This window comes from Oryctolagus cuniculus, chromosome 7, assembly GCF_964237555.1.
Source record: "Oryctolagus cuniculus chromosome 7, mOryCun1.1, whole genome shotgun sequence".
Taxonomy (NCBI): Eukaryota; Metazoa; Chordata; class Mammalia; order Lagomorpha; family Leporidae; genus Oryctolagus; species Oryctolagus cuniculus.
The window spans coordinates 143,777,693-143,918,134 of record NC_091438.1 but is presented as its reverse complement, the minus strand read 5'-3'; the positions used below and the strand labels follow the sequence as shown (position 1 = coordinate 143,918,134).

Genomic DNA, 140,442 nt, shown 5'->3' with positions numbered 1-140,442 from the left:
CTGGCTTTCCCTTGGTGTTGGCTACAGGGACAGGTCAGACTCGCAAACCGCTGGGCCCTGCCAGCATCTGCCTGGGCACTGGACGCCCACCTGGGAGTTTGTGCTTGGGTCTCGGGACTGGGGACTGGACGTGTGAGGCCAAGTACTCAAGGCTGGGTGTCTGGGGCTGGGTGCTAGGGTTGGGTACTTGGGGCTGTGTACTAGGATTGGGTACTTGGGGCTGGATACTATGATTGGGTACTTGGGGCTAGGTATTATGATTGGGTACTGGGTTCCTGGGGCCAGATACTAGGATTGGGGTCTTGGGCTGGGTTCCTGGGACCAGGTACTAGTTTTGGGTGCTTGGGGATTGGATACTAGGATTGGGTACTTGGGGCTGGGTACTATGATTGGGGTCTTGGGGCTGGGTTCTTAGGGCTAGGACTGGGTACTTGGGGCCGGGTGCTGGGCCTGTTCTGGAGTCACGAGAGCTGCACTTCCCCACTGTCCTACACGGACGAGCCTTTCCCCTCCCTGACTGTGCTCTGTGGCTTCAGGCTGCGACCCTGCCTGTTAACTGTCTGCTCTCGGAGACCCCAGAGCTCCTCCGGGCCTCTTCCCGGGGCCCCTTCTCTCCTCCCGAGCCTTGTTCCCTACCTTCCACCCCCACCCCCACCCCAGCCATGCAGGAAGTGGGTGGCTCCTCGGCTCCTCACTGGAAGCCACCGGCCTCCTCTGCCACTGTCAGGTCCCTTTCCAGGCCGGGCCTAGGGACGCCCCGTTCCTAGCATCACCCTGTGCTGCCCGGCCGGGCCGAAGTGTGTGGGGGGCGCCCCCTGCATTTCCTTGAGATCCGTGGGGCTCAGGGCTGGAGGTGAGACCTGGTCATGGACAGTCGCCAGTGCCAGGCACGGGAGTTTGGAGATTCCCAGATGGTGCGACGGAAGGCCTGGAAGCAGGGGAGGGGCAGGCTCTGCAGCGATCCTCGATCCTCGGGGTGGCCCTGTGCCTGTGCACAGCGGGACCTCCTGCTGCAGTGTCTTCGTGGTGCTGGGGCCCGCCCCAGGCAGGGCTGTTGCTGACTGCGAGGGTTGTAACCGTGCCACGGTGGGGCTGCACTGCCACCTGGTGGTCACTCCAGCACACAGCAGTCTGGAAAGGTGGAGTCCCTGCCCAGGGGAAAAGAGAATGTTCACAGGTGTGGGGGCCTCCAAGGCCCTTCAAGAAAAAGAGAAATCCCTAAGCAAACGGATCTTTGTTACAGAGCAAGACACCCCTAAGTTGAGTTCTTGGGGAAGACGTTCTAAGTCTGGATGAGAGTTCAACTCCACCGCACTATTTTAGACTGAGGTGTGGAGCGTGACCATGAGGTCTGAGTCGGGCTGTTTCTGGACTCGTCTGTAGGTGCAGGTGTGCTGCTGGAGTGGGGCGCTGCACCCCCATGTGTGGACAAACATGGCGTCTCCCAGCACCGTCACAAGGTGGCCTTGGGCTGCTTCCAAAAATAATAATCTGCCCCGACAGGGCCAGGATCTGCCAAGGTCAAGGGGATTCCAGAGCACGTGCTTCCGGCTCCCATGTTTTAAAGCTAGGGGCTCTGCAGACTATGAGATTCAAGCTCTCCGGTTTTAAAACCGGGGGACTTGGGGTCGGTGCTGTGGCGTAGCAGGTTAACCATCTGCCTACGGGGTTGGCATCCCATATGGGCACTGGCTGGTGTCCCGGCTGCTCCCCTTCTGATCCAGCTCCCTGTTGATGACCTGGGAAAGCAGGAGAGGATGGCCCAAATGCTTGGGCCCTGCACCCGTGTGGGAGACCGGAGGAAGCTCCTGGCTCCTGGCTTTGGATCAGCCCAGCTCTGGCTGTTGCAGCCATCTGGGGAGTGAACCAGTGGATGGAAGACCCCTCTCTGTCTCTCCTTCTCTCTATCTGTAACTCTACCTCTCAGGTGGATGGGAGGGAAAGACCGCTGACTTCCAGTTCAATTCTGCGCACAAGTATTGAGCACCTACTGTGTGCCAGGCCCATGCTGGGCCCTAAGGAGGACAGAGGTTACACACAACGCCCTCCCCGAAGCGGCTGAGGCCCACATGCTTGTGTCTCTGGGACGTGAACCCTGTGGATGAAGTGTGTGTAATGAACAGGGCTCCATGGGGTGTGTGGCTTGAGGCCCCTCGGTTCCCTCCAGGGGAAGAAGTCCACTCTGCCTGCCCCAGGCAGAGGGCTCCAAGCGGAAGCCACAGTGCGCTGGCCCATGGGCCGGCTTCAGCTCTGGGATGGGAGCCTTGGGCGTGGTGCCTCTCCCACCTGCACACATCTGCCATCAACAGGTGGCAGCTAGCCGAGGCCAACAGGTGCCACCTGCAGAGGTGGCGGGGAAGTGGGCGGGCCAAGCAAGTGGAGGCTGCCTGGCAGAAGGTTGAGTGCAGGAGGCCCGAGGGCAGCTGGTATGGGGTCCTCACCAGCTTGCCGGGCTCTGACCACCTTCCTGGGGGTGCAGCGCTGCATCCTGCGTGCCCCTTCGCCGAGCAGAGCCACAGGTGGGCTCCCGCTCAGCAGCGCTGGTGCCTGCCTCACCTTCCCAGCGGCTGCATCTCCGCAGCCGTCAGTTCCGCCGGCCAGGCTGTGCCAGTGGCAAACCTCCCGAGGGGAGCTTGGGCGGCCCCTCCAGTCCCCTCGCCCCTGTGGGCCTGTGGGCTCTGTGTGCCGATGCCCACCCTCTCGCCGAGTTCTAGGAGGAGAGAGAGGCCTCGCGGGCCCTCCTGAAGCATCTGTCTGGGTCACTCCAGTGCCTTCCGTCCTCTCCATCTCCGTCTGATCATCCATCTCCGTCTGATCAGAGAAGCTGGAAGCTCCGCTTGGCCAGGACAAAGAGCCGCGCCCGGGAGGGGGAGCCGGGAGCGGGAGCCGGGAGGGTAGTGCCAGCCTGGGAGGAGGACAGAGATTTTCCAGGACATTCCTTCTGGACAGCGCGTGCTGAGGCCCAGACACCACAGCGCCTGGCTTTGTTCCGGGCGTGGGGATGTGGGTGCGGCCGGCTCGAGCCGGATCTCGGGCGAGTCACGGAGGACAGAGTGTTTCCTGAGAGTTTGTCATTGAGACAGGGAGGGAAAGTTCTGGATTCCAGCTAGAAGAGGGAGGGCCAGGTGGCGGGAGTGGGTTCATGGGAGCTGCCGCCATCGTTTTCCAGGTGCTGTGGGCTTTGTAGCCCAGAAGGGCACCTGTTTTGCCCATGAGGACACCGCTGCCACCAGCTGTGTTAAACCGGGCAAGACTGGGCCCTGGAGCCCAAGCGGCAGGCCTGGGAACCCACTGGCAGAGTTCACACCTGGAGATACAGGGCCCGCAGAGGAGATGGGACGCCCCCAAATATGGCTCCCCCTGCTCGCGCCTGTAATGACGCCACCAAGTCGCTCAGAAGGCCAGCAGCAGCCACTGTGCACGTCCAGGGGGCTGACAGCCAGGGGACAGCTGGCACCCAGCACAGGGGTGCCCTGGCCCGCAGCAGAGTCAGGGCTGGGGCTGTGGGCTTCTGTCATCCAGTCTTGAGAGACAGCCCAGGATTCAGAAAAGCACAGGGGATTTGTCCGGGGAAGGGGTGGGGGGATTTTCTCCTGGGTTTTGGAGGCTGGGAGTGGGGGTGGTAGGAAGGAGGGAGGGAAAGTGGGGGAGGGGACAGAAAGAAAGATGTGACGGCTATTTTTCGGAAGAGTTCCTCTGAGCTCTCCTTCTAGCCTCTTCATGGTGTCCAAACATAGAGGTCAAGGGCAAGGTGGGGGTGGCACTGGGACCTAGGTTAAGCTGCTGTTTAGGACATCGGGCACCCCTACGAGCACTGGTTGAATCCAGCTGCTCAGCTTCTGATCCCGCTCCCTGCTGATGAGCCTGGGTGGCCGCATGGTTCGCTGGGGTTGAGCAGGTGCAAACAATGGCAGACCGAGGGTGACAGAGCGTTAGTGAGGCACCTGGCCTGAGGGGCCACCGGTGGGGCTGTGGCATCCTCTCCGCTGACCAGCATCCTGCTTGGTTCTAAGCCCGCTGGGAGAATGGGAGTAATCAGCTTAATTCCTTGGTACCTCAGTTTCCCCATGGGGATGTTGGAAATGACAACGCCCACCCCGCAGAGCTGATCAGCATCCCTGGCTCCCGTCTGCTCTGCAGCCTGGCCCCAGCCCCCAGGGTCCCCTCCTGCCTGAGGCTCAGGACCCCTCCCGGAAAGGGGGCTCACCATCCTGCCTTCAGACAGACTCTCAGAAGGAAGGGCCTTTTCCTGAGTGGTACAAGCTGGCATAGAACACATTTTGGTAGAATCCAGGAACTGACAGCGATTCGAACCCTGCGCTCTCCGTTGTAATAGCTCCAGGAGTTCAGAAACACGTCCAACTCCCTAGACCCGGGCTCCGGGGTCCCCTTTTTCCCCCCGCCGAGTCCTGCCGGACCCTAGGACCCTTACACAGAGCGCACGGCCAGGGCGATTCCGCCTTCTGCCGCAGGGTGGCGCCGCGCTCAGGCATTGTCGCTGAGCCCGGGCGAGGGGGGAGAGAGGGAGGGGCTCAGCAGCTCGGTCGGAGCGCAGGTGCGTTTTCCGGGCCCCGCGGACTCCACCTCCTCTCGGTGTCACAGCCGCGGCCCGGTGTCTGGCACGGGGAGACCGCAGCACCCCACAGTTGTCAGCGCGGATGCCGTGGCTGGCCCTGGCCTGCCTTCTGGCTCAGTGACTGTGGGCTGGGTACTAGGGGATTTCACTTCTCTGGGCCTCGGTTTGCTCATCCTTAAAACTGGAGTGATAGAGCCCATTTCCGAGGGTGCTTGGGAGCTTAGAAACTGCAACACCGTATCTTGGAACAGTGCCTGGCCGGTCGACTTGACTGTTGCAAAGTGATCCTTAGCAACAGTTAAGACACCCAACATGGGAGCACCTGGGTTTGAGTCCCCGCTCCGGCTCCGACTCTGACTTCCGGCCAAGGCGGCCCCCCTCCCCAGGCAGTGGTGATAGCCAAGCGGCTGGGTCCTTGCTATCCACTGGGAGACCTGGATTGAGCTCCTGGCGTCTGTCCCCCAGCTTCGACCTGGCACAGCCCCCTGGCAGTGGTGGGCACCTGGGAAGTGAACCAACAGATGCAAACTCTGTCTCAAGTAGTTGGTTTTTTGTTTTTGTTTTTTTTTCAAATGTTGGGCCTGCGTTGTGGCACAGCAGGTTAAGCCACTGCCTGCGGGGTCAGCATCCCACTTGGGTGCCAGTTCCAGTCCTGGCTGCTCCACTTCCAATCTGGCTCCCTGCTGATGTGCTTGGGGAAGCGGTAAACGGTGGTCCAAATTCCAGGGCCCCTGCCACCCAGATGGGAGACCCAAATGGAGTTCCAGGCTCCTGGCTTTGGCCTAACCCAGCCCTGGCTGTTGTGACCATTTGGGGAATGAACAAGCAGATGGTAGATCTGCGTTCTCGCGCTCTTTCTCTTAAAAAAAAAAAAAAGTAGATGGAAGATCTCTCTCTATGTAACTCAAATAAATAAATATAGCTTATTACTTTAAAAACAACTTTATTTTAAGTTTATTTACTTGAAAGAATTACAGAGAGCCAGAGACAGAGAGGGAGAGAGGTCTTCCGTCTGCTGGTTCACTCCCCAAATGGCCACAATGGCCAGAGCTGAGCTGATCCAAAACCAGGAGCCAGGAGCTTCTTCTGGGTCTCCCATGCAGGTGCAGGGGCCCAAGGACTTGGGCCATCTTCTACTGCTTTCCCAGGCCATAGCAGAGAGCCAGATCGGAAGTGGAGCAGCCGGGGCTCAAACCAGTGCTCATATGGGATGCTGGTACTGCAGGCGGCAGCTTTACCCACTACGCCACTGTGCTGGCCCCCTAAACTTATTCTTAACAATGCATTGAATATAGGCACAAAACAATGGCCTAACAATGACTTCATTTGTCAGGAAAAATAATGCATAGAGGAGTAAAGGAGCTTGCCTGAAGTCACACAGCAAACTGTGCTGCTGGACACATGTTCTGGGCTGTCAGAATTCAAAATCTGGGGCCAGTGCTGTGGTGTAGCAGGAAAAGCCACCACGCAGTGCCAGTATCCCATATAGACACTGGTTCATGTCCTGGCTGCTCCACTTCCAATCCAGTTCTGTGCCATGGCCTGGGAAAGCAGTAGAAGATGGCCCGAGTCCTTGGGCCCCTGCACCCATGTGGGAGACCTGGAAGAGGCTCTAGGCTCCTGGCTTCGGATCAGCTCAGCTCTGACCATTGCAGACATTTGGGGAGTGAATCAATCTCTCTCTCTCTCTCTCTCTCTCTCTCTGCCTCTGCCTCTCTGTAACTCTTTCAAATAAATAAATAAATAAATATTTTAAATAAATAACTAAAGAAAATAATTCAAAACTTATACCCTTCCCATTATACCAGAACATAGAAAATACATAAGCCCCCAAACTCACCTCTGCTGTGACCTTTACTCAATGCTATTTCCTTGAATTAAAAACAACAACAAGAGGACAGACAGGGGTTAGACCAGGGCAGCACAGCCAGTGAGGTGGGCGGGATCAGCCCTGGCGCTCTGGAGCCCAGGAGGGCAGTCACAGTCCACAGTAATTTGTACTACTTCTCAGAACTGGAGGAGAATGAAGGCTTCCAACACATACAGATGATGAACGTTTGAGCAGATGGAAATTCAGATTAGCCCAATTTGATCATTACACATTGTACACATGTATTGAATTATCCTTCTGTACACCATAAATAATACAAATATGTATGGGTCAATAAGAAAAAACCTCCTGTGATTTGAGCACTTGGCACTTTATGACACATGATCATTTATACTTATAACAGCTCCACAGGTAGGTACCATCCTTATTAACCACATGTTATAGATGAGGAAGCTGACGTTCAGAGAGGTTAAGTAACATTCCTGAGGTGGCAGAGTAAGGATTTAAACCCATATAATTGACCAATGCCCAAGTCCATGCTTTGTTTTTTTAAAAAGATTTATTTGGCAAAGTTACAGAGAGAGGGAAACAGATAGGAAAAAAAAACCCTTTCACCGGCGCCGTGGCTCAATAGGCTAATCCTCTGCCTTGCGGCGTCGGCACACCAGGTTCTAGTCCCGGTCGGGGCGCTGGATTCTGTCCCGGTTGCCCCTCTTCCAGGCCGGCTCTCTGCTGTGGCCCGGGAGTGCAGTGGAGGATGGCCCAAGTGCTTGGGCCCTGCACCCCATGGGAGACCAGGAGAAGCACCTGGCTCCTGCCTTCGGATCAGTGCGATGTGCTGGCCGCAGCGCGCCGGCCGCGGCGGCCATTGGAGGGTGAACCAAGGGCAAAAAGGAAGACCTTTCTCTCTGTCTCTGTCTCTGTCTCTGTCTCTCTCTCTCTCACTGTCAACTCTGCCTGTCAAAAAAAAAAAAAAAAAAACAAACTTTCATTTGCTGGTTCACTCTCCAAATGCCTGTAAGAGCTAAGGCTGGACCAGGCTGAAGCCAGGAGCCAGAAGCTTCATCCTGGTCTCCTATCTGGGTGGTAACACCCGCACTATTTGTTGCTGCTTGCCCCTGGCACATTAGCAGGGAGCTGGATCGGAAGTGGAGCAGCCAGGACTCGAACAAGCGCCCATATGGGATGCTGGTGTCACAGACAGTGGCTTAACCCGGTATACCATGAGTCCAGTCCTCCAAGTCCACACTTTTAAAAACTATTTATTTTATTTATTTGAAAGGCAGGGTGACAGAAAGGCAGAGATAGGGAGAGAAACAGAGGGAGAAAGAAATCTTCCATCCACTGGGTCACTCTCCAAATGCCTGCAACATCTGGGGCTGGTCCAGGCCAAAGGCAGGAGCTGGGAGCTCCATGCAGATGCCCCATGAGGGTGGCAGGGACCCAGAAACTTCACCATCATCTGCTGCCTTCCAGGCACATCAGTAGGAAACTGGATGGGAAGTGGAGTGGCTGGGACTTGATCCCAGGCACACCGAAATGGGGTGCAGGCATCCCAAGTGACAGCTTAACCTGCTGTGCCACAATGCCCACGTCAGTCCCATAATTTTTTATTATTATTAAAGATTTATTTATTTATTTGAAGAGTTACAGAGAGGCAGAGGCAGAGAGAGGAGAGCTCTTCCATCTGCTGATTCACTCCCCAGATGGCTGCAACGGCTGAAGCCAGGAACCAGGAGCTTCGTCTGGGACCCCACCAAGGACTTGGGCCATCTTCCACTGCTTTCCCAGGACATAGCACAGAGCTGGATTGGAAGTGGAGCAGCCAGGGCTTGAACCAGTGCCCATATGAGATGCTGGCACTGCAGGCGGCGGTTTTACCGACTCACCACAGTGCCGGTCCCCAATCCCATACTTTTAACAGCCACTCCAGATGGCTTCATGTATCCTCAAAGATGAACCCACGGGTTGGCATTGTGGCATAGAGAGTTAAGCTGCCCATGTCCCATATCAGAATATGTGGGATTGAGTCCTGCCTCCATTTCTGATCCAGCTTTTTGCTAATGTACAGCCTGGGAGGCAGCAGATGATGGCCCAAGCACTTGGGGCCCTGCCACCCACATGGGAGATCTGGACTAGGGTTCCTGGCTCCTGGTTTGGCCTGGCCAGGGTTAAGTGGCTTCTTCTCCAATCTACAGTTAGTACTAAGGTCCAAGAGGTGAGGTGATGGGGTTAAGGGCAGCGAGAGCTTACGTGCACCTCTAAGCCTCTTGGAATTTCACATCCCATCACCTAAAAGCCCCAACCCATCCTCTCATGCCAGTCCCAGTCTAGGGCACTCCAGGGGACACAGGGACACTGTTTCCAGCATGTGTAAGGCCACCACAAAACACGCAAACACTGGAGTTAGAGGAAAAGGTTTATTGTCGGGTGGGGGAAGCCCGATGGCCTGGGAGGAGAGGGCGAGAGGGTTAAGAGAAGAGGAGAGTGTAAGAGAGAGAGAGATCAATGGCCGGCGCTGAGGCTCAATAGGCTAGTCCTCTGCCTGCGGTGCTGGCACACCAGGTTCTAGTCCCGGTCGGGGCGCCGGATTCTGTCCTGGTTGCCCCTCTTCCAATCCAGCTCTCTGCTGTAGCCCGGGAAGGCAGTGGAGGATGGCCCAAGTGCTTGGGCCCTGCACCCCATGGGAGACCAGGAGAAGCACCTGGCTCCTGGCTTCGGATCAGCCACAATGCGCTGGCCCCAGCAGCCATCGGGGGGTGAACCAACAGAAAAAGGAAGACCTTTCTCTGTCTCTCTTACTGTCCACTCTGCCTGTCAAAAAAAAAAAAAAAAAAAAAAGAGGGAGAGAGATCAAGAGAGAGCACGTGTTCAGAACAGGTCCTGTTAAACCTCTGTGGGGGGGGAGGGGCAGGGAAGTTGGAGCAGCGAATCCCTTTAGGGTGGGGGTGGAGCTGACACCAGTGGTTCGGCCATGGGACATAGGACCGAAGCCTACTGTGCAAGGTGGCGAAGGGGGTTGGGGGTGAGCAGGGCCTAAGTTGGCGTCGGGGGCATAGATGGCGCCACAGATAAGGCTGCGCCATTTACTAACAGCATGGGCACCCCCTCCCTTGCTCTTCAGGGCCGAGGCTCCCAGGCAGGCGGCATGCAGTGTGTGGCAGCTTGGCGCCCACACTTCATAGCTCCTGGGTTTACCTTGGAGAGGAGGAGAGAAGCAGTCTTCCCGCCTGGGGCCTGTGGAGAGATGGCAGCCCGCGGAAACAGCTCTCAGGCTGAAGGCTGGCTTTTTATAGTCCCATTTGGATCCCCTCCACCCGCCCCAGGCAGCCAATCCCGGCCAGCGCTTCCATTTCCTGCGCTCCGCAGCCTGTTGGGTTCGCCTCTCCTCCAGCTTGGCTCCCTGGCGGCAGCGTCTGTGCTCTGCCTGCTGGCAGGAAAGTGTCCTCCAGGCCGGTGCCTCCCGCGACAGCGAGGTGAAAGCAGCCCCCAGGGGGCTCGGAGAAGCCGGCCACCCGCTTCCCTTGGGGGATGGGGCGGATTTCTCATAATTCAGCCCCGTTAGCTGCAAAGCCTGGCATTCACTGAGCACTAGCTGTGTGCCAGGCCTGCCTATGGCCCCCATGAACACCATCATTCTCCCACCCCAGGCTCTGACGTGGCCTGGCCTGTCTATAGTCCCGTTTGCATGTGTTCTCAGTCTGGCTGCCGCTGGGTGAGCCGCTGGGTGACAGGTGCGCCGATCAGGGAAGGCCGTGGTCCTATGTCCTCTGCTTTACAGTGAGACCCCAGCCCTAGGCAATGGAGCACGCACTCTCCAAAGCCTCTGGATGCTGCCGCTGGCAGAAGCACTGTGGGTGAGAAAGGCAACCTGTGTTTGGAGAACAGAGCACGTCCACCAAGCAGGAATCATGGCCTTCTCCGTGGGTGAAGGGGTCTGATGTGGCCGACCCGCTGCCTGCTGCTGGCAGGTGGTGATTTGTTGACAACTGTGAGATCCTCCTTGGGGAGAAGCAGTCCAAACTGTTCGACCCTATCCTTACCACCATGGACACCTGGGAAATCTCTGGGGCAAACTCCAGAGGCTGCCTGACCCCCTGGGCGGGGCCCCACCTGGAGCTTCCTCTGCAGGTGCTCACTGGCAGAGGGAGACACAGGGATCCACATGCTTGTGGCTACTCCCTGAAGTCCATCTGCTGCCCCTAACTCAGACCTGCTTCTCCCCCACCTGCCAATCTTGCTCTTTCCGTGCCCTTGACCACCTAGCTGAGCCATCTGCCACTTGTTGGGAATGGGCGTTTGCGCCTCACTCCACCCTCTCTCCACACAAAGGGGCTGACGAAGTGTCCTGTTCTTAGCTCTGTCCCCGCAGGACTCGCCACCGTCCTGGGCTCTAGTAGAGTGCTCGGTGTCCAGCTGGTGCCCGTAATTACACCGACTACCTGTGAATCGGTTCAACTCCTGCCATCCTGTATTGGTTAGGTGAGGGGACCCCTCCCAGGCCACAGTGTGGGTGTCAGATCAACAGTGCCAGGCGCCGTGGGATGTGGGCTGCTGGTCATTTCGTTGGCTCTTGCCTTTCGGACTCCTCTGGCCCCTGCATGCCTGTACCACGTGTGTCACATATGGACTCACAGCTCTGCTTGTCTGATGAGCTCTAGCTTAGCACCTGCAGCCTGGGTGGGTGTTTGGCCTAGCGATTAGATGTCAGTGAAGGCGTTCACAACCCACATCAGAGTACCCGGCTTGGATGCCCTGCTCCGGCTCCTTACTCCAGATGTCTGCTAATGTGGGCCTGTGAGGGCAGAGCTGGGTCCCTGATACCCATGTGCAAGAACTGGATTGAGTTATTGGCTTCTGGCGTCAGCCCCAGCCTAGTCCCAGTCATTGTAGGCACTTGTGGAGTGAACAAGTAGTTGGGCGTTCTCTCTCTCTCTCTCTCTATCTCTCTCTCCCTCTCTCCCTCTGGCTCACTGCCTCTCAGAAACAGGAAAGCAACAGCAACCAAAGACACATATCATCCAGTGGTCAGAGGCCCAGGTGCTTCTGGGGCCCAGCCACGCACCAGGACCCTTTTTCCCCAAATGCACTGCAGTAAGCATGGCCCAACCCTGGAATTCTGGGAGTTCTCGTATTTGGGCTCTGAGACTCCCTGCAGAATCTTCATCCACCAGTTACCCCTGGCAACACCGTGCCTACAGGCTCATGCCATCTGGAGCGGCAGGGTGGCTTGTATGCCCCTTGTCTTGCTTCCTGGCTACCCAGTGAAGGGTTGGAGAAGTTCTGTGTGTGTCCACCTTCTGCTTCCAAGACGCAAGGAGACGTGCAAGTCACTGTGGTTCTTTCCATGTGTAGAATACGAGAGGGGAGATGACTTGTGCTTGGCATGCCCAAGCCACTGAGCTCCTGAAAGTGCTACCGATGTGGCAGGACCGCGAATCCTCACGTAACTGATCTTCCGCTCCCTGGCAGACATGGTACTCACCACTTCCCATTCATGTACAGGAAGCGTGACGTCATCAACATAGTGGACCAGCATGGTGTCCTGTGGGATGCAATGGGATTGAGGTCCCAGGAGATTACATTTTGACAGTGAACTAGGTTAAAAAAAAAAGCTCCAAGGGGATGGAGTGAAGATGCTATTATGTTTATGTAGTATGGTGATGATTTTATAATATTCAGCTTTAGACAAGTACATGGGGGTGGGTGTTTGACCTAGTGGTCTGAGTGCCTTTGTTTGGTACTTGGCTCGGGCTCCTGACTCCAGCTTCCTGCTATTGCAGAGTCTGGGAGGCAGCAGTGATGAAAAAGCAGACTTGCTGTGCTCCTCTCCAGGGTGTTGAAAGGCAAGCATTCGCCAGCTCAGTGCCCGTGCGCAGCGTAGAGGCTGCACTGGCGGGCTCCAGGAAAGACCACATCCAGGCAAGCTGCTGTCATGATTGGGGCTGTCACCTGCTTGGGTTGCCAGTGTCTGTCCGTCATCTACCATAATCCATCTGTTTTCTCAGAGCCCGGGCAAGTGAACTGAGTGAGCATGTGATGGGGAGCATAACCAAAGCCAAAATATTAGATAAGAGTTAGTACTGCAGAGGGAGGATGTTTGGCTCAGTGGTTAAGCTGCAGCTTGGGACGCTCGGATTCCACATCAGAGTGGCTGGGTTTGAGCCCCAGCTCCACGTCCACTTCTAACTTCCTGCCAATGCAGAGGCAGTGGCACAAGTAGTTGGGTCCCTGCCACCCACATAGGAGACCTGGATTGAGACCCCAGCTCCTGGCTTCCACCCAGCCTGCCTTAGCTGTTGCAGGTACTTGGGGCATAAACCAGTGGATGGAAGCTCTCTATTTACCATTTTTTTAAAAAAGAAATTAAATAAAAAGTTTGAAAAAGAAATAATACTGCAGAAACAAACTATAGGGTAGTTTGGTGGTGATGGTTGATGTTATGTGTGAATGGCTTAAGCCACAGTACCCAGGCATTTGCTCAAACTCTAGTCTAGATGTTGCTGGGAAGGTAGTTTTTAGATACAGTTAACATTTACATTAGTACATTTCTTTTTTTAAAAAAGATTTATTTTTTATTTATTTGAAAGACAGAGTTACAGAGAGAGGTAGAGACAGAGAGGTCTTCCATCCACTGGTTCACTCCCCAGATGGCCGCAATGGCTGGAGCTGCACCGATCCAAAGCCAGGAGCCAGGAGCTTCTTCCGGGTCTCCCACGTGGGTGCAGGGGCCCAAGGACTTGGGCCATCTGCTGCTGCTTTCCCAGGCCATAGCAGAGAGCTGGATCGGAAGAGGAGCAGCCAAGACAAGAACGGGCGCCCATGTGGGATGCCGGCGCTTCAGGCCAGGGCGTTAACCCGCTGCGTCACGGCGCCGCCCCCAGTACATTTCTTTTTTTTTTTTTCTTTTTTCTTTTTCTTTTTTTTTTTTTTTTTTTTTTTTTTTTTTTTTTTGGACAGGCAGAGTGGACAGTGAGAGAGACAGACAGAGAGAAAAGTCTTCCTTTTTCGTTGGTTCACCCCTCAATGGCCGCTGCGGCCGGCACACCGCGCTGATCCGATGGCAGGAGCCAGGTACTTCTCCTGGTCTCCCATGCAGGTGCAGGGCCCAAGCACTTGGGCCATCCTCCACTGCACTCCCTGGCCACAGCAGAGAGCTGGCCTGGAAGAGGGGCAACCGGGACAGAATCCGGCGCCCCGACCGGGACTAGAACCTGGTGTGCCAGCGCCGCTAGGCGGAGGATTAGCCTAGTGAGCCGTGGCGCCGGCCCCCAGTACATTTCTAATACAGCAGTGTTTGTGATTGTGGTGTCCATGCGGAGCTGCTCACTGAGAAGGCCCCGTCTCGCTGGTGGTGAACTCGTGTTTAGGATCTGCATGAGGGACTGGGAGTTTTAAAAGGTTTATTTTCTCCCTGACTGGGAGAAAGGAGTTCCTTCTGCCAACCAGGAGAACTTGGGAGAATTTGTGAGACAAACATCTTGGGCAAGCCTTGCGGGGCAGCAGGGTAAGCCACCAGCTGTGATGCCAGCATCCCGTTCAAACACTGGTTGGAGCCCCAGCTGCTCCAATTCCAATCCAGCTCCCTGACATTGTGCCTGGGAAAGCAGCAGGAGATGGCTCAAGTGCATAGGCCCCTGCGGCCCATGTGAGTGACCCCAAGAGAGTTCCAGCCTCCTGGATTTGACCTGGCCCAGCCCTGGACGTGTGGCCATTTTGGGGGAGTGAACCAGCAGATGGAAGATCGATCTCTCCCTTTCTCTGTAACTACGCTTTTTAAATAAATAAATCTTTAAGAAAACATTCTTAGGTTTCCCCACCCTAATGTTCCTATCACAGATCTTGGAGTCCCACTCTTTCCTGGATATCAGGACTTTGAATTTTTTTTAAGATTTATTTATTTATTTGAAAGTAAGAATTACACAGAGAGAGAAGGTGGCAGAGAAAGAGAGAGAGGTTTTCCATCTGCTGGTTAACTCCCCAAATGGCTGCAATGGCCAGAGCTGGGCTGATCTGGAGCCAGGAGCCTGGAGCTTACTCTGGGTCTCCCACGTGGGTGCAGAGACCCAAGGACTTGGGTCATCTTCTACTGCTTTCCCAGGCCATAGCAGGGAGCTGGATCTGAAGTGGAGCAGCCGGGACTTAAACTGGCACCCACATGGGATGCTGGCAGTGCAGGCAGCAGCTTTATTTGCTACAACATAGCACCAGCCCCAGAACCTTGACTTTGACATTGGAGTCTTACTGAAGCTATGCATTAGAGTCCTTGCAACTCTTTTCCTGGATCTGATTTCTCACATGACCTTTACAAATAAAAATGTAATAATGTTGTACTGCGAACCAAAGGCCTGGGTTATAATCACTCTGCCTACTCCCAGCATTGAGGTCCCTATTGCCTTCATTGAAGTAGAAATGCGACCCCAAAATAGATCTCTTTTGATACTAAATGCCAACCTATGTTCCCCAAAACACAGAGTCTGTGTTGTATGTTAACACTTTCTTAGGGTTTCAATCCTAAGGAAGCAAAAGTTTGCATCTTGGTGTTGTGTTAACTCGCTCCATTGTGTAAAGTCACCCCAGCAGGTACTGGGGAATCCAGAGCTTTCGTGGGTTCAGCTGGGTCAGACACAAGTGTTAAAGTCGCGGTGGTCCTCTCCTGAGCAGCCTTGATTGAGTCCGTGACAAACACTGGCACCTGTCTCCCACTGGGGCTGAGGCAGCCAACATCGTTTGGGGATGAAGCAACGATGTTAGCTGCTGGGACCTTCTGCTGGGAGACCTCTGAGTTGAGTCTGGCGTAGTCAGGGTAAGGGTTTGGGTTTTCAACTATGATGAGCTGAGAAGCCACTGGAGGGAGTGGGACGATGCATCTCACTCTGTTTGTGGAGGGTGGGGGTAGTAGGGACAGAAACGGGGGCCAGTGAGGAGCCAAGTGCAATAACCCAGGTGTGTCAGTTAGGGTCCCATCCTAGAAGCAGGAGCACTAGGAGTGAAACAGAGTAATGGATTTATTATAGGGATTTGACTTAATGCAGACAAGGTGCTGGTTGGTAGTCTCTGTATGGCTGTTTCTTGTGCATCTGCTATTGGGCTGGAAGTCAGCAGAGCAGCTCACTGCAAAGGGCAGACAGACATGAAGAGGGAGAGGGCAGGGTCAAGACAGAACCTACAAAGATGGACTGGAAACCACGAGAACAAGCCAGGTCCCCACACCTCCAAGCCTCCAAAATGTTGATGATGGTGACCTGAGGAGCAGCTGGTGCCTTTCATCAGCGGGCACCCAGGCCAGGAGTTGGAGCAGCTGCAGGTGGAGGTCCAGGGGCTGCTGGAGCGGCTGTGGGCCCGGCTGCTTCCTCGCACCCACGAGAGGAGCCAGCAGATCAGTGAAAACAGGCAGGAGCTGGGGCCGCGCCTGACCTGCCAAGCACAAACCTGGTTACAGCCTCACTCCCGCACTCCAAATCCTGCTCAGAGCTCCTCCCGGGGCATATTCTCACCCAAAACGACAGAGCAATGGGATTTCTGGGAAACACAGTTCCATTTTAGCTAAGTTGAAACAAAACCAAGCCCATCAGACCAGCTGAGAAGTTAGGATGGCTTGGACCAGAGTACTGGCAACAGGGTGTAGGAAGTGCTTGAATCCTGGAGGAACTTGGCTATTCCTCGCTGCTTGAATCCGGTTGGTTCCCGAGTGCGGATGGTGAGCTCTGAGACAAGGGCAGTCGTGTCACCTTGAGCTTGAGGAGGGAGAAGCAAGCAGGCCTACCAGACCCAGGCGCAGCTCTCAGGACAAAGGATGGAGGCTCATGCACTACATATGTAAGTATTGAAAAACTGGGAGATATAAGTCAAGCTTGCAGACTAGGAAGTAAAAATATATTTGGGACCAGCATTGTGGTGCAGTAGGTTAAGCTGCTACCAGCAACGTTGGCATCCCATAGCAGAGTTCTGGCAGGTCCACTTCCTTTTTTTTTTTTTTTTTTTTTTTTTTTTGACAGGCAGAGTGGGCAGTGAGAGAGAGAGACAGAGAGAAAGGTCTTCCTTTTTCTGTTGGTTCACCCCCCAATGGCCGCTGCAGCTGGCACACTGCACTGATCCGAAGCCAGGAGCCAGGTGCTTCTCCTGGTCTCCCACACGGGTGCAGGGCCCAAGGACTTGGGCCTTCCTCCACTGCACTCCCAGGCCACAGCAGAGAGCTGGCCTGGAAGAGGGGCAACCAGGACAGAATCCGGCGCCCCAACCAGGACTAGAACCTGGGGTGCCAGCGCTGCAGGCAGAGGATTAGCCTATTGAGCCGCGGCGGGCCATGGGCAGGTCCACTTCCAATCCAGCCCCCTGTTAATGCGCCTGGGAAGGCAGCAGATGATGACTCAAGTGATGGGGCCTTTGCTCCCTACGTGGGAGATGCGGGTGGAGTTTCAGGCTCCTGGCTTTGGAGTGGCCCAGTCCTAGCCATTGTGGCCATTCGGGTGGTGAGCCAGCAGATGGAAGATCTCTCTCCGTCTACCTTCCACCCTGCTGTGGCTTAAATGTGTCCCCTAAAAGTTCACTTGTTGAAACTCAATCCCCATGGCTATATTAATGGGATTTGGACCTGGGGTCTTAGGGACGGGGCCTCCATGATGCCATTGGTGGCTTTGCAAGGAGAGGAAGAGACCTGCACAGCTGAGCCAGCACACTTGCCGTGTCTCACGGGTGAGGTCCCTGTGCTGTGTGGTGGTGCAGCTGGAAGACCCTCACCAGGCACCAGCCCACCCTCCTGGACTTCCAGCCTCCAGAACTGCGAACAACTACACTTCTTTATCAGGGACCCCCGCTCGGGATTTTGTTACAGAAACAAACAGATGAACACGATGCCTTAACACATGCACCTCAGTAATGACAAAATCAAAAGTATGTGTGGACCTGGAGCTTTTATTTGACTGCTGCGGTCTGAATGTCTGCATCTCCGCCTTCACCTCATCCATATGATAAAACCCATTATTTTTCTCTGATTTCATCTTGAGTTTTCAGAGGAGCTGTGAGTTCCAGCTCCAGAGAGGTAGGTCGCTGTGGATGCTTACCATGTACTTTTCCTTTTTTAGGATTTATTTTATTTATTTGAAAGGCAGAGTTAGAGAGAGAGAGAAAGAAAGAGATTTTTTTTTTTGACAGGCAGAGTGGATAGTGAGAGAGAGAGAGAGAGGTCTTCCTTTTCACGTTTATTCACCCTCCAATGGCCGCCACGGCTGGCGCGCTGCGGCCGGCTCACCGTGCTGATCCGAAGGCAGGAGCCAGGTGCTTCTCCTGGTCTCCCATGGGGTGCAGGGCCCAAGCACTTGGGCCATCTTCCACTGCACTCCCTGGTCACGGCAGAGAGCTGGCCTGGAAGAGGGGCAACCGGGACAGAATGCTGCGCCCCGACTGGGACTAGAAGCCGGTGTGTCGGCGCCGCAAGGCAGAGGATTTGCCTATTGAGCCACGGCGCTGGCCAAGAAAGAGATCTTCCATGTACTGATTCACTCCCCAAATGGCTGCAACGGCCGGAGATGATTCGATCTGAAGCCAGGAGCCAGGAGCTTCTTCCGGGTTTCCCACGTGGGTGCAGGGGCACAAGCACTCGGGCCATCTGCAGCTGCTTTTCCAGGAGCATTAGCAGGGAGCTGGATCATGAGATGGCGCTCATGTGGAATGCTGGCCTCACAGGCAATTGCTTAACCCACTGTGCCACAACGGTGGCCCCTACAGTGAGCTATTCAAGGGCCACTTCTTTATCTTGGTAGATAGCTTAACGCCTAATTGTCTGGCCCGGTGATCAGGTGTCCCTCTCTTGGGACATTTGCTTATACTGACAGATGCCCTTGTGCCTCTTATTTGACCTGTGCCCAGTTTATTCTTCTGGGTCTCCCTTGTGAGTGCAGTGGCCCAAATACTGTGCCACCTTCTGCTATTTTCCCAGGTACATTAGCAGAGAGCTGGATTGGAAGTGGAGCAGCTGGGACTTGAACTGGCTCCCATATGAGATGCTGGAGTCTCAGGTGGCAGCCTTACTCACTACGCCACAGTGCCAGCCCCTCTTAGCCACTCTCCAGGAGAGCTGTGACTGGGTGGAGAGTTAGGTGCAGGCGTGTGGGCCAGGTGAGACACAGAGGACGCAGCAAACACCTGAAGTAGCAGAGCAGTCTCATTACAGATTCCAGAAGGAAGGCAGTAACGTGCACTGCAGGGGAAGGGGAAGGGAGGCCTCCCCAGCTGCTTGAGCTCACCAGCAGGTGAAGAGCGAGAGAAGGGACGGACCCACGGGACTTTTTTTTTTTTTTTAATGTATTTATTTGAGGGACTGGCACGGTGTGCAGCAGGCTAGGCCTCTGCCTGCAGCGCTGGCCAGCATCCCATATTGACACCAGTTCATGTCCCAGCTGTTCCTCTTCTGATCCAACTCTCTGCTATGGCCTGGGAAAGCAGTGGAAGATGGCCCAAGTGCTTGGGCCCCTGCACCCATGTGGAAGACTGGGAAGAAGCTCCTGGCTCCTGGCTTCAGATTGGCTCAGCTCCAGCCATTGTGGCCATCTGGGGAGTGAACCATCAGATGGAAGACCTATTTCTCTGTGTCTCCCTCTCTCTGTAACTCTACCTCTCAAATAAATAAATTGTAAAAAAAAATGTATTTATTTGAAAAAGTAACAAAGAGAGAGGCGAGACAGAGACCTCTTGTCTGATGGTTCTCTTCCCAAAGCTGGGAACTAGGGGTGCCATCCTGGTCTCCCATGAGGGTGGCAGGGGTCCAAGTAGTTGGGCCATATGTGCTTTCCTAGGTACATTAGCAGGGAGCTGGACCAGGGTTGAAGCAGCCAGGAATTGAACCTGCACTTCCAGACTGGATGCCAACATCATAAGCAGTGGTTTAACCTGCTGTACCACAATGACTGCCCACTCTGTGGGACTATTAAGGCCCAAGGGTGAGATCCCTTGTGCCTCCTCTCCAAGTTGTGGACCAGTGACTTTCAAGAAAACACAGGTCACTTATTTATGTGATGCAGGTGTCAACAATTAGGTTTATCACGGCTGGCGGTTGTGGGCATGTTGGGTTTTGAGTCAGTGGAATGAGGAACCAGTGAGCTATACCATAAGCAGCCACACAGGGAGGGGAACTCTCAGCGAGGCAAAGGTGACAAGTTAGAACTTGTTTTCAAACAACTTTTGTCAAGCCTAAAATGGTTGCCATGGTGGCAATTATATTTAACAAATTTATGAAAAGTCCTAATCCTAATTGTGCTTGGAAGCTATTGGGTGATTAGGTCCTGAGGGTGGAGCTCCCCAGCTGACTGCAACAGCTGGAGCTGTGCTGATCTGAAGCCAGGAGCCAGGAGCTTCTTCCAGGTCTCCCACACGGGTGCAGGGGCCCAAGCACTTGGGCCATCTTCCACTGCTTTCCCAGGCCACAGCAGAGAGCTGGATCGGAAGAGGAGCCGCCGGGTCTTGAACCATATGTGATGCTGGTGCTTCAGGTCAGGGCTTTAACCTGCTGTGCCACAGCGCCGGCCCCTTGTTCTGAAAATTTAATCACATCTGATTAATTTTGTAATGCTAATGCCATTTTAGCATTCAATATTCATCTAAAGCCAGCAGAAAGACTTGGTGCCATGCTTCATGCATATATCTAGATGCATACATACACAGACCTGTCCGGTTAGAAAACATCCTTCAGCTGCCACCCACAGCTGCTGTGAACACCAAGGTATCTGTGAATATCTCTAGTTTGGATGGACGCGGGAGGGGAAGCAAGAAATGGACCCTGGGCACTACTGGGAAATAATACTTTGCTATGCAAGAAGTAATTGCCTTCATGCTAGCAGGACGGAAGGGCTCAGTGAGTCAATTAATTTGTCTTTTCTTTTTTAAGATTTATTTTTATTTCTTTGAAAGGCAGAGTTACAGAGAGAGAGGGAGAGATGATCATCTATCCGCTGGTTTGCTCCCAAATGGCCGCAGACTGGGCCAGACCGAAGCCAGGAGCCAGGAACTTCTTCTGGGTCTCCCACATGGGTTCAGGGGTCCAAGCACTTGGGCCATCTCCCACTGCTTTCCCAGGCCATAGCAGAGAGCTGGATCAGAAGTGGAGCAGCCCAGACTTGAAACAGCACCCATATGGGCTGCTGGGGTTGCAGATAGTGGCTTAACCCGTTATATCATGCTGGCCCTCTTGTCTTTCTTCTTACCTAAGCTTTTCTGTCTCTCATTCATCCCTATACTCTAAAGTGATGTCTGATGTTGGCTTGACACAGCCTGTAAACATTTACAGCAATCAGCAGAGTTCAGTTTGGTTCCAGGACATAGTGCAAAAGCATTCTTGGGGTATTGACGCTGGGGTGTGTGGGGAGCAACTCGGACTAGACTGTTACTGGAATTAAGACTTATTCTAAGCATCTGCTCTCCCACAATATGGCGCTGGGAGAGGAGGAAACAGCTTCTACACAGCTGCCTCCAGTTCAACCAATAAACAGCAGGACCTGCTCCTGATTGGAGGAGAGCAGCGTACTCGGCGTGTGGGTAGCAGAGTTGGGATTGGTGGAAGAGGACTATAAAGGAGGAGAGAGACAACATGCACCAGGAACATCTATCTAAAGGGAACACCTGAGCAGCCCCCGAGAGAGCCGGCCGGTGGTGTGCCGCTCCCCCGTGGAAGTGGGGAAAGTGGCAGGGGGAACCGCCCTTCCACGGAGGTGGAAGGGATGGTAGCCAACCCGGGAAGAACCAGCAGCAAACCCGGGGAGGGCTGAGCAGATGAAAGAACAACGCAGAGTCTTGTGTCGTTCCTCCACGAAGAGGGGGAGCGACATAATGGTGCCGTGACTCGGATATGAAGCCTAGGCAGGGTTTAGTGTCGTTCCTCCACGAAGAGGGGGAGCGACAGGGGTGTATGGGGTAAAGCCTCCATCTGCAGTGCCGGCATCCTGTATGGGCACTGGTTCAAATCCCAGCTGCTCCTCTTCTGATCCAGCTCTCTGCTGTGGCCTATTAGAAAGCAGTAGAAGATGGCCCAAGTCCTTGGGTCCTTGCACCTGTTTGGGAAACCCAGAAGAAGTTCTTGGCTCCTGGCTTCAGATCAGCCCAGCTCCAGCCATTGCAGCCATTTGGGGAGTGAACCAGGGGATGGAGGAGCTCTCTCTCTCTCTGCCTCTCTGTAATTCTGCCTTTCAAATAAATAAATAAATCTAAAAAAAAAAAAAAAAAGAGCATTCTTTGGGGCCTGAACGGTGCTGCCCTGTAGTAGACGTTTAGAGCCACCAGTTGTGCAACACCGGTGCTGGGCTTCAGATCCCGAGTGACACGTGATTTTGTTTTTGGTGTCTTTGTGCTATGCTGAGTCCCCCAAACACAGGGCCTGGTTAGATAGATGGTACTGGTAGTAAGGGCTCAGATGCTGAGAGATATTTCAGAAGAATGTTCTCTGCATCTCTTCGGTCTCTGATTTGGATAGCATGTGTTCACTAGCGAGGGGTACCTGGAGTTTTGATAATAGAGCATCTGCTGGTAGCCTAGATGAGGACTGTGAGAGGAAACGAGGAGTCTGGGATGACACCAAGCTCCGTGGCCCAAACAACTGGGAAAATGGAGCTTCATCAGCTGAAAGAGGGAAGACTGGAGGAGGAGCTGGGCGTTTTGAATACACGCAACTTTGAGCTACCAACTGACACCCAATGGAGATGTCAAGGTCAGGGGCAAGGCCAGAATGCAAATTTCAAAAGTCATCAGTTGTAGAAAAGCCAAGAACTGGATGAACGAGAAAGAGAAGAGGGCCAAGGACTTTTTCCTCCTGGCTGGGCCCCCGCCGTGAACCAACTTCAACCGTGCAGACCGTGGAGCAACTCCCTGGAAGCTACGTGGGCCCCTGCATGGTACCACGGACATGGGCACCAGCTGATCCAGAACATTAGCCCTTACACTGCTCCAGAGGATAAGCCTAAATGTCTAGCTTCTTCTAGCCAGGGAATGGGTGTGCATTCTCCTTCTTGCCAAAGACCAACCCTGCCCTAGGTGGGTACCCAACCTGTCCCAGAGGAGGAGAGAGCTAATGAATGGTTGGAAGGTGGGGACTCACTGTGCTTGAAGGTGGCACAGGGAGCAGCGGAGCATTTTCTCCAATGGCCTTGAGCAGAGCACCTGTTACCTGAAGAGGGCTTGCAGTCCTGGTGAGAACGGCAGCAAGGCAGCTGGGAGAATTTCAGGATGGACGGATGTCAAAGACTAGCTCCTCCTTTCCGTTCCAACTGCAATAGTCCAAGAACCTCCTAGGCTGTAGACACGGTCCCGGAAAGTGTGGGGGGACATCCTAAAGTATCCCTGCTACTCCTGTTGAAATGCTATTGCACTCACTACTCAGACTTTTTAGAAAATTTTTTTAAAAAGATTTTATTCATTTGAAAGGCAGAGTTACAGAGAGGCAGAGAGAGAGAGAGGTCTTCCATTCACTGCTTCACTTCCCAAATGGCCACAATGACCAGAGCAGGGCCCATTTGAAGCCAGGAGCTTGGAGCTTCTTCAGGGTCTCCAACACAGGTACAGGGGCCCAAGTCTTCTACTGCTTTCCTAGGCCATAGCAGAGCTGAATGGGAAGTGGAGCAGCTGGGACCAGAACCTGCGCCCATATGGGATGCTGGCACTGCAGGCAGTGGCTTTACCAGCTAAGCCACAGCACTAGCACCTACTCAAAGACTTTGCCCCTGAAAAAATCTTCTTTCTCTGGTATTGTCAATGTATCCCTTTATTGTAGCCCCCATTTAAGAAAAAGAAAAAAGGGGACAGCATTGTGGCATAATAGGTTAAGCCACCACCTGTGGCACCTGCAATCCCATAGAAGCACCAATTCATGTCTTGGCTGCTTCATTTTTGATCCAGCTCCCTGCTAATGGCCTGGGAAAAGCAGTGGAAGATGCCTCAAGTCCTTGGGCCCCTGCACCTGCGTGGGAGACCCGGATGAAGCTCCTGGCATTGGTCTGGTCCAGCACTTGTGGCCATCTGGGAAATGAACCAGCACACAGAAGCTAGCTAGCTCGCTTGCTCGCTCTCACTCGCTCTCTCTTTCTCTCTCTCACACATACACACTTCTCTCCCTCTGTCTCTCTGTTCTACCTCTCTAACTTTCAAAATTAATAAAGAATTCTTAAAAATAAAAAGGCCCCTAGATCCTTCTCTACATCCACTGGCTCCATTTCCACATTTCTGTTTGTGCCACTGTTCTCCGCTGTTCTCTCTAAAGACAGGGTTAAAATCCATCCCAATCAGGCTTTTTCTCCCTCCAAGTCTGTGAAACCACATTCGTCAAGGTCACCAAACATATCCATCCTGCCAAAGCTCTAAACTGCCTTTAACACAGCCAATCACTTATTTCTAGAAGCCTTTTCTTCATGTGGCTTCTGCAACTCAAAACGCTCCTGCTTTGGGCCGTCGTCGGCATGGTGGCACAGCAGGTTAAGCTGCCTCCTGCCGGGCAGGCATCTCATACTGCAGCACCAGTTCATGTCCTGGCTGCTCTGCTTCCAATCCAGGTGTCTGCTAATGGGAAGGTAGCAGAAGACAGCCCAAGTGCTTGGGCCCTGCACTCTGTGGGAGTCCAGGAAGGAGTTCCCTGGCTCCTGGCTTTAGCCTGGCGCAGACCTGGCTGTTGTGACCATTTAGGGCAGTGAACCAATGAATGGGAGATCTCTCAGTCTCTCTATCTCTCTTTGCCTTTCAGATAAATAAATCTAAAATTAAAAAAAAAAAAAGTCTCCTGGTTTTCTTCCTCCCTTGCTGGCTGCCTCTTCTTAGTCTCATTTGCTGGATTCCCACCCCTTCCCTCTGCCATCCCATCCTCAGTCACCAAACTTCCGATGATGGAAGCTCCAGGTAAATTCCTGGAACTCTTCTTCACTCAATTCGCAGGCGATCTCACGGCCTTTAAAATGCTGTTCCTGACTTCCAAGTTGCGCCTGCGGCCCTGGCTGCTGCTCTGAGGCTCAGGCTGCACTTCTGGCTGCCTGCTCCTCTGACAGTCATTCCAAACTTACCCTGGCCAGCAGGGGTCTGTCTTGCTTTTCCTTCCAAATCTGCTCCTCCACTGTGCTTGCCATTCCAGGTCATCTCACCCCGGTTCACCCAGTGCTTATGCCAAAAAGCTTCATTTCTCTCTATTGCCCAAACCCTCAGCCAGCCATGTAAGTTCTGTCCAAAAATGTATCCCAAACCATTGAGTTGGCAATGGCTTCTTAAGTATCTCATGCATGCACACACACACACACACACACAGTATGACACATAAAGCACTGGCAACAAAAGAAATAAATTAGATTTCATAAAAATTAAAAGACATTTTTAAAAAGATTTATTTATTTGAAAGGCAGAGTTACAGAGAGGCAGAGACAGAGGCAGAGGCAAAGGCAGAGAGAGAGAGGTCTTCCATCTGCTGGTTCACTCCCCAAATGGTCACAATGGCTGGAGCTGGGCCCATCTGGAACCAAGAGCCTGGAGCCTCTCCTGGCTTCAAACTGGCTCAGCCCTGGCTGTTGTGAACACCTGGGGAGTGAACCAGCAAATGGAAGATACCTCTCTCTCTCACTCTCTTTTTCTCTCTCCTCATCTGTCTTTGTGTCACTCTGCTTTTCAAACAAGTAAATCAAAGAGAGACAGAGAGAGAGAGAGAGAGAAAAGAAGCACGCTGGGTATTGTGGTACACTGGATTAAGCCGCCACTTAGAATCCCACATCAGTCCTGCCTCCAGTTCCAGTCCAGCTTCCTGCTCCTGTGCACCCTGGGAGGCAGCAGGTGACGTTTCAAGTCCTTAGGCCCCTGCCACCCACATGGGAGACCCAGATGAAGTTCCTGGCTCCTGGCTTCTGTCTGGACAGGCCATGGGTGTTGTGGCCATTTGGAGAGTAAACTGACAGATAGGAAGATCTCTCTCTCTTTCTCTCTGTGTCTTTCCTTTTCTCGGTCACTCTGCCTTTCAAATGAATAAAAATAAATATTAAAAAAAAAGAGAGAAAAAACAGGGGCATGCATTTGGTTCAGTGGTGAAGGTTGCGGTGGGACATTCACATCCCATTGTCAGAGCACCTCCTATCCAGCTTCCTGCTAGCGTGCACCCTGGGAGCAGCACTGATGCTCAGTACTGGAGTCTCTGCCACCCTGTGCGAGACGGATTGAATTCTGAGCTCCTGGCTTTGGCCTGGCCCTGCGCTGGCTGTTGCAGGCACTTAGGGAATAAACTAGCAAATGGAAGCTCCCTCTCTGCCTTTCAAATAAAGTGAAAATAAATATATATTTTAACAGCTTTAATTTAAAAATAAGAACAAACCACAATGAGAAATAACCGGATATGGAGAAATCAGAATCCTCATCACCACTGGGGAAGTGGAAGCTAGTGAGACCACTATGGAAAACATGCTGGCAGCTCCTCAAAAAGTTAAAAATGGAACCACCGGATGAGCCAGCAGTTCTACTCCTAGGAATATGCCCACAAGAGTCGAAATCAAGGATGCACCAGACACTGTACACCAACGGCCATCGTGGCATTACTCCTAATAGCTCAAAAGACAGTGCTGCGGGGTGAACCTTTCCAGCATTAGGCACTGGAACTTCGTGGCCAATGGAAGAGAATCGGGAGGCGGGCCTCTGAGAGGTGATTGGCTGTGGGGGCTCCTCCCTCCCGAATGGGAGAGGGGCCCTCTCAGAGGAGGCTCCCCGCTCTGTCTTGCCTTTTCACCAGGTGAAGACAGGGTCTTACCTCCCTCTGGAGGCTGCAGCACCGTCCAGCTGTCCTGGAAGCAGGCAGCAGCAGTTGGTCAACGGAAAACCGAAACCTGCGGGTCCCCGGATGCTGGAATTCCCAGCGTCCAGACTGCAAGAAATAAACCTCTGTTCTTTTTCTCTTACAGCAGCACAAAATGGACAAAGGCAGGAGGAAACAATCTAAACACACCCTCCTGTAGATGAATGGCTAAGCAAAGTGTGGTATGTAGGACACATGCACAGTGAAATACTATTCAGTCGTGAAAAGGAATGGAGGCCTGACGTTAGCTACACTGAGAATGAACCGTGAAAACATGCTAAGTGAAATAAGCCAGACACAATTGGACAAATATTGTATGATTCCAATTAAATGACACATCTAGAATAGGCAAATTCGTAGAGATAGAAAGTAGAATAACGGGTTACCAGGGAGTAGGGGGTAATGGAATGTTACTGCTGAATAGGTTCAGAGCTTCTGTTTACAATGATGAAAATATTTTGGAAATAGGTAATGGTGATGGTTGCACAGCATTGCATGTGAATTTATTTTAAAGATTTATTTATTTATTTGAAAGAGTTACAGAGAGAAGGAGGGGCAGAGAGAGAGAGAGAGGTCTTCCATCTGCTGGTTCACTCTCCAGATGGCCGCAACAGTTGGAGCTGAGCTGATCTGAAGCCAGGAGCCAGGAGCTTCCTCTGGGTCTCCCACATGGGTGCAGGAGTCCAAAGACTTGGGCCATCTTCTACTGCTTTACCAGGCCATAGCAGAGAACTAGATCAGAAGTGGAGCAGCCAGGACTTGAATTGGTGCCCATATGGGATGCTGGCACTGCAGGCAGCAGATTTACTTGCTACACCACAGTGCTGGCCCCAGATTTTTTTTATTTTTATTTTTTGACAGGCAGAGTTAGAGAGAGAGAGAGACAGAGACAGAGAGAAAGGTCTTCCTTCCGTTGGTTCACCCCCCAAATGGCCGTACGGTCTGCGTGCTACACTGATCCGAAGCCAGGAGCCAGGTGCTTCTCCTGGTCTCCCATGGGGTGCAGGGCCCAAGCACTTGGGCCATCCTCCACTGTGCTCCCGGGCCATAGCAGGGAGCTGGCCTGGAAGAGGGGCAACCGGGACAGAATGCAGCACCCCGACTGGGACTAGAACCCGGTGTGCCAGCACCGCTAGGTGGAGGATTAGCCTATTGAGCCGCAGCGCCAGCCAATTTTTTTATTTTTAAAAAAGCTTATTTATGGGGCCAGCATTGTGGTACAGCGGGTTAACGCCCTGGCCTGAAGTGCCGGTACTCCATATGGGCATCGGTTTGAGACCCGGCTGCTCCACTTCCAATCCAGCTCTCTGCTATGGCCTAGGAAAGCAGTAGAAGATGGCCCAAGTCCTTGGACCCCTGCACCCACATGGGAGACACAGAAGAAGCTCCTGGCTCCTGGCTTCAGGTTGGCGTAGCTCTGGCTGTTGCAGCCAATTGGAGAGTGAACCAGCGGATGGAAGACCTCTCTCTCTCTGTCTCTCTCTCTCTTTCTCTCCTCTCTCTGTGTAACTCTGACTTTCAAATACATAAATAAATCTTAAACTTTATTAAAAATATTTATTTATGTATTTGGAAGACAGTTACAGAGAATGAGAGAGAGGGAGAGACAGAGAGAGATCTTTTATCCACTGTTTCATTCCCCAAATGGCCACAATGGCCAGGGCTGGGCCAGGGCTGGGCCAGGCAGAAGCAAGGAGGCAGGAGCTTCATCCAGGTCTCCCATGTTGGTGGCAGGAGCCCGGGTACTTGAATCATCTTTTGCTGCCCTCCCAGGTGCATCAGCAGGGAGCTGGATTGGAAGCAGCTGAGACTATAACCAACGCTCGTGTGGGAGGTCAGCATTTCAGGTGGTGGCTTAACCTGCTGCACCAAAGCACTGGCCTCTGTGAATGTGTTCCTTACATGTTTCCACTTTTTTGTTTTCATTTTATGAAAAAGACAGAGAAAGAGAGTGACAGACAGATGGAGAGATCTTCCATCTACTGGTTTATTCCCCAAATATCCGCAGCAACCTGGGCTGGATTAGGCTGAAGCCAGGAGCCTGGAACTCAATCCATGTCTCCCAGGTGCATGGCAGGGATCCAAGTACTTGAGCCATCACTGCCTACAAGGGTTCACATTAGCAGGAAGATGCAATCAGAGGCAGGGCCTGGACTCTAACTCAGGCACTCAGTTATGGGAGGTAGACATTGCAAGTGGCAGCTTAACTGCTACACCAAATGCCCACTCTTGTGAATGTATTTAATGCCACTGAATTGTATACTTCAAAATGGTTAAATAGCAAACTATGTTTTTTGAAATGATTTATTTATATATTTGAAAGGCAGAGTTATAGAGAGATACTGAGAGGAAGAGATCTTTCATCCACTGGTTCACTCCCCAAACGGCCACAACAGGTAGAGCTGGGCCAGGCTGAAGCCAGGAGCCTGGAACTCCCTTGGGGTCCCCTACTTGAGTGGCAGGGACCTAAGTGCTTGGGCCATCTTTTGCTCCTTTCTCAAGTGCATTAGCTCAGGGAGCTGGATCAGAAGCAGAGCAGCCAGGACTCAAACTGGCATTCATATGGGATGCTGGCATTGCAGGCAGCAACTTAACCCACTGTACACGGTGCCAGCCCACTGTAATTTTATCATAGTAGAAGAAATGAAAAAAGAAAACCATATTCCAAATCTCTTTCCCAAGCTCAGTCACCATCACCTCTGGCTAATTAGTCTCCTTGTTTCCATTCACCCCCTTTTTTCATAGAGAAGCCAGGGTGGTCTTTTAAAACACAAATCCTTCCAACACTCTACAGCTTAACGGCCTCCAATGACTTCCTGTCATTCTCAGGTCAATCCAAACTCTTGCTGGCATCATATAAGGTGCTGGTTCGAGTCCCAGCTGCTCCACTTCCAACCCAGGTCTCTGCTATGGCCTGGAAAAGCCGCTGTGGCTGGCGCACTGTGCTGATCCGAAGCCAGGAGCCAGGTGCTTCTCCTGGTCTCCCATGGGGTGCAGGGCCCAAGCACTTGGGCCATCCTCCACTGCCTTCACGGGCCACAGCAGAGAGCTGGCCTGGAAGAGGGGCAACCGGGACAGAATCCGGTGCCCCGACTGGGACTAGAACCCAGTGTGCTGGCACCGCAAGGCAGAGGATTAGCCTATTGAGCTACGGCACCGGCCAAAAAAATGTTTTTTTGAGAAGCGGAGAGAGAGAGTGAGAGTGAGAGAGTGCTCACATCTTTTGGCCCACTTCCCATATGGTCACAACAGAAGGAGGGGTTGAAGTGAGAGCCAGGTGGGTGACAGGAACCCAATTACTTGAGCCTTCACCACTGCCTCCAGGGGTCTGTATTCGCTGGAAGCTGGATCAGGAGTGAGAGCTGGGAATTGAACCTGGGACTCTGTCCAGCATGGGGCATGGGTATCTTAGCCACTAGGCTGAACACCCACTCCTTGCTTTTCTTTTCCTACTCTGAACACTACTACTAATACTCCCACAGTTCCCTCAGGGCACTGCCAACTGCAGCTGCCAAAGACAGGCCAGGAAGGCTTCCTGAAGGAAGGAGGCACACGTTTTCTCTGAGCGGACATTCAGCAAACATGGCTGTGTGTTGAGGTCACTTCTGGAAGCATCGGTCATTGTCCTCACTGTAGTCTCTGGTAGCTGATGACACGGATGAGTAACGTCTCTGGCTCTTCTGCGAAACCACACCCTCCCCTCTGCACCCTGTGGCTCCTGGCCCCTCTGCAGGTGTTTCCTGGACCTCAACCGCCGGGGAGAGTTTCTCTCTTTTCTCCGGAACCTGGTTCTCTTCTCCAGGTTTCCAAGGTAATATTGTTCAGTCGGAGGGCTTTAGATAACCACAGATATGCTGATAACTGTCCTCAAAACTGTCTTCATCCCATCCCCTCCTCTTAGAGGCGCACAGAACACAGCCCCTGCCTATGTGGTGTCTCCTCGGTGTCCCACAAGCATCTAGGACTTATCAGAAGCGGACTCTGGGTTTTGACTCTGACACTTGCCCTTCTAGTCTTCTCTTGCTCCTAACGATGCCACCATCCACACAGCTGTCCACATCAACAATTTCTTCCTTTCCTTCACCACCTCTCACACCCAGTCTTCTCCTAAATCCTGTTGCTCTACCTCCAAAACTTATCTGGAATCTGCCTACTTCTCCCCATTACAACCTTTTAACTCTCACCTGGGTGACCACAACAGCCTCTCAATGGCCTCACTGCACGAACTCTGGCTCCTGCGGTCTGTTCTCCCGGCAGCCAGACACACCTTTTAAAAACATAAACCCAATTTGTCTGCCTAAAAGCTGCTAAAGTCTTCTTTCCCATTGTGCTTTGCAAACATCCACATCTGTATCAAGGTCTATTAGTAGGCAGCTGGATTGGAAGTGGAGCAGCCAGGACTCCACACAGAATGCTGGTGCTGCACACTCCAGCTTAACCCGCTGCACCGAGCACCTGCCCCTGTCTGTTTTATTTTTAATGTGTTCAAGTCACACAGCTTATAAGTGGGAAAACTAGGATTCAAAGTCAGGCAGTCTGGCTCCTGAGACTGTATGCTCACCCCCGTAAAAATAATCTGAGGTGCAATGAAGCATTTTAAAGCTGACAATTCAACGGAGTTAGGACACTCACGCTGCCACGCAGCCATCACCTCTACCTAGCGACAAAACAAAACTCTTATCCATTAAGCAATTGTCCTCCATGTAGTATTTTTGAGTCTCTCACTGACCAAGTGTACGACTGAGGAAAACGAGGCTGGAGTTCAGCATTGGTTCCTGGGTCACACAGCTAGCGAGGTTCACCCTTCGTTTTCGGACCCCAGAGCCTAAACATCTGATTAGTACATCTTTGGAGTAACCCGCAGAGAGAGAGGGCTAGATCCGGGCTTCAAGGAGTACATTTTGTCGAGGGCAGGGCACTGGAACAAGCGCGCCCTCCACAGAACAAAGCGAACGTCGATGTAAAACTTTAATTAGTACCGTCCAGGCGGTGGGCAGAGCGGGCAACCTCGGCACAGGGGCAGCCAAGGCCCGCGCTTGCAAAGGTCAGTGCCGTAGGAAGCTCTGGAGACGGCCGGACAACCAGGAGCCCCTAGGAGTGCCAAGCTGGGAACCGAATGAAGGCAGGGGTGCCAGGAGGGCGAGGCTTGCCTTCCGCGGCCAGGCCCAGCCGGCAAGCCCCCGTGGCCGCTTCAGGGAGCGGCTAGCGGAGAAGACAGCAGGAAGCAGGTCAAGGCCATTTGCATGCCCCGCTCGAGGGGGCCTGCAGGGCCCCGGGACGCCTCAGTGTGAAGTCATCCCCGCGAGGCGCCTGTCATCTCTCTGAAATCCTTGATCCTGCAACGGAAGGGCGCGCTCTGCGTGGCCCCCTCTTCTTTAGGGGTCCGGGACAGAGGACAACCTTCCAAGTGGCCCTCAGTTACTTCTCGCTCCAGTGAGAGGACTGGGCGGGCCCCCGTGCTCCAGTGACCGAGCGCTTCTTCCACAGGCTGCCCACCTTCCGTCTCAGGGCGGCGGCGGGAGTTCCAGATCTACAACGCTCCGCTCTGGGCCCAGTCACGCCCCACGTGCCCCCGAGGGCCGCTCCATGGAAACCAAAATATCACAACGCCACTTGAGGTATCGCGAGAAGCGCGATCGCGCCCACAGCAGAGGAGAGGCGGAACGAGGGCGGGAACGTAGAGCGAAGTGGGGAGGAGCCCCAGCGCTTCCGAGGTCCGGGTCGGAGACGGTCTCTCCAGGCGGCGCTCCCGCGTGACTGCGCTTTACATAATCGCGGCCTCGCGCGTCACAGTGGCGTACACCAGTTCGTACCGAATCAGAGTCGTCAAAGGGTCCGTGTTCCGCCCCTTCCTGCTTGATTGACGCCTAAGTAAACCAGTAAACGGGCGTCCAGCGCCGCCGCGCCCGCCCCGGCCCGCCCGCCCGCTCCCGCCCTCCCGCCTGCCGCAACCCACAGCCTGCCGCCGCCGCTGCTGCCGCTGCCGCCGCCGCCAGGTTGTGCCTCAGACTGACAGATAAAGCGGCGGGCCGGGCCGGCGGGGCGGTGAGCACGGCCCGAGCCGGACATGGCGGCGCTCTACGCCTGCACCAAGTGCCACCAGCGCTTCCCCTTCGAGGCGCTGTCTCAGGGGCAGCAGCTGTGCAAGGTGCGCGGGCTGGGGCGGCGGCCGGGAACTGGGAACGCAGGAGGCGCGGCCCGGAGCTCCCGGCGATGTGGGAACGCCCGGCAGGGTCCCCCGGGCAGGGTGTGGTAGGCTCCCCTAATTGAGGAGCCGCACGCACTCCGATTGAGGTCCGGCGGGGCAGCGGGGGCAGTCCCGGGCCGTGTCCAGGCCCCCACGGGTCGGCGTGTCCGGGTGCTTAGCAACCGCGAGGGATTGTTCGCCGACCCGGCGAGGTCGGGGGAGGGGACCGCGCGTTCCCTTGCCAGCGCCGGGGACCCCTTGCTTTGCCTTTCTCGTGGCCGCAGTCTCCCTGATTGTAGGCTGAGGGACCCCCTGCCCCGCCTAGGACCGAGCTCCGGAGTTGGGAGCTGCTCGGGACAAGAGTCTCCTGCTATTTTGAGCCAGTCTCAGAATCAGAGGTAGCTACGCTTTATCTTAAAAAGGAAAGAAAAGAAAGCCCCCACAATAGAGTGCACGAAGCAGGGTGACTTTTCAGCATCCAGGTGGTGACCTTCGCTCCTCGCTCTAACCAGCTTCTGATCAGTTTTTTGAAGTTGCTTTATCCCATTTGCCTGTTTAAACGAATATAGGTGCTGTTGGACAGTAGTTAAAAGTCCCCCAAACGGCAAAAATGGGATTTTGAGATATCTCCAGATAATCCTAAGTTTGTGTCCCTGGCTTGAATAACTCATAATTCTGCCGCTTTTGCCCCAGGTGCCCTGACTTTGCCACTTTTGTTTACCATATCTGAGAAAATGCAAATGTATATGGAATCTTAAAGAAGCTTTGTGTATATAAATAGTCATGATTTTAATCTAGCACTTTTATTTCAGAAGTAAACCTGCTCAAAATCGCACGGTGGCGGAAGAACTGGGACTAGAATTCACGCTCTGGTTCCCAGTGTGGGACTTCTTCATCTGTCTGTTTTACAATTTATGACTAATTCCGTATAAGTTCTTACCGAACTCCCACATCAACAGCAGGGCAGTGATGCAAATACTACAGAGGAGAAAAATAAGGCCCAGAAAGTTTAAGTGACTCACTCAAGCATAGTGGCTGTGCTAGGAATAGTACCCAGGTCTTCTACTTCCTGCTGAGGGCTGTTTGCATTCTTGCCTGCCTTTTACAGTTCTGTCCCCATTTCGTTTCAGGAATGTCGGATTGCACACCCTGTTGTGAAGTGTACCTACTGCAGGACTGAGTACCAGCAGGAGAGGTAGAGTTTTTGTCCACCATGAGAGACCTGAATAGGCTTTTTTTCTTTTAAAATCTGTGACAGCATTTTCTGTACACATCTGAAATCAATTCTGTGGTACACACAAATTCTGCAGTTTCCTGCTAAAGCATATTGAAGGGCATGTAATACATGTATGAATATGGTTCTCTGGATACCATTCATTGTTGCTTATGGTTTTCAAGTTACTTATTTTTCAGACCCTTGATCATTTTATATTGTGGTTATGATCTTTTTGACACTAAGAAGGCAATGATCCCACAACAATAAAACATGAATCTCACTTTCTGGTATGTATATTATGCTGATATTGAAGATTGTATCAGCCCAAAGAAGATACTTTTGGAAATGTGACAATCCTGATAAAGGGTTTGCTAGCCCTACCCACATTGGAAAACTCATTTGCTTTTACACTTCCCTTGTGTGAGTCTCATTTTTAGAAGTGTGAGGAAGCCTTAGGTGTGGGTGAGTACGCATCATGAGTATCTTTTCAATAGCAGTAAGGTAGACTGGTGTGGAACTTTCATAATTGTAGGTATTCCTGCCTTCAGTAGGTTGGGGCTGTGGTTATAGACATAGAAGCCTAACTTTAGTCAGCCTCATTTCAACTCTAGTAATATTTCCCCAACGTTTGTTTATGGATATTTTCAAACAAAAGATACAGTTGGAAGAGCTGATGAATACCCATAGAGTTACTAGTTAAATCTACAGTGTATAAATTTGACTATATTTGCATCCTCCCATCTTTTCATCTCTGACCCATCAATGCATCAATCCATCTTATTGCTGAAGTACTTTAAGGTCACAGACATCAATATACTTGATCCCTAAACACTTCAGCATGCATATCACTAACTAGAATTAAATGTTCTTTTGTAAAGGCAAAATTTGTGTAAGGGATCTCAAATCTTAAGTACATCAGCTGTTGAGTTTTACAAACAATACGCACATCTTTGTCACCCCAAACCCTGTGGGAATTCAGAATGTTCCCATCACTCTGGAGTCTTCTCATGCGCCAACCCAGTCAAGCGCCACACACCGCTTGTTTCCTTCAGGCAGTTAGTATTCGGATTTCCACTTCTGCCACAGATTAGTTTTTCTGCTCTAAAACTTCCTATCAATGGACTCAAACACAATACACTCTAGAAACTTTCTGTTTTCAGTTTTACACTTAGATGTGTGAGCCGTCTTGAATTGTCTTCTGTGTGTGGTGAGATATGAACTTGGATATGAACTTGGACTCTTAATTTATACCACATACAAATTATTTCAAGATGAGTCACAGAGATAATTTTTCTTTGCGTGTTTTCTGTCAGGAGCACTGGTATATATTGACATGGACCATGATCCTTTCATCATAAATCCAGCTTTCATCCTAAATCCAAAGTGTTGCTCAATGACACAGACTCACTGATGCTAGTCTTCTTTCCAGATGTTTTCCTCAGCCTACTACACTTCTTGTATTGCCTTTTTAGAGTGGCAGAAAATTGTCCTGCAAAAATGTTTTTTCCAATATCTCAATTGTATTTAAATATTGTCTGTGTTAGCTTTATGAATACATTGCATTTAAATGCATTTCATTTAAATATGATTAAATTTCATGTAAATATTTCTGTTGACTTTATGATTACATTCATAGAAATTATATGGGAAAGTAATCACAAAACAGACTAGATTTTTATGTGATTTTATTTTTAGCCCTCAGAGTATTGTTTTAACTGTTAATGTACCCCAAACATTCATTTGTATTTCCCTTTTTGAAGGGTTAGTTTTTATTTAAAGATAACTTTTTTTCTAGGCAGCTCTATTAGTTAGGCACTTATATGATATTATGACTTCTGGGTCTTCAGAAGGCAACAAATATTTTTATTTTTGTCAATGAAATTGGAAATATTACTGAGTGTTTGGTCATAGCATCTTCTCACCTTCGGGATTTTTATATGCTTTTACTTATGGAGGAGAACACAAAGTAGGGTCAACATGGATAGAATCTGAATTTATATCCAAATGCACAAACTTCATTCCTCATCTCTGACTTCTCAACTCTTCATTTGAACTGAGGAAAGTTAGTTTATTTTCTGCTAGTCCATTGCAATCTAACATAATATTTTGAGAGTCCTCTCCATATCTATTTTATTTTATTTAAGAATCCTTGGAGTTGTCATAATCAGAAGTGATTCATGCTTCATTTTAACCAAAATATTGTCTTATTTGAGATAATAAAATTAAGAACTGCATAGTAATTAAAAGCTTTATTGGGCAGATACTTAAACTCCAGTTAACTGAATGTCTAGACTATTTCACCTTGGCCCTTAGCAGTAAGCAAACTCCTTGGGTTTAAGGAGGAATCGATTATTAGATGTTCTAAGTCTTGTGTCTCTTTCTCCTTTAACAGTAAAACCAATACAATATGCAAGAAATGCGCTCAGAATGTGCAGTTGTATGGAACGGTAAGTAGGATTTTTCTAAACCTCACAGTGAGTACTTGGGTCTCATGGAAGCTTAACCTTCTATGGACTATTAACGTCATCACAATTGTCTCATCTGAAGAACTAGTTGTATTAATATATTTAATAATACAGCTTTCTAGCTTAGCTAATATACTTATTGTTAAGGAGTTCTATGTTTATTTGCCACTTTGGGATTATGATTCTAAATTTCATTGAGAGGCGTCAGTGACCTATGGAAAGAAAAGGGGAAAGGTGAATGCTGAGACTTTGTTTGGTAACAGTTGACTGTTGAATTTGATTTAAGTTTTTTTTCTCTTAATGTTAGAGTTTATGATACTGTGTCCTTGCAGGGCTTCTCAACGTGTTTATACACTGATATGTTTTATAGCATGATAATGGCAAAGAAGTCTTCTCAGAAACTTAGAAGTACTTGCTGATTTATTTTATGAATTTTTCATAAAGTCTCAGCATACATCCTAGTAGGTTTTTGTTATTTTTTCATTTATTTATTTAAAATCAACAGTCCTATGTAGAAAACTGCTTTATGTAGCGTTAAGAATTGGGCTTCACTTGATCAATACAAAAACAAATTTATGAAGTTGGGAATACATTTTTGCCATGATTACTGGGTTACACAGTGGGAATTGTTGCTTTAAAAAATGAGCTAGTATTTTATGATATACTTACTTGACCCTTTTTTTCCTTCTTTAAGCCCAAACCGTGTCAGTATTGTAACATAATTGCAGCATTTATTGGCAATAAATGCCAGCGCTGTACAAATTCAGAGAAGAAGTATGGACCGCCATATTCTTGTGAACAGTGCAAGCAGCAGTGTGCGTTTGACAGGAAAGATGATAGAAAGAAGGTAAATACCCATGTTTCTCTTGAATTTTTTTTCTTTCAGAGAAATTCAAATGGACCAATTATGTTAAGAAAAATGTAACAGAGTTCTCAGTTCCTTTGCTGGTTCTGTTATTGCAGAAGATATTCAAATAATTTTTTCCTGAATATTTTCTAACATTTATATTATATTCCAACATTTGATGAAAAGCTGAATTACAGAGATCAATATCCCACATAGGCAAAGCAGGTCTTGACAAGATTCTGTAGAACTCTGTAAAGAAGAGATTGTGACCTAAGATAGAGTGGTATGACTAGTTTTACCCTGTGGGTCTTTAAATGTTCCTGTTGAAGTTAAGGATCACAAGATGACAACAGAAAGAGGCTGCATGGTGGTACTCTGGTGAACTAAAGTGGCATGGAGTTTGGTCACACGACCCTCCTGCTCGATACCATCCCGCCTTGGTTTCCAGATGCACTTGACATAAAATGCATGCCCTTCCATGCCTTCAGGACCCACACCTGGCTCTCAGCCTCATCGTCTGTCACTCTTCTTCCTCCTCACCTTGTTATATCCATGCTGGCAACCTGTTGGTCCTTCAGCCATGCCAGTCTCTTAGCCACCTTTGTGCTAGCTGTCCTTTTGTCTGGTGCGCCTTCTCCAGTGTCGTTACTGGTTCTTCATGTCAGGTCTCAGTCAGATGCCCCCTCATCACAGAGACCTTGACTCAGTCCCTCTTTGCTGTGTCACCCAGTTTTACTGCCTTCATGGCATAGTGTTGAAAGGTTATCGTGTTTATTTGCTCACGTTTGTCCATCCACACTGGAACATGAGGTCTTTGTCCATTTTGTTCTCTGCTGTATATTTTCGACAGTCTAGCACATACAAGTTGCTCAATAAATATTTGTTGACTGAGATTTAGTTCAGAAACTTTTCAATGTTCAGAGATGCTTTCAGGGGTGCTTAAGCACTTAAGGGGTAACTCTTGATAACCAAATTCATTCGTGTACAGTGGAAGGATATAACTTCCCAGTGCCCAGAATACTCCTGCCTGCCAAGTAGGACACTTCTTCCCTGACCAAGATAATGGAGAAGCTGCATTAGTAATCAGGAGTTAGCAGCCTCCAGGTCCTGTTCCACGCCTGGGGCTGGTGAAGTGATCTAGGCAAGTTACTTTTGCTCTCATGCATCAGTTTCTTCAAATTTCCCAATAATACTAACAGTAGCTACCTCACAGGAGTAGGAAGAGATTTATTTATTTTTTTAAGATTTATTTATTTATTTGAAAGTTAGAGTTACACAAAGAGAGAGAGGGGTCTTCCATCCATGGGTTCACTCCCCAGTTGGCCACAATGGCTGGAGCTGCGCTGATCCCAAGCCAAGAGCCAGGAGCTTCTTCCGGGTCTCTCACTTGGGCCATCTTTTACTGCTTTCCCAGGCCATAGCAGAGAGCTGAATGGGAAGTGGAGCAGCCAGGACTTGAACCAACGTCCATATGAGATGCTGGTACTGCAGGCAGTGGCTTTCCCTGTTGTGCCACAATGCCAGCCCCAGGAAGATATTTTCTTGAAAAAGATCTAGACCCATAAAAAAATTCTGAACCTGGCACATCCTGTGACTCCATAAATGGTTCCTATATTATTACTAACTGAATAGCTAATTTTATTAGTCTGGTTATACTGCAATTCCTTAAGTTTCTGCTTCATTAATTATTCTATTTAGGGTTTGGGTGTTTTTACACATCTTTAATCACATGCTCATAGACTTTAGGAGAGGAAGGCTAAGCTTAGGGATGTAAGAGTGAGTGATCTAGACTCAGTGTGTGAGTTGGAATCCTGTGTCTGTCACTTAAGAGCTGTGTGACTTTGGACAAGTTAACTTCTCAGTGCTTCACTTTCCTCATCTATGAATGGAAATGATCAGACCTCAGCATTGTTCCAAAGACTGAGTTGTTAAGTGTAAAACCTTTAGAATGGAACCTGGTACATAAAGGTATGCAGTCAGCATTATCTATCATTATTTGTTTTTGATAGTTAAGTTCTTTTAAAAAAAAAAAAAAACATTTATTTATTTATCCAAAAGACCAACAACAAAAGAGGAAGAGACTGAGAGAGAGAGCTTCTATATGCTGGTTCACTCCTCAAATAGCCACAACAGCCAGGGCTGGGCCAGGGCAAAGCCCAGAACTTCATCCGGATCTCCCTTGTGGGTGGCAGAGGCCCAAAGACTTGAGCCGTCTTCTGTTGCCTTCCCAGGAGCACTAGCAGGGAACTGGGCCATCAGCATCACGAGCGGCAGTTTAACCCCCTGTGCCACAACATTGTCCCCTTGAGAGTTAGATTCTCAGAGGATGATTGTTTATTTGTAGTTTATTTTTAAAGCAGAGACCTGAAATATGAGTAAAATATCCTGTGGTCCTGTGTGCGTGCTTTCTTTTCAGTGGTGCAGCTTTGTTTTGGTTGTAAGCTACTTTATGAGAGCTCTTTCCTGAGCAGGGTCTTCAGGAGGGTTTCACAGTCAGGCCTTCAGGCATATCCCACATTCGTGAGATGAAGCAGATTGAAGTTCAGCTTATATATTCAATTAGGAAATAATTAAATGTCAATCAGATACTGGACATTGTTATAGATACTGGAAATAAGTGAAGTAAACAGATGAGATCCTTCTCTCACTTTTTTTTTTTTTTGTAAGATTTATTTATTTGAAAAGCAGAGTGACAGAGAAAGAGGTTCACTCCCCCAAGTGCCTGCGACAGCTGAGGCTGGGTCAAGCCAAATTCAAGAGCCAGGAACCCTATCTGGGTCTTCCACATGGGTGTCAGGAAGCAAAGAACTTGGGCTGTCATCAGCATTACAGGTGTATTAGCAGGAAGTTGAGTTAGAAGTAGAGGCAGGACTTGATCCCAGGCACTCCAGTGTGGGATGTGGGTGTTCCAAACAACAGCTGTGACACAAAGCCTGCCCCCTCACAGATCTTACATCCATATATTGTGTGAGAGAGAGCGAGAGAGAGATGGAAGAAGTCCAAGAAAAAAATGAAGACCAGCGCTGCAGCTCACTGGGCTGATCCTCCGCCTGCGGCACCAGCTCTCCGGGTTCTAGTCCCGGTCGGGGCGCCAGATTCTGTCCCGGTTGCTCCTCTTCCAGGCCAGCTCTCTGCTCTGGCCCAGGAGGGCAGTGGAGGATGGCCCAGGTCCTTGGGCCCTGCACCCGCATGGGAGACCGGGAGGAGGCGCCTGGCTCCTGGCTTCAGATTGGCGCAGCGCGCCAGGTGTAACGACCATTTTGGGGGGTGAACCAACAGGAGGAAGACCTAAAATTTAAAAAAAAAAAAAAGAAAAAATATAAAAAAATGAAGACAAATTGTAGGTATAAGTGCTATGAAGAAATAGAATGCTCAGTGGAGAGTGGTGGGGAGGAGAGCCATGATGTGGCAATCAGCAGAACCTCCGAGAAGATAACATTTGTGTTGAAACTAGAATGGGAAAGGAGGCCTTGTGGGAAGCCCTGGAGGGCAAAGCTTCCAGGAAGAGGGAAGGGCTGTGATAAGACCCTACGCACTGCACAAGAGAGAATGTAGAGTGAACAAGGCGGAGAGAAAGGAAAGGAAGTTCTGGATGCAGGTAGGGGCTATGTCTGCATGGGAGATGGCAAAAAAAAAGTTTGTATTTTAATACTAGATTTGATGAGAAAACGTTGGATTTTGAGGAGATGATATGATCAGATTTACATATAAGGAAGCTCTCTGGCAGTTAATGTGGAAGTAGTTCTTAAAAGTAGTGGGATAAGGACTTGATTAGGACAGAACTGTGACTTAGAAAGTGAATGGATTCAAGAGTAAGAATTGAAAACCATGAAGTTCCATAAAATGCTAGCGCTTTCCCTCTCTATCCTGGGTAATTCCACCAGCCCTGCTGCCCTGCCTTCTGTAGTAGACTGCCCCGCAAATTGCTTTGCAATCTGAAGGTTTTTTTTGAAAGAGTTGTTTGTTTGTTTATTTGAAAGGTAGAATGACAGAGGGAGCGGTATCTTCCATCCACTGATTTTTTTTCCCCTAAATGACCAAAACAGCCATCTGGGCCAGGCTGAAGTCAAGAAGCAAGAACTCATCCAGGTCCCCCATGGGGCAGCAGGGCTCCAGGTCCTTGGGCGGTCTTCTGCTGCCTTCCCAGGCACAGTAGCAGGAAGCTGGAAGTAGCAGGAAGCCCCTTCACTTCAGAAAGTGAAGTAGCGAGGATGTGCATTGGCTCCCCAGTATGAAATGCAGTTGTCGGGAGCAGTGACTTACTCCACTGCACCACAGTGCTGGCCCCCTGCAGTTTGAATGTTGCTCAAAGTGCCTGCCTTTCTGGCCTCCCGCCATGCTGCCCGAAGGAGTCAGCCTTGCGTGATCTAAATAGCTGCATAGTGAGACATCACCAGGGAAGGCTCCTGGGAGCTGCTCACCCATTGATCTTTTTCTGGGGATATTCTTTACGTATCAGAGAAGGTATCCAGTAAGCCATTTTGTGAGCCATTTTTAAGGTATTAAACTGAAGTCTGGAAGTGAGTGTTTGGCCTAGTGATTAAGCAGCCAGTAAGGTACCCACATCCCATATCTGGAGTACCTAGATTTGATGCCTGCCTCCGACTCCTGACTCCAGCTTCCTGCTAACATAGACCCTGGGAGACAGCCATGATGGCTCCAGTGATTGAGTTCCTGCCACCTATGTGAGACCTGGATTGAGTTACTGGCTCTGGCTTTGGCCCCTCCCCCTATCTGGTCATTGTGGGCATTTGCAGAATGAAATAGTAGATAAGAGCTAGTGAGGGTGCACTTGTTTTTCTCTCTCTCTCTCTCTTTGCTTCTCAACTAAATAAAAATGAACAACAACAAAAAAACTGAAGTAGAGGGGAGGTGGCTTGGGGAGGTGTTGCCTAGAAGATACAAAGTTTCAGTTAGCCCAGAGGAGAAAGTTCCAGAGATCTTTTATACAGCATGGCGACTATAGTTCATAACAGTGTACTGTATTCTTGAATACTGCTAAGATAGTAGATGTCAAGTGTTCTTACCACAAAAAAAAGGTGTGAGGTAATATGCATGGTTTTTTTTGTTGTTTTTTTTTTGACAGAGTGGATAGTGAGAGAGACAGAAAGAAAGGTCTTCCTTTGCCGTTGGTTCACCTTCCAATGGCCGTCATGGCTGGCGTGCTGTGGCCGGCGCACCGCGCTGATCCGAAGCCAGGAGCCAGGTGCTTCTCCTGGTCTCCCATGGGGTGCAGGGCCCAAGGACTTGGGCCATCCTCCACTGCCTTCCCTGGCCACAGCAGAGAGCTGGCCTGGAAGAGGGGCAACCGGGAAAGAACCCGGCGCCCCGACCGGGACTAGAACCCGGTGTGCCAGCGCCGCTAAGTGGAAGATTAGCCTATTGAGCCGCGGCGCCGGCCATATGCATGTTAATTAGCTTGATTTAGCCATTCACACTATACATATTTCAAAACCGCATGTTGTACGTGATAAATACATATACTTTTATTTGTCAGTTTAAAAAAACCTGAAGTAAAGACTTTATATTATCTCATTGGTCTTCTCCCTGTTGTTTTCTTTAATGAACACCGTGGAGATATACTTGTGTCTTTTCCAATTCTTATGGGCACATTACTCTGGTCTGTGTTGCAGAAAAACAAAAAGATACATACAATTAGCAGCTGATATTTAAGCAACTTGTACATGCCCAGCACTGTTAAGTGCTTTACCTATATTATATCACTAAATCCTTGCTGCAGCCCTCTGTGACGTGCCCATGGTCACCCGGCTCTAAGAGGCAGAGCTGGGACTCAGCCTGGAGGTTCTTCTCCCCCTGCCCACATTCTTAGCCACTGCACTACACTCCCTCAGCTTCATCTTGGTCTCCTGGTGTTTCAGGTAGATGGCAAATTGCTGTGCTGGCTGTGTACACTTTCCTACAAACGGGTCCTGCAGAAGACCAAAGAGCAGAGGAAGCACCTGAGCAGCTCTTCTCGGTCTGGCCACCAGGAGAAGGAGCAGTACAGCCGCTTGAGTGGTGGTGGCCATTACAACAGGTACGCAAGATGCCTGAGACAGGCCCAGAGGTGCTGGTGAGTCCAGGGAGACACGTGCAGTCAGCCATGGAATTCACCAGCTCGTATGCTTTCTCTTACTTTTTCTTGAAATACTAGCTGGTAGGAAGAACCTCATTGGTCATGCTTTATGATTCGTATATCTTCCAAAAGCCAGAGAGGTTTCCATAAGGTGTCAGGGTTTCCTCACTTTGTATTGTGTCTGAGTTTTATAGAACTTAACTCTGTCTTCACATGTAGTGTCTTACGTTTACAGTGGCTTTTCTCCTTAGGAGACTGAACATTTCATTAGCTGAGGAATGCACTTTTCTATTTTTAAAAATTTTTGTTTTAAAATTTATTTTCCTTTTATTTGAACGGCAGAGAGAGAGAGCGAGAGAGCACTTCCCTGTATTGGTTCATTTCCCACATGGGTGGCTAGGACCCAACTAATTGAGCCATCATCTGCTGCCTTCCAGGATGTACGTTAGCAGGAAGCTAGATCAAAAGTGCTGGGACTGAAACCAGGCCCTCTAATAGAGGACGCACACATCCTAAGCACTGTCTTAGCTGCTGTACCAAATGTCTGCCATAGCATACAGTTTTTTAAATGCTAGCAGTTTGATAGATGTTCTCGGTTTGCCCTGCTGAGATCCAGTTAAGATGTCTTCTCATTGTTTTCTTCATCTTCCTTTGAGAGTATCTGTAATATTGCTAAGAGTTCTGGCTCTGGATTGAATCCTGACTCTACCAACTTCTCTATGGGGATCTGGGGCAAGTTTTGTTATCTGTAACATGAGGGAAATAATAGTATTACTTCATGAGGTTGTTATGAAGATAAATTACATAGTACCTGGTGATTAGTTTTATAGCTAGCATATAGGGTGTATGCAATCAACTTTAGTTATTTTTTGTTGTTACCATTAAGAGTGTTCATTGAGCAGACATTAAGGCCTCTCACAGGCCAGGGACTCTACTGGGAATGCAGAGAGGAATAACACAGCCCTGCTGTTCCCCTAGAGTGTGCAGTCTGGTCGGAAAGACAGACCTGTAATCAAATCTTTGCAGTATAATATGAGAGGCGCACAGTGGAAACTTGTCAAGATAGAGGCGTGAGAGGCAGGAGTAATTAACTGCCTTGGGAATCAGGTAAAGCACACTTGGAGAAGAGCTGGTTTGGAGCTGGATCTTAGGCTGAGTTGAAATCAACAGATAGGGGCTGGGCAGAAAGCATCCTAGGCTGCAGGAATGGCATTTACAAAGGCCTGGAGAGCAGGAGATCACATGGAGCCCTGCAGAATTCTGCCTTTTTATGCTTTTGGAGCTTACGGTTGGGAACTGGGGAATGGGAAGAAAGGGGTCCCTGCAGACCTGATGAGAAACGTGAACTTGATCCTGCATTTAGTGAGGAGCACTGAAGGGCTTCTACACTGGGGGTGGGGAGGAAGGAACCAAGTCTGTGTGGTTTTAAATAAATGAACCCTGCGGGTTGGAGGGACATTATGGGGGGGAAGCCATTGTAATCCATATTCTGTACTTTGGAAATTTATATTCATTAAATAAAAGTTAAAAAAAAATAAATGAACCCTGACTAGTGTGGAGAATGCATTGGGGGCTAATTAGTAAGCTGTTTGGTAAGAATTGAGGTAGGAGGTGTTAACGCGAGACCTTCACCTGAAGCAATGGAGGTGAAGATGGAAGAGGCAGGTTTAGGAAGATAGTTTGGAGAGAGAACTATGAGAAACAGATAATTTGGTGAACAGATACATGAGTAGCTACTGAATGAGTGATGGATAATTCCCAGGATTTTTATTTTTGTGAACAGGTAGATCCTTAACTGAGAATTCAGAAAGAGAAGTTCAGTTTCAAAAGGCTGTTTGAAGCACCAAGAATTATTTATAGGTGCTTAGCCTATATAAGGGAGGTTTGAATATGGGCCATTGGTAACGTGTAAGAGTCATTGGGAGGCTTGGCTAATCCTCCACCTGCAGCGCCGGCACTCTGGCTTCTAGTCCCATTTGGGGCGCTGGATTCTGTCCCAGTTGTTCCTCTTCCAGTCCAGCTCTCTGCTGTGGCCCGGGAGTGCAGTGGAGAATGGCCCAGGTCCTTGGGCCCTTTACCCGCATGGGAGACCAAGAGGAGGCGCCTGGCTCCTGGCTTTGGATCAGCGCAGTGCGCCGGCTATAACAGCCACTTCCAGGGTGAACCAACGGAAAAGGAAGACCTTTCTCTCTGTCTTTCTCTCTCTCACTGTCTAACTCTGCCTGTCAAAAAAAAAAAAAAAAAAAAAAAGTCACTGGGAATAGAAATTATTTTCAAATACAGACCCCTGTGGATCTTCCACAGAGTAGTTCAGTAGAATCTGGGATAGAATCCAGGGGTCTACGTTGTTTATAAACATGCCAGGTAATTCCACTGCAGGTGATCTGAGAATACTGTTTCCAACCACTATTATGGGGAATTGTTAAAACCATGCTCTTGGATGATAGAACTCAGGTAAGAGGCTGAGAACAAAACTCTAGAAGCATTCAGTGTTTAAGAAATGGACAGAGAACTAGGAAGCAGCCACCATGAAAGCAGGAGGAATGGCCAAGTGAGGAGAAGGGTTTTGAGAAAGGTAGAACAGCAGTGGTGTTGAATACTGAAGAGAGGTCAGGCAAGAGCGCTGTGAAGCTCTTGGCCATTGGACAAGCATCATAGTGAAGGAGTCGCACACCAGATTCAGGCTTCCAGTTTGGTTTCAGGACGAGTTTTGGGTGAAACTTTTTTTTTTTAAAGATTTATTTATTTGAAAGAGTTAGAGAGAGAGGGAGAGATCGAGAAAGATCTTTCATCTGCTGGCTCACTCCCCAGATGGCTGCAGTGGCCAAAGCTGGGCTGGGTCAAAGACAGGAGCCAGGAGCTTCATCTGGGTTTCCCACCTGAGTAGCAGAGGCCCAAACAGTTGGACCATCTTCCGCTACTTTTCCCAGGCCGTTAGCAGGGAGCTGAACAGGACATGCAGCAACCTGGACTCAAACTTGCATCCATATGGGATGCCGGCATCGCAAGTGGTGACTTTACCAGCTGCATCACAATGCCGGACCCTGAAACTGATTTTTAGTGTTGTTGTAACACTCAGATATTGGGGCAAGTGCTGTGGCACAGCAGGTTAAAGCCCTGGCCTACAACACCCACATCCAGTATGGGCGCTCTTTAAGTCCCAGCTGCTCCACTTCCGATCCAGCTCCCTGCTAATGCACCTGAGAAAGCAGTGGAGGATGGCGCAGGTCCTTGGGTCCCTGCACCCACATGGGAGACCTGGGGGAAGCTCCTGGCTTCTGGCTCCTGGCTTCGAATCAGCTCAGCTCTGGCCATTGCGATTGTTTGGGGGGTAAATCAGAGGATGGAAGGCACCTCTTTCTCTCTCTTTCTCTCTCTCTCTGTCTACCTCTTTCTGTAACTCTGTCTTAAAAAAAAAAAAAATACAAGTTGAGTCACAGGGATATGGTAAAGAACTGGACGAAAAGTTCAAATATGTTGACCTGGTTTCTAGTCCCGGCTTCACTACTAACCAGCTGTGTATCTTGGAGGATGTCAGCTACTAAACCTTGATAAGCTCAGTTTCTACAAAGCAGAAATAGTAACTTATCTATGTACCTCACAGAATTATAACATGTATATGAGCCCATGTCAAAGTACTTTTTAAACTGCAAGATTCTACTTTTAATTGAGGTTTTATTGATTCTGTTCTTGCAATTATTAATGAAGCAGGTAATATTAAGGCCAAGAATGTTTTTGATCCTAGGGAAACTAGCTACCCATGTTTCCAGGACCTGCAAAATCAACACCTTGGTAGATGTTAATAATTAGCTCTGGCATGGAAGAGCTACTCTCTTACATTTGTCCATTTGACAGACTTTCATTGTGATGTGTTATTAATCTTTGTTTTCTAATGTGTGTCTCTCTATTTTTGCCATTAAAAGCCAGAAAACACTTTCTACATCTTCAATTCAAAATGAAATCCCAAAGAAAAAATCCAAGTTTGAGTCAATCACAACTAATGGAGACAGGTGAGCCAGTTGGAATATGTGTGCGCACGCATTTGAAATGCATACACAGTTTCTTGAAACAAATACATTTTAGGGTATGTCTTAGAGCTAGTCTGTGGCTGTCAGTGAACCTTTTAGGGGTGCTACACTAGCCACTTGATAGTCTAGAAAGCACTACTGATATTTGTTTAAAAATTTCATCTGTCACTAAACAATAAGAACTTGTAACTGGACTTCAGTGCAGTTGAATTCTGCACCCCACTTAATGACTCTCCCACACTAATTCTAGGAAGTCAGGCTTTGGCTGCTTCTCACTGTGATCTGTGCCTGCATCTGCCTCTGCTAGGCGGGGCAGAGACCACTGTGGCTCACTCTGTGAAGGGCAGTGCACGCTTCCTGAGCATTCGGGAAGCCAGCCAGTACAGATTCTGGCTCAGGAGAGGATGAGATGCATTTAATATTTTTGTTTCATTTTAAGTCTTTCAAATGCAGATTTTTATTTGTTGCTTTCCTCTCCTTCTCAGTAAAGCTTTCTCTTACGAGCCACTTTGTCCTAATATCCAGAGTGCCCCATCTGTGTTGGTGCAGTGGGCTGCTTTCCAGTAGTCCTGGGGCCAACCCCTATCTTCTTCCTCTAGGCCTGGACATCCTAAAGTGAGACACACCTGACACACTCTTCTCTAAAATCCTTGGAATCATCTCCATTCTGAAAACTCCTCCCATTCATAATCCTCCCTCCCAGCCAGTGGTAGATATAGGAACAGACCAGCATAAAGACTTTCCAGGTCTGAGTTTTCTTTATTCAGGGGAATATAAAACACCTGGGAAATTTATTCTTTCCCATTACATTTTTCATTAACTTGATTTCAGACACTGCAAGTGTCTTCTAACAGTTAGTTTCATTGATTATAAATCTCTAGAATTTAATCTTCTGGAAATGCTTAATTTAGATATACAGATTACATGAGGGAAGGAACCTTAATAAAGATCATCTTTCTGGTCAGCTTTGCTCTTACCTGAGCAGCTAAGTGTGGCCATTGTGAAGAAAGTAGGTGTGGTACAGATTATCCATGTTCTTTGCCAGGTGTGTGACCCTGTAAAAACTATGTCACATTATGAACTTTTTGAATGCCTTGTAAAGTAAGTCCTATGCCTTTAGTTAATTGATTAATTAGTTTTAATTTTTTAGTTTTAGTTTTTTTAAAAAAAGATTTTTATGTATTTGTTTGAAAGAGTTAGAGAGAGGGAGAGACAGAATCTTCCATCCACTGATTCATTCTTATGGCAGCAGTGGTCAAGCCTGAGCCAGGCTAAAACCAGGAGCCAGGAGCTTCATCTGGGTCTCCCATATGGATGCAGGGGCCCAAGCACTTGGGCCTCCTCCACTACTTTTCCCAGGCCATTAGCAGGGAGCTGGATCAGAAGTGGAGCACCCTGAATGTGAACCAGCACCCATATGGGATTCCAGTATTGCAGGTAGTAGCTTCACACACTGTCTGAATTACATACAGAAGGAGAAACAGAGAAAGGTCTTTAACTGCTATGCCACAGCACTGGCCCCAAGTAATTTACTCTTTTTTTTATAGATATAAAGATTTATTAATTCACTTGAATGGCAGAGTTACCAAGAGGCAGAGGCAGAGAGAGAGGTGTCTTCCATCTGCTGGTTCATTCCCCAGACAGCCACAACAGCAGGAGCTGCACCGATCCAAAGCCAGTAGCCAGGAGCTTCTTCTGGGTCTCCCACGTGGGTGCAGGCCCCAAGGACTTGGGACAACCTCCATTGCTTTCCCAGGCCATATCAGAGAGCTAGATTGGAAATGGAGCAGCCAGGACTCAAACCGGTGCCCATATGACTTGAACCAGCACCCACTATGCCACAGCGCTGGCCCCTAATTTACTCTTATTTATTTATTTATTTTTATTTTTTGACAGGCAGAGTGGATAGTGAGAGAGAGAGAGACAGAGAGAAAGGTCTTCCTTTTGCCATTGGTTCACCCTCCATGGCCGCCATGGCTGGTGCGCTGCGGCCGGCGCACTGCGCTGATCCGAAGGCAGGAGCTAGGTGCTTCTCCTGGTCTCCCATGGGGTGCAGGGCCCAAGGACTTGGGCCATCCTCCACTGCACTCCCTGGCCACAGCAGAGAGCTGGCCTGGAAGAGGGGCCACCGGGACAAATCCGGCGCCCCAACCGGGACTAGAACCCAGTGTGCCGGCACCGCTAGGTGGAGGATTAGCCTATTGAGCTGCGGCGCCGGCCTAATTTACTCTTATAATTTGAAAATTGAGAAAAATTTTCTGCCACCACAAAAATTATTTGCATATATTTACAAGTTCCATTTGAATGGTCTGCATTGCTAATCTTAACATTCTATTCTTGTTTGCATTTAAAAAAAAATTAATAGCTGGAGTTGGTGCATGTCACAGTGAGTTAAGCTGTGGCCTGCCATGCCAGCGTCCCATATGGGCACTGGTTTGAGTCCCAGCTGCTCCACTTCTGATCCAGCTCCCTGCTAATGTGCCTGGAAAAGCAGCAAAGGATGGCTGAAATCCCTGGACCCACGTGGGAGACCCAGAAGAAGCTCTTGGCTCCTGGCTTCAGCCTTGCACAGCCCTGGCTATTATGGCCATTTGGGGAGTGAACCAGCAGATGGAAAAGCTCTCTCTGTGTCTCCTTCTTTCTGTAACTCTACCTTTCAAATAATAAAAAAAAATCTTTAAAAAGAAATTCATAGCACAAGATGGTTAACATTTTGCTATCTTTTTTACATTTTCCTTCTTTCAGTTCACTTTGAAAAAAATTCTGACTTTTTCTGTTGTTTTTCACAATCTTTTTTTAATGTTATGTAAACCCAAATCTTTTTTATTACATAAGTATTTCACAATCATTTCTATACCAAGTATAATCAGTATTCTTTCTAAAGCTCTATTGCTAGAGCTTCCTCACAGATTTTAAAATTTATTTATTTGAAAGTCAGAGTTACAGAGAGAGAAGGAGAGATACAAAGAGAGAGAGAGAGAGATCTTCCATCCGCTGGTTCACTCCCTAACTCCCTAAATGGCAGCAATGGGCAGGGGCAAGGCCAGACTGAAACCAGGAGCCTCATCCAGGACTCCCACATGGGCAGTAGGGGCCCAGGCACTTGGGCTATCCTCTGCTGCTCTTCCCAGACACATTAGCAGGTGCGTGGATTGAAAGTGGAGCAGCCAGGGGGCCGGCAGTGTGGCGCAGCGGGTTAAAGCCCTGGCCTGAAGCACCGGCATCTCATATGGCCACTGGTTCTAGTCCCGGCTGTTCCTCTTCTGACCCAGCTCTCTGCTATGGCCTGGGAAAGCAGAAGATGGCCCGAGTCCTTGGGCCCCTGCACCCACGTGGGAGACCTGGAAGAAGCTCCTGGCCCCTGGCTTCGATCGGTGTGGTTCTGGCCATTGCGGCCATTTGGGGAGTGAACCAACGGAAGGAAGACCTTTCTCTGTCTCTCCCTCTCACTGTCTGTAACTCTACCTCTCAAATAAATAAATAAAAACCTTTTAAAAAATGTACATCCTTATTCTTTACTTTTTGCTTGCTGTGTCCTCTGTAGTTGCTCCCTAACAGTTGCCTTGTGCTTTCTGCACCACATTCCTCTCTTACTTGTTTAATATTAAGGCATGTTTGAGGGGCCAGCATTGTGATAGTGGGTAAAACCTCCACCGTCCTGTGTGGGTGCCGGTTCTTGGCCTGGTTACTCCATTTCTGATCCAGTTCCTACTAATGACATGGGGAAGCAGAGGAAGATGACCTAAATGCGCTCCTGCCACCCACGTGGAAAACTTGGATGAAGTTCATGGCTCCTGGATTTGGCCTGGCCTAGCTGGCCATTGCAGTCATTTGGGGTATGAAGTAGCAGATGAAAGATTTCTCTTTCTGTCTCTCCCTCTTTCTCTGTAATTCTAAGTTTCAAACAAATCAGTGAATCTTTAAAAAAAATATATATATATATATATATTCCTGTTTTTCCCACCTCTTATTCTTTATCTATTAGACTTCTGTATCTTTTTATTAAAAAAAAAAAAGCATTTATTTATTTGAAAGAGCTACAGGGAAGGAGAGGCAGAGGGTAGCAGGGAGGGAGAGAGGTCCTCCATCCACTGGTTCACTCCCCAAATGGCCACAATGGCCAGGGCTGTGCCAAGCCGAAGCCAGGAGCCAGGAGCTTCATCTCGGTCACCCACATGGGTGCAGGGACCCAAGGACTTGGGCCATTCTCTGCTGCTTTCTCAGATGTATCAGCAAGGAGCTGGCTTGGAAGTGGAGCAGCCAGGACTTAAAATGGTGCCCATGTGGGATACTGGTGCTACAGGCAGTGGCTTTACCTGCTACACCACAGTGCTGGTGCCATTCTTCTGTATCTTGCAGAATGTGTTATCTTGGCTTTCTCTAATGGTTTCCTACTTACAAGCCTTCCTCTCAATATTTTCTAATTTTTTTATTGAAATTGTAGCAAACAGTTCTTAATTCGAGGAAAATCTGAGTGAATTTCCAGTTTTCTTTTCCTAGAAAAATGTAGCACTGATTCTTTAGTCATGTTTGTCTGTTGTTCTGTGGGCAATAAAAAAGCCATCTTAAAGGTGGGTGTCTCAGCAGGCACACCTTGTGGGTTATTGTTTGAAAAGGACTGCCTTTTCCTTATTCTCCTTCTGAAATGTGCCTTAAAAAATTACTCTGAACCAGTGTGTTATAGGGAGGCACAGTTTTTGGTTCAACCCAAGAAAGTCTGTCTTAACATTCAGAGGTTTTAGAAAAGGCAGGAAGTTGGCTGGCGCCGCGGCTCACTAGGCTAATCCTCTGCCTTGCGGCGCCGGCACACAGGATTCTAGTCCCGGTCGGGGCGCCGGATTCTGTCCCTGTTGCCCCTCTTCCAGGCCAGCTCTCTGCTGTGGCCAGGGAGTACAGTGGAGGATGGCCCAAGTCCTTGGGCCCTGCACCCCATGGGAGACCAGGATAAGTACCTGGCTCCTGCCATCGGATCAGTGCGGTGCGCCGGCTGCAGCGCGCCGGCCGCGGCGGCCATGGAGGGTGAACCAACGGCAAAGGAAGACCTTTCTCTCTGTCTCTCTCTCACTATCCACTCTGCCTGTCAAAAAAAAAAAAAAGAGAGAGAGAGAGAGAACAGGCAGGAAGTTGCCTGAAGTGGTGGTGCGTTCCCTGTGATTGGAAGTATTTGGTGAGAGACTGGCTTTTCTGTCTCACCAATGGAGCCACCTTTTTTCATTTCCAGCAGTTCCTGCTGAATCAGGAACTAGAGCTCGAGAGGGGAGACCCTAGCCCCAGCCAGGCAGGATGGGTTAGTTAGCAGTGCATTGGTGTGGACTGAATCCTCTTGAGAGGCAGGCGGAGCAGAGTGCTGGGGACATTCGGGACAGCAGAAAGCCACTTGTAAGCTTAGTTCTGGGGTTTTTCGTTTAAGTTTTAGTTCTGGGTTTAAATAGACTACATTAGGTGAGGGAAAACAGGCCTGTGGTGGGTTTTGACACAGATGAAAGACTGCAGATAGACGGGAGCTTCCAGATCTAAACTGGTGGAGACTGCGGCAGTGCCTTTGGCGTCTCCCGCGTGCCGTGTTGTATGACTCTGCGTTTACTTTTTGTTGCCCAGTAGCTCTGCTCATTCATCAGTAGTGAAAGCACTGATTGATTCTTCCTTTGACATTCATCTCATGTAGACTGGGGTGAGGCAGGACCATTCTACCCACGGGTGATGTCTTCCAGTTGTGACACAGCACTTGACTTGGCAACTGTGAGGAAGTGTGTCTAGTGGTTAGACTTGCTATTTGGAGTTTCTTCCTTCGTGGGAAATGCTGGTTATTAGATGTGGTTTACAACACAGGAAAGAACCTAACACAAGGGGAACTGAGTTGTTGCTGCATTGGTGGAGGGAGCTGGGAACCACTGTTCCAGTGTCTGCTGAGGAAAAACAGCGAGGTTTGTGTTTTACTTTGAAGATTGTTCTGGGAAAGTCAGGAGCTTCCTTTGAGAGTTCTGTAGAGACGGGCGTGATTTGGCCTTCTTGGCAGTGATCCTTTTCATGGGTGGGGGGCAGGCTGGGGCACCCGTGACCAGCTGTTAAAAAAGCTAGGGATTCTCATCCTGAAAACTGCCCGTGGTGTGTGTGGACAGGATTGTAAATACAATACCAGGGCTTCCTGGATTCCCTGAGACTGGTCCTGGTTAAGAGGCTGTGGAGCCGGCGCCGTGGCTCACTGGGCTAATCCTCCGCTTTGCGGTGCCGGCACACCGGGTTCTAGTCCCGGTCGGGGCACTGGATTCTGTCCTGGTTGCCCCTGTTCCAGGCCAGCTCTCTGCTGTGGCCCGGGAGTGCAGTGGAGGATGGCCCAAGTGCTTGGGCCCTGTACCCCATGGGAGACCAGGAGAAGCACCTGGCTCCTGCCTTCGGATCAGTGCGGTGCGCCGGCTGTGGCGGCCATTGGAGGGTAAACCAATGGCGAAAGGAAGACCTTTCTCTCTGTCTCTCTCTTTCACTGTCCACTCTGCCTGTCAAAAAAAAAAAAAAAAAAAAAGAGGCTGTGAAAGGGCAGAGGCCACTTCAATAGAGTGGGGCCTTCTGGTGCTGTTACTGGGAGGAAAACCGGCTGAAAACCCAGATTGCAATGTGACTGTGGAGTCTGCCACCTCCATGTTCCTTTCCTAACTGTCAAAGAATTCTTGGTATTGGAAACGACAGCCAGCAGGCCAATTATAACGTAGGGGAAGCTGACTTCCTTCCCATGACCTCCAACTTTCTCGGAAAGGACTGACTGCTCCTGGAACAGAATGTGGCAGCTTCTCCACAGCCACACACGGTGCAGTGCTCTGGGGCAGAAGACAGAGAGTGGAAGGTGAGCTGTGGGGGAGCAGTGTGGACAAGTGAATCAGCTTGTAATTTAGAATCTATCCTGAATTCTAAGGAAATACTTAGTCAAACATTAGGTCTTCTTCACCAGTTAATCATTGCGAATCTTTCATGACCCTGACACTGTGCCCTTGGCCCTTGGGATGTGGCGTTCTCTTAAGTGCTGAATGTGAGGGAAGAGGCTGTGGGAAAGTTGCTGGTTGTGGTTTTGGTTGGTGTGGTTATGAGCACCTCACCTGGGCCTTTGGCAATGCTGTGGGGCCTGGCGTGTGTAGAGCAGTGTGCTCTTGGTGCTGGGAATTCAGCCAGTTAATCCTGCCCTTGAGGAGTAGGGACGGCCTAGGATGTGCCATAGGTAGAGGAAAGTTTATCTCTCCGAGTTACGATTTTTTTCCCCCATCCATTTTTCTATTCAGCTTTTCTCCAGACCTGGCTTTGGACTCTCCAGGCACAGACCACTTTGTCATCATTGCCCAACTGAAGGAAGAAGTGGCTACTCTGAAGAAGATGTTGCATCAGAAGGATCAAATGATTTTAGAGAAAGAGAAGAAGGTATGGTTTAGTCATGCCTCTTAGACCAGGCGATGCAGGGGTCAGATATGTGGCTGGGTGAGTCAGCTTTTTATTACTACAGCAAAATGCCAGAGACAAGCTACTTAGGGAGGAGAGAGAGGATTGCCTAGCTCACAGTTTTGGAAGTTCAAGTTCAAAACTGGGTGGCCCCATTGGTTTGGTGTCTGTCGATAGTGGTGCTTTAGCAAGAGAAATAAGCTGACCTTTCTACTCATTCCTCTCATGAGAACTACTTTTGGGGGACACACCTCCGGTGACCCAAGGCCCTTCCACTAGGCTTACTTCCTAAATACTGTAGTTGGATTAAGTTTCCACCCTCTTAGTAACCTTTAACTTATGACTTTGGGTTTTAAGTATCTGTGTGAGTTTGGGAGTCACACCATGCTCATGTTGGAGAAGTGGTGCAGGACATGATACTTGTGGATACTTATAGTTGATGCTTTGAGAATGATCCCATGGCAAGATTGGGATTTCCAGGGGCCGGCGCTGTGGCACAGCGGGCTAATGCCCTGGCCTGAAGCGCCACCATCCCATATGGGCGCTGGTTCGAGTCCCAGCTGCTCTGCTTCCAATCCAGCTCTCTGCTATGGCCTGGGAAAGCAGTAGAAGATGGCCCAAGTTCTTGGGCCCCTGCACCAGCATGGGAGGCCCAGAAGAAGCTCCTGGCTATGGATCAGCCCAGCTCTGGCTGTTGTGGCCAACTGGGGAGTGAACCAGCGGATGGAAGACCTCTCTCTTTCTCTCTCTCTCTCTCTCTCTCTGCCTCTCCTCTCTCTGTGTAACTCTGACTTTCAAATAAATAATAAATCTTTACAAAAAAAAAAAAAAAAGATTGGGATTTCCAGAGAAGAGGCTAACCGCCAAGATGCCTCACGGGGTGCTGTGACCTTGGAAGGTCCACCCCAGTCGAGGGAGTTCAGAAAGCTTATGGAGACAATGGTCAGCAGCTGGAAAGAACTGGGAGAGGACTTTTAAATTTTTTTTTTATTAATAACAGATTTCCTGCATTCCATAGATAGAGTTCCAAGAAGACAACCATACTTCCCTCCTCCAGTGGCCATTTATTAACCAAGCTGATGGAGACAATGTGTAGAGCCAGTGTTCATATCTTAATTCCCAGAAGGCCCTGTAGCAGCATACTATCTTCAGCATCAGCTGCCTTGCAAGAGTGTGATTGGAAGGTGCTGAATGAACATGGAGTTGGGACACAAAGAGGAAGTTGTGTAGTTGTATTGTTTAATGCTGTCAGACTAAAAGAACCAGAAGTCTCCATCTCTGTGACGGGGATGACCATGTCTGGGGAACAGTAATGCTCCAAGTGTGTAGGCCAGGTCTCCTCCTTCCGGGACAGTGCTCAGGTTGTCTTCTTCCAGCTTGCTTACGTCACTGCTTCCATTGCTGGCAGCTCCCTTACTAAGTGACCCATTCTTTAAACACGTTACTATGTTTAATGTTACTATGTTTTAATTAATACCTGTAGTGGTAATATTCCATCTTCACATTAGAATGTCTTTTTTTTTTTTTTTTTTTTTTTTTTTTAGATTTTATTTATTTATTTGAGAGAGAGAGCTACAGACAGTGAGAGGGAGAGACAGAGAGAAAGGTCTTCCATCTGCTGGTTCACTCCCCAAATGGCCACAACGGCTGGCGCTGCATTGATCTGAAGCCAGGAGCCAGGAGCCTCTTCCAGGTCTCTCACATGGGTGCAGGGGCCCAGGAACTTGGGCCATCTTCTACTGCTTTCCCAGGCGATAGCAAAGAGCTGGCTTGGGAGAGGAGCAGCTGGGACTAGAACTGGTGCCCATATGGGATGCCAGTGCCACAGGCAGAGGATTAACCAACTGAGCCACAGCCTCAGCCTCTAGAATGTCTTTTATCTTATGTTTCTTGTATCTTTACATTAATATCTTCAGAATAAGAGAAGTTTTATTCTGGTCTGAGAATCATCCTCTCCCTTTAAGGGAACTTTTTACATCCTTTTTTTTTTTTTTTTTTTTTTTTTTTTTTTGACAGGCAGAGTGGACAGTGAGAGAGAGAGACAGAGAGAGAAAGGTCTTCCTTTTGCCGTTGGTTCACCCTCCAATGGCCGCCGCTGCAGCCGGCGCACCGCGCTGATCCGATGGCAGGAGCCAGGAGCCAGGTGCTTTTCCTGGTCTCCCATGGGGTGCAGGGCCCAAGCACCTGGGCCATCCTCCACTGCACTCCCTGGCCATAGCAGAGAGCTGGCCTGGAAGAGGGGCAACCGGGACAGAATCTGGCGCCCCAACCGGGTCTAGAACCCGGTGTGCCGGCGCCGCAAGGTGGAGGATTAACCTATTGAGCCATGGCGCCGGCTCATCCTTGTTTTAATTCATGTTTATTTCTTATTCTATTTTCAGAGTCTTAGTAACTCACTTTTACCTTAACTAGAATAGTTAACTTTTATTTTTAAAAAGATTTATTTCCTTTATTTGAAAAGCAGAGTTACTGAGAGAGAGACATCTTTCATCCACTGGTTCACTCCCCAAATGACCACAGCTGCTGGGCCTGACCCAGGCTGAAGCCAGGAGCCGGGAGCTTCCTCCAGGTCTCCTGTGGGTGCAGGGGCTCAGGCCCGTGGGCCACATCCTCCACTGCACTCCCGAACGTTGATGTGGCTTTTGTACCTGGCTCTTCAGCGGTGTGAGTAGAAATTATTATCATTCATAGATGAAAAAGGCCTCCAATATTTTTCCTTTAAGAGCTCCAACCATCCTCTAGTTCTGTTTTTGCCCTGAGAGTCTTGTGCCTAGTTCAGAATGCTATGATTCCATCTGAATGGCTGACAAAGGCATTTACAGTGTTCAATTCTTTTTTTTTTTAACTTTTATTTAATGAATATAAATTTCCAAAGTACAGCTTATGGATTACAATGGCTTTCCCCCCCCATAACTTCCCTCCCACCTGCAACCCTCCCCTCTCCTGCTCCCTCTCCACTTCCATTCACGTCAAGATTCATTTTCAATTATCTTTATATACAGAAGATCAATTTAGCATATATTAAGTAAAGATTTCAACAGTTTGTATCCACACAGAAACACAAAGTGTAAAGTACTGTTTGAATACTAGTTATAGCATTAAATCACAATGTACAACACATTAAGTACAGAGATCCTCCATGAGGAGTAAGTGCACAGTGACTCCTGTTGTTGACTTAACAAATTGACACTCTTGTTTATGGCGTCAGTAATCACCCTAGGCTCTTGTCATGAGTTGCCAAGGCTATGGAGGCCTTTTGAGTTCGCCAACTCTGATCTTACTTAGACAAGGTCATAGAGTGTTCAATTCTTTAAATGCTTTCTTTTCAACTTCTTCCTCTCTGATCTTATAGTTTAAGAAATAGACCCAGTGGCCAGAGCTGTGGCATAGCAGGTAAAGTCGCTGCCTACAGAGCCGGCATCCTATATGGGTGTTGGTTCAAGTCCCAGCTGCTCCACTTCTGATCCAATTCTCTGCTATGACCTGGAAAAGCAGTAGAAGATAGATAGCCCAAGTACTTGGGCCCCTGCGCCTGGATGGGAGACCTGGAAGAAGCTCCTGGCTCCTGGCTTCAGATCGGCCCAGCTCTGGCTGTTGTGGCCATCTGGGGAGTGAACCAACAGATGGAAGACTCTCTCTCTCTGCCTCTGCCTATCTGTAACTCTGCCTCTCAAATAAATAAATAAATCTTGAAAGAAAAAAAAAAAAAAAAGAAAGAAACACAAACAGACAGACCCAGAGAGGTTAAATAGTGTCTCCAAATCACAAAACTAGTAAATGGCAGAACAAGAGAATGAGCCCAGGCCTCTTCTTAAAAGACTGATTTATTTATTTGAAAGTCACAGTTTCAGAGAGGGAATAAGAGGAGACACAGAGATCTTCCCATGTGTCTCCATGTGGGTGAAGGGGCCCAAGCACTTGGGCCATCTTCCATTGCTTTCCCAGGTGCATTAGCAGGGAGCTGGATTGGAAGGGGAGAAGCCCTTCTGTCATAAACTGGCACCCATATGGGATGTTGGCATCACAGGCAGCGGCAGCGGCTTTATCTGCTACGCCACAGTGCCGGCCTCTCCCCCAGTCCTCTCAACACAGGTCTTTCTGACTTGACTGTTCTCTGTACTGTACTGTGCTTTCCTCTTGCCTTAAGGTGGAGATTCATGGAAGAGAGCCATATTCACTGTCATTTGAAATTGGACCCAATTATATTCTCTTCATTAGTGGCACAGAAAAGGATTTTTGCCAAATAGAGATCAAATGAATACTTGTTTCCACTGCCTTGCAGACTCAGGGCTTTAAAAGAAGCAAAAACAAATAGTAGGTTATTTCTCAGACACTTGAAGATCAAGGTCACACTGTTTGGCTTAGAACACAGGCTCGGGCCGGCGCCGCGGCTCACTAGGCTAATCCTCCGCCTTGCGGCGCCAGCACACCGGGTTCTAGTCCTGGTCGGGGCGCCGGATTCTGTCCCGGTTGCCCCTCTTCCAGGCCAGCTCTCTGCTGTGGCCAAGGAGTGCAGTGGAGGATGGCCCAGGTGCTTGGGCCCTGCACCCCATGGGAGACCAGGAAAAGCACCTGGCTCCTGGCTCCTGCCATCGGATCAGCGCGGTGTGCCGGCCGCAGCGCGCCGGCCGCGGTGGCCATTGGAGGGTGAACCAACGGCAAAGGAAGACCTTTCTCTCTGTCTCTCTCTCTCACTGTCCACTCTGCCTGTCCAAAAAAAAAAAAAAAAAAAGAACACAGGCTCTTCCACATCAGCTCTAGCCTCACTGCCACTCTCCCCACCCTCATCAGTCATTTGAATGATCTCAGTTATCCTGTTGCTACTCTGCCTGTGCCCGTACGTTCCCTTTGCTTGGATGCCCTTCTCTTCACCTGATGGTCCTGTTGCTGCTATACCTCAAAACTCAGGTCGGCCGGCACCGTGGCTCACTAGGCTAATCCTCCGCCTTACGGCGCCGGCACACCGGGTTCTAGTCCCAGTTGGGGCGCCGGATTCTGTCCCGGTTGCCCCTCTTCCAGGCCAGCTCTCTGCTGTGGCCCGGGAGTGCAGTGGAGGATGGCCCAAGTGCTTGGGCCCTGCACCCCATGGGAGACCAGGAGAAGCACCTGGCTCCTGGCTTCGGATCAGCACGGTGTGCCGGCCGTGGCGTGCCGGCCGTGGCGGCCATTGGAGGGTGAACCAATGGCAAAGGAAGACCTTTCTCTCTGTCTCCTCTCTCTCTCACTGTCCACTCTGCCTGTCAAAACAAACAAACAAACAAACAAACAAAACCAACAACTCAGGTCACACATCACTCCTGGGATTCGTGTGGCCTTTCTCTTGCTCCTTGAATAGCCAAGTCAACAGAAGGGGGGTCTTGGGTTTGAAATCGCCTTCTGTTATTTGCTGACTGAATGATCAAAGCCAGAACCTCAGCTTTCTTGTTTATAAAAAGAGTATACTAGTCCCACAGGCTTATCGTAAAGATTGAGTTAAATAGTCTTTGTAGAACAGAACATGGTAAAAGTTCAGTAATTGGCAGCAGCTGTTAACTCTCGTGGCTTCTCTCAAATCATCAGTCATTTGATGTCATTGTTTTATTTGGAAGTGATTATTTGGAGGGTTGTTGATTTACATCAAACACATGAAATCTAAAAATCTTGTTAGTTATGGGGCCAGCATTGCTGTGTAGCCATTAAAGCCGCTGCCTGAAATGCTAGTAATCCCAGTTCAAGTCCAGGCTGCTCCACTTCCTATCCAGCTCCCTGCTAATGCACCTGGGAAAGCAGCGCAAGGTGGCCTAAGTCAGTTCTTGGTTTCTGCCTGGCTCAGCCCTGGCTGTTGGCAACCACTTGGGGAGTGAACTAGCAGATGAAAGATCTCTCACTTTCTCTCTCTGTCTCTCCCTCTCTCTGTAGCTCTGCTTTCTTTTTTTAAAAAGATTTGTTTATTTATTTGAAAGGCAGAGTTATGAGAGGCACAGGCGGAGAGAGAGAAAGAAGTCTTTCATCCGCTAGTTCACACCCCAGATGGCCACAATGGTCAAAGCTGCGCCGATCTGAAGCCAGGAGCCTGGAGCTTCCTACAGATCTCCCATGCAGGTGCAGGGGCTCAAGGACTTGGGCCATCTTCTACTGCTTTCCCAGGCCATAGCAGAGAGCTGGATCAAAAGAGGAGCAGCCGGGACTAGAACCGGCACCCATATGGGATGCCAGCACTTCAGGTGGAGGCTCCATCCACTATGCCACAATGCTGGCCCCTCTGCTTTCAAATAATAAAATAAATCTTTTTAAAAAAACGTGTTTGTTCTTGTTAGTGGTATGTATCAGAAATGTTTGGGATTTTGTATAATCTTCAGGAAAAGTGTTAGAAAAAAAATAGGATATAGAATACGTTGGCTTTGATTTGGGTAAGGACTGCAGGAGAGCCCTGAATTGGTCAGTTGTGGGGATCATTCAGCTCTCTGATAGAAAGCCACTTTTCTTTTTAATTTTTAAAATTTATTTATCTTCATTTTATTTGGAAGCCAGAGAGAGACAGATGGAGAGAGATTTCCCAAACATGGATTTGTTCCCCAAATGCCTGCAAAAGTCAGCTGGGCCAGGCTGAAGCCAGGCGCCTAGAACTCAATCCAGGTCTCCCACATGGGTGGCAGGGAGCCAGGTATTTGAGCTATCATCTGTTGCCTTCCTAGGTTGAGTGTTAGCAGGAAGCTGGATCAGAAGTGGAGTAACCAAGACTGGAACGAGGCACTGATGTGGGATGTGGGTGTCCAACAGTGGGCCAGACATCCACCACTAAAACACATTTTGTTGCACAGACATTTCTTCTAATCACTCTTCCTCTTTTCCCTTAGATTACAGAGCTGAAGGCTGATTTTCAGTACCAGGAATCTCAAATGAGGGCCAAAATGAACCAGATGGAGAAAACCCACAAAGAAGTCACAGAACAATTGCAGGTGACTACTTAAATTATATGGTAACTCTGATGTACGTAGATGTTCTGGGAGGTGTTTAAGATTGGTTGAGGGGCTGGTGTTGTGATGCAATGGGTTAAGCTGAGACCTGCAATTCTGGCATCGCGTATGGGTGCTGGATCATGTCTGGGCTGCTCCACTTCCAATCCAGCTCCCTACTAATGTGCCTGGCAAAGCAGTAGAAGATGGCCCAAGTTCTTAGGCCTTCGCACCCATGTGGAAGACCTGGATGAAGCTCTTGGCTTTGGCTTGGTTCATCCCTGGCCAGTGGACCATTTGGGGAGTGATCCCGAGGATGGAAAATCTATCTCTTCCTTTCCCTCTCTGTAACTCTGCCTTTCAAATTAAAACAAACAAAAGATTTACTGAAATACAGACAGAGATATCTTCTGTCTGCTGGTTCACTCCCCAAATGCCTTCAGTGCAACAGCCAGGGCTTAGCCAGGCTGAAGCCAGGAGCCAGGAACTCCATCCAGGTATCCTACTTGGGTGGCAGGAACCCAAGTACTTGGTCCATCAACTGCTACCTCCCAGGGTGTTCATTAGTAGGAAGCTAGATCTGAAGTGGAGTAGCCAGGATTCGATTCCAGGCACTAATATGGGAGGCAGGCTCCAAAGTGTTGGCTTAACCCCCTCTGCCTTAATATGCCTATGTGATTGTTTTTAAATGATTTTCTCTTAGATTTCTTTTTTCTCTAAGCATTGATGAATCACACTAATCTTTCTTTTAGATATTTTTTGTTGTTTTACTCTTGGATGTGTTCTGATCTTTTCTCCTTAAAAAGAATGGAATTAATTTTTTGATTTTTTAATAAACCAGTTTTATGAATTATAAATTCTGTTTTTCGCCCCCATGAAAGTACTCTCTGGCTTGTTTGTTTTTGTTGTTTTAAATTTGTGAGGTAGAGTTACAGACAGAGAGAGGAAGAGACACAGAGGAGGTCTTCATCCACTGGTTCACTCCCCAAATAGTCACAATGACTGGAGCTGGGCCAGTGCAGAGCCAGGGGCTTCTTCCAGGTCTCCCACATGGGTGTAGGGGTCCAAGCATTTAGGCCATCTTTCACTGCTTTCCCAGGCCATTAACAGAGAGCTGGATCAGAAGAGGATGAGCTGGGATATGAACCAGTGCCTATATGGGATGCTGGCGTTGCAGGCAGAGGCTTAACCTACTATGCCACAGCGCTGGCCCTGGTTTGTTCTTATTACATGAAGCATCCATTTGTAACAATGAGTCCCAAGAGATTAAGGTGGGCTGATTAACCTGCAGCGGTTTTTGCTGAGCCAAGTGTGAAGTCCTAGAACTTTTTGTTGTTTTCTGTCTCTAGAATTATTCCTGTCTTCCTAACCCCCTACATTGTTTGCATCTACACTTATCTACACTTATCTGCTTTGCATCTATCCTGCTAAAGGTTCTTCTTGGCTGATTTTTTTTTTTTTTTTTTTTTTTTTTTTTTAGGCCAAGAACCGAGAGCTCCTGAAGCAAGCAGCAGCCTTGTCCAAGAGTAAGAAATCTGAGAAGTCAGGAGCTATAACCTCACCATGATAGACCACAGGGAGGCGCTCCAGCGACAGCAAATGGAGTCACCCGGGGTTAGAGTTGGAGACCTGGCTGTTCTCTGGGAATTGCAAGCTTTCTTAAGAAATCTCTATTTTATTACAGTTATCTTTCTTTGTGTGACTGCAGTGGGCTGAATGGAGACACCTGCGTTATGACTGCATGCTCGAGTGTGTGCGCTTTCGGGCTCCTCTCTGTCTCCTCTCCTCTGTCCCATCCCCATATCCCCGCCCATCTGCTTCTCTCTCTCCCTCCCTCTCTCTCTCTCTCTTTCTCTTTCCCTCTCTCCCTCTTTCTCTCTCTCTCGGTACTCCTCTTTGGTTTTGTTTGTTTGTTTGTTTTTTGTGGTGGTAACTGCTCCGTGTTATGTGCAGAATGATTGCTTTTGTCCATCACTGCATCCTGCCATTGGAGCAACTAGCTTGGTGTTCATCACGTATCACTGCCGCCCTCTGAACTTTGAAAACTGCCACCTTCAGACTTGGTACAATGGAAGAAGCTATCTCTCAAAAAAAAAAAAAAAAAAAAAATTGCTTCAGGGTATATTCTTGGGTTTTTTTCCAGGTATATTATGTATGAACTTTGTACTATGTATAGCCAGAGTTTTATTTATTTTTTAAAACAAGAAACTTTTCTTGAAAAAGGAGTAACAGTAGACTAGCCTGTTCTTGTAAAAGCAACACCTCTTGAAACAAAAAACAGTCCTGTTCTCTAGCTTTTAGTAAAAGAATCAGATCTTTTGTTGTTACCTTGGAGTCTCTGAAAACTGATTGCTAAGGTGAAACAATTTCAATACATACGTATGGAGTTAAGTGCCTTTTGGAGGATTTCTTGGAAGAGCATTTAAGGAGATGCTTAAGGGAGGGAGCAAAGATTTAACAGTCTGTCTTTTTAAGTAAGGGCAGAGAAAAAAGTCGTCCAGGTTGTACTGGACACTTCCCTCCTCACCTCTTTCCTGATTGTTTTTTGTGGTTGCTTTTAAATTCTCACTGCCACTTCTTTTTGAAAGAAGACCTTTTACTTCTTATCTCAGTTTTTTTTTTTTTTTTAACATGAGCAAATTCAAAACAGGATAATATTTGAACTGTAAGAGTATTTCTGGGGTTCGTACAGCTGCTCAGGTGTGGACTCTGCGTCTGATTGGGAGAAATCCTATCACTGTACCTTCTCCCCACTCCTCCTCACCCATCCCAGCCTGTACACTCCCTGCTGTCAGTGGAACAAGAGTGAAAACGGGCTTCTCAGGAGCAGCCGGAGTGCAGCCAGAGCGGTGTGTGCCCTGTCTTCCTCTCTTGATCCACTGGGCACATGGATTTGCTTTTCCAGAAAGGGGATGGATTCGCACTGGTAGCCACACTTGCAGGTCCTCTGTGTGCTGTTTCTGAAAGGAATTAGGGAGGGAGTCATGTGCCATAAAACAGCAAAACCAACGACCCTGGAGTCGTCAATGCAGGAGAGCACAAGTAGAGGCCATTGTGAGGGCAGCGGGCCTTGGCACCTCCACGCTGGGGTGGTCGGCATAGCTTGCTAGAAGTGTCCTAAAAGCAGGTGCTCTGTGATTTGTGGTGGCGTTCTCCTAAGTCCGGAGCCCTGCGCAGAATTGGACAGAGATGTGGAAATAGGAAAGGGATGCAGTGGACCATGTTGCTTCTGTGTCACCCAGGGAGTCATGGACTTTTCCCCTGTGAGCAAGGGAAATGACAGCGCTACACAGTTCTGTAACTTTTTGAATGAGAAACTCTTAGGTAAAGATCAACTGTGAGATAATATTTTTCAGATGCATTTGCATTGACCTTGGGGAGAAGATTTGCAAAATTTAGTCTTTTTTTTTTTAATTTTAAAGACTGAAAAACTCTGTTATGTGAAGTATAAACAATATGAAAACATGTTTAGTTTTATACAAAAATCTTTTTTTTAAGGTCTTAGCATTTAATAAAAAGCAAATCCACACATTTTCTAACTTTCCGTAAGTTCCTAAAAGGGAAGGAAGAAACCTCAGTCTTGAAAATTTTGATTTTTAAAAATCATGGCACTGTTTTACCATGAAATTGAGTAGCTAACTTTTGGTAACACTTTTTGTTTCTTTGTATGTTTGTAATAATGGACATTTTAAAACACAGGAATGTTTTGGTTTGTATAGACTTTGACAAATGTGTGTTAATAAAAATTCATATTGACTCAAATATCCTAGTTTTTGTTTTTATCTGTTTCTTGCTGGCTCATTGATAGACATATCCATTATCCTTTCAAACCTAGAAAACAGTTTCTCTTACTTGTAGACTAAAAACATTAAAAAACTAACTTTGCTGATAAGGAGTTTCATGTCCATCAAAGAATTAACGCATTCTCTCTGTCCCTTCTGTAATTTTATTTATCCAGTTTAAATGTTTGTTTTGTGATAGGCAATGGGCTGGGCAGTGGGCATACAGCAGTGAAAAAACCAACAAAGTTACTGTCCTCACGGGGCTTCCACTTAGTGAAATACTGGACAACACCACAACACCATTGCTCCTTGATTTTTACATTAACCATTACTATCCAAAAAATAACACAGGATGAATCTTCATAAGGTATGAGTGAAAGCTTTCCGAGAGGCCATTTCAAAAGAAGGAGAGAAACAGCCCTGCTGCCGACTAGCAGGTTTTAAAATTAGAAACAGGTGTCTCTCAAACACTGTCATTGTTACATCCTGGTCATTCTCTTCTATAAACTCAAAGACAGTGGACTTTCTCAGGTTGAAATTTAGCTTTGTAGACAGTTTCTGACCACCTGTATTGTGTTGATTTCTCCATTTATCAGCCTTAAAAAAACCACTCTAAGGAAAGAATATACACGGAGCAGGGTGTCATCCAGCACTTCAGGGCGGCCTTCAAGTACTCTTACCCTCAAAACAATTCAGCAAACTTGGCCTCCGCCCTTTGCAGTGTAAGACCATGTGTTCCCTGCAGTCTAGCTGTCCTCCTCAACAGATGGCCAGCTCGAGGATCTGGAGGAAGGGCCATCCTCAAGAAAGTCAAAACTTAGGAGTTCCAGAGCTATTGGGTTATTACTGCTGTATAACATGACCCCAAAGTCTAGTGGCTCCAAACAACCATTTCAACCTAGATCCTGTTGGTCAAGAATTTGGGCAAGGCACTTGGGTAACATGTTTCTGTTCCTTGATGTCTGGATTCTCACAGCTGGCAAGATTCAAAAGCTGAGGGCCAGCTTCATCTCTGGAGACTTTGTTTATTGGTACCATATCTAGTGCCCGAGAGGGCATGACCATCCAGGTCTCCCAGGTGGCTGGCAGGGACCCAAGAACTTGAGCCATCATCTGCTGCTTCCCAGGGTGTGCGTTAGCAGGAAGGTGGGTTGGAAGAAGGATTCGATTCTAGGCACTCTGATGTGGAACATATGCCTCCCAAGCAGAGGCTTAACCCACTGTGCCACAGTCGCTACCCCTCTTCCCATATTCTGACTTTAATAATATGGTTTAATTTTTGCCAATCATAAACAATAAAAATGGAATAACAGAGGCTCTACTCATTTTGTGCCTGGCTTCTTTAGCTACACATTATATTTGGAAGAGATCATCCATCTTGTTCACCCAGCAGTAAATCTTTTTTTTTTTCCCCTAAGATATATTTATTTGAAAAGCAGAGTTAAAGAGAAAGAGGGAGAGAGAGAGCAAGAGGGAGGGAGTGATTAAGAGAGATCTTCTATCTGCTGGTTTGCTCCCCAAATGGCTTCAATGGCTGGGGCTGGGCCAAGCCACACCCAGATGCCTGGGGCTCCATCTGGGTCTCCTACATGGCGGCAGGGCCCCAGCTCTTAGGCCATCTTTTGTTGCTTTCCCAGGCACATTAATAGGGAGCCGGATCAGCAGTGAAGAAGCCAGGATTCCAGCCAAGGCCTATACGGGATGCCAACATCACAAGTGGTGCTTAACTCACTGCATCATAACACTGACCCCTGTTCATTATTTCTGTGCCCTATCATGTCATAGTTTATCTACTCTGCTATTGATGGCTATTCAGGCTGTTTCCAATTTGAAATTAGTAAAAATAAATGCTACTATGGCCTTCTTCACACAGTCTTCACACTGTAGTTTCCAAACTGGAGACAATCCAAGTGCCCATTAATAATAGTCAAATTGAAATGCATTCATCTGATGAACTACTACTTGGTAATAAAAAAGACCAAACTACTGATATGTGCAACATCATGGGCAAATCTCAAAAACATTGTGTAACTGAAACAAGCCAAACACTAAAGAATACATCAAGTATGAAGTCCAAGAATAGGCAAAACTAATCGGCAGTGATTAAAAAAATCAGAAAGTGATTTCTGGAGATGAGGGAAATCGATTGGAAAGAAGCATAAGTCAAGGGAGTTTTCTGGTGTGATGATGAGAATGCTCTTTGTCTTGGATTAGGTGGTAGTTACGTGGGTGTATACAAGCGCCAAATTTCACTGAACCACACTTAATGTCTGGGCATTCTGTTGCATATCAGTTATAACTCAAAAATTAAGTTCAGAAAAATGCTGTTTAGTTTTAAAAATTTGCTGCTATGAACTATCCGTGGTTTTTGAAATACTTCTGTGTGTGTGCAGGTAGGCGTAGAATGCTGGCTCTACTGCTCACCAGCTATGTGACATTGGGAAAATACCTAGAGTCCCTAGAGAACACCAGTTTCCTTATCTGTGTCAATGCACTAACCTTGCTTGATGGGTGCAAACCTGTGAAGATTATTTCATTAATTAACAAGAGGACAGAGAGCTGGCAGACTTTTTTTTTTTTTAAAGAATTATTTTATTTCTTTGAAAGAGTTACAGAGAGAGGTAGAGCCAGAGAGAAAAGTCTTCCATTCTGTTGGTTCACTCCCCAAATGAACGCAACGGCCAGAGCTGAGCTGATCCGAAGCTAGGAGTCAGGAGCTTCCTCCAGGTCTCACACACAGGTGCAGGGTCCCAAGCACTTGGGCCATCTTCTACTGCCTTCCCAGGCCACAGCAAAGAGCTGGATTGGAGGAGGAGCAGCTGGGACTCGAACTGGTGCCTATATGGGATACTAGCACTGCAGTCTGGGGCTTTAACCCACTGTGCCACAGCGCCGGCTCCAGGCCTTATTTATTTATTTATTTTTGACAGGCAGAGTGGACAGTGAGAGAGAGACAGAGAGAAAGGTCTTCCTTTGCCGTTGGTTCACCCTCCAATGGCAGGTGCATCGCTCTGATCTGAAGCCAGGAGCCAGGTGCTTCTCCTGGTCTCCCATGGGGTGCAGGGCCCATGGACCTGGGCCATCCTCCACTGTACTCCCGGGCCACAGCATAGAGCTGGCCTGGAAGAGGGGCAACCGGGACAGAATCCAGCGCCCCAACCGGGACTAGAAGCCGGTGTGCTGGCGCTGCAGGCAGAGGATTAGCCTAGTGAGCCGCGGCGCCGGCCCCAGATCTTATTTTTCAAAATCATAGATTTTCAGAAGATGTTCTCTTTGAAATATTGATAAGGGCAGAATATTCCATTTTTATCTGGAAGAGCTGAGTTATTTTGACACAAAGAACTGGCCTTAATTTCTAACCCAGATGTGGAGTTTCAGATAAGGGGTTTCCAGATACAACATGGTAGTTTCCAAGGAAACGGGATCCTGAGTCCTTTTGTTAGTTTAGGTCTGATGATGTGCTTTGAAAATATCAAAGCACTGCTTCTTTCATACTTTACCTCTACTCTGTGTTTGCCCCGATCCTGGAGTCACCCCTCTCTTCCCATGAGTGGTGATATACCCATGAAACTCCGGGTGTGCAGTCTGCTTTGTGGTAGGTTAATAAACTTCACTTTGTCACACTACAAGTGGTCTGTACCCGATGGGCTTTACTTTGGGGGTCACTGATAATGTATGTAAAACATGTTTGCACTGCCTGGTACCTAAGGGGCATTTAAAAGGACTGACCATTTTTTATTATTCCTATGTTACTACAAAAATTGTCTATTTGACATCTAGTATTTGCAAGGCACGGATTTACTGCTCCAAAAGATGCACAGATGGAAAACCACTTTTATTCTGCATAGAGAAATAAAACAACAACTATATTTTCAATTCCTAGGAGAAAAAAAAATCTTTCCTGAACTTCACTTTAAATAGCGTCATATGTAAATGAAAAATTTCCAAGACTATTGTATTGGTTAAAAAGTACAATTTACATGATTTGCTATAAGACTTTACACAAAACTATGGGTTCTAAGAAGCAGGGTTTTGATAATCAAAGCGAGATCCCTCAGTGATATCTTTTTCTATAGATAAAAAAATGCTTTCATAAATGCACGAATGAAAAATAGAGATAACCCCGCTTGGTAAAGCCCCAAGGCTGAATACAGAGCCACTCACACTTTCGGAGGTCCCACCCACACAGACAAGCTGCTTCCTTTCTTTACATTTCCCAGAGATTGCAAAGAGGCTGGAATGGGGTGAGGCTGGCGCACAGAGGAAGCGCTGCCAGTTCCCCTTCACTTATCATCTGAACGCCTCCCAAACCAAAATCCTATCCACGTCTTTCCTTCTACTATAGGCTCCCCAAATGCATTCTTCTACGGGAACGTGATGGTCTTGCACTCTAAATTACTTAAGGGAATGATTTTTAAATTTTAGGAGTCTAAACAAAGAGACTGTTATGCAGCAGTGTTGTGGTGTAGCAGGTTAAGACGCTGCCTGCGACTCCGTCGTCCCACAGGGGCACTGGTTCTATCCTGATGGCTCCAATTCCCATCCAGCTCCCTGCTAATGACCTGGGAAAAGCAGTAGAAGATGGCTCAAGCCCTTGGGCCCCTATCACCCATGTGGGAAACCCGGACGAAGCCTCTGGCTTTGGCCTGGCCAGGTGCTGACCATTGTGGTCATCTAGGGGGTGAACCAGCAGATGTAAGATCTCTCTCTGCAACTCTGCCTTTCAAATAAATAAATATTTTTTTTAAAAAATAGACTATTACTGAAGGGTTAAAAAGTTAAAAGCCGCTCCCCACCCCCACCTCCTCTGGTGAACTTTCCTGACCTCGTTAGCCTTGCTCTGCATAGCCATTCTCTATAAAGTTAATTAGTCAGTAAATTACCCCAATGTGAGCGTAACCTTAGTTTCACCTAAGTAAGATAGAAGAAGTCACTGTATATCTCTTTGCCTCCTGGAACCCTGACCCCACCATGTGTCCCTTATCGCCATTCGGCTGCATTCCTAGGTATCATCAAGGCAGTTCCTGCAACCTTGTTGTGTTTGTTGTGTGGCCCTCCCTTTTGGCAATAGGAGGCTTTTTGATACTCCCTGTATAGGCCATATGGTTCTCTGAGGTCTAATCAGGCCCTTACTCGATATCCTGTACTCCCTGTATTCATAAATCAACTGGTTGTAAAATCACTTAACTTGTATCAATTGTTTACTCTATACCTCTGTCTGATCTATGCAATGATTGATTTTCTTTGTTTAAACGTGTATAAAAACCCCAACCCAAGACTATTTGGGGCCGCTCACCTGTACTGGGACGGGGGCCCCGACATGTCGGATCATCAATAAACCTTACCCTTTGTTAATTGCATGAGAGAAAGTCTCTTGGAGCGTTTTTGGGGTGGCAAGAGCAATCCAACTCTAACATTACGTCTCTTAAACATGTGAATAGAGCACCATTCCTTGCTGTGAAACAGCTTATGAATAAGTGAATTGCAGTGAGGATTCATACATAGTACATTTTCACCAAATAAAAGTGAATTGGAGGGGCTGGCACTGTGGTGTAGTAGGTAAAGCCGCCACCTGCAGTGCCAGCATCCCATATGGGCGCCGGTTCGAGTCCCTGCTGCTCCACTTCCCATCCAGCTTTCTGTATGGCCTAGGAAAGCAGTAGAAGATGGCCCAAGTACTTGGGCCCCTGCACCCATGTGGGAGACCGGAAAGAAGTTCCTGGCTCCTGGCTCCAGCCTTTGTGGCCATCTGGGGAGTGAACCAACGGATGTCTCTCTGCTTCTTCTACCTCTGGCTCTGTAACTTTGCCTTTCAAATAAAAATAAATCTTTAAAAAAAAAAAAGTGAATTGGAAACCATAAAAGTCCTCCACAAATACTACCAAAGCCTTAGGGGATGGAAGCAGAGTGAGGAATTTTGGGTGACAGTTACAGATCTGAGTTTCTCCCATATTTGGCCTGAATTCTCAAAACAGAGTAAGATGTAGGGGCTGAGATCATCTGGTACAAATCGTAGGGGAATCAAAAATCCATGCCTCCTGTCACTGTGCTCTGGCGAGAAAGACTGCCACCCAAGCTCATCTAAACTCAGTCCCCAAACTGGGTGACGTCACCGCCCCGCCCCGCATCCCTAAGCCAGGTCCAGTCCCAGCGGCGCCTGCGCACTGTGGGGGCGGGCGGGGCAGACGCGTGCGCGCTGCGTGGGGGCGGGGATAGTGCGCACGCAGCCTCAGCCTCTTCCCCGCCCTTTCTCTTCCCGGTTTCCCAGCTTGCGGGTCCTGTCTGACGGCTGCTTCCGGTAGGAGCACCGTGCAGGGAGAGCCGGTCTCAGCTCCTCGTCATGTCCTACGGCCCTTTAGACTTGTACCGGAACCCGGGGCCCTCGGGGCCCCCGGTCCGGGACTTCAACAGCATCATCCAGACATGCAGCGGCAACATCCAGCGCATCAGCCAAGCCAGTGAGCCGGGGGACCGAGCCGGGGGGCGGGGGGCGTCCTGGAGACAGGCCTGGCCGAGGCCTCCGGGACGTAGAGCCCGGCTGGGGGTACGGCCAGGGCCACGCCTGAGGCCGTCGCGGGCCTTGCACGCCGGGGGCGGCGGCTGCCATCCCGAGGCCGTCGGGCCCGGGCTCCCCGAGGGTCCCGAGCCCCAGCTGAAGCTCGAAAGTGCGGCCCGCTCCGGGCTGGGGCCGACACTGCGGACCTGACAGCCCGAGGGTGGGAGGGGGCGTGTGTCACCTCGCGAGCCGCGAGCGCGCTGACTTGGCGCAGCAGTGGCCAGCGAGTTTTTCCTGTCGTCGCCTTCCCCCCACCCAGCTCGCCTTCCTCTTTGGCCGGTTTGGGTCGGGGGTTGTTTACTGGTTGAGGCTTTAGGTTTACATTCTGCCCGGCCCGTGGCTCCTCGGAAATCAGCAACTTTGAATTAAGGGAAGTGGGGAGTGCCTGTGTTTGGGTGACTTCATGCACAGTTTTTCCTGTAGTGAATTCGAGAATCAGACACAGTGACTGTTACTTGAAGGGCTGGCATGGCTTCTGTTTTAATAAAGATGATTCACCAGAAACACTTCCATTTACGTTGTTTGTCTTCCATACCAGAGAATGAGGGTGTGTTTTTGGACTTGAAGCAGGTGAAGCTTTTTTCCCCTTCCTACTCCTTTGAACTGATCTGACCAACAGAGTAGCCGGGGTTGGTGGGCTCAGCCACGTTAGGGCTGAAACACGGTGGAGGTAAGAACGCCACTGGTTGTCTTAACGTTCCCTCCTCACCATTAGGGTCCGAGCGAGACGAGGTGAGTGAGGCAAATGCTGGCTTTTCCTGTGGCTGAGAAAAAGCTCAGAGCGTAGAAACTGCGGGCAGCAGCTTTCCCTGGGAGGCATGGTGGTCATCATCCTTGTTTATTACCGTGTTTTTGTGAGCTTGGCTGCACTCTGTTAATAGGTAGAACTAGTTGGTCCTGAATTACAATTATGTTCTGTATTTTTAAGGAATAAGCTATAATTTTGACTTTAAATTTAAATGTGCATGGTTGAATTTGAACATTGTGAGCAGGTAGAACATTTCCAAATGGAAGGGTGTTTTGGGAGACTGGGTAATTTGGAAGTGGAAAGCATATGTGATCTGTTCAATCCAGAAACAAAAAAATAATATGACTTTGTATTCTCATTTCTTTTTGTGAGGAATCTGTACTGCAGGCTAGATCAGAAAATTCTGGATCAAGATAGTTTCTGTTGAGGCCAAATCTAATTTTAATGTCTATTTTTAAAGTACTCATTCAGTGTATGTTTGTTTGAATGTCAGGCTGTGTAGTAAGTTGGAACTGGCCTGGATTCTTTGAGTAGGGAGTGTGTGGGGTACACACACAACCAAAAGCTAAAGTGGAGGGGATCAGAGCTCCAGAAGTACAGATAACATTATGGAGGTGTTCAGGAGAGAGAAACCGTTTCCGGTCGGGAGATACTAGAAAAGGCGTAATGGCATTTGGAGCAGTTCTGGAAAGATAGTGGAAAGGATTTACACTGTCGGTAAAGAGGAAGCGGGCATTTGAGGGGGAATGAGTAACTGTGCTAGTGCGAAAGCTGAAGGTGCATCTGGTAGGAAAGAAAGTAGAGTAACTTAATTTGGGTAGAGTGCTGGGCTCCAGAAAGTGCCAGAAAGTAGCACTGGAAGGTGAGGTGGGCCCTAACGGGAAAGGCGTTACGTGCTAAGCTAAGGGGCTTGGATTTAATTCTTCAGGAATGTGTAGCTTGACCTGGAAGGGAGAGAGACTGGAATCAAGAGATGCCGGGTAGGGACTGAATGAAAAGGAAGGAAAAGCTGGGAGAGCTTTCGTTGGTCGTGGTCTTGGTCAGAATTAGCTGTAGACTGGACACTGGGCTGAAGGGGACCTTTGGAATCACATCTTAATAACTCAGTAGCTAAGTGCCAAGCAGTACGAAAAGTGCTTTACTTTTATTATTTTATTGTGAAGCAGCCTGTGAAGTAATTGCCAAAATGATTTCCATTTTGGGGGTTGAGAAAGTGACTAATGATTACCCAGCTAACAAATGGCAATACCAGATCTGTCTCTTGTGACTAGAAATTTGCCTTGTTATAATGTTTAATTAATGCTAAAAAGATCTATAGTGGTTAACACCTCAAGTACACAAGTGACTTAAGTTGTTCACTCTCCAGAGGACACTTTGAGAAAGGGGAGGAGATACCTGAAGCTGTGGTGCTTTCTGTGTGAGTATCTGTAGAGATACGTCTGTACAGATCGATAGATATATCTCTGTGCACACACACACACACACACACGTAATAAAGAGCAATGATAAGTGCTCTGAAGTCTAAGGAAGGGTGAGTGGATATAGAATGAGGGAGGGGGAGGGGAAGTTAATCAAGGAAGACCTGTCTGAGGAGGTGGCGTCTGAGTATATACCTGAATGAAGTGAGGGTGAGAAGCTGGGAAGAAGGCGTTCTAGGCAGAAGGCAGGAGCAGAGGCCTGAGCGTGTTCCAGAGGAGCGAGCAGGCCGGTGTGGCTGGACTGCAGTTAGAGGGGTGAGGAGGAACACGAGGAGGTCAGACAGGTAGCCAGGGGTCAGATCGCATAGGGTCTTAGCCCTCAGGAAATTGTGTGTAGTTGATGTGCGTGAATAAGGAAGGCTTTTCTACCACTTGAGAACTCGTCCTGCCTCTTCCCCTTGTGCTGTGCTTCCTCCCAAGTCCTGTGACCGTAGGCGTGTGAGTTGAAATTCTTCCTTTGGGATTGCTTACTGAGGAATTGGGACTTTGAAATTCGTAGGACATTGTATCTACCCAGTTGTCACGTTAGTGCCTGTGCCCCAAACCTCTCCTGAGAAATGGCCGGAATGAGCTGGTGGGCGTGAACTCACAGCCCTGCACGGGCCTGTGCCCACTGAAGTTTGAGGGGTAGCTCTTTTTCTCCCCAGCTGTTCAGCCACAGACGTGGGCTTGGAATTGCTGAGCTTGGCTGCCTAATACACAGTGCCCTGTGTGGGTTTTTACAGGTACAGCTTAGGTTGACTGCCTGGTACAAACAGTTGTTATCAGTCTGGGTAGAGTACAGATGGAGGAAGGACACTGGACTCTACCTGCTGTGGAATGAAGGGTCTGGGCAAGTGTTGCTGAGGCAGAAACAGTTGAACTTTTAAGTTATAACATCCTATGGGTGGTTCTTTTGGAGTGATTTTCATATTTGCCCCTTACTTTTTTTTTTTTTAATTTATTTGATAGGTAGAGTTATAGACAGAGAGAGAGACAAAGAGAAAGATCTTCCTTCTGTTGGTTCACTCCCCAAATGGCTGCCACGGCCGGCGCTGTGGCGATCTGAAGCCAGGAGCCAGGTGCTTCCTCCTGGTCTTCCGCGCGGGTGCCGGGGCCCAAGCACTTGGGTCATCCTCCACTGCCCTCCCAGGCCACAGCAGAGAGCTGGACTGGAAGTGGAGCAGCTGGGACTAGAACCGGTGCCCATATGGGATGCTGGCGCCGCAGGCGGAGGATTAGCCAAGTGAGCCACGGCGCCGGCCCTGCCCCTTACTTTTGGTTTCATTGCCACCCTAACACCTGTATCCAGCAGCATACTGTTAGTGTCTGTGGTCGTGGGTCTCGCCCATTCCAGTTCAGCGGATGGCGCTGTCAGCAGTGTGTCCAAAGTCTTGTCTCCGTTGTGCTGCCCACCTCCTCGAGCGCCTCTGCTGGCTCTCTTGTCTGCTGTGTCAGATCTTAACTTTCTGCCTTACTTTCTCTCTCTGTGATCTTAACCCATATTAGCCACGTTTCCTACTCCTCCTCATTCTTTTCCCGAGGCAGGGCATTTTTCTTAAAGCTTGAGAACTCTGTTTTTTTTTTTTTTTTTTTTTTTTCCAGGTCTTTGCTTTATTCTTTTCTCCTTTCTTTAATATCTTTCTTCTCCCTACTTCACTGGCTGTCTAAATTACATAAATCCTATGGGCAGGCATTTAGCCTAGCAATTAGATGCCTGTTAAGGCACTCAACTGCAGACCCTGAGACGCAGTGGTGATGGGTCAAGTGATTGGGTTCCTGTCACCCATTTGGGATACTTGGATTGAGTTCCTGGTTCCTGGCTTCAGCGGGCCCTAGCTTGACCCAGCCCTGGCTGTTGCAAGTATTTGGGAAGTGAACAAGTGATTGGGAGCACATTCTCTCTGTATCTCTCAAATAATCTTTTTTTTTTTTTTTTTTTTTTTTTTTTTTTTTTTTAGATTTATTTATTTATTTGGCAGAGAGCTAGATCAGAAGTGAAGCAGCCGGTCTCGAACCGGCGCCCTTATGGGATGCCAGCACTGCCGGTGGTGGCCTTACCTACTATGCCACAGTGTCGGCCCCTCAAATAATTTTAATTATACACATCTTTTGAGCTGTGTTTAAATCCTGTCCCTCATAACTAAGCTCACTTTAAAAATATTTATTATTTATTTGAAAGGCAGAATACCAGAGAGAGAGAGAGAGACCGATTGATCTTCCCTCTGCTGGTGCATTAACAGAGAGCTGGATCAGAAGAGAAGCAGCCAGGACACAAACCAGTGCTCATATGGGATGCTGGCACCTCAGGTGGAGGCTTAGCCTACTACGCTATGGCCGACCCCTATTTTCCCTTTTTGTCTGTTACTCCATCTGTAGTACGATTGGAATTGTTAAAAGGGGATGTCATTTCAAAGTGCCTAGTATATTGCCTGGCATGTAGTTGACATTCAATAAATGATATTATTTGTTTAGTAGTTAGGTGGACAGGTACAGGAGTCATGCTACCAGGCTTTAAAATTAAACCCTAGATCATCTTCTTAGTAACCGTATAAACCTATCACTTTACTCCTCTATTTCTCAATTTGCTCATCTATATAATGGACTTAACAGGGGCCAGCTCTGGTACAGTAGGATAATCTCCATCTGCGGTGCTGGCATCCTATATGGGTGCTGGTTTGAGTCCCTGCTGCTCCACTTCGATCCAGCTCTCTGCTATGGCCTGGAAAAGCAGTAGAAGATGGCCCAAGTGCTTGGGCCCCTGCACCCATGTGAGAGTTGGGAAGAAGCTCCTGGCTCCTGGCTTCAGATTGGCTCAGCTCCAGCTGTTGAGGCCTTTGGGGAGTGAACTAGCAGATGGAGGACCTTTCTCTCTGTTTCTCCTTCTCACTGCCTATAACTCTACCTCTCAAAGAAATAAATAAAATCTTTAAAAAAGAAATGGACTTAATAGTAATCCCTTATGAGGATTAAATGAGATAATTTATGTAAAGTGAGGATTGAGTGGGATAATTTATGTAGGATTGTGAGGATTAAATGAAATAATCTACATAAATACTTAAAGCAGTGCCTGTTACATAGTAAGTGCTTAAGAAATGTTAGCTATTGTTTTCTAAGAAATTTGCAGGCACTTTTCCCTCAGTTTAGCACTTGCTTATATTCTGTATTGTTTAATTAATATATGCTTTTTGGTCTTGTCAATACACCTAGAGAGAGTACTGCTAGTTTTTTGAGGGTGGCAAAATTATGCAGTATATATCCCTCTGGAGCTCTTTCGTGCCTGGCACAGCAGCAGTGGATGGTAGCTGGCATTTGTTATGTACTTGATTGATTTTATCATTGCTAAGCACATTTTTTCTTGCTCTTGAGTTTGATAATAGTAATAGTAGCTATCCTTAATTGCGTGCTTTTATATGCCAGACATTGTTCTAAATTTAGCTTCATATTACCTCATTTCATCTTCAAAACAACGATGTGAGAGGATTCTCCTGTTATTTTCATTTTTTAGGCAAGAAAACTGAGGCATAGAGGAGTGGAGCCTTGTGCTCAAGGTCACTCATCTAGGAAGTGGTGAAACCAGAACTCAGGCGTAGGCAGTTGTAATTCAGAGCCCATTCTGTAGCCCAGTACGTCTTCAGTCACTGGTCTGGTGACTGGAAGAGTGTACCTCTGATGTGTAGCACTCATTTTCAGTGGAGAGTTTTACTTACGTCAGGTCATTTTCATCATAGCTGCGAGTATTTAAAAATAGAATATGAACACAGTCATCAGACTAAAACACTGAGATGCCTTCCTTGTCATAATCACCACATAGGTGTTCGTTCTCTCATTTGGTGTAAGTAATGCTTTCTTTTATTTTTTTTTTTATTTTTTATTTATTTATTTTTTTTGACAGGCAGAGTGGACAGTGAGAGAGAGAGACAGAGAGAAAGGTCTTCCTTTGCCGTTGGTTCACCCTCCAATGGCCGCCGCGGCCAGTGCGCTGCGGCCGGCGCACCGCGCTGATCCGATGGCAGGAGCCAGGAGCCAGGTGCTTTTCCTGGTCTCCCATGGGGTGCAGGGCCCAAGCACCTGGGCCATCCTCCACTGCACTCCCTGGCCACAGCAGAGGGCTGGCCTGGAAGAGGGGCAACCGGGACAGAATCCGGCGCCCCGACCGGGACTAGAACCCGGTGTGCCGGCGCCGCTAGGCGGAGGATTAGCCTAGTGAGCCGCGGCGCCGGCCAAGTAATGCTTTCTTGTTGAATTTGTTTTTAATATACTGAATTAGAGCATCAGATTATATGAAATGAAGAGAAAAATATTTTTCCCACCTGTCATGGTAGTTGCTTTTTTTCTTTTTCTTTTCTTTTCTTTTTTTTTTTTCTTTTTTTTTTCCTTTTTTGACAGGCAAAGTGGACAGTGAGAGAGAGAGACAGAGAGAAAGGTCTTCCTTTGCCGTTGGTTCACCCTCCAATGGCCGGCGCGGCCGGCGCACCGTGCTGATCCAATGGTAGGAGCCAGGTGCTTCTCCTGGTCTCCCATGGGGTGCAGGGCCCAAGTACTTGGGCCATCCTCCACTGCACTCCCTGGCCAAGGCAGAGAGCTGGCCTGGAAGAGGGGCAACCAGGACAGAATCCGGCGCCCCGACTGGGACTAGAACCTACCCGGTGTGCCGGTGCCACAAGGCGGAGGATTAGCCTAGTGAGCCGTAGCGCCGGCCGGTAGTTGCTTTCAATATGATTAGACTTTGATTTGGGGTTTCAAATTCTGCTGTCATTTAGAAGCACAGAAGGAGTGTTCAGTTTAGAGTAGTTCCTTCCTAGCGTGGATGTTAGCTGTGATGCACAATAAGTTAATTTCCTCCATGCTCCTTTACATGTTTTAGCCAGGACTTCCATTTTAAAATGAAAATCGAGGGATGGGGTTTGGCCTGATGGTTAAGAACCTACTTCGGATGTCTGCATCCCGTATCCAAGTGCTTGGATTTGTGTTCTGGCCTCTATCCGGATTCCAGCTTCCTGCTAACACACGTCCTGGGAGGCAGCAGGTGATAGCTCAAATACTTAGGTCCCTGCCACCCACGCAGGAGAGCTGGATTGAGTTCCTGGCCCCTGCTCTCTAGAGACATACAGTTAATTCTATTTGTAATCTGTATTTGTGAAGTCACAGGTGGAGACTTCTAAGTCAAACTTTTGGGTTGCAAAAAACTTTGTTGCATGGGACCAGAGCTATTCCATTATTATTGAATTTTGCTTAGAAACCATTCAGTCCCTACACAGTTGTAAAGATTTAATGAGAGAAAATAAAAGCGCCACATAAATACTAAGTATTAAGTGAATGTTGGTTAAATCTGAATATAATCTATAATTAGTGAAAAAGAAACCCAGTAAAATGACATGGCAGGTACAGCACCGTTTATCTGGTTAGTGGTCAAGGCTGGCTTAGATTTCAGATCTCATTATTCCTAGTTTACCTTCATTTACCTCTTCTACCCTAAAGAGAGTCCATAATGTACAAGGGAGGCTGGCTCAATTAATCAGTAATTATTATGTACCCACCGTGTGCCAGGCACCCTGCTGCTTTCTAGTGAGTACAGAGGGTATTTCCCCAAGTGGGAGGAAGTTGGGGAGGAGAGCAGGTTAGAGCAAGGACATCAGCCTATCTGGAACAGAGGGCTATAAAGTTAGAGAACTCTTAGATAAGTAGGGTGGGGCAAAGTGGAACACTGGGAAATCCAGGCCTGCCTTGTGTGACTACATTCTGTTTCCTTGAAGAGCCAGCCTATTGAAGGAACTTAATGTGGCAAGAAGATTACAGCCATTGGAATCAGCCCCAGGTTTGAATTCTGGTCATTGTGACACAACAAGTAGCTTGACAGCTCATTAAAATTCACAGTTTTTATTGTTTGCAAGGCCCACTGCCTCTTTGGTCTTATCTCTTTTGCTCACTCTGCTCTGCCCCCCTGGCCTTTTTCCCATTGTTCCTCCATCTGCACCGGGGACTTTGTGCTGATTACTCTTTTTTTTTTTTTTTTGACAGGCAGAGTGGACAGTGAGAGAGAGAGAGACAGAGAGAAAGGTCTTCCTTTTGTCATTTGTTCACCCTCCAATGGCCACCACGGCCGGTGCACCGCGCTGATCTGAAGCCAGGAGCCAGGTGCTTCTCCTGGTCTCCCATGTAGGGCCCAAGGACTTGGGCCATCCTCCACTGCACTCCTGGGCCATAGCAGAGAGCTGGCCTGGAAGAGGGGCAACCGGGACAGAATCCGACGCCCCGACCGGGACTAGAACCCAGTGTGCCGGCACCATAGGCGGAGGATTAGCCTATTGAGCCGTGGCGCCGGCCACTGATTACTCTTGTCTGGAATGCTTTTCTTAGGTAGCTGCATTGCTTGATCTTTCCCTTCTTTTAGACCTCTGCTCAAAGTCACCTTATTAGACAGATCTCTCTGACCATTCTATATTAACTAGTACCCTCTGCCCACCCTTGTCATTCCCAGCCCTAACCTAAATTGACTTTTCTTTATGTTACATTTCACTATTTCATATATGTTGTCTGTCTGTCTTTTTTTTTTTTCCCTCTTAGAATGTAAGCTTGAAAGCATGTATCTTGTAGGGCATAGAACAGTGTAGAGGGGCCAGCATTGTGGCATAACAGGTTAAGCCACCCACTACAATGCCAGCATCCCATATGGGCACCTGATCAAGTCCTGGCTGCTCCACTTCCAATCTAGCACCCTGTTGATGGCTTGGGAAAGCAGCGGAAGATGGCCCAAGTGCTTGGGCCCCTGCACCCACGTGGAAGACTAGAAGAAGCTCCTGACTCCTGGCTCCAGCCTGGCCCAGCCCCAGCTGTTGCAGCTGTTTGGTAGTGAACCAGCGAATGGAAGATCTCTCTCTGTAACTCTGCCTACTCTGTCTTGTTTTATTTAAAAGGCAGAGTTACAGAGAGAGAAGGAGAGACAAAGAGAGATCCTCCATCCACTGGTTCACTCCCCAGGTGGCCCCAATGGCTGGAGCTGGGCTGATCTGAAGCCAGGAGCCAGGAGCTTCTTCCAGGTCTCCTATTTGGATGCAGGGGCTCAGTCTCTTGGACCATCTTTCATTGCTTTTCCCAGGCCATTAGCAGAGAACTGGATTGGAAGTGGAGCAGCTGAGACTTGAACTGGTGCCCATGTGGGATGCTGCCACTGCAGGTAGCAGCTTTACCTGCTATGCCACAGCACTGGCCCAACCTATATATTCTTTTTTTTTTTTTTTTTTTTTTTTTGACAGGCAGAGTGGACAGTGAGAGAGAGAGAAGACAGAGAGAAAGGTCTTCCTTTTGCCGTTGGCTCACCCTCCAATGGCCGCCGCGGCCGGCACGCTGCGGCTGGTGCACCGCGCTGATCCGATGGCAGGAGCCAGGAGCCAGGAGCCAGGTGCTTTTCCTGGTCTCCCATGGGGTGCAGGGCCCAAGCACTTGGGCCATCCTCCACTGCACTCCCTGGCCACAGCAGAGAGCTGGCCTGGAAGAGGGGCAACCGGGACAGAATTCGGCGCCCCGACCGGGACTAGAACCCGGTGTGCCGGCGCCGCTAGGTGGAGGATTAGCCTGGTGAGCCGCGGCGCCGGCCAACCTATATATTCTTAATTCTGAAAAATTTTGCTTCATGAATCCCATCATACAGTGATTTTTTTAGCTAGGGAGAAGTAACTTGTATACTCTAATAAGTACTGGGATTGTTACATTTCTGCTTAAGAATCTTCTTAGCAATCATTGTTGCCTAATCATTGCTTCTTTTATTTATTTTTTATTTTTTTAAGATTTATTTTATTTATTTGAAAGACAGAGTTACAGAGAGAGGTAGAGACAGAGAGAGGTCTTCCATCCACTGGTTCACTTCCCAGATGGCTATGGCCGGAGCTGTGCTAATCTGAAGCCAGGAGCCAAGAATATCCTCCAGGTCTCCCATGTGGGTGCAGGGGCCCAAGGACTTGGGCCATTTTCTACTGCTATCCCAGGCCATAGCAGAGAGCTGGATTGGAAGAGGAGCAGCCAGGACTAGAACCGGTGCCCTTATGGGTTGCCAAGGCTTCAGGCCAGGGCGTTAACCCACTGTGCCACAGTGCAGGCCCCTAATCATTGCTTCTTATCAAACTTGGGGCTATTTGCAAGTCAGTGTTAATTGTAAAGTAGCTTTTTTTTTCCCCTTAAGATTTATTTTGTTTATTTGAATGGTGCAGTTATGGAGACAGATATTTTCCATCTGCTGGTTCATTCCCCAGTTGGCTGTAACAGCCAGGGCTGGGCCAGCCAGGAGCTTCATCCAGCATTGTATTTATATGTATAATATTCACAAATTATGCAACATAGATTAGTTTCCTCATTTTCCCACTGCGCCAGCATTTGAGCAGGCCAGTGTTTTACAAGTGGAACTTTATCATTAATCTAGAGAGAACCAGAAAGGAGACTGTCCTTCGGTGGAGGAGCCCTGTACCTGTTGTGTTATGTTATCTGTGAAGTTCTATTGAAATGTGAAGATAAGTGTGTTTCTTCTGGGCAAAGAGTATTCTGTTAATATGTTCTGTATTTCAGCTACCTGTAATAAAAGACAGGCGACACTCTTAAAAAGCACTGTGGCATAGTGGGTAAAGCTGCCATCTATGATACTGGTATTCCATATGAGCAAAGGTTTGTGTCCCGGCCACTCCACTTACTTACTTACTTACTTTCTTTCTTTCTTTCTTTCTTTCTTTTTTTTCAGGCAGAGTGGACAGTGAGAGAGAGAGGAGACAGAGAGAAAGGTCTTCCTTTGCCGTTGGTTCACCCCCCGATGATCATTGCGGCCAGTGCACTGCAGCCAGCGCACCGCGCTGATCTGAAGCCAGGAGCCAGGTGCTTCTCCTGGTCTCCCATGGGGTGCAGGGCCCAAGCACTTGGGCCATCCTCCACTGCCTTCCCGGGCCACAGCAGAGAGCTGACCTGGAAGGGGAGCAACTGGGACAGAACCGGTGCCCCAAGAACCTGGAGTACTGGCGCACAGGTGGAGGATTAGCCTAGTGAGCTGTGGCGCCGGCCAAGGCCACTCCACTTTCAATTTATTTACCTGCTAATGGTCTGGGAAAAGCAGCAGAAGATAACCCAAGTGCTTGGACCTCTGCCACCCATGTGGGAGACCTAGAGGAAGCTCCTGGCTTTAGCCTAGCCCAGCCCTGGCCATTGTGGCCGTTTGGGAAGTGAACCAGTAGATGGAAGATCTGTCTCTATCGCTCCCTCTATCTGTATAGCTCTGACTTCAAATAAATAGTAAATCTTTTTTTTTTTTTTTTAAAGAAAGCAGGCTAACCAGAAATCACCCAGCTACCTTCCAACCTATGAGTGCTTACATCTCTTCAGCCTACCAACCAAAAAAAGAGAAAATAGAAAGCAAGGCACAAAAGAAACCAAGCTTCTACTCCTGTTGCAGAAATCAGTGAGGGACATGGGTGTTCTGATTCCAGGTGGCCTGGTGTTGGTGTTTTTCTTCTTATTGATAGATGGTCAATTCCTCTGGGCCTCTGTTTTCCTAGGCTAGGCCAGGGGTTTAGACATCAGGATTCAGACTTGACCATTCCTAGTCTTAGCAAAATATCAAAAAAAGGTAGAAAAGGTCACATAAAGCTGTGTTATTTGCCTATGTTATGGTATAGACAGTGTAACTGAAGAAGCTAGCCATTGTGATATACATAGTGTGATATACCTGGGATTGAATTTTTCCCTTACATTTGTGTAAGATATTTAACCTCCCTAAATACATTCTCTTGTTTGTACAATAAGGGTATATCTACTTTAGACTGTTGCTGTGAAAATTAAAGTCTACAGAGCTCTTTTAAAAAAAGAATATATATATATATTTTATTTGACAGTGTTATAGACAGAGTTATAGACAGTGAGAGAGAGACAGAGAGAAATGTCTTCCTTCCATTGGTTCACTCCCTTAATGGCCACCATGGCCGGCGCTGCGCCGATCCAAAGCCAGCAGCCAGGTGTTTCTTCCTGGTCTCCCATGTGGGTGCAGGGACCCAAGCACTTGGGCCATCCTCTGCTGCCCTCCCGGGCTACAGCAGAGAGCTGGACTGGAAGAAGAGCAACTGGGACTAGTACCTGGCACCCCAACTGGGACTAGAACCCGGGGTGCTGGCACCATAGGCGGAGGGTTAGCCAGGTGAGCCACGGCGCCGGCCAAGAATATTTTTTGACAGAGTTACAGAGAGACAAAGAGAGATCTTCATCTACTGGTTCACTCCTCAAATGGCCCCAAAGTCTAGGGCTAGGTCAGACCAGGCCAAAGCCAGGAGCCAGGAGCTTCTTCTGGGTCTCCCATGTTAGTGCGGGCACCCAAGCACTTGGGCCATCTTCTGCTGCTTTCCCAGGCCATTAGCAGAGAGGTGAATCCAAAGTTGGGGAACTGGGTCTTGAGCCAGTGCCCACATGGGATACCAGTGTTGCAGGTGGTAGCTTTACCCACCACACCACAGTGCTGGCCCACAGAGCCCTTAGTGCAGTGCCTGACACATGGAGATGCTCAATCAGTGGTAACCTATTATTAATAAAAAACATACATTGTCTTTCCAGAACTGTTTGCTATAGAAGAATTATTGTATTTGTGAGTTGAAACATTTTCATTGATGTGAATTGATAGTAGGTATCAAGGCCATTCCAAAGGGGATGGGTTTTTTAACCAGTGCCATGAAAGATCTGGAAAAATCAGCAAGTTCTTTGGGGGATGATAAACAAAACCATCACCTTCTACTTAGTGGCATATTACTCTGTAGGAGAAAGGTGAGCCTGTAACTAGTTTTTGGAGAAATGTGTATGCCAGGGTTTAGATCATAGCAAGGCTTCTGTTAGTTGCATGTACTTATTCAAGATTAGGGAAACCAGTGATCTGAGAAGTCGGGTGTTCATGATGTGTTTTTCTTTTAAATAAACTTTTTCCCCCTACTCTCCCCAGCTGCTCAGATAAAGAATTTGATGAGCCAACTAGGAACTAAGCAGGACTCAAGCAAGCTACAGGAAAATCTGTGAGTAGCTTCCTGAAAAGGTTGGGTCTGGGGAGGGCTCTCTGAGGATGTCCTTAATGTCCTTGCTTGATGGCAGTGTAGGTTTCAGATCTGTGGAGTGAGAAGGAGAGGAGTGGGTCCTGAGGGACTAGCTGGAGCTGGGAGAGGCTGACGATGTAGGAGTATACGTTGGCCTCCTGGTGGTATGGTCTGGTTTGAGTTCCCACTTTATGTAACACAGGAAAAGTAATTCAGGGTAGCCTGGGGTAGAGGAGTAGACTGGTGGTGGGAGCTCCAGATTGTTTTTATCCCATCTTTCTTTGACTCCATTTCTGCTTTTAGAAGTTCTATTCTTCATCTTTAAAATATCCTGCACAATAAATATTCTTTGTTTCCCGTCCTAGACATTGTGAAGTGAGAGAATGACTGTTATTACTATGAGTGTGTTTAAGAGAGATGTGAAATAGCTCTGGGTATTTTAGCACTGTCTGGGATTTCAGGCCTCTGGTCAACTCCTTCTTATTTTTGATTCTTGTCTGTGTGTGTGTGTGTGTGTGTTCAAATCCTAGAGGCCCATTTTCAGTGAAGCAAATTAATAATTGTTAGCATAGTATCTTAATCTATTTGGGCTACTGTAACAAAATGCTGTAAACTGGTGGTTTATGAACAGCATGGGTATATTCTCAGAGTTCTAGAGACGGGATGGCCAAGGTAAGGGAGAGGGCAAATACAGTGTATGGTGAGGCCCTGCTTTATCATGGATGGTGCCTTCTTGCTATGTCCTCACTTGGTAAAAGGGACAAGGCCACTTGATGGCACTTGTTTTAAAAAGTTTGGTTACTTATTTGAGTCAGAGACAGACAGGGAGAGAGGTCTTATCTTCTGGTTCATACTCCCAAATACCTGCAACAGCCAGGACCAGGCAGGGAGGAACCTGGGAGCTGGGATCTCAGTCCAGGACTCCACACAGGTAGCAGGGACCCAATTACTTGAGCCATTGTCACTGCCTCTTCGGAACAGAATTAGTCAGAAACTGGAGTCAGGAACTGACTCCAGAGTTGAACCCAGGTACTCAAGTATTGAACATGGACTTTTTTCTTATTGCTAAGATTTATTTACTTGAAAAGGAGAGTGACAGAGATGGAGAGGGAGAGACAGAGAGAGTGATCTTTCATCTTCTGGTTCACTCCCGAAATGCCTGCAACAGCTAGGACTGGGCCAGGCTGAAGCCAGGATCCCAGAACTCCCATCTGGATCTGCCATGTGGATGCTGCTTGGGCTGTCATCTGCTGCCTTCCCAGGTGCATTGCAGGAAGCTGGATTGGAAGTAGGGTGGCCAGAACTCTGACTGGCATTCTGATATGGGATGTAGGCATCCCAAGCATAGCTTAAACTGCTGTACCACAGTGCCCACCCGGGAACACACACTTGTTAACCTAGGCTTAATGCCCAAGGAATCTCTCTCTCTCTTTTTTTTTTTTTAATTAATTAATTTATTTGAAAGGCAGAGTTATAGAGAGGCAGAGAGAGAAAGAGAGAGAATCTTCCATCCACTTGTTCACTTCCAAAATTGCCGTAACAGCTGGAGCTGGGCTGATCTGGAGCCAGGAGCCAGGAAATTCTTCCTGGTCTCCCACACAAGTGCAAGGGCCCAAGGACTTGGGCCATCTTCTGCAGTTTTCCTAGGCCATAGCAGAGAGCTGGTTAGGAGGAGGAGCAGCTGGGACTAGAACTGGCGCCCATATGGGATGCCAACACTGCAGGTGGCGGCTCTCCCGTTATGCCACAGTGCCAGCCCCAGAAGCCTCATTTATAAGAGCATTAAACCTGAGGTTAGGATTCCAACATGTGAATTTTAGGGGAGCATAAACATTCAGACCGCCACATGTGGTTTCTCTGACCTCCCTTAAAACCTGTGTAGAAATGCCTGAGAGCATAGGAAAGAAGCAGTGAGTGAAAAGGACTCTTACATGTTTCCATTGCTTTCCAATCCCACTTATTATATTACATATTCTTCCTTCTCTGGTTTCCTTCCCTCTCTACTCCTTATGTAATTTTAAACTACGTAGGGCTTCTTTGTTTTGGAGGGAAGAACCACAAAGTCAAGCATAAAGAGCAGATAGGGAGCCAAGGATAAAGCCGAGAAAGAAGCAGCTTTAAGCTAGGAAATGAGCATAGGTCTTAGGAGATTGTCCTCTAGGGTAGGTGGGAAGCGATGCTTTTTTTTTTTTTTTAAGATTTATTTTTATTTTTTTGAAAGGCAGAGTTACAGAAAGAGGGAAAGACAGAGAGATCTTCCATCCTCTGGTTCACTCCCCAAATAGCCACAATGGCCACAGCTGGGCCAGACCCAAGCCAGGAGCCAGAAGCTTCTTCCAGGTCTTGACTATGTGGATGGTAGGGGCCCAGGACTCCAGCTGCGTTGTGCTGGTTTCCCAGGTGCATTAGCAGGGAGCTGGTTTGGAAGTGGAGCAGCTGGGACTTGAACTGGCACCCATATGGGATGCTGACGCTGTAAGTGGTGACTTAACTTGGTACACCACAACGCCAGCCACTCCTTCCCCTTTTTTTTGAAGCATTGCTTTTAACTTTTTTTTTTTTTGACAGGCAGAGTGGACAGTGAGAGAGAAAGACAGAGAGAAAGGTCTTCCTTTTGCCGTTGGTTCACCCTCCAATGGCCGCCACGGCTGGCGCACTGCAGCCGGCGCACCGCGCTGATCCGAAAGCAGGAGCCAGGTGCTTCTCCTGGTCTCCCATGGGGTGCAGTGCCCAAGCACTTGGGCCATCCTCCACTGCCTTCCCGGGCCACAGCAGAGAGCTGGCCTGGAAGAGGGGCAACCGGGACAGAATCCGGCGCCGGCGCCGCAAGGCGGAGGATTAGCCTAGTGAGCCACGGCGCCGGCCTGAAGCATTGCTTTTGATAAACATTTTATTCAGCCATCTGTGCCTGGATTCTGGTCAGTGGACTAAGACAAACATTAGCTATGCAGAAGTCCTGGGCAATTCACTGTGAGAGTTTTATGAGAGAGTTTAGTGGATTGAAATGGTCAGGTAAGACTTAGGTATAGGTAGCATTTACTTTATTTATATATATATATAATATATATATATATATTTTTTAAGATTTATTTATTATTTGAAAGGCATAGTTACAGAGAGGCAGAGAGAGAGAGGTCTTCCATCTGCTGGTTCACTCCCCAAATGAGCACCATGGCCGGAGCTGGGCCAATCTGAAGCCAGGGGTTAAGGAGCTTTTTTCTGGGTTTCCCACATGGGTTCAGGGGCCCAAGAGCTTGTGTCTACTTCTGCTTTCCCAGGTTGTAGCAGAGAGCTGAATTGGAAGTGGAGCAGCCGGGACTTGAACCTGGTGCCCATATGGGATGCAGACGGTGGCTTTACTTGCTACGCCACAGTGCTGGCCCCTTTTTTCTTTTCTTTCTTTTTTTTTTTTTTTTTATTAGAACTGCTAATGTACTTTTCTTTTCTCCCCAAGAGTTAAAATTTCCAATCTGTGCTTCCTTCAGTAGGTGTCAGTGAGGCAGGTTCTTTCTGCTCAGTGATGTGAAGATGCCTTGAAGTGGGTTTACAGGGGTAATATTTCTGAGCACCAAGAAATGACAACATCCTGAAACAGATCTTTTCTCTCCTAGGCAACAGTTACAACACTCCACCAATCAGCTGGCCAAGGAAACAAATGAATTGCTGAAGGAATTGGGATCCTTGCCCCTTCCCTTATCTGCTTCAGAACAGGTTGGTACTTCCTGTTTTGCTTATTCAGTAGGCAGGCAGTATGTGAAACAAACGCAGTTTGGCCCCAAGTGCTAGATGGCCCTCCTCTGAACCTGTTTCCTTACCCGTAAAGTGGGGGATATGTGACCATTGTGCTGATACAGAGAAAGTGTACACTTAGTATAGCAAAGTGTCTGGCATGTGTAGGTACTCCACATGTGGTGGCTGCTGCTGTTATTAATAATCTGTTATCAATGTTTTAATCAAATGGGTTTAATGGAGGAGGGATCTCTATGTGTATCTTTCTGGAGTTGGTTAGCAGTTTTATGTTTGGAGGCTTGGTCCTAGTTTGTTTTGTACCCAGTATCTATAATTTTTTTTTCATATTTTGCAGTCATATTCACATCCCATCATGATTCATTTATAGATCTCAGGCTAAGGAAATGCTCAGGGGAAACGGTTTCTCTGTTGTTGTGTTTTTTGTTTTTTTTAAGGTTTATTTATTTGAAAGAGTGAGAACAAGAGGGAGAAACAGAAAGAGATCTTCTGTCTGCTGGTTCACTCCCCAAATGGCCACAATCGCAGGGGCTGGGCCAGGCCAAAGCCAGGAGCCTGGAACTCCCTCAGAGTTTCCCACCTGAGTAGCAGGGGCCCAAGCACTTGTGCCACCCCCTGCTGCTTTCCCAGGTGCATTGCAGGGAGCTGGATCAGAAGCAGAGCAAACAGGATTCCATACCCGCTGCACCACAACACTGGCCCCAAGAATACCTTCAAGCCACTTTGCTCAGTGGTCATTTCAGTCGTTTAAAAACACAATTTTATTGATGTTCATTGTTCCTTTAACAATGTCATGACTTTTCTTCATGCTTTCCTGAAGTCATTTGTGGCCTCTCCTTCGCTGTGGCTGACTCATTTACCTGTACCATGGCCTTCTCAAATCCTTCCTCTTCCAGGAAGACTGCCTTCACCTATGTTAGCCCATTATGATTCTGCTTTGCTTTCAGCTTCCATACCATTCACTGGGGGCACTTAATTTGCACTGCTTTTCATTATTGGATGTTTTAAATGATGATACCCTGTCCCTGATGACTCTGAAGACAAAGCCTTCTGAATTGTTTTTCAAACTGTGGGTTGTAACTATAGAACAGGATATCATTTCAGTGTGTTGTGGTCAGCATTTTAAAAAATTGAAATAGAGTAGAAAAACCAGAATGTGTACCATAAATAGGGCAAATATTATTACATGAAATTTTTTAAAAAGATTTATTTTCTTTATTTGAAAGGCAGAGTTACAGAGAAAGAGGGAGGGAGAGGCAGAGACATATCTTCCATCCGTTGGTTTGTTTCCCGATGGCCTCAATGGCTAGAGCTGGTCTAGACCAAAGCCAGGAGCTTCTTCTGGGTCTCCCACATTGGTGCATGGGCCCAAGCACACTTGGGCTATCTTCCAGTGTATTAACAGGGAGCTGGATTGGAAGTGGAACAGCTAGTACTTGAACCGGTGCCCATACGAGATGCCAGTGTTGCAGGCAGTGACTTTACCCACTATGCCACAATGCCAGCTATACATGAAATTTTTATTTTATGCATATATGTGCATATGGTACCAGGTCATAAAGTCAAATTTATACTGTAGATTTTTTTCTATTTCTGTCATAAAAGTTTGAAAAGTACTGGTTTGTCCTATTTAATGTAGCATATGTTCAGTCAGGAGTTTTGGTGCCCTCTTGTTCAAAAGAAAGGAGGGAAGACTGCATGCTTTGTCATCCCGCTGCAAAGTAGTTATAAAAAAGGACAGGTATGTCGCATAAGACACTGCTTGGGACCCCTGCATACCCTATCAGAGCTACTGTTTTCAAGTCTGGGCTGGGGCTCCTGACTCCAGCTTCCTGCTAAAGCATGCTCTGGGAGGCAGCAGGTGATGACTCAAATAGTTACGTCCCTGCCACTTGCATGGGATTGAGTTCCTGGCTCCAGGCTTTGGCGTGACCAAGCCTAGCTCTGATGTTGTGTCATATAGGGAATGAACCAGCACATGGGAGATCTCTTTCTCTCTCTCTCTGCCTATCAAATTAAATTAAATTAATTCATTTTTAAAAATATAAAAATTGTGAAAACCCTAATTGATCTTGGCTAAAAAAATAAAGTCATCTTGCTGTAATCACTTTTTAGTTATCCATCTGTGAGTGTTTTAGATGTTATTCATGCTGACTTCATTTAGGAGCCAGTTCCTGCTTGCCATCCAGCATCCCCAGACAGCTCTCAAATTACCCCTTTCTTCTTCTCAGCTATACACTTAAGCAATGTGCACTTTTTTCATAGTAATAAAAAAGGAGTCTATGGGTCTGGTGCAGACAGAATATTCAAAGTGCTTAAGGGTTAAATAGTAGCCTAAGCGAAATATAAATAGAAAGTTAAATTTGCTACCAAAAGTTTCTCATCTAACGTATTCTAAAGGCAAGCAGAAATTATTTTTGGATTATGCATGCCATTGTTCCCATCCATTAGTTTGGATCATTACGCACACAAAATAGATCCACAAATTACCCTCTCTGGTGAAATACAACTCCTTGATTCCTTTTTGCCTGTTGGCTGAGTGCCCTTTTTTCTTTCTACTCTTGTCATCTAGTTAATCTTAGCCCCATAACCCATCTTTTTATGACTATCTTATACACAAACCATAACTCCTACTTTCAGTTTTTTTCCATGTTTACTTGCCATCACTAGTGATTTAACTGCCAAATCCAGTGGCCTTTTTTGAATGTTTATTTACTTTTCTTCAGTTTCCTTTGACCCTCTTGCACATCCTGTCTCTACCGCAAGTTCCTTTCCATGATTCTCTTTCCTTCTTCCCCAGTTCTGGCAACCCCCAGATCTCAGCCCTCTTCCCTGAGGCTGTCACCTCCTAGAAGTGAGCCTCCCCCAGGGCTCGGCCGTTGGTTGTGCACTTTTCTCCTGCTGTGCTTCCTCCCTCAGGAGTCCTATGTACGTTCAGATTTCCCTGTCACCCCTAGGATTATGGTCCCTAGATCTTTTTCCAGCCTCGTGCCCTAGCCTAAGTTTTGGTCCATTTGGCCAGTTTGTGTTCTGACATCTCCTCCTGAATATACTGCCTTCAAATAAATTTCACATATTGTACTGAATTCCTCATGCTTCACCCAAAACTCTTAAGTAAGCTAATTGACAGTATTTATTGTCATAAAAAAGTTTGTGCCTTTTGACCAAAATTTCCCCATTCATGCAAATTTGTCCTAAGGTGGAAGTAGAAAATCTGAGAGAAAATAACAACTGTTTACTTTAGATGCAAATGTCCTGGGTTTACACTCCAACTTTGCCATTTACTGAGAGATCCTGGGCAAATTGTGTACCGCTCTGTGCTTTGATTTTCTGATTGGTAAGATAGGAGCTATAACAGGACCTAATTTATAGATTGTTATGAAATTAAGTGAGTTGTTTTATGTGACAGTATTGGTACATGGTGAGCACTGTATAAATATTAGCTATTAAAATGGCTCACTTCAGGTTTATTTGAAATAGTTAAAAACTGGAAAGTGTCTAAAAGAAATGTTTACATAAAATTTACTTAATCAGGGCTGGTGCTGTGGCATAGCAGGTAAAGCTGCTACTTACAGTGCTAGCATCCCCACATGGGTGCTGATTCAAGACCCGGGTGCTCCACTTCCAATCCAGTTCTCTGCTATGGCCTGTTAAAGCAGGGGAAGATGGCCCAAGTCCTTAGGCCCCTGTACCCACATGGGAGACCTGGAAGAAGTTCCTGGCTCCTGGCTTCAGATAAGCGCAGCTCTGGCCATTGTGGCCAACTGGGGAGTGAACCAGCGGATGGAAGACCTCTCTCTCTTCTCTCTCTCTCTCTCTCTCTCTCTCTCTCTCTCTCTCTCTTTCTCTGCCTTTCCTCCTCTCTCTGTGTAACTCTGACTTTCAAATAAATCTTAAAAAAAATTTACCTGATCAACTTGATGAATATAGATAACATCAAAGATCATAATGGAAAATATTTATAATAAAATATTTAAAAGATAATTTTGGGATGGAGAGCTTGGGAAATGATGTCTCCCTCCTCCTTATTGTTATAATGTTTATTATTTTTTAAAGATTTATTTATTTATTTGAAAGAGTTATACAGAGAGAAAGAGAGGCAAGAAGAGAGAGATTTTCCATTCAGTGGTTCACTCCCGAGTTGGCCGCAGTGGCTGGAATTGCACCCATCTGAAGCCAGGAGCCACGAGCTTCTTCCATGTCTCCCACGTGGGTGCAGGGGCTCAAGGACTTGGGCCATCCTCCACAGCTTTCCCAGGCCATAGCAGAGAGCAGGATCAGAAGTGGCACAGCTGGGTCTCAAACCAGTGCCCATATGGGATGTCAGCACTGCAGGTGGCAGCTTTATCCGCTACGCCACAGCACCGGCCCCATATAATATTGTTTATTTAAAGTTAAAAATCCTAGAAAAAGGAAAAAAAGTTCATCACCCAAACTTGCTTTCAGTATTATCATTCTTTTTGGTTTGAAATTTGAGTTGTTCTTGACTTTATCCCTCTTCTCCTACCACAGTGGCTAAGTCATAATGTTTCTTAAACTCATTTCATTTTTATTTTTTTAGACTTTTATTTATTTATTTGACAGGTAGAATTACAGACAGAGAGACAGAAAGGTCTTCCTTTTGTTGGTTCACTCCCCAATGGCCGCAACGGCTGGAACTACACCTATCCGAAGCTAGGAGCCAGGTGCCTCCTCCTGGTCTCCCATGTGGGTGCAGGGCCCAAGCACTTGGGCCATCCTCCACTGCCTTTCCAGGCCACAGCAGAGAGCTGGACTGGAAGAGGAGCAACTGGGACTAGAACCTGGCGCCATATTGGATGCTGGCACCACAGGCAGAGGATTAACCTAGTGCACCACGGCGCTGGCCCCTGTAACTCTGCCTTTCAAATAAAAATTTTATTTATTTATTTTATTTGAAAGGCAGAGTTACAGAGAGAGAGGGAGAGACAGGGAAATCCTCCATCTGCTGGCCCAATCCCCAAATGGCCGCATGGCCAGCACTGGGGCCAGGCTGAAGCCAGAAGCTTCCTCCAGGCTTCCTATGATGATAGCAGGGGTCTGAGCACTTGGGCCACTTTCCACTGCTTTTCCCCGGCCCTTAGCAGGGAGCTGGATTGGAAGTGGAGCAGCCGGGACACAAACCAATGCCCATTTGGGATACCAGCATTGCAAGCAGTGGTCCTACCCAGTATGCCACAACACTGGCCCCTAAGTTACCATTTTGTACCCATCAAGCTCCCTTAGAAATCTTCATTGCCTTTAAAATCAGCCCCTTCCCTGCTTTTCCAGTATATCTTTTAGCCACTCATGAATAAACCTTTGGTTCTAGCTACACTGTGTCCCTGTAAAAACCTCTAGATTTCTGCCGCTGTGCCTTTGCTCACTGTCTTCTCATGCTTCCACAAGCTTACCCCTTCCTTGAGCTTTTCATGCCCTTTTTCCATCAATGTCCACCTCCTCTTGAGGCCTTTTTTGGCCACTTAATTTCTTACTGATTCTTGCCTCTAAACTCCTGTGGCATTTACTGGATATAGCAATTACTAATAATGACTTGACTTGCCTGTCTACATCCTTTATCTAAAAATAGGTGTTAAAGTATTTGAAGTCGGGGTGAGCTTTTACTTCTGTTTTTTGGCACAGGGTGAGTGCCCTATGTGTGTGTGTGTGTGTGTGTGTTTTTTTAATAATTTTTTTTTTTAATTTGACAGATAGAGTTAGTGAGAGGTAGAGACAGAGAGAGAAGTCTTCCTTCTGTTGGTTCACCCCCCAAATGACTGCCATGACCGGCTCTGCGCCGATCAGGAGCCAGGTGCTTCCTCCTGGTCTCCCACGCGGGTACAGGGCCCAAGCACTTGGGCCATCCTCCACTGCCTTCCCGGCCACAGCAGAGCTGGACTGGAAGAGGAGCAACCAGGACTAGAACCCGACACCATATGGGATGCTGGCACCACAGGCGGAGGATTAGCCAAGTGAGCCACGGCGTCAGCCCCCTATGTGTGTTTTTTGAGAAACAGAAGCAGCCAGCTTAGTAATGTAGTCTGTATTGTGCAGGCATTGTAGCTTAATAGGTTAAGCCATCCCTTGGGACACCTATATTCCATATCAGAGTGCCAGTTTGGGTCCCAGCTCTGCTTCTGATCTGGTTTCCTGCTAATGTGCCTGTGATGGCCCAAATGTTTGGGTTCTTGCTGTGTATGTGGCAGACCTGGATGGAGTTCCTCACTCCTGGCTGCAGCCCGGCCCAGCCTTGGCTGTTGTGACCATTTGGGGAGTAAACCAGTGGATGGAAGATCTATGTCTCTGTCGCTCTTCCTCTCTCTGTCTGTAATCTGCCTTTCAAATAAATAAAAACATCTTTAGGGGGCGGGAAAAAGATGAGTCCACTTCTTGATTTTTCTAGTTGAAAATCTCTGTTGCTTTGAATGGGAACTAAAACAGATGATTCTAGGTTAATAGGAAATTTCTCGTTCTTGCTTCATTTCCTAGCGCCAGCAGAAACTTCAGAAGGAACGCCTCATGAATGACTTCTCTGCAGCCTTAAACAGTTTCCAGGCTGTGCAGAGAAGGGTATCGGAAAAGGAGAAGGAGAGCATTGCCAGAGCAAGAGCTGGATCGCGGCTGTCTGTGAGTGGGCTCCCCGAGGGCGTCGCGCTTACCCTTCTGATGCCGTACCAGAACTTGACAACAGCCAGTTACATTGTTTTATCTTACACTTCGGAATTTTTATCATTGTATGATTTTTAAAACATCATATATTTATCATTCAGAAAACATTGGTTCCAAGATATGCAAGTCTTCTAGATGTTGACACATTTTATATACAAATTAAATGGAAAAACTCGTGACTGTGAGTTTCAGCAGAAAACTTTAAGTACTGGGAAATGCTTCATAGTGGTAGATACGGGTTTTCCAAAAATCTGTTTTTTTCTGTGTTTGTTTTTACTTGCCACCACTCTGTTGTGTTCTTAGAAGTGGGAGGCTCACATTGTTGATTTTCAAGTATTTGCCATCTGAAATGTTTATATGTATATATCAAAAAGCATACAAAAGTTTTATAAACATTTTTGCCAAGTTTTTAATTAAACTATATTACATAAGTAAAAATGGTGTTCCCTAAAATAAGTGGCTGTAGTTCAGCCTGCAACTCAATTACTCAAGTGCTTTTCTTGGAAGTAAATGTATTTCTGTATGAAGCTGAAGTACTTCATATGTACTTCCCATTTCATCATACAGACTATTAAAAAGATGTGTTTTGAGAGGTCAAGATTAATTGTTTATATATAAGGCTTCATTAAGGACAAGTTGACTTTTTTTTTCCTGTGAGAATATGGTGATGAGTAATGCCAGTGTAGTCTGATGCCACGGCCCTGAGCCATTTTATCCACTCGCTCCATGAGTACAAATGTCAACCTGCAGGAACACGGCAAATAAACACATGCGTATCATTTTAAATAAAGCTCAAGTAAATGAAAAGGTACTCAGCTTCCTTAGTAATCGTAGAATTTCAGATGGAAACCACAGTGAGCCTGAGATACAGTGAGGGTAGTTGTGGATATGATACACCAGGAACCTTCCTATCTGGCCAGTAATGGTGTAAATTGGAACAACCCTCTGGGCACTATTTTAACTATATCTATAGAATACGTGCGTGCCTTATGACCTAGCACTTCCACCCTAGGGAAACCTAACAAGGTGTACCAGAGTGTACAGTAATGTTCATAGCAGCATGATTTGTAGTAGTTCAAAATTGGAAGCATGCAGATGTCAATCAACAGTAGAAGGGATCAACACTCTGTGACACTCCTGCACCAAGTTATCATAGAGGAAAGAAAATGAATGAACCGTGGCTGCATTCAGCATCAGGCATGCGACTGGCAGCCTCTGGAGTGATGCAAATGAAGCGTGAAAGAAAGCAAACAGCAGAGCTCCACTTAGGTGAAGTTCAGACACAGGCAAAATTATATGGAACAGAGATATATGTTACTGTTTTGAAAATGCAAGGAAATGATTTTCTCAGTCACAAAGTCAGGATCATTTTACTGATGGGGGAGAGGGGATATAATTGGAGAGAGCACTTAAGTGGGTTTCTAGGACATTTTCACTGTTTCTTGATCTGGGGAGGAAGGGCAAAATCAAACAACCCCATAGTGTTGTTCTGGGTGGGTAACATTTTTGGATTTCTTTCATTTTGGATTGTCCTATATTGCCATTATAGGAAGATAAAATGGAAATTGATTTATCTTTAACATTTCTTAGTTTGTTTTTAAATTACAGAATAATATGTGTATTAATCTGATTTTTGGAGTGAGTTTGCCACTATAATACCTAATATGCTATATTTATGAAGAAAATATTTACATTTTCTTAAAATTTGTTTTCTTGAAAGATTTAAACCCTTTCCTTACCTGCCTTCCCCCTTTCCTCCCATTTTTAAAAAGGGTTGTTGTTGCGCTTGTCCATGTTCTTCATACTATTTAGTGTGGTTTCTGGTCTAGGTCCAAAGTGGAAGGCAAAATTGCTTTTAACCTTTTTCTTAGTTAAGACAGATTGCCAGAGTCCTGTGTCATCATACAGATGCTGTTGGAGCCAAGGGCTATGTCACACTGTAGCTAAAGAAACCCTTGTTTTTGGTGTCTGTGACATATTTCTGAATAATGTCAATTAATGCCATCTGTTTTCTAGGCGGAAGAGAGGCAAAGAGAGGAGCAGCTTGTCTCGTTTGACAGGTAAAATAATTATTGATACAACCTGCTGGATAATTGTGATGGGAGCCTATATCTTTATAATTTTTTTTAAAGATTTATCTGCTGGGGCCGGCGCTGTGGCAAAGCGGGTAAAGCTGCTGCCTGCAGTGCTGGAATCCCATATGGGTACTGGTTCCAGTCCCGGCTGCTTCACTTCCAATCCAACTCTCTGCTATGGCCTGGGAAATGAGTACAAGATGGCCCAAGTCCTTGGGCCCCTGCACCCATATGGGAAGACCCAGAAAGCTCCTGGCTCCTGACTGCTGGCTTCAGATCAGCACAGCTCTGGCTATTGCTGCCAACTGGGGAGTGAACCAGCGGATAGAAGACGTCTCTCTCTCTGCCTCCCCTTCTCTCTTTGTGTGACTCTGACTTTCAAATAAATAAATAAATCTTTTTTTAAAAAAAATTTACCTATTTAACTGAAAGAGTTATAGGGAGAGAGAGAGAAGTCTTCCATCTGCTGGTTCACTCCCAAAATGGCTGCAAGGGCTGGGCCATGCCGAAGCCAGGAGCCAGGAGCTCCATCCCGGTCTTCCATGTGGATTCAGGGGCCCAAGGACTTGGGCCATTTTATGCTGCCTTCTCAAGTGCATCAGCAGGGAGCTGGATCAGAAGTGGGGCAGCCAGGTCTCAAACCAGCGGCCATATGGGATGCTGGTGCTGCGGGTGGCAACTTTACCCGCTACACCACAGTGCTGGCCAATATATCTCTATACTTATTTTTTGACTTGAAAAATAATCAATGAGTAGGGCCAGCATTGTGACACAGTGTGTTAAGCCACTGCTTGTGACACCTGCATTTCATATCAGTGTGCCAGTTCCAATCCTGGCTGCTCTGCTTCTGATCCAGCTTCTGGTTAATGTGCTGGGAAGGCAGTGGAGGATTGTTGAGGTGGATTCATTTCTGAGAGGAAGAGTGTGGTGGGGGCAAGAGGCGTGGAGTCACCACACAGACCCCGGGAGTCAGGTGAAAGCAGGCCTGAGGCAAGCAGCCCACAGACTCGTTTATTTCAGTTGCTACAGCTGCTTATATAGCCAAGGCAGCCAATCCCGTCAAGGGGCAGTCTATGCCCTAACCAATCACAGCCTGTTGCCAGGCAGTTTCCAAAGCCATCCAGTCACAGCCTGTTGCCAGTCAGGCACTGTTGTCATGTGGTTTCCGAAGCCATCCAATCACGACCTGTTGTCAGTCAGTTTCTGTTGTCAGTGGCCATCTTGGTATGACCTTTTCACCTTCTCATTCCACCACATATGTCAGTGGCCATCTTGACATGACCTTCTCACTTTCTCATTCCACCACAGAGGATGGCCCAAGTACTTAGGTCCCTCCCACCAATGTGGAGACCAGGATGGAGTTCTTGGCTCCTGGCTTCTGCCTGGCCCAAACCTGGGTATTGCAGCCATCTGAGGAGTGAACCAATGGATGGAAGATCTGTCACTCTACCTTTCAAACAAACAAACAAATAAATCTTAAAAGGGAAATGAGGCCGGTGCCGCGGCTCACTAGGCTAATCCTCCGCCTTGCGGCGCCGGCACCAGGTTCTAGTCCCAGTCGGGGCGCTGGATTCTGTCCCGGTTGCCCCTCTTCCAGGCCAGCTCTCTGCTGTGGCCAGGGAGTGCAGTGGAGGATGGCCCAAGTGCTTGGGCCCTGCACCCCATGGGAGACCTGGCTCCTGCCATTGGATCAGTGTGGTGCGCCGGCCACAGCACGCCAGCCGCGGCGGCCATTGGAGGGTGAACCAACGGCAAAGGAAGACCTTTCTCTCTGTCTCTCTCTCACTGTCCACTCTGCCTGTCAAAAAATAAAAATAAAAACAAACAAACAAAAAAAGGGAAATGAGTAAAAAAGGAGGACAAAATAAAAGAGATCTGTGGTGGGTAATTGATAATCCACATAATAAAAGGTCAAACCATAGGTTCTTGTAAGATATTTGAATTATGACAGGAATAATGTCAAGGTGAATAAAAAATTCCAAGAAACCCTTGATGTCTGTGTGTTTGGGAGAGACCTTGACTCATTAGGAATAGGTATGAACCCACACGTCTACGGATCATTTTACCTCTAATTCAGAGTTGCATTCCTCGGAGTTCTTGGGTATCTGCTTACTCACCTCTAAATTAGCACAGCTCATCTTCTAGGAATATTAAGAGGAAAAGCAGACAATTTGTATCTGAAGGAGTTATCTTTTCTTAACTTCCCTAAGCTAATCCCTTAGACATATTTGTGACATTAGTTTAGAACTTAATATGCTGAATTTTATCATAGATCTCTATCCATCACCCTACATGATGTTCTCGAGTTCCACGGAGGTCTGGGGGACTCTCTTATCAACTTCGCATCTCCAGCACATGGAGGCTGTTCTGTAATACTGTGGCCAAGAAGGATGGTTCATCCATATGTTGGGAAAATGCACAACAGTGGATTTCAAGGTGTTTTGGGCCTACTATAATAGGAAGCATGCCTTCAGTGAGTTCACATTGCTTTCCTTGTCTGGCAAATCCTAGCAAGACTTTAGAGTATACCCTTCAATGGAACCAGCCAGGAATCCCAACCCTCGTAATTCCACTTCATCTCAGCTTTGCCTATGGAAGCTGACACTCTGTTTCCTTGGAGCCTATTACCAGCTCTTTGCCTCTTGATATGAAGAGTGTGGCCCTCCAGGACTTCGTGTTGATATCAGAGGAGTTGTAACCCTGGAAATGAGTCTGGAGAGGCTTTGCTGGCAATGGCAGTATTGTAGATAGGTGTTGTCACAGCTTGAGCAGAGGACTCAGTGTATCTGTCTCCCTGTAGCCATGAGGAGTGGAACCAGATGCAGAGCCAAGAGGACGAGGCGGCCATCACCGAGCAGGACCTGGAGCTTATTAAAGAGAGGGAGACAGCAATTCGGCAGCTGGAGGTAAGAGCCAAGTTGTGTTTCCTGTTTGACCGTCTGCAGCTATCTGGATTTAGTACACTTGAATTTTTTCCCAGTTACTATGAAAAATATGAAATGAGGCGTGTATGAGTTTTGTATATTGTCTGTTTCAGTGTTAACAATGGTGAGTTTAAACCATTGTCAGGATATAGGCCTTGGTGCTCAGGAGTACCCGAATTGTTTCCTCAGTCACGTGGTCTCCTTGAGAAAGACACAAGAAGAACAGAGCAAGGGAAACAAATATTTTACTGCTCACTGGGACTGCACAAATCCACTTATGTGCATGTATTTTATGGTAGTAAATGATAAAATAGACAATATTGTAAAAAAAGAAGGCAATATGAACTGAACATGCTACCTGGGAAGCAGCAAGATCACCCAAGCCCAAACAGCCTAGAGGAGAAGCTGACATGCTGGTACGGACAAATTCTGCATGCACTAGCCCTAAATTGAGCCTAAACTGGGCCTTACGACAAAGCCTATGAGTGCCTCCCAGCAACAACAATTTTAAAGATTTATTTATGTATTTAAGGAGAGCAAGAGGGAGAGACAGAAAAAGATGTTCCATCTGCTGGTTTGCTCTCCAAATGGCTGCAATGGCTGAAGCTGGGCTCATTTGAAGGCAGAAGCCAAGAGCTTCTTCTGGGTCTCCCACTGGAGTACAGGGGCCCAAGCACTTTGGCCATCTTCTACTGCTTTTCCAGGCCATAGTAGAGAGCTGGATCATAAATGGAGCAGCCGGGACTCGAACCAGCGCCCATATGGGATGCTGGCACCGCAGATGGAAGCTTAGCCTACTAGGCCACAGCACTGGCCCCGACAATTAAATCTTATGACATACTTTTTTTTTTTTCTCTCTCTCTTTTTTTAAATATTTATTTATTTACTTACTTGAAAGAGTTATACAGCGAGAGGAGAGCCAGAGAGAGAGAGAGAGAGAGAGGTCTTTCATCTGATGGTTCACTCCCCAATTGGCCGCAGTGGCTGGAGCTGTGCCGATCTGAAGCCAGGAGCCAGGAGCTTCCTCCACGACTCCCACGTGGGTGCAGGGGCCCAAAGACTTGGGCCATCCTCTACTGCTTTCTCAGGCCGTAGCAGAGAGCTAGATCAGAAGTGGAGCAGCCGGGGCTGGAACCAGTGCCCATATGGAATGTTGGCACTGCAGGCAGCAGCTTTACCCACTACGCCACAGCACCGGCCCTTTTTTGCTCTTTAACTCAGTTTCTTTTCTGTTTATGTGGCTTCTCTTTTGCTTTAAGGCACTAAGGGGGGCTGGCATGTGGCATATCGGGTTACACCACCACCTAAGGTGTTGGCATGCCATATAGGCAGGTCCCAGCTACTCCACTTCGGATCTAGATCCCTGCTAATGCACCTGGGAAAGCAGTGAAAGATGGCCTGAGGGCTTAGGCTCCTACACCCATATGGGAGACCCAGAAGAAACTCCTAGCTCCTGGCTTCATCCTGGCTGAGCTCTGCCCATAGTGGCCATTTCGTGAGTGAATCAGTGGATGGGAGATCTCTCACTGTCTCTCTCTGTAACTCTATCTTTCAAATAAATAAATAAATCTTAAAAAAAAATTCAAGTTTGGGCCGGCGCCGCGGCTCACTAGGCTAATCCTCCGCCTAGCGGCGCCGGCACACCGGGTTCTAGTCCCGGTCGGGGCGCCGGATTCTGTCCCGGTTGCCCCTCTTCCAGGCCAGCCCTCTGCTGTGGCCAGGGAGTGCAGTGGAGGATGGCCCAGGTGCTTGGGCCCTGCACCCCATGGGAGACCAGGAAAAGCACCTGGCTCCTGGCTCCTGCCATCGGATCAGCGCGGTGCGCCGGCCGTAGCGCGCCGGCCGCGGCGGCCATTGGAGGGTGAACCAACGGCAAAGGAAGACCTTTCTCTCTGTCTCTCTCTCTCACTGTCCACTCTGCCTGTCAAAAAAAAAAAAAAAAAAAAAAAAAAAATTCAAGTTTGGCTATATATATAGCAAATAACTTCTTTAAAAAAGGCACTCACATGCTACCTCTTTCACAAGGTCTTCTGCACACCCTTCTATACACTATTTGTTAGCCATTTCCTATGTAATCCCTTTCTTATTTATCTGTACTTATTGCATACACACTCCCATGCCACTTAGCCATACGTATCCACAGCAACTTGCAGACTGCCCCAACTATAAAAGAATCTTAGCACAGGTTTGAGATGCTAGTTATGATTCCAGTCACCCTTTGTTTTTTGTTTTTGACAGATAGAGTTAGACACAGAGAGAGAGACAGAAAGAAAGGTTTTGGTCTTCCTTCTGCTGGTTCACCCCCTAAATGGCTGCCACGTCCGGAGCTACGCCGATCCGAAGCCAGGAGCCAGGTGCTTCCTCCTGATCTCCCATGCGGGTGCAGGGCTCAAGCACCTGGGCCATCCTCCACTGCCTTCCTGGGCCACAGCAGAGAGCTGGTCTGGTTACCCTTTGAACCTAGGAGTTCTTCTGATGGACATCAGTATGTGCTACTCAAATGCACATCTCAAAATTCTGTAGTGCCATGCCCTATCTGGGCAAACCCCCCCCCCCTTTTTTTTTTTGGTTAAGATTTATTTTTATGTTTGAAAGGCAGAGATACAGAGAGAAGGAAAGAGAGAGAGCAAATTATCTTCCATCCACTGGTTCACTGCCCAAATGGCCATAACAGCCAGGGCTGGGCCAGGCCAAAGCCAGGAGCCAGGAGCTACTTCTGGGTCTCCCATGTGGGTATAGGGGCCCAGTACTTGGGCTATCTTCCACTGCTTTCTCAGGTGCATTAGCAGGGAGCTGGATTGGAAGTGGAGCAGTTGGGACTCGAAACCGCACTCAAATGGGATATGGCATTGCAGGTAGAGGCTTAACCTTCTATTTTTCTCCTGTTTCAAACACTGCGTTACATAATTTTACCTGCCCAAACAGACAATTTACAAATATTCGGTCAATAAACTGCTAACATCCATAAAAAGGTAGCTTTGTTACCTTCCTCTGTCAGAGTAGCAGCCTTCCAAAAAGGGTGTTTGCCATTCACCCTGGAACTGCCATCCGCAAACTGAGCGTCTCTTAGTCAATCAGTTGAGAACTATTTATAGGAAATGTCCAAGTGACAATGTAGAGTTCAGTAGCTCCTCACAGGGTTCTACAGTCAGTCCAGGGGGCAGAGAGACTACCTGTGGGGGTATCTCCTCCTTGCAGTCCCAGGCAACATGGTCCTCTGTAAGCTGTCTAAGCTCCCTGGTGCAAAGTCCCAGTACGTTGTTGCTGGGAGGCACTCATAGGCTTTGTTGTAAGGCCCAGTTTAGGCTCAATTTAGGGCTAGTGCATGCAGAATTTGTCCGTACCAGCATGTCAGCTTCTCCTCTAGGCTGTTTGGGCTGGGTGATCTTGCTGCTTCCCAGGTAGCATGTTCAGTTCGTGTTGCCTTCTTTTTTTACAATATTAGGTGGGTAGTGATAGATCATTTTCTATTTGTGGAAAAAGCATCATTTATAGATTAAAAACAGAGGAGTGGGTATTATGGCATGGTTAGGTTAAGCCCAGCTTGGAATGCCTGTGAGTGCCTCCCAGCGACAACATACTGGGACTTCGTACCTCTGTTTACAGAGGATCATGCTACGTAGGGAATGCAAGGAGGAGATAGCCACAAGCAGGAAGCCCCTCTGCCCCTTGGACTGGCTGTAGAACTATGTGAAGAGCTACTGGGCTCATCCCATGTCAGAGTACCTGGAATCAAGTTCTACTTCCATTTTGATCCAGCTTCTGCTAATGCATACCCTGGGAAGCAGCAGAGATGCCTTGAGTGCCTGGATTCCTGCCACCCACCTGGGAGACCTAGATGGCATTCCTGGCTCATGGCTTCAGTCTGGCCCAGCCTGGCTGTTGTGGGTATTTGGGCACTGAACCAGCAGATGGAAAATCAATCTCAATCAATCTCTCTCTCTCTCTTTCTCTCTCTCTCCCTCTGCCTTTCAAATTAAAAAGCAATAAAACAAAAAAGAAAACACATGTATTATGTTAACAGCCAAAACTTTAGGTAAGTAGAAGAAATAAATCTGCTAACGTGTTGCTTAATGGTAGTTAATAGTTTTTTTGTCTTTCTTAGGCAGATATTTTGGATGTCAATCAGATATTTAAAGATTTGGCCATGATGATCCATGACCAGGGTGACCTGATTGGTATGTATTATTGGCACTTTTAACCTTGAGGTGAGTTGATAGTGTTTGGTGCAACAAGTAAGACATGTCAGCTATAGAATTAAAGTTTAGAAAAGTTATTTAAAGATTTTTCATCTATTTATTTATTTATTTTTGACAAGTAGAGTTAGACAGTGAGAGAGAGAGACAGAGAGAGTTATAGACAGTGAGAGAGACACAGAGAGAAAGGTCTTTCTTCCGTTGGTTCACTCCCCAAATGGCCGCCATGGCCAGCGCTGCGCCGATCTGAAGCCAGGAGTCTGCTGCTTCCTCCCGGTCTCCCATGCGGATACAGGGACCCAAGCACTTGTGCCCTTCCAGGCCACAGCAGAGAGCTGGACTGGGAGAGGAGCAACTGGAACTAGTACCCGGCGCCCCAACCAGGACTAGAACCTGGGGTACTGGTGCCACAGGCGGAGGATTAGCCAAGTGAGCCATGGCACTGGCCTTAAATTTTTTTTTTTTTTTTAAAGATTTATTTATTTATTTGAAAGTCAGAGTTACACAGAGGAGAGGCAGAGGGAGAGACAGGTCTTCCATTCACTGCTGCACTGATGAGGAGCCAGGAGCTTCCTCTGGGTCTCCCACACAGGTGCAGGGGCCCAAGGACTTGGGCCATCTTCTACTGCTTTCCCAGGCCACAACAGAGAGCTGGATTGGAAGTGAAGCAGCCGGGACTTGAACCGGTACCCATATGGGATGCCAGCACTGCAGGCAGTAGCCTAACCCACTACGCCACTGTGCCAGCCCCATAAAGATTTTTAAAATTCATTGTGCTAGCAGTTTTCTTATGTTATCAATGTAGAAGTTAAAGTGAGGTTTCCATGAAACCTCATTTACTTGCCAAAGCCTCTTGGTAAATCTCTATTTAATAGCTACTAGCTTCCCAACTTTTATCTCCAGAAACTTGCACAATTACTCTTTTTTAAGCTTTTTATATGGAAATAATTTCAAGTTCATAAAAAGCTGTAAAAATAAAAATACTGCAAGGAACTCCTTTTAACCTTTACTTAGGTTTACTTTTTGTTAACATTCTATGTCATTTGCTTTTTTTTTTTTTTTTGACAGGCAGAGTGGACAGTGAGAGAGAGAGACAGAGAGAAAGGTCTTCCTTTTGCCGTTGGTTCACCCTCCAATGGCCGCCGCGGGTGGTGCGCTGCGGCCAGCGCACCGTGCTGATCCGAAGGCAGGAGCCAGGTGCTTCTCCTGGTCTCCCATGGGGTGCAGGGCCCAAGCACTTGGGCCATCCTCCACTGCACTCCCTGGCCACAGCAGAGAGCTGGCCTGGAAGAGGGGCAACCGGGACAGAATCCGGTGCCCTGACCGGAACTAGAACCCGGTGTGCCAGCGCCGCAAGGCGGAGGATCAGCCTAGTGAGCCGCGGCGCCGGCCGTCATTTGCTTTTTGATGTACTCTGTGTGTGTGTGTGTGTTTGCGTGCACACGGGCATATGCACGTACAAGTGAGAGCAAGACAGAGACAGAGAGAATGTATTCATATATACATAATTTTTCCTGAAGCATTTATGGATGAGTCCCTTGTCCCTAAATACTTCAGTGTTTATTTCTAAGAATAGGGCTATATTCTTATCCAGGTAGTAACTTCTGATTTCTTAACTGGGATAGTAATGAAACAGGAACCCATAACATCAGAAGTAGGTTCAGTTTTTAGCCTTGACACATCTGGGTGTGCTAAAATATGCATCATCCTTCTCTTTGCAGACAGCATAGAAGCCAATGTGGAAAGTTCAGAGGTGCACGTTGAAAGAGCAACTGATCAGTTACAGCGAGCTGCTTACTATCAGGTAAAAGCAAGAACCAAAGAAAGTCACTGTACTGCAGACTTCATGGGCCACCACAGTGCACTGACTCTGAGCACAGCCCAGCTTTTTGCTTAGGCTGAAGCTGGAGACAAGCAGTCATACTTGCAGGTCCAGTCCCAAGTATTTCCTTTGCAGGGAGATCTACAAAATGTCATCAGACCATGAATAAACATATACAGAAACCTCAGAGCTGCAAAACTAATAACCCCATAAGCTAGCATGAAACCTAGAATATAAATGGTGTAAGGCTAATCTTACATCCTAATCAGCTGAGATGTGCTTCCATTAGGATAGGAAGAAGTACAGTTAAAGCAGGGTTTCACAGGATTTATGTTGACTGTTGGCACAGAAGATGGACACAGACCACTTCAACTGTTATTTATATCTGAATAAGTAGAGCTTAGTCATACTGGAACTGTTCCTGCAAAGTAAAGTTCTACTTACTAGTTGAAACTGGTTTTATGATTTATCTGGGTCTCTATCTCAGTGTGAAAATACCGTGAACGTGAGGTCCTTCTCCTTTCCTCTCAGTTTGGTTTTCATGGCTTTTTGGAAGTCGTGTTTTAGTCATTTTCCATGTTCTTAGACTACCTGTTCTTAAAGAAATTGTGTTCAATAATAATTTTACCTTTATAAACTACATGATGTCTTTAGTGTCTAATGGTAAGGAATAATTTTATATACATCCACTTGGTATTATATGATGTGAGGATTTAGTTATATTTATGAAAAAATTGTATTAACAAAGATGCTTATATAAAACATTAAGTGAGAAAAAATCAAACATCATACAGTATGTATGCAAATGACAGTATGCATAGATAAAAGATCAGGAGTTACAATCAAAACATCAACAGTTTGATCTATGGGTGATTATTTTTCTGCTTGCCTTTTTTTTCCCAATGCATATTAAATTTTATAATAGGTATAAACTTACTAAAATACATATGACAAATATTATTATTTTTTCAAGATTTATCTGTTTGAAAGGCAGAGTTACAGAGTGTCAGGGAGAGACACAGAGAGAGAACTCTTCATCCATTTGTTCACTCTCCAAATGGCTGAAACTGAAGCCAAAAGCCAGAAGCCTCTTACAAGTCTCCCAATGTGGGTGCAGGGGTCCAAGTACTTGGGCCATCTTCTGCTGCCTTCCCAGGCAAATTAGCAGGGGGCTGGATTGGAAGTGGATCAGTGGGGACTCAAACCAGCACCCATATGGGATGCCAGTGTCAGCAGGTGGCAGCTTTACCTGCTATGCCACAACATTGTCCCCTCCCCCTTTAAAGATTTATTTATTTGAAATGTAGAGTTACAGAGAGGCAGAGGCAGAAAGAGAGAGAGAATGAATGAATGAGTCTTCTGTCCGCTGGTTCACTCCCTAAATGGCCATAATGGCCGGAGCTGGGCTGATCTGAAGCCAGGAGCCATGAGTTTCTTCCAGGTCTCCCACGTGGGTGCAGGGGCCTAAACATTTGGGCCATTTCTGCTGGTTTTCCAGGTGCATTTGCAGGGAGCTGGATTGGAAGTGGAGCAGCCGGGACTTGAACCAGCGCCCATATGGGATGCTGGCACTGCAGGCAGCACCTTTATCCGCTACGCCACAGCTCCAGCCCCAATAGCATTATTTTTATAAATAATTTCTATCATAATAGGTATGTCTCCTTTGCAAAACTGTATTTAAGGACCTAGAATTAAAACTTACACTGCTGCCTAGTGCTAGTGCTGATGACTGTTGAGATTTTGTGAATGTTCTCTGCCTATTTGTGCATGCATAGAGTTAATTTTGTATTACAAGGAGGCAGATTTATGAAGCACTCTTGGAGTCTTAGATATTAAAACTTTTGTTTCATGAGTGTCTTCTTCACATATTTCTTTCCCCAGAAAAAATCTCGCAAGAAGATGTGCATCCTGGTGCTTGTCCTGTCTGTGATTATTGCAGTCTTGATAATTGTTTTCTGGGTAGTGTATGGGAAATGAAGTGTGGTTGCCTCAAAGCCTTCTCCTGCTGAACTGTTTTCAAGGGCAAGTGCTGGTTGGAGTCTTGCCAGAACAAACTGATCACAAGAGGAGTGCACATACCAGAACGTCCTGTAACAATTTAGTTAGAAACTAACTACTAACTAGTCCTTGGAATTAGTGACCCATGGAGACAGTATTTATCAATATATGTATACATTTTATTGGTTTCTCCAATTAGGAATTAATTTATGTGGATTTTGCTTTCTCTTGTATTCTGATTGCCCTGTATCCCAAAAGTTTATTGAAAATTCCATTCTAGGTATTCTTTTTTGACAGGCAACACTACAGACTCGTAATATTGTCTTTTTATGTGTATACAAAATTTACCTTTTTCCTAGCAACTAACATGAATTGCTTTCTGGCGCCCAGCATAATTGGAGTATGTCAGAAACTGTATAATAGGCCAGGAATTTTTATTATTTAATATTTTAATTTGAATTTCTAAGAAGCTTATTCTCTGTTTTGCAAAATTTTGGCACTATATTTAACTGGAAAGTAAAAATTGCACATGTGATTTAAGATTTAATGAAAAGTATCTATTCGAGCTGATCAGTTGTTCGGGTACATGTTCCTAATCTGGGTTTAAAGTTTATTTTCTGCTAGTGTCACCCACAGCAGTTCATCCACTTACACACTAAGCCATTTTGCCCACTTTTTCAAGAGGTTAATTTAATGAACAACACTATAGTCTTGGGGGGGGGGGATCCCCTCACCCACCTGTCTGCATCTAAAGGAAGAATTAGGCATAGCATGCTTTTGGAAAGCAAGTAGGCATTGTTTGGAATGATTTAATTGTTTTGTTGTTATGCACTTGTAGTTCTACATTCCTGGTAAATGATGAATGTTGCTGTCAAAAGCTGCCCCCTACCTTCTAAGGATTCCTGGGCACTTGACAGCAGGGAGATTTTGAAAGCTATACTGAAGTTGGTTTAAAACAGTCCTGTGAACCTGTGATAAAGCAAAGCAAAGGTTCATTTTTGTAAATAATAATAGTTTGGAATAGTGATGTTAGACTTACCCTAATTTATGAACAAGAGATTAATCTCTCCTTGCATAGTTTAGACAAAATATGTTTCAATAAAAAAGATTGCTGTCTTGTAATATAAATGTTGTTCACTTCCCTTTTTCACAGGCCTAGAACAAGTTAAAGGGAACATAATCTGTTTAGGCTCTTAAATATGAATGGGGCCAACAGTTTTGGTTCATCCTTTACTCAGTTAGAGGATTTGGCCACCCTGGGTATATTTATATTCCTTTTTGTCATTTCTCTTAATGTCACTTAATCTTGTACTAAGCTAATGTGAACGGTGGGAAAACAAGGGCCCAGATGCCTAAGTTTCTTTGCACTCTTGCACCATTCCACCTACTTAATACGAATAAACATTTTAAAAGCTTTTGTAGTTAAGTTTTTATGAGTCTGCACCCTAATGAGGGTAGGTATTAGATAATGTGCTGTTGTGAAATAAATTAAGATTTGGCAAGAAGACTGGAGACCAGGTGAGGGTTGCATTGGCAGTGGAACAGGTGTTGCTGCCTTTCCTTGGACGACAGGACAGAGCTGTTGAGGTGGCGAGGTAGCCCAGGCAGCAGCTTCAGAGGCGATTCCCTGATGCTCTGGTCACCGCCCTTTCGGATCCACATTTCGGTTGGACTTGGATACATCATTTGTAACATTCATGAAAGAAAAAAAAAGTTTTTTGAAAAAATATTTGAATTCGGGTAAAATAAAGTGTTCGTAGTTCTGTAATACCGTGTGGTCCAGTTGTGGTTGTACTGTGGCCGGGAGAGCAGATAGGAGCTTGGCCTAGAATTCATGGTAGTTGCCAAAGAGATGCCAGGTGATTCTAACAGCCTGTGCTCAGAAGCCTTCATCTCCTCCTTGATTATCTTTGTGAGGACTGTGTTCTAGGAGAGTGGCTCCTAACTATGGCTTCACATCAGACATTTTTTTGTTTAAAGGTGTATTTATTTGAAAGTCAATTACAGAGAGAGGGGGAGAGACAGCGATCTCCCATCTGCTTGTTCACTCCCCAGACGGCCGTAACAGCCAGTGCTGGGCTAGATGGAAGCCAGGAACCAGGAGCTTTATCTGGGCCTCATATGTGGGTTCAGGGGCCCAAACTTTTGGGCCATCTTCTGCTGCTTTCCCAGGCTATTAGCAGGGAGCTGGATTTGGAAGTGAAGCAGCTGGGACACGAGCTGACTCCCATATGGGATGCCGGTATCGGAAGTGGCAGCTCTACCTGCTGTGTCACAACGTTGGCCCCACACATTAGAAATTCTTTTTTTTTTTTTTTTTTTGACAGGTAGAGTTATAGACAGTGAGAGAGAGAGAGAGACGGAGAGAAAGGTCTTCCTTTTTCCGTTGGTTCACCCCCCCAGATGGCTGCTACAGCTGGCACTGTGCCAATCTGAAGCCGGGAGCCAGGTGCTTCCTTCTGGTCTCCCATGCGGGTGCAGGGCCCAAGCACTTGGGCCATCCTCCACTGCACTCCCGGGCCACAGCAGAGAGCTGGACTGGAAGAGGAGCAACTGGGACTAAAACCCGGCTCCAATATGGGATGCCAGTGCCGCAGGCAGAGGATTAACCAAGTGAGCCATGGCGCCGGCCCCTAGAAATTCTTAAAAATACTGTTACCTTGATCCCTGCAGCCCAAGATTGTAATTTAGTCTGGAGTAGAGCTTGGGCATAGGGATTTTGTTAAAGCTCCAGGTAATTCTTAAGTTGCAAACATGAGAACCACAGGTTTGGAGGTCAAAAACCAGACTGGCATGCTAAAGACTTGGAGAATCTTAGCTTTGCCATAAACTCGCTGAGAGTTATTTGGACAAATTACATAATCCAAAGGCTCCAAATTTTCTCAATAGCTCTTTCCATCTATAAAAATCTGATTATAAGGACCACAGGGAGTTGGTCTAAATGTACAAATTATATGCCTGTGTCTGTATTCCTTCCCTGTTCTTCATTTATAGAATGTTCTAGGAATACTGGATAGATCTAACATTCTCTCATCAAAGAGATGAAAGCTGTATTACTGTGTAGGGTGACATAGAAATGTCCTTTTGGCCACTTCATTTGGGAATGTTCTAGAACAAGAATTTGCTAGATGCTAGACTGATGCTTCCAAGGCAAATGTGTATGCATTGCTAAGGAGTGGGATTAGAAGTCACCCCCCCACTTCAGTGCAGTCTAGCTCTTAAAGTAAACTTACAGTGCCTTGGGGCCAGCGCTATGGCAAAATGGGTTAAAGCCCCACCGGCATCTCATATGGGTGCCTGTTTGAGTCCCGGCTGCTCCTCTTCCGATCCAGCTCTCTGCTATGGTCTGGGAAAGCAGTGGAAGATGGCCCAAGTCTTTGGGCCCTGCACCCGCGTTGGGGACCTGGAAGAAGTTCCTGGCTCCTAGCTTTGGATCAACTCAGCTCTGGTTGTTGCAGTCATTTGGGGAGTGAACCAGCAGAATGGAAGACCTCTCTCTCTGGCTCTACCTCTCTTTCAAATAAATAATTCTTTAAAAAACAAAAAAACAAAAACAAAACACTGCCTTACCATTGGGCAAAATGAAAATACCTTTCAGTCTAAAGAAACTAGAACACTCAGTTTTTATTTCTATTGAGACCGACCTCAGTCATGGGATGCACTGTTCGCTTTTGGTCAATAAGTGCAGCGCTGAGCCAACTCAGCTCTCCAGTCCATTCTATTCCCGAAAGGTAGCAGTCGCCTGCTGCTTCCCTGTTTTTCCAATCCTGTGTACTGTGTCCCTAGCCTTCAAAGGAGTTTGCAATATTACTTTCCAGAACCACAAAATACAACTACTTTAAAAGCTCCATTTAACCTGAGAATGGAGATTTTGATTCCCAGCCCCTAATTCTACATCAGTCCAACTGATGTAGTCCATTTTGATACTTTGCCAACATAAAATTTGATTGACATGTATCACTTAAAAAAAAGATTATTTATTTATTTGTAAGTCAGAGAGACAAAAAGATCTTTCATCCTCTGGTTCACCCCCCAGATTCCTCAATTGCCAGGACTGAGCCAGGCTGAAGACAGGAGTGTCATCCGGGTCTCCCATGTGGGTGCAGGGTCCCAAACACCTGGGCCATCTGCTGCTTTCCTAGACCATTAGCCGGGAGCTGCATTGGAAGTGAAGCAGCCAGCAGCTCAGGTGGTGGCTTTACCTGCTACGCCACAACACTTGCTCCTAGCACTTTAAATTTTTAAAGAATAAACTTGAAACAATACACACTGTTATGCTGGACTTTGGTTAAGCACCAAGTTTTTAATCAGTTCCTAGAGAAATGAGAAAAATGATGTAGTTGGCTTTTTAAAAGTTCCTCCTGAGTCTGAGATAATGTTCTGCCAATTTTTATAAAATGGTATTTTACAATTACTAAAATTGGAGTCAGCGCTGTGGCTGGTAAAGCTGCTGCCTGCAGTGCCGGCATCCTGTATGGGCATTGGTTTGAGTTCCAGCTACGCCACTTCTGATCCAGCTCCCCGCTAATGCACCTAGGAAAGCAGAGGAAGATGGCCACAGTGCCTGGACCCCTGCACCCATGTGGGAGACCTGGAAGAAGCACCTGGCTCCTGGCTTTGGCCTGGCTCAGCCATGGTTGTTGTGGCCATTTGGGAAGTGAACCAGTGGATGGAAGACCTTTCCCTCCCTCCCTCCCTCCCTCCCTCCTCTCTTTGTCTCTGCCTCACCCTCTCTGTGCCTCTGACTTTCAAATAAACAAGTAAATCTTTAAAAATAATTATTAAAGTGGGGGCTAGTGTTGTGCAGTGGGTTAAGCTGCCACTTGGGTTGCTAGCATCCCATATCAGCATCGGCTCCCGTCCTTGCTGACTCACCTGAGAAGGCAGCAAAAGATATAAGCCTCGGTACTTGGGCCCCTGCCACACAGATGGGAGACCCAGATGGAGTTTGGGGTTCCTGGCCAATCCCTGGCTGTTGTGGCCATTTGGGGAACGAACCAGCAACTGAAAGATGTCTGTTTCTTCCTCTTTGTCACTGCCTTTCAGATAAATAAATCTTTTTAAAAATTGCAATACAAAATTATAATAAAAAACTGCTGATATTAGATGGCAGATTTCATTTTTTTTTTTTTTTTTTTTTGACAGGCAGAGTGGACAGTGAGAGAGAGAGACAGAGAGAAAGGTCTTCCTTTTGCCATTGGTTCACCCTCCAATGGCCGCCGCGGCCAGCGCGCTGCAGCCGGCGCACCGCGCTGATCCGATGGCAGGAGCCAGGAGCCAGGTGCTTTTCCTGGTCTCCCATGGGGTGCAGGGCCCAAGCACCTGGGCCATCCTCCACTGTACTCCCTGGCCACAGCAGAGAGCTGGCCTGGAAGAGGGGTAACCGGGACAGAATCCGTGCCCCAACCGGGACTAGAACCCGGTGTGCCGGCGCCGCAAGGCGGAGGATTAGCCTAGTGAGCCGCGGCGCCGGCCCAGCAGATTTCATTTTTAAATTCCTTTCATTGTCAAAAGTCAGCGGCCTTTTATTACTTTTTGTTTTCCTGGTGTGTGACTTCTCTAAGTCTGTGGACCGGTCGTGCAGACGGGCCTCGTTTTACAGCTGAAGGGGAGGCCCAGAATGCAGTCAGGAATGTAAGGGCTCTGCGTGTGAATGACCACCTGGAAAACATTTGGGCCCGGACAGCCAACAAGTTACTATGGTAGGCCGGCGCCGCGGCTCACTAGGCTAATCCTCCGCCTTGCGGCGCCGGCACACCGGGTTCTAGTCCCGGTCAGGGCACTGGATTCTGTCCCGGTTGCCCCTCTTCCAGGCCAGCTCTCTGCTGTGGCCAGGGAAGTGCAGTGGAGGATGGCCCAGGTGCTTGGGCCCTGCACCCCATGGGAGACCAGGAGAAGCACCTGGCTCCTGCCTTCGGATCAGCGCAGTGTGCCGGCCTCGGCGGCCATTGGAGGGTGAACCAACGGCAAAGGAAGACCTTTCTTTTCTCTCTGTCTCTCTCTCTCACTGTCTACCCTGCCTGTCCAAAAAAAAAAAAAAAAAAAAAGTTACTATGGTAAATGCTTCTCTTATTTTCCTGTGCCCACAAATACTAGGACTATGTACTGTTCTTGGGATCAGGAAGCTGAGGTGTAAGTCACCTGCTCATGGTCACACAGTCTACATGTAATGGAGTCAGAATTCAATTTTCAAACACTCAGACTAAAAAAACCATGCACCATTAGACCCTGACCACCGTGTGTGTCACTGATGGAAACCTTCATGAAGCGTTCCCCAAAGAGCTGGTGAAGTGGTGATTTCCACCCAGCTTTTCATCAACATCCTTTCTCTTAGCACCTTGTGAACAACTTTTTTATTACCACCAGCCACATTAAGTCTCCTGCTTGTGCTCTGTAGACACAATTTATTTCATCTCCATTTGATCACTTAAAATCTTAATTGATCAAGATTTTTTCTAAAGAAGTCTGCCACAGGCAAAGATCCAAAGAGCCAGCCCATCAGTCTTTCCATTCCACAAGGCTGAGGGCTTAGACTGCTGCAGAGGTCCACACTGACATCACTGGCACCCAAACAGCATTTTTGCTTTAAAAGGCCTAAGTGTAAGGTGCCACCACCTCAGGGTCTGAAGACGGAACGTGGCTAAGGAGTGAAGGATTGTAAGGGTAACAGCATAGCTCTGATGTTTCTTGGACATATAGTTGGCACCAGAAGGACCAGACACAAAAGCTGAAAAATTGAAAAGCAAAGTTGAAGTAAGACGTTACCAACTCACTAACACCTGGAAGTGGTTTCAACACCACCCCCTGCCTGAAAGGGACATGAATTTAACAGGCCTCCACAACCTCTGGATGGGACATACTTTGTTAGTTCCTGTTACACTTAAAACACTTTTAAGATTAATTCCTCCTCAAAATCATGTCCTTGTGCTCAAAAGAGGAAGTATTAGGGTCATTTCTGTTTCCTTGAAACCAGGTTTAGATTTGTATTTTTTCTATCAGCCTAGTATTACTTTGGAATGGATATTCACAGGCAGTTTGCTAAGTGATCTGATTCGTGGCCTTCCTTGTTGGATGAGGGTGAGTGAGTGTGCGTGTGTGTGTGTGCACACACATCCAGGCCAGAGGAAGGTGATTCTCCAACCGGTGTAAGAGTTGATAATCTTAAAATTCAAGTTAATGTTACATTGCAGTTAAATCTTGGCGGCAGCGTCTCCAGAGGCAAAGTCTCTTGAATAGGCTGTTTTTCTATTTAAGATCCAGAAAACCAGTAATGGGGAATCAAGAAGGAATCTCAGACTCCTTAACCTGCCAAGTAGTGCCTGTTTCTGGGTGAACAATAATATTGGAATTGGCTAATTTAAAAAGGAATACACTACAGGTCAGATAATCCTCCCATTTTTACAAAAGCGAAAAAGAGGCATCAGTTGCATGCTAATAATTAATATGACTATACCCACATCAAAGTGGGTGATGAATGGGCATGGCCCTTGGCTTCACACGGTCAGGTTGGAATCCCACTCACTACCTGTGGGATGAGACTGGGAAATCTGAGCATCTCCTCCAGGATCATACAATACCTGCCTTAAGAGTTCTGAGTATTGAGATGACTCATAAAGTACATACTTGCCTAGAGAGAGGAGGGGCTCGACAGCCAGCCATTACAGCCAAAGGCCCTGCTGATAATCAGCCCGCTGGTGTCCAAGCCAGCAATCCCAATGTGTCCTTGCACAATGCAGTCACCTTGACCAAAGCCAAAAATCCAGAGGGGCCACAGCTTATTAACCATTTGAACTATGTATGCACCGTGAAGATCTGGACACCCGACTGGGTCCACTCCTGGCTCCAGGTTGCCCAGTGTCTGACTAGATGACCCCTAAGCAGGTTCCCAGTTGGTCCACAGAAGCCCTCAAGGCCCAGATTCAGACGGAGAGAGCAGGGTGCAGCTTTCCTGAGAAGCGACAGAAGAGGAGAAACAGCGATCACACCGACTTCCGACTTTACCATCTAGCTGTTCTTTAGATGGCTGGCCAAAGGCTAACGGTGCGAGCCCTGGGAGAGGACTGAGTCCCAAGATTTCAGAGCCCGGGAGCGTCTGCGGGAGGACGTGGGGGGAGGCCGAGAAGCCGCCTCACGAGCCCCCTTTCCTCTGCCATCTCCCGGCTACAGAAAGCCCTAACCTTTGGAGGGTTCCCCAGCGCGGACCTAACAGAAAACTACAGACCCGAAACCGGCTCCCAGTCTCCACTAGGAGCACCGCCTCCACGTACGTACGGGCGTGCGTAAGCGCGCATTCGCGCAGACTGCTGGGATGCCGCCCCGTCCCTCCCGGTCTTCCAGTTTCCCGGCGTGCTCCGGGCCCGCCAAATGGGAGGGGGAGACGCAAGATGGCGGCAGCCGCGAACTCCGGCTCCAGCCTCCCGCTGTTCGACTGCCCGACCTGGTGAGTGGCGGGGCGACCGGGACTGGAGTGGCTTGGCCTGAGCTAGCCTGCCCTGGAAGGGAAGCTGTTTTTTTTTCCCCCGTGAGTCGAATGGCTCAGAAACCTTGGAATGATTGAGGGAAAACTGTCCGCTGCGCCGGGCCGGGCGACGTGTGGAGGATCCCAGAGCCTGGAGCCGGGGCCCAGGAACTGAGGAAACTCGGGATTGGGGGCTCAAAGGCGTTCACTTAAGCAGCCCGTCGGGCGGTCAGCTGCTCGCCTGGGCTCTTTGAGGCCTTGGCCCCAAACTTGCCCTCAACTCCTGACGGAGCGCCTGGTGCTCTAGCGGAGCGCGGTACCCGACCCCCTGCTGTACGTCCCGAGCGCGCACGAGCCAGCTCCCCGACCCCGGCCCGGCCTCCGAGCCCCGCGCATCCCGCGGCTCTACTTGGACATCTCCCGCAGACTGGGAGCTCGCTGAAGGCAGGGATGGCGCCGACCCACCCTGCAGAGCCCAGGGACCAGTGCGTGGCCCGGCCCAAGTGGGCATCTGTAATTGTTAGAATGAACCTCCTTCATCCTTGGGAAAGTCCTTGGGAATAATGGAGTGATTTAGTCTTTGAGTAAGGTACAAAACGAGCAAGCATGAGTTGCCTCGGAAAGAGCAGGGTCCCCCAGTCAGCGCTGTATCTACGGTAGCTCATCTCAGTGTAGTGTATTGTTTGTGGTGCTCGGCTCTGGCCCCCGTTAATACTGAGGACCTCAAGGGCAAGGACTGATGGTCTTTGTATTTCAGCCCCTAGGTCTGAGACAGGCACACAGTAGGAGTTCAGAAAGTAAGGCTTAGGTGTACCATTCTTTCCTCTGTGTCCATGGACAGAATGGGTTTTTGTCCAGTGCACTGCCCGCTCACCAAGTGGCATGCAGGGGTCAGGCTGGAATTGTGAGATAACTATGTTGCATCTTCCCTCTTCAGTAGATAGACAGAGATACATTTTTCTTGTGCAAATGCGGTGCTCTGGCAAGATTGTTCTTTTTCTCAAACATCAAATGAACAAGCCCAGGAGGCAAGTCGAGAAGTCCATGTGTGACTGTTTTCAGGATCACTTCACACTTTTCTAGCACCCACTTGCTTCACTCTACAAATTCTCTGTCCATTTTGAATTTTTGTCTCTCAATGCATTGATTTCTAAATTTGGACCAGAATAGCAAATGTGCTGAAGTTAACTGAAAATAGATCTTTGTAAAAAATAAGAATGGGAATAGGAGAGGGAGGAGGCAGAGTGGGATCGTGGGCGGGAGGGCGGATAGGGTGAGGAGTATCACTGTGTTCCTGAATCTGTATATCTGGAGTACAGGAAATGTGTATACCTGGAATAAATTTTTTTTAAAAGATAGCAAATGTACCACGACACGGAGGTCACCTATCATTTCCGCTGGGTCCGGTGTGTAAAGGGTGTGTTGGCCGCTTTGACATTTATGAACGTGTGTGTCTTCCTCCCTTGATTGGCGTGGCTGTAGGAGGATAGAGAAAAGTTCCTGTAATCATGCCATTGTGGCAAGACCTGTTCAAGGGTAACATTTTTCTTGTGTTCGTTTGTTACCTGGTTTTGTAGGTGTGATTTTGAATTGCCCTAGTTTCCTAATTCTGCACCTCTGATTTTTGTCTCAGAGTTCAGGACAGTATTCTCACCTTATTCTGTGATGAGACTAACCTCGATCAGTCCAAAACCAGCAACTGATCTACCCTGCCTTTGTGTGCTAGGAGGGCAGCGGCAGATCTCGCATTCGTATTCCAGGTGACCAGGTTCCCCCAGCTGTATATGCTGCTTTCTTGCCAAGGTGAATATCCAACGTTAAAATATAGCTGCCTTCGGTGCTGCTCTCAATACAGATGCACTAAAATCTGTTTTAGAGCAATAGAATCACTGGGGAAGTGAGTGTCACATAGAAAGGAGCTGTACTAACAGTGAAGTGGATGACATTTCTGCTTGAACATGAACTAATTATAGGCTGGTAGGAGAGCTGCAGTGTCGACTGATACAGTGATTGTGAAGAGCATTTATGAACTCATCCTGAAAATGCTTTTTTTCACTCTTACTTTTCAGGGCAGGTAAGCCCCCACCTGGTTTACATCTGGATGTAGTCAAAGGAGATAAACTAATTGAGGTATGGAAATACTCGTCTGCCCTTTATCCCCCCATCTTGCCAAGGATTTCTGGCAGTGACTCACTTTTCCACCCCCTTGCCCATGCTTTGTTTTCCAGTAATGCTACTTTTGTTCATCCTGATTTTTATTTTTTCTGTGTAACACATTCAAAGCTCCCATCTCCCTCAGTGACTTCTTGCACCTTCTAGATGAAGGGTTTTAATAGGTAATAGGCCTATAGGCCCCAGTCAGACCGGAAGCCTCTTAATTAGTGAATTCCCTCTCTGGAAGGCAGAAGGTTTGCAGTTAGTGAAGAAGAAAGTGGATTGCACGGATGATACAGATAGGCTTTATGTTGCTTTTCTGAGACTCAGACCCAGCTCCTTTAAGGAAGTATGGTGAACTAAGATAAGCTGCTCAAAAATGAGATTCATTCATTCACAGTATTGATTGATTATTTATAGTGTGTCAATCACCATACTTAGGGCAGGGACTACAGCAGTGAGCTAAACACACGGTTCCTGTCCTTCAGGCATCCCAGGGGTGGGGGTGGGGACAGAATCACACACATAAAATTACATGATTATAATTGAAATAAGTACTAAAAGGGAAAGTTTGGCAGATGCCAGCTTTTATACAAGTCTCTAGAACATTGCCACATAAAACTTAAAGAGAACATAAGTTTTGATTAGTTGTGTAAGTTTTTAAAAATCCTTATGAGATTATTTATTTACCAAGAAATAGAGATTAAGCCTTTGGAGCCATGAGTTCCCATGTCTTAGTCCAATTTTATGTTTGCTTGCTGAGCTACAGTTTGGCTTCAGGTCCCATTGTTTTCTATTGTTTTTCTTTGGCACATAGTAAAAACATTGCAGTTCCATAGTTGTTAGCTTAAAAAGCTATCTGAGATCTTCTGAAGGATGCTCCTTAAATACGTTGTTGCTAGTTTTAGGATGTTGTGAGGATAATCAGGTGTTTTGCAAAGTATTAAGACATGAATGAGTTGCAAGTAATTCTCCTATTTTTAATTCATTGTGCCCTCAGCCAGTCACATAGAACCCCTTTGTCATGGGTTCTTCTATCTTAAAGATTCAAAACATTAAGATTTTTCAAGGAAATAATTTGGCTAAAATATCTGTAGCAACCTTTTTATTATAGATTGTTTCACAGATTCAGAGTATTTGTCACTAATAGCATGAAGCATGACGACAAATAGGAATCTGTTTTGGTAAATCTTTTAGTTTACAATAGAAGAAGCAGACAGTGAGGGCTAGCCCTGACGACGGCCTCACATTCCTTTGTGAAGTAATTTATGTTTTCCAAGCACTCTGACTTGTCCAGCACCCCTCTGATTACCGGTTCCCATTAACTGATAATGTTCTCTGTCTTTCAGAGCCCTAAGCGTGCTGAGTTGCCATACAGTTGTCAAGTTGCAGTCCTTAGACATCACTGTGTTGTTCTTGACAGGAGTAGACCTGAGATGTGTATTTTTAAAGATGTAAACTTGGTCAGCACTTGATACTAACCGAGCTATCTGCATCCTGGTCTTGTGTCAAAGGCTTGGGATGTGTTGTGATAGCTGGGTTTAAGAAGTGCAATATCAAAACAAAAGCCATGAGGCTTTTAAGCCCAGAGTGTAAAGACACACTCTGAGTTATAACTCAGAGGCACAGCTGGATAGTGGGATGCAGATTTAGTGACTGTTGGACTAATGCTTTAGTTCCTGCACTTGGACAGAGCAGCACATTCCCTAAGCACATTGTCTGATTCTGAGACACACACTTTTCCATTAAAATTCCATACATTTCAGTATTTCTGTATTTGAGATGTCTTTAGTAGTGAATGCATATGTTTAGTTTGAGGACCTTTTCTCTTTTTTTCTCCCTCAAACAAATCCCTAAACCTCTGATACTTCTTTGGCACCTAAAATTGTAGAAATCTGGTCATTGTTAAAATCAGAACCCAAGAGCTGGTTTTCTTTGAGACCCACCTGAGAGCATTGTGGTTGCCAAACAGTCTCTGAGGGTATAATCTGTATGTTATGAGTATGAATGAAAAATGCAGTGAGATTCAGTCAGAATAGATACTACCTAGTGAGAAAAAGATGTTGACAATTTAGGGCTCTCTTATAATTCTCAAGAAATGTCTTATTTCTAACCGAGGTCTTAAAACTTGTGCCAGAGCAGACGTGGGGTGACTGAGCTGTCAGGCCGTAGTTGTCTTGGAGCTCTGTAGTGTATGGCCTGGAACAAGCTCTACCAGCAGCAGATGGGTGCTACTGGGCCGGCTTTCCCAGGGGTGACCCGCATAACTATGCTGGCTTGAACTAATTGAACCCTAAGGCTAAGCTTGAAAGCAACTGGGTAAGTGATTGTTTAAAGAAAACTTAAGGGGACTGGCATTGTGGTGTAGTGGATAAAACTGCCGCCTGTGACACTGGCATCCCACATGGGTGCTGGTTTGAGTCCTGGCTGCTCCACCTCTGATCCAGCTCCTTGCTAATGGCCTGGGAAAAGCAGCAGAAGTTGACCTGGGTGCTTGGGCCTCTGCCACCCACGGAGGAGACCCAGAGGCTCTCAGCTTCTGCCTGGCCCAGCCCGGGCTGTTGGGGCCATCTAGGGAGTGAGCCCATGACTGGAAGATCAACCTTTCTGTCTCTTTGTATAACTCTGACTTTCAAATGAATAAATACATCTTTAAAAACAAAAAGAAAAAAATTAAGAGTATGACCCATAGTCCTGTTCACTCCTTAAAATACTCCTTGCTCTGTGGTGCATCTTTTGATGAAGTAGAATGAAGAAAATATGTAATGTAGTGGTTAAAAAAGCTTAGATTCTGAAGTCATGCAGATCTCAATTTCTCACCCAGCCCACAAATATCTAGTTTTGTGAACTCAAATATATTAATTTCTTTCTGCCTCACTTTTCTCATCTATTAAAAGGAAAAATAGTATCTATTCACTTCAGTAATGGTTGAGGGGAGGAAATGACATAATAAAACTCAGCACCCTGGGGCCGTTGCTGTGGCGTGTTGGGTTAAGCTGTTGCCTGCAATGTCGGCATCCCATATGGGCGTCGGTTTGAGTCCCGGCTGCTTCACTTCTGATCCAGCTCCCTGCTACTATTCCTTTGAAAGCAGTGGAGGATGGCCCGAGACCTTGTGGAAGATCTGGAAGAGGTTCCTGGCTCTTGACTTTGGCCTGGCCAGGCCTGGCTTCTGCAGACATTTGGGGAGTGAACCAGCAGATGGAAGACCTCTCTCTGCGTCTGTAACTCTGCTTTTCAAAATAAATAAATCTTTAAAAAGAAAACGTTCACACCCTGAGCGACACATAGGCTTAGCAGTTGCTCGTTTTATCAGTGCTTAGAGTCTGTATGAGCTGTATGTTATGGTTTTGTGAGGGGAACAGTAAAGTTCAAAGGCATAGCCAGGAATGTGATTCAGGCCTCTTGATTCCTCCTGAGACTAACGTGACTATGCCTCTCTACTCAGCTTTATACTGTCTTTCCTCGGGGATTTTAGGAGTATAGAGTTAAACATGAGCTGGAGTTTAATGAGACTTTGTGGTTCCAGGAAAAACACAGCATATCCAAATGAGGGTTATCTTCAGATAAAGACTAGATAGATGACCACTAGCAATGGCCCCGAATACTGGAATTGGATGGAGTGGTAGCAATAATCCATCTAGAGTGCTTCTACTATGACAGCCTGGTCTATAACCAGTCTGTGGCAGAGGCTTTAGTGATCCAGGATGAAAAGAAAGGAAAGGACAATGGTGTGAGTTTTTCATGAAGCTAAATGTAACTCAGAGAGTGGAAGGTCCTTTATACTTGTCTTCCTACTCATTTGCTGGTAAAATGACCTTTTTATAAAATGATGGGGATGGTTATACTAATTCATGACTTTTTTTTTTTTTTATCTTTTTAAGATTTATTTATTTGAAAGAGTTACAGAGAAGGGTGGAGAGTGGTGGGAGAGAAAGAGAGAGATCTTCCATCTGCTAGTTCACTCCCCAGATGGCTGCAATGGCCAGGGCTGTGCCAGGCTGAAGCCAGGAGCCAGAAACTTCTTCCAGGTCTCCCACATAGATAGTGGGGCACAAGTGCTTGGGCCATCTTCTACTGCTTCTCCAAGGGCATCAGCAGAGAACTGAATTCGAAGTGGAGCAGCTGGTACATGAACCAGCACCTGTATGGGATGCTGGCATCATAGGCAGCAGCTTTACTCACTGTGCCACAGTGCCAGCCCTTCATGGAAGTTTTTTTTTTTTTATGTCTTTACTTGGGAAAATAAAACATTAACACATCTATGTCAGCCCCTTCTTACTCCACAATTTTTTGTAGTTTAGTTCTGTTTTTTTTTTTTTTTTTCCAGTGCCACAGTAGCAGCTGAGTTTTTAGAATTGTTCCAGGTCCAGGGCACTGTGTTTAGAATTATCAATTATCGTTGCAAGTCTGAGTTTAAACCCTAGCTGCCCTCCCACTTAACCAGCCAGGCCACCTTGAGTGACTGACTGCATCTCTCTGGCTCTGTTCTTTTCTCTTTAACAGTAGAGATGCTGCTTGCTTCATAGACTTGTTTTAAGGAGATAATGTTTCGAATGCCTAGCAATAGGCATCTTCATTAAACGTTACTTCCCATACCTTCCTTCAGTCTGGAAAGTCTGCCTCGTGCGGTGGTTCCATATTTGGACACAGTAAATGCTCATTTAGTGTTAACTCTGGATAATCTTTTTGTGGCAAAACTGAAATGGGACAATAAAGTTATATTCAGGAGTTCATGCAGTGTTGGCTAACATAATTCCAGTTCTTGCAGTGTTCCAAAAATACTTCGGAGCTATGACAGCATGATTAGAATATAGATAGATGTTTATACCTTATTCCTTTCCCAACCAAGTGATAGCCTTAATTTGAATATGTATTTTCTGAAAAGCAGTCTTATTGCTTTATAGATATGCTTTGTGCATCTTGTTTCCTGATAGACAAGGGTGGGTGCTTGGTGCAGTGATTAAGACACTGCTTGGGCTGCTGGCATCCCATTTCAGAGTGCCTAGGTTCAAGTCCTAGGTCTGCTTCTAATATCAGCTTCCTGCTAATTTGAACCCTGGGAGGCTGCAGGTGATAGCTCAAGCGGTTAGGTCTCTGCCACCCACATGGAAGACCTGGATTGAGTTTGTGGCTCCTGGCTTCAGCCTCAGCTACTGTGAGCATTTGGGGAGTGAACCAGTGGATGGAAAATCCCTCTCTCTATTTTTCAAATAAAAAATAAAGAAGTTTTAAAAAATTTTAAATTCAGATCTAATGAGACCTTAAATTTCCAGCAGATAGAAGCCAACCACTAGTAGAATTATTGCTTTCTTACGCCGGCGCCGCGGCTCACTGGACTGATCCTCCACCTTGTGGCGCCGGCACACCGGGTTCTAGTCCTGGTCGGGGCGCTGGATTCTGTCCCGGTTGCCCCTCTTCCAGGCCAGCTCTCTGCTGTGGCCAGGGAGTGCAGTGGAGGATGGCCCAGGTGCTTGGGCCCTGCACCCCATGGGAGACCAGGAGAAGTACCTGGCTCCTGCCATTGGATCAGCGCGATGCACCGGCGGCAGCCATTGGAGGGTGAACCAACGGCAAAGGAAGACCTTTCTCTCTGTCTGTCTCTCTCACTGTCCACTCTGCCTGTCAAAAATAAAATAAAAAAAATAAAAAAAAAAAATTATTGCTTTCTTGGGGACAGGCCACCTAAATCTGTTAGAATCAAGAAAAGTTATTTTCATACAGATGCTGGACAACTGAGCTGCATTTGAGGAGACTGGTTGACAACCCCCTGATGGATTAGGTCGGTCACTTACCCTGAGCTCTTCGTGGCGAAAGATTTTGTCTTATTCAAGATCCTCTTTATTTGTTTGGAGGTGTTTTTGGTTAACCCTGTTAAAACAAGATATAAGTAATATTTTAATTTAATATTTATTTAGAAACTGATTATTGATGAGAAGAAATATTACTTATTTGGGAGAAACCCTGATTTGTGTGACTTTACCATTGACCATCAGTCTTGCTCTCGGGTCCATGCTGCACTGGTCTACCACAAGCATCTGAAGAGAGTTTTCCTGATAGATCTCAATAGTAGTAAGTACCTTTTCCCATCTCACCTGTTCCCCTTGGCAGTGTGAAAATGCTCTTTGGGTTCTTTGGTTTGAAAAACATGTTTTATTGCTCACAAAGGAAAAGGTTTAAGTGTGTTTTTTAAAATCAGTCTTTGTCTATTCCTGTGATTCTCCTGTTTTCCTGAAATTAATGATGACTGACTGTGGAGAGCAGAGAGCTTTGAGGAGCACCTGCTTGAAGAGGCAGTAATAAGTATATATAGAGAAACAAAAAAGCTCCCAGCAACCAGGGCCGGTGGGTATTTAGATATTGATTGGACCGTGATGAATTATGGTCCAGTTTAAGCAGAAGCTAGTGTTAGCTCTGTTAGAATAGTAGAGCAGTGATGTAGGTAGGACATTTAAAAAATACTTTTTTTTGTGAGCAAAATTTAGTTATTTACAATAGGTATATTTGTTTTGCCAACAAATGATATAAATCTTAATTCTAGGAAGTTACTCCAAATAATAAGTTTTCAAATTTTGCTAAAAATAATCCATAGAAATTCAATTGCAGGTTGACTGCATGGAGTCCTAAAGTGTCTTCATGTGCCCTCTTTGACTCTTCCTCTGTCCCTACAAAACACACCACTTGTGTGCGTCATGAAGAACTTGGAGCCTTGCCTTACGAGTACTTACTTCATCTTTGCTTTTCATTTATAACATGCAAAGGTTTTGACAGCCTTGGCATTGGCAATGGGCCTATTGCAGCCAGTCTCCTTTCTTGTCCTGGGAAAAGCCCAAGCGTTAAACCCAGTTTCCACCAGACAAGCAGTTCCTATGTTCCTTAGACTTGGGGCTGGAGAGAGCAGACTACGGTGATGCGCGTGTCTCCTGTCTTGCAGGGGTTTACCTTCCGCTGGGTGGGAGCCACTGCTGTTGGACCCAGAATGGAGCCACGCCTATCTGGCAGCAGAGAGCAGGCAGTGGCATTTGTTACTTGGGGGGACAGCAGGTCTGAAGATGTGTGAGAAGTCCACTGAAAAGATTCAAGGCTCACTGTAACATAGGACAGAGGATGCAGTGGATCCAGTGCCATTTTCATTTTATAAAGCTTGTGTTTTCTCACCATAGTCCTGACTGTGGCATTTTTATGAACAAACAAACTGAACTGATGTGCTGGGAGGACTTGACCTAAGAGAGTTGAAGATGATGCGCTTCCCCCTAAAACTCGGGCTGTTTTTGGTTTCTCCCACCTTACATTTCTGATTTGGTTATTCCCAGCACACGGCACTTTCTTAGGTCACATTCGGTTGGAACCTCACAAGCCTCAGCAAATTCCCATCGATTCCACAGTCTCATTTGGCGCCTCCACAAGGGCATACACTCTGCGTGAAAAACCTCAGACATTGCCGTCGGCCGTGAAAGGAGATGAGAAGATGGGTGGAGAGGATGATGAGCTCAAGGGCTTGCTGGGGCTTCCAGAGGAGGAAACCGAGCTTGATGTAATTCCACGTCTATGTCGTTTTTGTTGTTGGGGACCCTGCTTTTACAGCCCGTGGCTGTTCTGTGCAGGTTGAAACACCAGTGCGTGAGCAGCAGCAGGTTCTCTTGAGTCCGGTAACGGGCCTTCAGCAGGGTGAGATGGCCAGCTGTGGAAAGAGCCACATTGTGCAGATTTGGATAATTATGACCAGAGCCAGCGGGGAGAGGAGATGGGGTCTCCCTGCCAGTAGACTCTCTGAGCTGTCATGTGCTCTTTCACTGGCTTTTAGAAGCCACAGCTGGGGGTTACTTTCTTTTGTCACTCCAACTCTTCAGAGTCACATTGTCCAGTGTGGCAGCCACTGGCTACATTTCAAGTATTCCACAGCCAGGAGGCTGATGGCTACCAGAGCGGATAGCACAGGTGGAGATTACAGTAGGCCCTCTGCAGGCTGCACATCTGTAGATTCAGCCAACAGTGGAAGAAAAATATTTGGGGGAAGTAAATTGTGTCTGTACTGAACGTTTACAAACTTTTTTTTTTTCAAAGTGCTAAAATTTTCCCTTTTAGATGCTGGCCACAGTAGTTTGTGGTGTGGCTGTAGTAGTTCACATTCTCCACCGTACTGGTGTGACTGTCCTGTTCAGATGGACATGTTCTTAACCACCCACAGGCACTGTCCCTGTACACCAAGGCAGTTTCCCAACCCTCAGAAAGAAGCAGAGGAGAAGTGCTGGTCACTGGCCCATTCCCCGACGAGGCTGCTTCCCCATCCTTAGCTCAGTGTGTTAGGTCCTGTCTGGGTCTTCATTCATTCTTAAGACCGTTCATTAGACTATCGCAGTCTGCAGTGCAGGTTGGAATAAGTCCAGTGGATCGGGACAAAGCTGGCAGCAGTGCTAACACCAAGTTAATCACTGAGATGGGTGTGTGCGTGGATGGCTATGAATAGAATTGGGCCAGACACAGGATGGGAAGTAACAGAATATTGATGCTATAAATTAAGTGCCCCGTAGTGTTCTTAAGATTTTTAAAGGAGAGGGCCACTGGGAAAGAAGCAGTCACTTGTCCTTTTTTCTTCTTGTTCTGATACTTAAAAGCAGTTCTTGGAGTTCCTCCCAGTTGCATTTCCTTTCATCCCCAGCATGAAGGCACGAGAGCCTTTCTTCAAAAAACAAAAGCCTCAACGAAAGGTTGTTTGCCCAGATGACCTGTTCTTAGCTCAAGGCCTTCACTGCACCACTGTCAGTGAGGATGACCCACATTCTTTCAGATGGGACTTCTGGGTGTTAGCAGTCTAGGGACAGTTTGGATCTTCTCTAAGTGTAAAAGAGTTTTATCTGCCTTGGAATGTCAAAATAAGCCCCCAAGGCCTTCTTAGCCTTTTTAATATTTTTCCACCCCATTCCATATGTACTGATGCCCATCTTTCTTATAAATCCTGGCCTAGAACCTGACAGAGTTCAACACTGCCCACAACAAGCGGATTTCAACCCTCACCATTGAGGAGGGAAATCTGGACATTCAGAGACCAAAGAGGAAGAGGAAGAACTCCCGAGTGACTTTCAGTGAGGATGATGAGATCATCAACCCAGGTGAGGTGTCTTCCCAGTTCTTTTTGATGAAAAAGCTATGGTCTCAGTGTGTCCACAGCATATGGGGCAGAAGAAAAAGGCTAATGGGAGGGCCCTGGATGGCTGAGAATCCAGAGCAAGGTGGGGCTCTCTTCTGCTCGTGTAGTCTGTGCTGAGTGGGAGTCCAAGTACGTGCATTGGCTTCTTCACCTCAGAACAGTACTCAGAACTGTCTGTAGGCTTAGGAGTAGGATCGCCAGCTACAAAGATGGAGACACTTCTGCTGCCACCATGAATTGCCCTGACAACTCGCCTGTCCATAAGGAATTTACCTGTCATTTGGGTGGAAATGTCAGCAAGATGAGAGCATCAGTTTTAGGGAAGGCCACTCCCACTTTGTGCCATCATTCGATGTTGATTTGCTGACCGAGCTCAGGTTACATCTCAGGGACTCTGGTGGTAGATGCCATGGACCTGAGAAGTGGCTGCAGTTTCTGCAGTGATAATGGAGGGTTTTGTTTCTTTTTTAGGTTTTGAGAATAAATCTAAATGGATGGAGACGAGGAATGCAGTCTCACATGTTGCTTTTATTCCCAAATTGAAATGTTTTGAGAATAGCTTTCATGTCCTGCATTTAGGTTCAAAATATCAGTATTTAAATGGAGAAGGCCTGCTCCAGTGAGAGTTTATGGGGGAAAAGGTGTGGGATTTTAATTCACTGAGAATACAATTTGAGTCATTAGGGGGATGTGGAAACTAATCAGGTGCAATTTAAGGTTGCGCTGATAGGAAGAAGTGTGGTGGAGGAGCAGCAGTCTGTTCTGAGGAGGAAGAGGCTCGCAGTCCTGGAGTGCCTTCCCCTGCATGCTGGTCACATGCGGGAGCTGTGTATGAGAAGATGGGACATGCGACAGGCCCGGCCCTGTGGTCGGGGGGAGGGGCTTAGGAAGGAAGAGTAGAGCAAAGCCAGAGTCATTGGGTACCATGTGTTCGACTCAGTGTAGAATTTAAAAAACAAAGCCCAGCAAATTCGAGGCTTACATTTAGAAGAAGAATTAAAAGGCATTTTTTCCAGTGATTACACGTTTACTTTCTGATGGTGTGTGAAGCACAATGTATTCCTCTTCAAAGCAGTGAGCACCCAAGGGAATTACTTGGACAGGGGCCAGTTGACCCATCCGAAAAGCTTATTTCTGAGCCCCAGGTCCAGTTGAATAGTATGAGTTTCCAAGAGTTGGACCTGGAAATTTGCATTTTTACACAAACTCCTGATTGTCCTGATAAATAGCCAACAATTTCAGAACCATTAGACCATATAATCTCTTTGGTCAGTCAGGGTCTGGTCTGTACTAATTTTGATAATTTATGCCCTGAGGGTTTTGACTTAGTATCTGTGTGGCCTTGGCCAAGTGACTTGGCAGACAACTGACCTCACAGGATTTGGGGAAGACTAAGTTAATCCGTGTGGAAGTAACTTACAGTCGGTTAGCCATTACTGCCACCATCATCTGCTTTTCATGCACACAGTCTTTCCTAACCAGAAGTAGGGTTAACAGGGAAATTATTGGTAGGTCTTGCAGGAGCACAGATATCCCGGAAGGAGTATAACCTTTCTTTGTAGAACTAGAATGACCCTGAGCACCATTTAGCTAGCACAGGGAGGGTGCCCCAGAGTAACTTGGCTCCACCCTGCCACAGGCCAGCGGGCACAGTGCCGGGGAGCCCTGCTCTTGGCCCCCAGTGGCTCTTGGGCTTCCTTAGCTCTCTTTGCTGAAAGGGTGAGTGGACCAGCTCTCCCATGGACATGGAAAGATCAGGGCATTGACTGAGACTTTGCTTCCTACTGATCCTGGATAGCTTTTTCTCTCCTTCTTCCATACTGAAGCCGTTTGTTCATTGAGCAAACATTGGTTGTGAACAGAATTCCAGGGTATATTCTTTGGAGACATTTTAAATATATGAAAAGCCAGACTTAAACAAACCAGGGAGTAATTACCCAAATTCAGGGATTCCCTGTTTTCCAAAGGTAGTGTTTTTTTTCAGTAGTTAAACTTCATTAAAAGATGAGATGTTCAACAGTTACTTCTTTACTGCGTAGTAAGCTAAAGGGGCTTGGAGTAGTTAGTTGTAGCAGTGGTAAGAGGTCTGTGCCTGCCGGTTTCCCTCCCCAGCTGTTTGCTCTGTGCCCAGGGACGCCATTGCACTCTCTTGAAGCAGCAGTCCAGCTCCGTGACTGGGAACCCCTCAAAGGCGGGACAGTGCCTCACTCTTCATTTCCATGCCTGGTGTTGATAAATGAGGCATGAGAGAGGAACTGAAAAGCAAGTTGTTACTTGGGCCTCATGCTTTCTCCTTGCAGAGCTGGATGCTTCATAGGGTACAGTGATGGTGTGGAAGGTGTGGAAGGGGAACTGCTGTCCCATCCTACCTGGGCAGAAGTCTTGACTGCAAACAGGTCAGCTTACTCAGGTCAAAAGGGCCAGGCTAAGTTTGAAGGCCTGAATCTGAGTCCTAAACCCGTTAGTTGCAAAGAAACAGACATCAGCAAGCTGTGCAGTGTGTGACCTCTTGACCTGTCAGTGTTTTATCGCTAGCATGGGGTTGATAATGTCTGCTCTTTTCTCGCTGAAAGAGGGAAGCGTATGGAATGGGAAAGAACTTGAGGAAGGCAGCACAGCACAGGCCCATTTCTGGCTGCTTGGAATAGAGTTCTGGCACAGTGAATGTTTAGTAGCCAGTCACTTCTCCAAGCGTTCTTGACAACTAAATGTTTATCGTAGAGGTGCCCGCCTCCCAGAGTTGTGAGGTTTTAGCTCCTGGTGGTGATGGCAGTGAGTCCTGTGCCACTCCTCCCAGGAGAGTGCCAACCCGACCCTGCCCTCACCTCTTTTTGCAGAGGATGTGGATCCCTCAGTTGGTCGCTTCCGGAACATGGTGCAAACAGCAGTGGTCCCAGTCAAGGTAAGAAGCACGTGGAACACCTCGAAATGCCATACTGTCTGGGCTTTAACATTCTCCCTTTGTTGTGTAGGTGTTAAATGAGTGCTTACATTTCACACACATTCTGTGTTCCTTGTTCATTCTGTGGAGATACTTTTTTTTTTTAAGATTTATTTATTTATTTAAAAGTCAGTTACACAGAGAGAGAAAGAGGCAGAGAGAGAGAGAGAGAGAGAGAGAGATATCTTCCATCCACTGGTTCACTAGAGAGAGAGAGAGAGAGAGAGATCTTCCATCCGCTGGTTCACTCCCCAGATGGCTGCAATGGCCAGGGCTGTGCCAGGCTGAAGCCAGGCCAGAAATTTCTTCCAGGTCTCCCACATAGATAGTGGGGGCACAAGTGCTTGGGCCATCTTCTGCTTTCCCAGGCCATAGCAGAGAGCTGGATGGAAAGAGGAGCAGCCGGGACTAGAACTGGCCCCCATATGGGATGTCAGCGCTTCAGGTGGCAGCCTTACCTGCTACGCCACAGCGCTGGCTCCAGAGATACTTTTACTCCATCTGTGCCTAGGGATTCCTAGAGCACCACAAAAAGGCTACACATCACCAGGTAACTCAATGCTACGTGTCAGTTATGTTCATATGTGTCTGACAAAATAGCCTCCAGAAGGATGTAAAGTCCCGCCTTGCTTTGGCCTTTCCCTTCTGGCTCAAGGAAAGCTTCTAGGTGAGGGTGTGCATTACTGCAGTGCTGTGTGATGCCTGTGGCTTTGTCCACAGCTTTATCTTGGTTTTGTTTTTGTGTCTTGTTTTGTTTTGTGGTTGAAAGATTTATTTGAAAGTCAGAGTTACAGAGAGAAATCCTGCATCTGCCAGTTCACTCCCCAGATGACAACAGCTAGGGCTGGGCCAAGCCAAAGCCAGGAGCCAAGAACTTCATCCAGGTCTCCCACGTGGGTGCAGGGACCTAAGCACTTGAGCCATTCTCTGCTGCTTTCCCAGGCACAATAGCAGGGAGCTGGATCAAAAGTGGAGCAGCTGGAATTGAACTGGTACCCATATGGGATGCTGGCTTCTCTGGCAGTGGCTTAACCTGCTGCGCCACAACACTGGCCCCCCGTGCCATAATTTTGTGTATGAGAATGATACAGGCAGGAAGGTCAGCCCAGGTCTGGAATAGCCTAAAGATCAGGTGTGCTGAAGATAGGGAGGTGCAAGTTACAGATTATGCTGTGCTTGCCCTGCATGTAAAGGGCAGGTAGAACCGTCCCAAGAAGAACAAACTGTCCCCTGGAGTGGTGAGATCTCTTGTTAATACAGGTACTCAGAAAGTAATAGGAGGACAGTGTTGTGGTGTAGGGGGTAAAACCACCATCTGCAGTGCCAGCATCCCATACAGGTGCCGGTTCGAGTCCCAGCTGCTCCACTTCTGATCCAGCTCTCTGCTATGGCCTGGGAAAGCAGTAGAAGATGGCCTAAGCCTTTGGGCCCCTGCACCCATGTGAGAGACCTGGAAGATGCTCCTTGTTCCTGGCTTCGGATCGGCACAGCTCCAGCCGTTGCAGCCAATTGGAGAGTGAAACATCGGATGGAAGACTCTCTCTCTCTCTCTCTCTCTCTCTCTCTCTCTCTCTCTCTCCCTCCCTCCCTCCCTCCCTCCCTCCCTCCCTCCCCCTCTCCCTCTCCCTCTCCCTCTCCCTCTCCCCCTCTCTCCCTCTCCCCCTCTCCCCCTCTCCCCCTCTCTCCCTCTCCCCCTCTCCCCCTCTCCCCCTCTCCCCCTCTCCCCCTCTCCCCCTCTCCCCCTCTCCCCCTCTCTCCCTCTCTCCCTCTCTCTCCCTCTCTCTCCCTCTCTCTCCCTCTACCTCTCTGCCTCTCCTTCTCTCTGTGTGTAACTCTGACTTTCAAATAAATAAATAAGTCTTTAAAAAAAAATGATCAGAAGATGCTCATCCAAGATGTTATCAAGTTTTAACTTGAAAATCTTCAGACAAGAGTTGTCCCTCAGTAACCAGGAGGAGTAGGTTCTAGGACCCCTGTGAATACCAGAATCTGTGAATACTCAAGTCCCTTATATATAATAGAATAGTATTTGTATATAAGATATGCACATCTTCTAATATACTTTAAATCATCTCTGAGTTACTTAAAATACCCAATTACAATGTAAGTACCAGCTCAGTGGCTGTTTTACTTTGTGTTTAGGGAATTACAAGGAAAAATGCCCATGTTCAATACATACACGTTTTCTTTTTCCAAATATGCTTGACCCATAGTTGTTCAAATCCACAGAACCATAGATACAGAATGCAGCTGTGGGTCAGACTGCCTTGGTCAGACAGATCAGCATCTCAGGCAGCCTTAGTTTACTCCAGAAGAGTAGAGTGAGGAGGAGATCCTGGGCTTTGGAGCAGTGGGTAAAGATGGATGTTTTTCTGCGGGACTCCATCATGTTTGTCTCATTTCCCCTTAAACTCTTTTCTCTTCAGTCTTTGTTCCACCTTTGCATTTTTCTATTGTCATTAAAAATCAAAATCATCAGATATTTTTCCTTTTATGGCAGTCTTATTGTATAATTTACATATAACAACGTGCACACATTTTAGTGTGTGGTTTGAGTTTTGACAGAGTGCACCTCTGTGTAACCACCATCATCAAGTGTAGGAAATTGCATCACCTCAAAACGTTCTCTCTAGACTGGATGTTTAGCCTGGCAGGTAACATGCCTGCCTCCCATCTTGGAGTATCTGAGCTCGATGTCTGGCTTCATTTTCCTGCTATATAGACCCTGAGAGGCAGTGGTGATGGCTCAAGTAATTGGGTCCCTGCTCCCCATGCAGGAGGCATGGATTGAGTTGCTGGCTTCCGGCCTCAGCCCTGGCCCAACCCTGGTTGTCGTGGGCACTTGGGGAGTGAAGCAGCAGGTGCCTCCCCAAATAAAGCCCTTCCATGTCCCTTTGCAGCCAGTCTCTTTCCACTGTCAGCCCCTAGCAACCAGGAAACTGCTTCTCTATACATTTCTTTTGCTCTCAGGTTAATGTTTGTTTATTTATTTATTTATTTATTTATTTGACATGCAGAGTGGACAGTGAGAGAGAGAGAGACAGAGAGAAAGGTCTTCCTTTGCCGTTGGTTCACTCTCCAATAGCCGCCATGGCCAGCGCACTGCGCTGATCCGAAGCCAGGAGCTAGGTGCTTCCTCCTGGTCTCCCATGCGGGTGCAGGGCCCAAGCACTTGGGCCATCCTCTACTGCACTCCCAGGCCACAGCAGAGAGCTGGCCTGGAAGAGGGGCAACCAGGACAGAATCAGGTGACCCAACCGGGACTAGAACCCAGTGTGCCGGCGCCACAGGCAGAGGATTAGCATAGTGAGCTGCAGTGCTGGCCTCAGGTTAATGTTTAAAAAGTGGCTACCTAATAGGGAAATGCCCACATTTACTTTTCCCAAAAATAATATCACTTCTGTTTCCTAAAAGGGCATTTGAACATCAAAATAAGAGAAAGAGCGATATGACTTGGAGTAGAAAATAGTGATTTAAGTTGAATATGTTGGGACAGCATTTGGCCTAGTTAAGAGGCTGCACACCAGATGGGCATGCCTGGGGTTAAGGCCCAGTTCTGTTCTCGACTCGACTCCAGCTTCTATAATAATGCACACCCTGTCTGGCAGCAAATATGACCCAAGTGATTGTGTCCCCATCACCTACTTGGGAGAGCTGGATTGGGTCCTTGGCTCCCAGCTTTGGCCTGTGCAAGCCCTAGGCCCTGTGGGCCGAGCAGATGGGAGCCCTCTCTCGTGTGCCTCACCTCTTTCTTCTCTCTATTCTCTTCCCTCTCATTGCAAACCACAGAAGAAGCGTGTGGATGGCCCTGGCTCCCTGGGCCTGGAGGAGTCAGGGAGCAGACGCATGCAGAACTTTGCCTTCAGCGGTGGACTCTACGGGGGCCTGCCCCCCACACACAGTGAAGCAGGCTCCCAGCCACATGGCATCCATGGGACAGCACTCATTGGGGGCTTGCCCATGCCCTACCCGAACCTCGCCCCTGATGTGGACTTGACTCCCGTCGTGCCGTCAGCAGTGAACATGAACCCTGCACCAAACCCTGTGGTCTATAACCCTGAAGCTGTAAATGAACCCAAGAAGAAGAAATATGCAAAAGAGGCTTGGCCGGGCAAGAAGCCCACACCTTCCTTACTGATTTGATATTTTTGGTCATGGAAAAGGGTGGGGCTGGGTGGGAATGGGGTGGAAGGGTGTTGGGGAGCTAATGAACTAGGGAGAAAACTTTCCATGTGTGCAGTATCGTCTTTCAGGATGTCTCCTGGGGTCCTAACCATGTAAATTAAAAGTAGGGGTGGGTGGAAATGTCCCCTAAAGACCTGTCTTTGGAACCCGGCGTAGAGAGAGCTTACTGTGTCCTTTAACAGGCAGCCCTGGCCCTGGCTCTTGCCCAGGCCTTCGTTGCCTCCTCCTCCCTCTCTCTTCTTTCTAGGATCATTTTTATGTTAAGTCACATACCCGGGGAGGCTCCAGGCTCTCAGATTGATCCAGGGGCCCCCAGCCCTGGGGTCCAGCAGCCTAGTTAGTATTTACTGTCCTTACAAGTCCCAGGAGACGAAAGGGTTGCTGTGGATCCCGGGTCCATCAGCAAGAGTTGAGAGCTGTTCAGCTGAGCTAGGGTTGAGAGCTGTTCAGCTGAGCTAGGGTTGCAACTCCAAAATGTCTCCTGGGTCAGCGGTTCTGAGGTCCAATGGGCTTTTCTCCTTTGTGCTTTCTGTTACATGAAGACACTCTGCCTTTCCTTCATCCGTGCTTGGTGCCATTGGACCTTGGTGCCATTATAGTTTTTACTGTGCAGTATTGTTTGAACTTTATCTGTTTTCTTGTCAAATCTGAGCACTCCATTTAATTCCTGAGTACTGCCCTCTTTCCTCTGTAGGTGTGCCATGAAGGCGATTCTTAAAGGATACGACCAGTTAGGGCGACTCAGACTGCAAAGGGGAAGGTTTCACTTGGCAGTCGCTGTTGTAGCTGTTGGTTTGCAGGCTCCCTCCCCCGCCCCCCTCCAGATTGAGAGCTCTCGTTCTTCAGAGCTCCAAGACTAGACCTGGCTAACAAACATAGGAGACAGAGGTAGGAAACGTCAAGATGAGCTTTGTACAGAGATTTGTACATTTGTGTAATAGGCCTTTTCACGCTTTATGTGTAGCTTTTTACCTGTAACCTTTATTACATGTAAATTAAACGTAACTTTTGTCACTTGGGTGCTGTCTGTAACTCTGCCGCGGCGCTGACTCCCACTGCCATCAGGGAGCGTTGTGAAAGGCTCGGCTCGGGGCTGGGAGGCGATGCTCTGTCCCCGTTTCATTACTGCAAATAAAGATGCCCCTGGTGAGCGCAGGAGTCTAATTAGAGACTGGTCCCTGGGCAGAAGCCTGCAGAGCGAAGTGGGTTAAGCTGTGCTCATTACCCTTCAGCGGGACACGGAACAGGAGGCACTGGGGGCTTTTTCCTGGGATGGGCGTGGTTTCAGCCTGGTCACCCTCTCTGGTTAGATTGGGCTGTCGTCTAATGGCACAAGAACGAGAAGCCCAAGCTGAGTGAGTCAGAGGTCTTGCAGGAGTTTACAGCCAGTGGGCGTGTTCTGCACACTGGAATCTGTCATGGGCAGTGCTGAGTATGGGATGCGATTTGTGTGACTTTGTGAAGAAAATGCCAAGGTCCAAATCCCTGAAGTTGACAGTGGGGACCCACAGCCGTTTCCAGAACAGACGCCCCTGACATCAGGGCTGTGCAGGAAATTCACTTCCCATGGGCTCTAGGAGTGGGGATAGCACCTTCCTCCTCACAGTGAAGGTTAGGGGGAGACTTCGAAATGTTCCTGGGAAAATGGGATTCAAAGATTATTTTGCTGCAAGAAATTTTTGAAATCCTGCATAATTTTCCCATAATACACGTTTTTCATGACCTTTTTGAAGACTGCCTGATCTACATTAGATTTCAATTTTTTTGTACTGGGGTGTTGTGGCACAGAGGATTAAGCCACAGCTTGGGACGCCTGCATCCAACATCAGAGTGCTGGGATCGAGTTCTATCTGCTTTCTATCCCAGCCCCCACTGTAGAGGGCATCTGGGGAGCGACCCAGTAGATGGAAGCTGTCTATCCCTTTCTCCATCACTTTTTGCCTTTCAAATATTTAAAAAAAAATTTTTGCATTAAAATAAACTTATTTTCTTTCTTTTTTTTTTTTTAATTATGAAAAATTTTTGAAAGGTCTTCCATTCACCAGTTTACTTCCCAAATGCCCACACTAGCCAGAGCTGGGCCAGGCCAAGGCAAGGAGCCCAGAATGTACTACAGGTCTCCCATGGGACCCAGGCACTCATGGGATGCAGGTATCCCAAATGGCAACTTAACCCCTGTGCCAAACCCCCAGCCCTCCAGGAGCTGTTTGAAGTGCCCTCTTACTGTTAGTGGTGGTGAGCCCCATGTCACTTGCTGAGCAAATAGCTGTGGTGTGGCCACTTACAGCATGTCTGCATTCTCGCGTCTTATCCCATTAGACATGAGAAACCAGGCTCGGCTGCAGACTTCCCTGTGAGCCCCTGCAGTGAAGTCAAGATTGAAGGCAGTCTAAATCAGTCTGAGGACAGGCTTTCCTGGCCCCAGGGTGACAGGAAGTGAGTGGCGTGCTTGACCCGGGCTGGCACCATTGTGCTCCGTAGACAGGGGCTAGGTGTTTTGAAGTGTTCGTTTTCATAATACCCAGATGACACAGCTTACTGGAAGTATGCTGAAGAGCCTAGATCTAGTTTAGGTAAGATAACCCCTCCTGGTCCGAGGGCACGTGCCCTGCAGTTTCCGTTTCAGAATCCGAGTTGCAGAGTGAAACTTGCGTTAGCATCTGGAAGGCCCGGCGGTGACCCGAGAGAGGCGTGGAAGGAGGACTTGGGAGGGACGTGGTTGGCTGGCGGAGGAGGGAGGAGAGCCTGCCCCTAGGCCTTGCTGGGACTCCACAGGAATTGTCCAGGGGCCAGCATGTGGCACAGCGGGTTGAGCTGCCACCTGCAGCGCTGACGTCCCAGATGAGCTCCCGTCAAGTCCCAGCTGCTCCACTTCCAGTCCGTCGCCTTGCTGATGCGCCTGGGAAGGCAGTAGAGATGGCTCAAGTACTCCCAGGTGGGAGGCCTGGATGAAGCCCAGGCTCCTGGCCCAGGCCTGGCTGTTTGGGGAGTGAACTAGCAGATGGAAGCGCTCGCTCTCTCTCTGCCTTTCAAATAAATAAATATATCTTATTAAAAAAAAAAAAGTCCACACCAGCAAGGACATTTCTTTCTTTTTAGGCCCCATTGACTCTGGTGGGAGCAGGCCTGGCTGCATTCGGTAACTCCAGGCTGTGTGCCAAGCCCCCGTGCTCAGTGCTGTGTCCAGTTCGTTCCAGTGTTTTAGTGCCCCTCAAAGAGGAGCACCCAGGCATGGGCTCAGTTGCCTCTCTCCCTGGGTCTAGCTCTCCACGGCGACTGTAGGTGGCTCGACCGCTCCTGTTCACCACCAGACTTGGCACTTGGGCTCCTGCTCCTGCCATGGGCCAGTCCCCATCCCAGAGACTGTTGGTTTCCTGAGTCTCACGCAGGCTACTGGCCATCTGCCCAGGAAGGAAGATGCAGTCCCAGGGAAGGGAGAAGGAAGGCTGTGAGACCAGCCCCTGTCCACAGGGATCCTGATCCAGGATCAGCTCTTGGATGACTGCTGGCCTAAGTATGCTCATCACCCTGTGCATATCAGAAATTTAGAGAAAAGCGACTCAGGACATCTGCCCGGACCCTCACGGCAGGGCGGCCATAGACGTCTGTGATCAGAGCAGGTGGCATGTGCCGCCCCTGCCTACAGGGCCCTGCCGCCTGGCAGGGTGCAGCGCCCATTGCCCGTGCTGTCCCATGGATGATGGAGGTGAGGACGGCAAGTCCCTGACCGAAGTCTTGGGGACTGAGGTTTGGGCTGAGCATTGAAGGACAAATAGGAACTTGCTACCTGAAGGGCGTGGACCAAGGTTTCCCAGGGGGAGGAGGGCAAGGGGCAGGGAGGCCGGCAGGTGGAGGAGGGAGGGACCTGCCTGTAAGCCTCCCTGGGGCGTTGGGCAGCCACCAGTGAGATACCGGCCTCCAGTGCAGCTCTGGGCAGAGCACACGGCACTGAGCACAGCTCAGCTGCCCAGGACTCACATCCCGCATCCATTCCATGTGGAGTGTCGGCTTGAGTCCCAGCACTCTGTATTTTTTTTTTCTTTTTTTTGAAAGTTTATTTTATTTCAAAGGCAGAGTTACAGAGAGAGAGAGAGAGAGATCTTCCATCCACTGATTCATTCCCCAAACAGCCACAACTGCTGGGGCTGGATTAAACTGAAGCCAGGAGCTTCTGTAGACTCTCCCACATGGGTGCAGGGGCCCAAGAATCCAGCGTCTGCTCCAGCTCCCTGTTAATGCTTCCTGGGAGACGGCAGGTAATGGCCCAAGTGGTTGGGCCACCCATGCAGGACACCCCAATGGATTTCCTGTCTCCTGGCTTTGGCCTAGCCTGGCCCTGGCTGTGCAGTCATTTGTGGAGTGAACCAGCAGGTGCAAGATCTCTGTCACTCTTCCTTTCAAATAAATAAATCTTTTAAAAACAAACAAAAAAAAAAACCTAGAGAGAAGTCCAAATGTTGAGCAGATACAGAAGAGAAAGTTCTGGGGGCCGGCGCTATGGCATAGCAGGTAAAGCCAGCGCCTGCAGTGCCTGCATTCCATATGGGTGCTGTTTGAGTCCCAGCTGCTCCACTTATCAGCTCCCTGCTAATGTGCCTGGGAAAGATGACCCAAGTGCTTGGGCCCCTGCACCCACATGAGAGACCCGGATGAAGTTCCTGACTCCTGGCTTCAGCTTGGCCCAGCCCTGGCTGTTTCAGCTATTTAGGGGAGTGAACTAGTGGATGGAAGACCCCTCTCTCTGTCTCTTCCCTCTCTCGCCATTACTCTGCCTTTCAAATAAATAAAACAAATTAAAAAGTTTTGGCCGGCGCCATGGCTCACTTGGCTAATCCTCTGCCTGTGGCGCCAGTACCCCAGATTCTAGTCCCAGTTGGGGCTCCGGATTCTGTCCCGGTTGCTCCTCTTCCAGTCCAGCTCTCTGCTGTGGCCCGGGAGTGCAGTGGAGGATGGCCCAAGTGCTTGGGCCCTGCACCCTCATGGGAGACCAGGAGGAAGCACCTGGCTCCTGGCTTCAGATCGGCACAGCACCAGCCATGGTGGCCATTTGGGGGTGAACCAACAGAAGGAAGACCTTTCTCTCTGTCTCTCTCTCTCACTGTCTAACTCTGCCTGTCAAAAAAAAAAAAAAAAAAAAAAAAAAAAAAAAAAAAAAGAAGGAAAAAAAG

The 140,442-nt window shown here is 47.7% G+C and overlaps 3 protein-coding genes, 2 long non-coding RNA genes and 1 other non-coding gene across 9 annotated transcripts; 4 read left to right on the top strand and 2 right to left on the bottom strand.

Moving 5' to 3' along the window:
• Positions 1–8,813: 8,813 nt before the first annotated feature.
• Positions 8,814–9,684, bottom strand: LOC138850328 (uncharacterized). Its single transcript, XR_011390043.1, has 2 exons — positions 9,606–9,684; positions 8,814–9,221 (listed from the first exon to the last, which is right to left on the bottom strand). It is a non-coding gene; the product is annotated as an uncharacterized lncRNA (long non-coding RNA).
• A 21,467-nt stretch (positions 9,685–31,151) lies between these two features.
• On the bottom strand, positions 31,152–33,541 carry LOC138850701 (uncharacterized). Its single transcript, XR_011390819.1, has 2 exons — positions 32,481–33,541; positions 31,152–32,063 (listed from the first exon to the last, which is right to left on the bottom strand). It is a non-coding gene; the product is annotated as an uncharacterized lncRNA (long non-coding RNA).
• On the top strand, positions 32,104–65,134 carry FAM76A (family with sequence similarity 76 member A). Of its 2 annotated transcripts, XM_002716087.5 has the most exons (9): positions 32,104–32,344; positions 33,514–33,578; positions 35,992–36,046; positions 36,759–36,911; positions 42,791–42,948; positions 46,911–46,997; positions 54,284–54,419; positions 61,274–61,375; positions 62,853–65,134. In XM_002716087.5, the coding sequence occupies exons 1-9, from the start codon at positions 32,264–32,266 to the stop codon at positions 62,937–62,939; spliced, it is 924 nt and encodes a 307-aa protein (XP_002716133.1). In that variant the 5' UTR covers positions 32,104–32,263; the 3' UTR covers positions 62,940–65,134. The 2 variants fall into 2 exon arrangements, with proteins under 2 accessions (XP_002716133.1, XP_051712751.1); XM_051856791.2 differs by lacking the exon at positions 46,911–46,997.
• Positions 65,135–71,321: 6,187 nt separating this feature from the next.
• On the top strand, positions 71,322–110,156 carry STX12 (syntaxin 12). 2 transcript variants are annotated; one of them, XM_002716116.5, is made up of 9 exons: positions 71,322–71,612; positions 84,873–84,942; positions 88,572–88,671; positions 95,194–95,331; positions 97,390–97,433; positions 100,249–100,354; positions 104,478–104,550; positions 106,290–106,372; positions 108,272–110,156. In XM_002716116.5, the coding sequence occupies exons 1-9, from the start codon at positions 71,495–71,497 to the stop codon at positions 108,365–108,367; spliced, it is 828 nt and encodes a 275-aa protein (XP_002716162.1). In that variant the 5' UTR covers positions 71,322–71,494; the 3' UTR covers positions 108,368–110,156. The 2 variants fall into 2 exon arrangements, with proteins under 2 accessions (XP_002716162.1, XP_051712752.1); XM_051856792.2 differs by lacking the exon at positions 108,272–110,156 and adding an exon at positions 107,889–108,242 and having other exon boundaries at positions 71,348–71,612.
• Positions 110,157–116,672: 6,516 nt separating this feature from the next.
• Positions 116,673–136,288, top strand: PPP1R8 (protein phosphatase 1 regulatory subunit 8). Of its 2 annotated transcripts, XM_002716086.5 has the most exons (7): positions 116,673–116,828; positions 118,916–118,976; positions 124,919–125,072; positions 126,314–126,534; positions 127,966–128,110; positions 130,986–131,050; positions 134,879–136,288. In XM_002716086.5, the coding sequence occupies exons 1-7, from the start codon at positions 116,773–116,775 to the stop codon at positions 135,230–135,232; spliced, it is 1,056 nt and encodes a 351-aa protein (XP_002716132.1). In that variant the 5' UTR covers positions 116,673–116,772; the 3' UTR covers positions 135,233–136,288. The 2 variants fall into 2 exon arrangements, with proteins under 2 accessions (XP_002716132.1, XP_008264098.1); XM_008265876.4 differs by lacking the exon at positions 118,916–118,976 and having other exon boundaries at positions 116,743–116,828.
• Positions 120,466–120,631, top strand: LOC127493860 (small Cajal body-specific RNA 1). The gene has a single exon (XR_007924398.1). It is a non-coding gene; the product is annotated as a small Cajal body-specific RNA 1 (non-coding RNA).
• Positions 136,289–140,442: the final 4,154 nt, after the last annotated feature.

What these genes read in the sequence shown, in the direction of transcription:
- FAM76A (XM_002716087.5), top strand. Translation starts at nt 32,264, where the DNA reads ATGGCGGCGCTCTACGCCTGCACCAAGTGCCACCAGCGCTTCCCCTTC. An exon ending in ATGTGCAGTTGTATGGAACG is followed by an intron (nt 36,047 to 36,758) that starts GTAAGTAGGATT and finishes TCCTTCTTTAAG; the next exon opens with CCCAAACCGTGTCAGTATTG. An exon ending in AAGTCACAGAACAATTGCAG is followed by an intron (nt 61,376 to 62,852) that starts GTGACTACTTAA and finishes TTTTTTTTTTAG; the next exon opens with GCCAAGAACCGAGAGCTCCT.
- STX12 (XM_051856792.2), top strand. Translation starts at nt 71,495, where the DNA reads ATGTCCTACGGCCCTTTAGACTTGTACCGGAACCCGGGGCCCTCGGGG. An exon ending in CCAGCGCATCAGCCAAGCCA is followed by an intron (nt 71,613 to 84,872) that starts GTGAGCCGGGGG and finishes TACTCTCCCCAG; the next exon opens with CTGCTCAGATAAAGAATTTG. An exon ending in AGCGAGCTGCTTACTATCAG is followed by an intron (nt 106,373 to 107,888) that starts GTAAAAGCAAGA and finishes CTGGTTTTCCAG; the next exon opens with GTGCATTTGCAGGGAGCTGG.
- PPP1R8 (XM_002716086.5), top strand. Translation starts at nt 116,773, where the DNA reads ATGGCGGCAGCCGCGAACTCCGGCTCCAGCCTCCCGCTGTTCGACTGC. An exon ending in AAGGAGATAAACTAATTGAG is followed by an intron (nt 118,977 to 124,918) that starts GTATGGAAATAC and finishes ATATTTATTTAG; the next exon opens with AAACTGATTATTGATGAGAA. An exon ending in AGGAGGAAACCGAGCTTGAT is followed by an intron (nt 126,535 to 127,965) that starts GTAATTCCACGT and finishes ATCCTGGCCTAG; the next exon opens with AACCTGACAGAGTTCAACAC.